General features: G+C 37.7%; 1 protein-coding gene across 5 annotated transcripts; it reads right to left on the minus strand.

Moving 5' to 3' along the window:
• Positions 1-18,984: 18,984 nt before the first annotated feature.
• On the minus strand, positions 18,985-114,073 carry ZDHHC14 (zinc finger DHHC-type palmitoyltransferase 14). Of its 5 annotated transcripts, XM_071434878.1 has the most exons (10): positions 113,940-114,073; positions 112,473-113,005; positions 59,916-60,088; positions 50,815-50,973; positions 39,864-40,001; positions 36,209-36,257; positions 32,678-32,780; positions 30,862-30,971; positions 28,324-28,426; positions 18,985-20,226 (listed from the first exon to the last, which is right to left on the minus strand). In XM_071434878.1, the coding sequence occupies exons 2-10, from the start codon at positions 112,721-112,723 to the stop codon at positions 19,825-19,827; spliced, it is 1,488 nt and encodes a 495-aa protein (XP_071290979.1). In that variant the 5' UTR covers positions 112,724-113,005; positions 113,940-114,073; the 3' UTR covers positions 18,985-19,824. The 5 variants fall into 5 exon arrangements, with proteins under 5 accessions (XP_071290979.1, XP_071290991.1, XP_071290986.1 ...); XM_071434890.1 differs by lacking the exon at positions 113,940-114,073 and having other exon boundaries at positions 18,985-20,181; positions 59,928-60,088; positions 112,473-113,385; XM_071434885.1 differs by lacking the exon at positions 113,940-114,073 and having other exon boundaries at positions 59,928-60,088; positions 112,473-113,385.
• Between the last annotated feature and the right edge of the window lie 10,824 nt (positions 114,074-124,897).

Genomic DNA, 124,897 nt, shown 5'->3' on the forward strand with positions numbered 1-124,897 from the left:
GACATTCTGCTTCACAGTGGGTTTGCAATCTGTCAGGACTCAGGTTGGCTCTGAAGTGATAGTTACTTAATGGACTTTAACATTTGGGAAGGCAGGAACTGCAGCAGGAGATGACAGCACAAAGTTTGGCAGACAGGAAAATGAAACTCCAGGCTGAAAAATAAAGTAAAAATGGCTTATACTAATGATCCTACTTTGTTAATCTGAAGTTCTTCTTGGAAATACACCCTGAAAAGACTCAATCCTTTTCAGCATCTACAGCTTGTCACCTAGAGAAGGTGGAATCCAAGACTTTCACCATTAAATAAATAAGCATGGCTTTTATAAGAACTCAGAGGGAGTTTGGAACAACTTCTCAGGCACACCTTACTGAACATGGCAAAATGATAGGGAAAAAAGGTCACAAATCAGTCCTGGGAAAAGTAAAGCTGTTTCAGAGCACATGGGTTTGCGTGCTTTGCTGAGGGAACACCTTCTGCACAGACACTTGACTGAACCTCAAATCCCCTAACTTGGGAAAAAAGTATTGAATTGCATGGTTAGTACTGTATACAACCTAAACCACTGGCCTCTGCTGAGAATACATTTGGAGCACTCATCTATTCTGCTTCTATTCACCAAGAAAATTACTTGTTCAAACAAAATTGTTTGGTTCACTGGATAGTGATGGAATTACTCCAGCTGGATATCTGTGCAGCAGGCAGCAGAATGCACCCCTTTTTAAAAAAATGCAATGCAAAATAGCTGGCAAGTGTCATGCACAAAGGCTGTGAAAACACTGATTCAGGCAATCTCTTTGTTTTTTAAAAATTGCTTTGAGAGATCAAGAACACAAGCAAGCACAAGGCAGCCAAACCCTTCTTGCCCCAGTATCTTGCTGTCCTGGAGGAAAGCCTGAGTATTTCTCCCAGAGCCTCCCAGCACTGGTGGTCAGCCTTTCCTGCCCTCCTGATCACAAGGTCTTATTTTGCTAAAAGCAGGCACCAGGGGAGAGGAAAGGAAAAACATGGGCATAATTAAAGCTCTCTAGAATTCAACTGCATTACCAGAACCCTTGTGGATGTATAGCAGTGTACTCTAAGAGCATATAACACATCAGAGGCTGAGCTCAGGGCTTGGGTGATTGGTACTGGTTGTTGCCACCACTGCACAAATATCAGAGGGCCAGAAGTCAAAATGGCATTTGCACTGTTTGTAGACCCTAATTAACACTGCAGCTTTCCCATGCAGGCACTGTGAAAGTGAAAGCCATCTGTCCATGTTTAGCTTAGCTGGAAGATGCTCTATGGAGACATTAAGGTATATGCCCTCAGCCCCTGTTGAAGAGGGCTTTGTACATTGCTACATTTAAATACATTTAAATAAGTACACCTTTAAATGTGCACACTGGATGGTCAAAGCTCCACAGATACTTGTACTGCCAGGCAGCTGCCCAAAAGGAGGTACCCCAGCTCTGCTCCAGTGATTTAACTGGAGGCAAGCCCTGGAGAAAGCAGTGTTGGGAGACAGCCCAGGGGGCTCCTGAGCTTTGCTGTGAAGAGGAATGGTCTGCAAGGAGAGCTGCTTTGTGCAGATCATTCCCAGCCCAAATATAAGAACTGGCTCTGCATCTGTCTCTGTGTGCAAGCAAACGGCAGCAAACCTAAATTCACTGATGACCTCGTACCACAGACAAGCAATGCACCTCTTTGCTTTGCCTCAGAAGGCAAAGGAGAGAACAACCAAACAACAACAAAGTATTTAATATGGGGATCAAAAGTAAGAAAACAGAGTATTTGAAAAATTATTTTTTGGGAAGGAAACATGTATTGACTAAGCTGGGAAAGTCACTATCACATGTGTCCAAGCCAAAACAAATTCCAAGATCTTAGTGGGAATAAAAAGCAATGGAAATTTCTAGGGAAACACAAACCCAGCTTTTTATATTTGTCTTTTTAAACAAGAAAAGAACACCACCATCCTGGATGTTATGAAATGGCTAAAAGTCATCAGGTTTCCTATCTTGGACCTGCCCTTCCTCTGAGAGACTATTTCCTCACTGCTCATGGCAGGACATAGTGCATCTTCCTTCTGGCCATTGCAATCAAATGTGACTGAACTAAACAGATCAGTGACCTGCCAGCTCTTCTGGTTCTATGCTATATGTGTAATTAAGCCCAAAGAAGAGGCAAAGTTTAAATTTACAACTTGAATTAACACATAGTTCTACTTCAGAAACTTGCTCTGACTTTCCATTTTATTAATTGTACAAAGACATCTCTAAATGATTAAAATAATCCTGAATAATAAGGAAATAAAGAAACCAACCAGCTCCAGGAACCTTTTTGTGTGAAACCAGTCCTGACTGAATTAATCTAATCTAAATGATTTATTAGGACACTACAGATGCCACCCCTTCTGCTCCCAGGGAATGAAATAAAGAGAAATAAATACTAAAATTAATTTCATGTTGAACAGATTTGATCTACTAGTGGATTTTTAGGCAACAAAACTCTGATACTAGCCAAAAGTTTTCTACAGAACAGCTTTTACTTTTACACTAGTGCTAGTGAAAAGGATGATTAAAAACTATTATTTTCCTAAAGTTTGCTGAGGTGAACTTAACTTATAGAGGTTTTTCACAGTTTTCTAGACTATTCAGTAAGAAAGAAGCTATTCATTTCAGTAAGATAATTTGCATAGAGCAAATGCTTCAGAATGAACAAAAACTCACTGAGCTGTTGGGATCTTTTCTTGTTCATTTGGGCACTGGGAGAGCAGTTGCAAGCCAAGCAGATACAGCTGATCCCCATTCCCTTGTGTCTACTGCAGGCATGTGTCACTACCTTTGGCTGACTGAAACCAAACCCTCTCCTCTCCTTGCAATCTACTGACTTATCAAAATAACCCAAACTATCAGAAAACCCCTACCAACTGAAAAAACACACCCCAACAACAACCAAACAAACATAAACAACAAACAAACCACTCCAGCTACAACCTGGAAAATATCCATTCAGATTCCAGTATGATTTAATGTTAGGCTGAAAATAACACATATATACACTTCAAAGGTGTATAATTTTAGCCAACATGACTATATCTGAATCTTCTTGAAATATGGGTTGAAAGGACAAAAGAAGGTGCAGAAGTAAGACTGTGCTTTAGGATATAGACCCATGCACTGTGTCAAAATGCAGATCACACAAAATACTGGCTTACACACTCCTAGGAAATAATAATAGGGATTGAGAGGGCTAATTAATAACAAGGGTAGCTACAGCAAAGGCACATGTTCAGCTGTGGATAACCACAAAGGTAAGGAAGGGGTCAGAGTTAAGGGGATACTTGAAAGCTTGCTGTCCACATTGGGGTAGTGCTAGACTGCAAGGGAAAGAGGTTGGAATTTGTCTTCCCTTTCCTATGTTGCGCCAGTAAGGACAGCCCTAGAATTTGGACAACACAATTTCACCCCTGCTTCTCAAGTCTCTCAGCATACATGTCTGCCAGACATTGGCAGATACACTTGATGTCTGCCAACAATGAGGCAGCCTCATCCAGGCCACAGCCCAAATAGAAGAAATCAGAATATTTCCTCCTCTCTTCCAATTCCATGTGCTTAAAAAGGGACTGGCCTCGGTTTTGGCTTGCACAGTCACTGCTTTGAACTACCCTGGCAGCACGAAAAGGCTCTAAGGCTGATGTCATTGCAAGGTCTCCACACTGGAGAGCAAATCTCCAGTGGCACCATGACTGTGCAGCATCTGCACTGCATTCCTCTTGGATGAGAAGTGTGGATCCTCGCACTCTGCTAGCTCTTTTCTGCTGCACTGGATTCCTTCAAATATTATCAGATAAGCCTGAGCTGCAGCAGTTTGTAGGACACCAACCTGCTACTCAGAGCATCAGGACGGCTCACAGCTGTCACTGGTTGGGGCAGCACACAGAGTAAAGCAATTTTTGTGCAGTCTCCCCCCAAAGCTGTACCATCCTTCCTGTGACCAATGTGTAGGATCCATAAGTAAGGACTCCATAAAAACTGTTTCAGGATCTGGAAGGTGGCAGCACTATGCCCCAGGAAAGTGCTTCTATGATGCCTTGGAGAGACAGCTTGGGGAGGAAAGAAATGACTTGGCATTTCAACACCCTGGCATGTCTGAGCTCCTGTGCAACTCTCGGAAATCTGAAGGACAGATTTACAATGAAGCAAACAAAGCTGCACTAAGATCTTCGAACCTGGACTGCAAACTGTCCACTCAGATTCTGGAAGAGCAGGAAAAGGTTTCAGCTCAGTACAGAATCATGTGGCTTGGCAGACACTGCAGAAACATTGTCTGGAAAAGTCTGGCAGAGCCAGAGGTTCTCAGTTCAGTTCCTAGACTGAAAACGACTGCTCTTCCTTCTGCTAGCGACTGATAACATCTTTATGGCAATAACAAGCATTTTTTTCTTACTGAGGCAACAAATTAAAACCCAAATTATAAATTTCAGCTTCCGTTAAGTCTAGTACAGCAGCAACAGCAGCAGCAAACAAGAAAAGCTAATTTTTTAATAGATTACTAACAGGAAGTTCAAAAATTGCAGGTAGTCTGAGAAACAGACTTTGGAAACCACTATTTTAGCTGTCAATAGATCCCTGTATAGCATCTAACACATGGTCAAAGTTACCAAAAGCTTTTGTTCAGCAGCATACCATAGGAAACATGTTCCACTTAAGAAATATAATGCCACTTGGTATTATATACTTATTAATAATATAGTATTTACTTAATTTATCAAGTATTAGTAAGTATATAATAATAAAGTAAACTTCAATCAAAGTGCATCATTGTCACACTTTGTCTCTTCACCCAACAAAGCATCCCTGAATGGAGGCAGTTTAATGCCTGAGGATAACTCAGGAAGGGGAGTGATTTTCCTCTTTGCTGACTGTAACCTGCCATGACTATCAATATCAGAACCTGTTTATCTACACACAGATACAGCTATTACAATGTGCTTAGGTGTAGGTACATGTGCACATATGCAAGTAGTAAATTTATGTAGTAAGGATCTGTGTGAAAAGTACTTGATCCCTGACAAGTCTATAAAGTGCTATAACATACACTTAAAGCACATCACACTATAGCACATATTACTCCAGCAACCTGGGGCACCTGGGGACTGCAGGACATTATAAACTTGAACTCCAGAATTCTCAAGTTTAAAATCACTGGTATTTGTTTTCATTGAAATAAGCAAATTTAAGTAAATACAATTCCTCTCTGGAGGGGAGGGAGGGAGCAAGAAACCACATTTTACGTATGAGGAAACAGAAGATTATGAGAAATTCCTTTTCTGCCTGGGAACTGCATCTTTGTATTGTAACACAACATTAGTTCCCAAAATGAACTCAACCAGTTTGTGGAACATTTGGTACAGCAAACATGATGACAATAAACAACTTGCTTGAGATCACACAAAGCAAGTCAGCCATCCAGCTTCCTGAGTCCCACGGCTCAGTCACGAAGCGTAGATCTGCATGGCACACTTGCTCCAGATGACTGGCTCTGCTGACTGAACACCAAGATTAATTAGCCCATGATTACTGTGCAGATGTGCCTTCAGTGGTTCCCAATCTTACAAACCACCCCCCAGCCCTTAATGCTACTGCCTTGTATTCAAAAGAGGGCTTTCATCTCAACAATAAACAACTTGGAAAGATCATGAGGTTTGAGTGCTTGTGAAGCATCAAACTTCCATAGTGACTACTATAATTTTGTGTTTCCTGCTTTTTTTTTGTTTCCAATTCCCAGTGTAAGTGTAAGTGATATCTTCAGCAAAGTGGCCAGTTCAGGGCTCTGCTATTTCCAGGCCAGTGATGTTTTTACAGGATTTCTGAGGACTGGTCTTCACCTCTGCTGCTGAGATACCCAGGCTTTCCAGAAGTTTTCTGCCGAGGGCTGAGCTGAACCAGAAGCTGACATGTACTTGAGGTTCTACTTGTCTTTCATACATCTCTCTTCCTCTACAGCTATCTCATCAAGCCATTTGTAAAGAATAATTGAAGTCGCTTTGGAAAAGACTGAACTGCTGGAAGTGTAGTTGCCTGTTTAGGGCAGGAGATACATGCACCTAAATTTCCTTGCCTACACACCTCTCACCTGCTCCTTAGAGCTCCCTTTCAAATCCTCTGAACACCCTTAGAGCACTGCATGAATCACAGCACCAGACACATGCTGCCTGCCAGTGAACAGCAGCACCCTTCTGGCCCTACACAGCCTCTCATCAAACAGAGAACATCAGCAATGCAGCTTAGGTCAAGTTATCTGATAAATAAATAAAGAAACAAATAAATACAGCAATAGATCTCTCATACAAACAGGCTGCATTTCAGCTATGTTGGAGAAGGGAGCTAAGGACCCCTGAACTGACCAGTCTGCATGCTCAGACCTCTGCTGGGGCAGCTGAGCCCCAGGATATTTCACACCAGAACAAGAGAACTCAGCACTTACTGCAGTACTGGTGCTCCCCATGATTGAGAAGGGAGCATGAAGGACTAAATGAACACTGCAAATCCACAAATGCATTGCAAATGGTAGGTGGCTTAAAACTACACATTATGTTCCATTTGGTTAGGTATTTGCTATTTATACTATTTTCTCTGGGGTGAGAGCAGGGGATTTGCTGCTTTTAAGGCCCTTTCCACAGAGCAATCAGGAGGCAGCTGCTGGAGCATGAAATTTGTTTACTCTGTGCTGAGCAAGCAGAACTTGCCTGTAAAAGCAAAGCGCAGACTCCATATATCCAAATGATTTCAGCACAACACATCCTAAAGTGCAGAACTATATACAAATAACTTTCTTACTTGGACTTAAACCAGGTAATAGTTCATGCCTGTAGAAATATATGCTTCTTCTTTACTTCATCCCATCCCTTCTCTCCTTTTCCTTCCCCATCCATCTCCCAACAGACCTTCATTGCTGAACTGTTGTATCCAAACTTTATCAAAACTTGTATTATGAAGACTTGTATTATGAAGACAAGTTTTCTTTCAAAAGAATTATACCAGTTGCATGAGGAATTTTGAATGAAATGACATCAGACTGTCACAATGCATCCACTGAAATGAAGTTATTTAAAATCTCCATCATCTTCCCCATGTTTTTGGTAAGATAACAGGATCTAAGTACTTGTTCAGATTTCCATCACTTTTATTGCATCTTAGGAAAAAAAACCAAAACAACCAAAAAAATAATCAAATCTAGTAAGATGTCCATTGAAGACCTTTACAAGCAGGATTAATAAAGCCTCCCTACACAACAACAGTTACTTGTTTTTACAAAACAGCCCCAAGTGTCCTATGGAAACAGTGCAGAACATAAGCAAGTAGGGCTGGCTGTGTAGCAGTTCAGTAAAGAACTGGGGCTCAGAGTCTCAGATTTGGCTTTCCATGGGATTTCTGCCAGTCCAGGCAGGTGGAAGAAAGGGAATGAGCACGGTCAGAGAGCTGGAGCCTCACCAGAGCAAACCAGTGGCACCTTTGCTCAAGGAGAACTCAGGTGCCAGTGCCAAGAAAAGGGCTGCCTGCCCAACGTGCCCCCAACAGCCATGATGAGGGGTAATAGGAACCAGACACCTTGTGGGAGATTGAATCTAAACTCATAGGAAATATAATTTAAGATTTAATGGAGACCCTAAGAAAATGAATTCAGGCTGCTGAAGCAACAGAAGGTGAGAGCCTGGAGAGTCTCCCTCATGAAACACAATATAACCACAAATAGTTCAGGCTTGAACTGAGGACTGAGATATTTGTATGTCTTGGCACACAAGGATGGACTAGAAGCTTTCAGGGTCCCTTCCAGCAACACTCCTTCTCAATAACTATTTCCTGAATTTAATCTGGGGCTTAAAATTCAACCCATTTTGTTTCCTGGGAGATATAACCTACTGCAGTACTAACATCTGTTTAATAACTTTATTGGGTCACACACCTCTAATTTAGTTTCCTCACAGTGATAATGGGAGTAGGGAACAAAAAACACCCTTAAAACCCATATTTTGCTTCCTTGTAGAGCTAAACTTTCCATTCCCAGAGCCTAGAACAAGGGTTAAATTAGAACAAATGACACCAATTTTAAGACTGGGAGGCTTCAAGCAGAAAAAATCTCCAGCTAATTTCCTGAAAGACACAAAAGCTTCTTACTTTCTTGGAAATTATAAGAGAAAATAAAAACTTCAAATCCCAGAATTTACTGAAGGCAACATTAAAGCTGCAAACAAGAGAGGATAACAGAAATGTAATCTGTTTGCTAGGTCACACACACATCTAACTCTCCTCACTGCAGAGCACCACTGACTCTATAATTTAGAAATTGAACCCTGCATCGATGCAAACCTCTTGACTTAATTGATCTTTTAAAACATTAACCTGAGGCAACGGTGACTCAGAGCTTGGTGGATAATGCAATAAAGAGATCAAATGAAAAGGGATTTTTTTTCCTACTTGTTAATCTTATTTAAATCTTGGCTGATCAAACCACTGGATGATGAAGTTTTGTATAATACCATGTGTGTTAGCTTCCAACCCCAGTTACATGCAATGGGTAAAACCATCAATTGCTTAGCCAATTTTGCAGCATTACAGGTAGGTAGGAAAAGACTTTCAGATGATCTTGACTGTAGACAAAATTGGGGAAAGGGGGTCCTTCTTTTCCTCATGGGAATTATTGCAAAACTCTTTCTTATTTACATCATTTTGCTAATTTTGTCTACATCAGATCTTGAAAAAAACAATTCTTTTTCTTTGATAAATATATTAATTCCCAATTAAACTTCCATTTCAAGAACAAGGTCTTCACAACATAAAGACACAGAGACCACAATTTTGCACAGGTGCCATATGTGAAGGCCCACTTCACAGTGGTTTTTCTTCAGTTTCACTACAATTCTTCAGTTTCACTACTAAAAACTACACTACAATCTTCCCATATTATTTTAAGTGGGCACAATTACTGTATGGAAACTTTCCTTTTTAAGAAAACAGCAGCTATGAATTATACTTCAGTAAACTAATGGAAGAGATGCATATTAAGATGATCAGATAACACACTTATCTACAGCACAGATCCCTTCTGCAAATCTGTATTTTCATAGGAAAAGAAGCAGTAAAATTTCTGGAGGACTGAAATAGCACATCACTAAACCCAACTGCACCGAAATGAGCAGTTATTCTGAAAGAAAAAAGAGCAAACAACATCAGTTTTTATAATCCAATAGGTTTCAAATTAAACAGGGTTGTTGCTGTTCCTGTACCTACTAGATCTGGGTGCACAATCCTACATCCCTTTATTTAATGCAGAATGAAGAACATTGAACAATGATGAAGGACAAAAAATTACACCTGAAAGCAACAGATTTATTTTAATACTGGGTGAGTCATGTTTCTTTTTGTATGTGCCTGTTCACTCAAGTGTTAAGTATTTTCTGAATTATAGAACACATAACCTAGCTTCAGCCCTTCTGGAAAGACAGGCACTAAATAATTTACTGCTTGAGTCATCCACCAAGCCACTTACACAAAGTAATCTGCTATCTTGAAGCTTTCAGCAGACTTTCAAATGAGCTCAAAGAATTACTTTAGATAAAACTCAGAAACACAGGGGAGCTGTAGAAGTATACTGAAAAAAACTCTACTCTATGGCTTATATTCTTTGAACAGGAAAACAAAATCAGGTTCAGCATTCCATGTGTGTGGATAAAAGTCCATGCTACAGTGGACTTGCTTGTAAAGAAAGCCAAAGCATAGAGAAAAACTAAGCAGACTGTTTAGAAGGGTTTGCTAAGGAAAAACAGACTCAAGCACTCAGCCTGAGCTTGAGGGTGTGGATGCTCCTAAAACCCTTGGAGCTGCCAGAGAGGGATGACAGCAAGCTGTGGTATGGTGGGTGGAGATGGGCTTCTGCCAGTGTGCTCAGGGAGCCTGAGGCAGGACAGAGGACTGGCAGCATCCCTGAGAAGTTCAGCAAAAGCCAACACAGAGCAGGGCAGCCAGAGCACAACAAACTCCTGGAGCAATACACGGAGCATGCATGTGTGTGTGCATATCTATATCTATATCTATATAATCTATATCTATACATATATGAACATTACAAGGCTGTGGGAGATGGTCCTGCTGCTGTGGCAAGAGAATCGTAGAAAATATGAGTCTTGGGCAGGAAACCAGTACCCTTAAAATGGAAAGAGTGAGGCAATATATTCTTCCATCACCTAGCTCAGAGTCAAAATTGGTGTGTTCCGAATTTAGAAGGCAAATGGAAACACAAAAATGAGTAGTGATGACAAGTGACAGTTAAGTGTAAGTACCAAAGGTGAGTGTGGCCAGAAAAAAAGGCCTCCTTTAAAAATCCCAGAGCGTAGAGGAGCTCTTTTCCCATGTTAATTGGATGTGCCTTTTTGTTTGCCTTTGAAATGTATTTCATTGACAAATCCAATACAATCTTGTTATTCCCTAGTCCTTGAAATTCATACAATCACAAGGAAAACTTTTTTCAGGTCATGCATCATCAGAACAAGTTTCAATTTATCCACTCACTTGATCATAAATATAACTGCATCTTTGTTATACCTGTAAATTCTTATATTCACTGAGGAAACTAAAAAAGACCTACACAAGTGGGGACGCCCCTAGACATAAAGTCCTGTCTCAAAAAGAAGACATGACACCTGAGGCCCAGTGGTAGGCTACAGACCTCACCAGCTTCCAATCTAAGATCTGAACATTTGACACTCTCTTTATAGCTGATCGCTCCTTGAAAGAAGTGCAACTAGAAATCAAAAGAGAAACACAGCTAAATGTTTCATTAGGTTAAATTTCCTAGTAAAACATCTTGCTCTAGAACCAAATCAGAAAAACAGAGCACAACAGAAGAACATCTAGAAACCTACAATAAGGAAGTGCAGGAGAAACTGTAGAGGCAAGTATGAAACTCAAGTAGCAGGAAAAAACCCTGGAAAGATTTCTTGCTCCTTGACAGGGGCAGAACTGTAAGCAATTGTATTATCCATTAGGAAAAGTTTTAACACTGAGCTCTAAATAAAGCAGAACAGTGCCTAAATCTGTGAGGACAGAAAAAGCACCTCAGATCTACATGATCATAATGTCTTGGGAAAACACCAGGCTTGTGAAATCAGCTAAACACCTTATTGAGACAACAAACCTGGATATTTGTTTGATTTTTGATATAGATTACATGACATCAAATACAATAGAACAGAGTATTGGAAAGCTGTGTTTTAAAAAAGTAAAATCAAACAGACTTTCTACACTCAAGAATAGTACACTGGTCTTTCAATCTATCTTGCTCAGAAAATATGGCTCATTTAAGTATAAGAGTCTACATGTCAAGAATATTGTTGCACAAACACAGTATTTGCCATTTATGTAACTCCTGAAATCATAAAACCAAAATAAATACAAAGCCTTTAATTATGTGGGGCTGCCTGAACTAAGTCAGAGATTTTGGCCTCTGAGCTGTATTTTTCTTTTGGAAATTCCACTTATCTAAACTTACCAGCACTCTCAAGACCAATATCCAAAATTGTGATTTCACACGAAGACACGCATGTGGTTTTATTTTTAAATTACTTACAAATTATAAATTTAATGTTAATAACTAATCATGTCACACTGCATGTCCTTTAATTCATGTTAGCTCAAACATTTTGGTTATATAAAACTGCCTAATCATAACCCTGGGGAACATTTATAAAGAATTTTTTTCCTTTTTTTTGAGAAATAAGCAAAAAGTAGCTTGAAGAAAAATCAAGAAATTGATGTGTTATGAGACTGATTACTTACAGTGTGCTTTGATATAGAATTCTCAGTATGAACAAATGGCTTCAATGCAGATGTTCGAGCACGGATAACACCAACAGCACGCTGGGTCAAGACCTAGTCTCTAACTGAGACAAAAGCACTGACCAGTTGAAAATTTTAGGCTTGTCTGTGTGCTTGATTTGCACCCAGCCCTTGTGACTCACGTACCAGGCTGCACACAGCACTCCCCACTCATTTTCCTTTAATGAAAAGGCAATGCCTCTGTCACTGAACTGTGCTATTAACACCTCGTTGCTGTGTACCTCGGTGCAAAGACACTGAATTAAAGACTTTTAGGCGACCTCTTCCCACTCATGTGGCTTCTTCACAAACTGTAGGGTGACCACAAATACAAGTTTGTGTGAATATGATACTGCTTCAATGAGGCTAGATAAAAGCCAACATCTACACCACCTTTCTGTTTCCTTTAATGCAACTCAATATTCTTTCCTTACAGTCAGTGGGAGAAATGCACTTCCTAAAGACTTCAAAATGTGTAATCTAATCAGTGCTCCTTAATTATCCTTGACATATGTGTCAGTAAAATTCTGTAGGATGCTACTGTCATTACAGCCAGCAGAAGCATGTAGGAAGAAAATATGCAACCATCACTCTTAAAACATGAATCCATTCCTGAGGCATCAGGATCACTAATCACTATGTCAAGGATGTAAGATCAGATCAAGGATCTATTGAGCAGAGACAAAAAACTTGCCATAATTCAGCAACAACATAAATAGTTGAAATAAAACATACTTTAAACTCTTCAAATAGACTTGCATAAATTAAAACAAAGTAGAAGCCATCTCCTTATAATAACTCATGATAAGGCTCATCAACTAACCAAACTGATATGGACCAGAAAAGAGGCCACTAGATTTCTAGATGACAGGTTGTCAGAGTGAATAGGCAGTTTACAGAGGAATATGATGCTACTGAAAGCTCACCCTTGAAATGCAGGTGTTAGTGTTGCATATGACAAACTTTGAAGAGCATTTTTTCAGCACATTGTTCATGAAAGAATTATTTTTTATACTTTAAAGAAAAACAACCTATGAATAAAAGCTAATTTTTACAGATACTAGGTTCTTGGGGTCTTGCTTTGGTTTTTTTTTTTTTTTTTAGCTAAGAAAGCACAACTTCAGCAGTATGAACCAGAGGAAAAATACAAGTCAGTTGGAAACCTACTTTCACAAGCAGTAAGTTTTATATGCATAGATTTCTGCAGCAAAACATTTGGTGCTGCTCACCTCATGTCCACACTGTACTTGTTTTGAGGACAGAAACTCTGGACCAGCTCCAGTCTGGTCCTGGGAGCATTTGGATTGCATTAGGTATGCTGCTGGAACTTACCTTCTGGTTAATTTTCTATTTAAAAGAAACCTATTGTGTTTCACAGGACTGCTCCATGGAATGAGTCTAAGTGCTAAGCAGAGGTAACAAGAAAACTGATTTCCAAAATGCATTAAAATACTTATGTGGATACATACTCAACCAAAGGCCAGAACAAACTTGGTCCCAGGCATTTATATCCAGAACATTCTGATTAAGTCTTCTGGCTCCCTCCTCACCAATATATTCCTTTCCGTTTAGGTTGTCAATGCAAATTTTTTAGGGTTTTTTTCACTATGGTTTCCTACGTGTATGGGTCAGTTATGTGGAATCCAGAGCAAGTAATCTCATATTAACTGCATGAATCTACTGCTATTGTGAAGTCTTGTGACAGAAGTAATAAAAAATAGCATTTTGATTTTTCCCTCCTGATTTGTGTAAACTGTTTTCAGTAGTCCTGATTTATCCTATCAGAAGTTTATTAAATAATTGAAAAACCAAGGTACAACATGTTACAGAACATTAATTTACAGATGGAAGAAGATTTTAAGTCTTTCATATGAGAGAAAAAAATATTCAAGAGTAAGACAAGAATATTAGAAATAGCTGCTACATGTGCAGTGATGGAATAAAGCATTTAACTTTGTTTTCTTCTTCATGTCTAACTGTGGTAAAAGCGTGTACCTGCTCACAGCAGAGGGGCTTGAACTGGATGATCTTTAACATCCCTTCCAAACCATTTTATGTTTTTGTGAATACAAAAACCACAGACGAACTCTTTGATGATTGTTTAGTATTTCAATTTCATATATGTAATAAAATAAACACTAATTGTTTATTAAAAAATCAAACACCATTTGTGTTCCAAAAGGTTCTTCAATTGTAGTCTCCAGAACCTGTGGAAAACTTTTTTTGAACTTTATTTTTCCTTTCAATTTAGGAAAAAAACTAAGGTAGATAAAAATATTAGGTATCTTTTGCATACTAGAAAATTAGCAGCCCTCCTCACATCACAGATCATTCAGCCAAGCTGTTTTAAGGTGGTCCCTTCATGTCTGTTCTGTAACTACACCTAAATACACACAGATAAGTTCCAGCAGCTGTTACCAGCTTTGGGTTTGAGGAGATTTTAATTATATTAGGATGAAACTTGGTTCTGTTTTTCCAGGTTTTCAGAAGTGGCAATGTAGCTAAAGTTGGAAAGTGCATAAAATACATCAAGATAACATTGGCATTAACATCCTGCTGCCAGTGGAACTGACTTTGCTATATATTGCAAAGTAAATACATCTCTGTGGGACAGATCTTTCCAGTTTTCAAACCACAATTTATCTAGCCTGTAGTCTTAATTCTGATTTGCACAATACTCACAGAAACTCTGACTGAATTCCAGGCTTCATGTTAAATTGGTGAGACTACTGCTTAGGAAAACATTCTACTAAAGGATGGGCAAATTTAATTAAGGCATCACCAAGAAACACTAAACCATATTACCCCACTCGTTTTTCCAAGGCAATGGCACTTCTGGTATGGAAATACAGAATGCTCAAACGATTAACAGTCTGGATATTCAAAATGCTAAAGTAATTCCCATTTTTATCATATTCAATGTCTTTATATTCCTATCAACTTCTAAGGAGCCAAGACTTCACCAGTTTTTATATTTACAGATGTGTTTTCAAAACAGAAACAGAAAAAGATGTTAAGGGAAAGGAGCCTGAGGGCAAACTAACTTCTCACATTTTCCTTATCATCTTCCTACAATCACTCTCTCTCAAAAGTCTCACCTTATTTTTTTTCTAGAATGACTTTTAAGAAATTTCTAAAAAAAAATCAAAACAAACCAACAAACAAGCAAGAATACCAGCGAATAGTTGTTGTTTGTTTTGGGTTTTTAAAAAATATTGTTTGATCAATATTGACAGCTGTCCTCATTTTCTTTCCCATGAGGGTTTTTTGTTTCTACCTCTTGCCCTCCACAGCTTACAGGTTATTCTTTTCCTCCATGTCACCTGATAATCTCTGTTCTGCTTTCACTCTTTCTCCCTTTGATCTTCTTATTCCTGTCCTCTCTGACCTATCTTACAAACAAACTCCTATTTAATCTCCTTAGATCATCCAAAACTTGCTCTCCCCAGCTTGTCTTGTTTGTCATCAACTTTCAAATTGTACAGTTGAATGTTAACAGACAGCTGCCTTCTGGTGATAGAACTGAATTGCTGCAATGACTCATAATTAATCTAGATATCCACAGGTTTAAATAGCTCACTTAATCTCATGAGCCTTTTGGTAGCCCAGGCAGTGCACTCAGATGTCAAACTGCAACATCTTTGCAGGCAGGCAACCAAAATCAGGGAGCCCTGACCCAGATGAATCCTGAAAACTAGGACAGCTCTAATTTAAGTGAGCTAAATCCACACGCAAGTGTCTAAAGCACATTTCATTCATATTTTGGGCCTAGGAGTATTTGAAATTGTGTTGAAGTATACTACTTCATTTCATGGCAGTCCCTAAAACAGGATCATTTGGCTTTTAATACCAAAACTCAGAATGGCCCATGGTCGAACACACCACGCTCAGCTTCAGATTAGCACTGCTGATAAGGAGGGGAAGGGAGAGAAGGAATAAGTCAACAAATACATGACAGTTCCCACATAGATTTAAACCAGAATATAACTAAAGTAAGGACTAGATCTCTCTCCAATATTGCTGAGTTGTTCTTCAAACTGTATTGAATTTGGGAACTAAAAGACAAATAGAAGCTCAGTTTTGTTGGTTCTCCAGTGAAACACCTTTGTTTAGGATTTTGAACATTAGCAACCCTTTAGGTACTGTGAACTGTTACAATTGCTCAATAGACTGAAAAAAAAATAGGAAAAATCTCCATTACCACAAGTTGTTCATCACATTTGTAAGATGTGTCTCATAAATTTGTCTTACCCATGTCTTATGTCTTTGGGTTTATGACATCAGCTTTCTTCTTCTGGGAGCATTGTCTAGGATGCACATAATTGCAAACCAGCTATTCTTCTATCTATAGGATGATTTTTAAGGAATGCAGAAATACATCTACCTGCATCATGAGTTCACAGGAAGGGACAAAAAGTTACTAAAGGATATACTATAATAGGAAAATACAGTAACACTTGGACATTTATTATTACAAGTTTGTTCTTGGACATGTTTAACTGTTATGAATACAAAACTCACTTTAAAATAGAAATATCTTTGAGAAATCACAAAAATAAAGAGGCTTAAAAAATTTTATGAAGCACTGTATTTCATTCTACAAAGAAGATTATATAGACAACTAGAAGGGGAAAATATTAAAAAAACCAAAGCAGAATAAGTATTTTAAATCAGATAGACTAATCAGTTTTTACACATTCAAAGATTTCAGGCTTTTAAGAAAAAAAAAATTTACTCTTTTGAAAATATCAATTTTTATTCTAGATTTATAAATCAAACATGGAAAGAGCTATTTAATAGTAGTATTCTGCCACAGAAAATAAAAATAGAAAAAACCCTGTGCAGTACTCACAAGGATTATAATTTTGGATCCTCAGTGTGCATGCTCTGTCATCATACTTCAAAATAAAATATCAACAGTCAAATCTGTAGAGAAGCTGATGAATAGTCACTTTGCTGACTCATTCCAGATATATACACAAGTTCCAACGAAGGGAGTGCCAAGAACTGAAGACAGGTGTGATGGAGGTGAGGGGAAGCATCCAAAAGCCCTGTTAGAGGTACCTTTGTGATCAACCTGCTGCTCAACCACTGACTGCTGCCAGTCAAAGGCTGCAATTACCGATCCCGATGGGTTAGGACTTAGTTCCGAAGCCTTCCAGCAGATGTCCTCGCAAGGCAGGCATGTCTGGGAGGTTCAAGATGTCACCATTTAAAACAGACAGATGGGGAGGAAAAGAGACTTAAAATAGGGGTGATATAAATGTATAAACGAATTCAAAGTATTCAGTATATTCTCAAAAACCAAATTTAAAAACATAGGCAGCAGGTTCAGAAAAAAAGAGTGTCATCTTAAAAACCAAAAGAAAGTCACCTGAACAAGTGTGTTTGAAGCAGCACATCTGTTTCCACCATGTTTCGTAATTCTTACACTTCCCATGTAAACAAAACAGAAGGTTCAAAAAATGATGGTGAAAAGCACGAGCACAAGGCAAACAGCATAAAGACTCTAATCCCGTCCCCCTCCCTTCCCTTTCATGTTAAAACTGACACTAATTTTATTGTGCACAGAGCCTTCTTCACTACTCCCTAGTGGCAGTGACATACAAATGTTGTCACGAAGCTGGTATTCTTGGAAACATAAAATCCATCTGCTATTTCAGAGAAACTTAAAAAGAACTATTTCCTTAAAATAATCATCCTCTTCATGACTTGTACAAATGGAAAGTTTTGATACCACATTAAAAATATTTGACTTGCCCTTCTAAGTAGTGAGTAATGCATCCATAGCTAACTACCCACAGACACCTATTAGAGAACAGAATGATTCATCAAATACTAGTCTACAAACTCAAAGCTGGGATTCTTTCCCCAGGTCAATCAGACCCGTATCTCCAGCCCTCAATCCACTGCCTGCTTTAATGCAGATGTTCATGGCTTCATACCCAAGAAGTCAGGGAAAGGTGAAATCAAGAAGATGAGCATCACTGACTTCTTCAAGAGCAGATACAGAAGTGCTGAAACTCACGGCTTACTGGGAGAGCAGCCAACTGGGACATGTCTGTCACTACACTTTGGCTGGTGGAAAGAACTCCAGACTGTCCCAGCTTCTGGAAAATACGGGGTTTACAATAGGTGGGACAGACTAATCTGCCAGAGCTTCTTCAGTGCCTCAAATACCTAGGAGAGATTTGTCTGCCAGAGCTTCTTCAGTGGACCCATTGTGTCACTTACAGAGAGAAAGCACTATGTTCAACACACTGAATTAGGTTCAAGGTAACATCATCATGATGCTCATGAAATCTTACAGGAGTAGGGATTTTGTCAGTATTTTGTCTTAATCTTCAATAGCATGGGTGAATGATTTTCTGCAGGCTGATTATTCTCAATTTCAACAACAAAAGTTAAAGGAAAAAAGATTTTTTAGACTGGATTCAGTGAATGACTATGGTCAATAATACAGAACTGTTACATTTCTTGACTGGCAAATGCTTTCATGCCATAGAAACATCACTGTTTCTATGCATGTAATTTGTCCTAGGAAGAGTAGAATCCAGGTTCCACGCCCTGAAAAGCAGGTAAATACAGTATTAAAGCTATTACAGTTTTTCAGTTTAACTAAGGTTCTCTTCAGCTGTCACAAAAAATACATATAAAATTCTCTTCAACCTTTGAGTTGCACTTTACTTAAGCAAGCAAAGAAAAAGCACAGAAGAATTCCATGAAATCAAAATTTCCATTTAAAATATCAAAGGATAAATACAAATGATGAACAATGGCCAGGAAAGAGCTACAGACTATTATTCATTTAAGATTACTTCACTAAGCTCTTTGTCTTGAATCGTAAGCCCCTCAGCCTTCAGCCAGACTGAATTACAGTACAAGCAGAGGTTAATTCTACTGTTTCCAAATAAAGACCTCCTATGGGAACAAACACACAGCTCAAACAAAACCATAAAAAATGGTGAAGCAATCCTAATTGTAACCAGCTATTTCTCCATAGCTCTAGTTTTATCAAGTACACATATTCCAGTCAAATCTTTACAAACTATGTCAACAAGTCATTATTTCCCCCTCTTGGCCCCATGAAAACTGTGCAAGGATAACTGTACACGTCCACGAAATAGAGGATGTCATTTTATTGGAGGTCCACAGGTAATTGTATCACATTAGGGAGTGGAAGAATCTTGTGGTATGGCACAACACAATACCTCACTTAAACACTTAAACAGAAGGTTAAATGATATGCAACATGATCAAATCAGTAATTCATCATCTTCTAGGCACCACTGATTAATTTAAAATAAAATTTAATAAATTCAAAAAATATAGTCCATTCATTTGTTTGCTGTACTGTCTTTAAACGAAACAGCACTTTGAAAGTCACAAATAAAAAAGCAGCACTTTCTCTTAATACCAACACCACTGTAACACATACTGTAGCGTGGCATGCAAATCCACATCTGCAGTTCTTTTTTTTGTTTTGTATTAACAAATGGAATGGCAATTTTCTATCTCAAATATTGGTAGCATAACATGTAAGTGCAGATCATTCTGGCCACAGGTGTGGTAAGCCGTAACAAGTGTGTATTACAAGAGCATAGAACACAGAGCATGACACTTACATCCAAGAATCTCTCTCTTTTGTACTGTACATGGTGTTTGCTACAGGCTGACTTCCGACTCGCTGTACCCAAGCTTCAGGAAACGAGATTATTGACCTTTTCTGGTTTTATTTAAAAGTAAAATGCAGTCACCATCAAAGCACAACCGTTAACAACCTGGCCAAAAAATGCCATAGCTCCATTGAAAAAAATCACTCGTCCTTTTAGTAGACTCCATTAAGTGACAAAGTTTCCATTACAGGCATATTACGAAGCCTTACAGTGGTACTGCAGTGTCATTCCTGTCAAGCACAGATTTGCAGAGACACCAGGACACAGTGTGGTGTTCAGAAAAGCTGTTCAAACTGAGCTGAGCTTCACGAGGCCGCGCACGGAGTCCTCGTGCAGCGAGTCCTGGCTGGCCAGGCTCAGGACGTGCATGGTGCGGCTGTGCGCGATGGGGCTCCCGCTGGACAGCATCCCGGGCGGCGACGGCGCTTCTTCAGGAGTCAGGAACTGGTGGCCTTCATGCTCCTCTTTTAATGGTATGATGTCTGTCAGACCTGAATCTGATGTGAGATTAGGCATAGAAGATGGTGGTGTTGGTTGCCCTAGAGTCAGAGTTGCACAAGGCCCACTGAGAGAAGTCTTTCCTGGTAAAGGGAGCTCTTCACTAGTTATGCTTGGCTCACTCTGTAGGAGGGGGGTGGCAGCAGCCTGCAAAACGAATTTAGTGCTCTGAATGCACTGATCTTGGTCACACTGTAGGATGGAAGGGTGTCAAAATCATATAAAAACAAAACAGAGAAAAAAAAAGGGAGGATATGGATAAAAAGGTATGGAAAAGAATGGGATGTGAAGAGAAAAAAAGAAGGCCATTAGTATCATTCCATGGTTAGCCACCCAAACATCCCATGGCATGCTGCCCAGGAAAAAAAAGAAAGGCATGCATAACTGAGCCAATGCTTTGCATTATAATCAAAGAAATGATTATATACATTTACAGTGTTCATTTAAGGGTTCTTTAAAAAAAACTAGGCAATTTTTTCTTTTAACTGGTCTTCACACATAGGAATTAACCTACTACAGAGGTTTTCCAGAACAAGAAGTCTTTTGACAGAGATATCTACCACAGTTAGTAATAAAGCTCCATGAGTAAAATTTTTTCCCCTCCCAATTTAATACATTATATATAAATTCTAGGGAATGTCCTACGCTATACTCCATACTCCAGAGGATGTGTAGAAACCAGGCAGCACTGCAGATGCATTGAGATCAACCTTAATGAATTTTAGGCTGTTTCTTGATTAATCCTGACAATGTGATGAATCAAGGTACAAAACACAAGTTTTCTGGCAAGCACTGTCTCAATAATAAGCCAAATCCAGCATTATATAAATCTAGTTAATCTCAGTGAGTGCTACCAGAAATGCATTTTTTTGGTTCTACACAATTCCTAAAAACCGTTTATACAAAATTACCTCTCATTGCTTGAGATGAAAAGACAGGTGTGCATTTTAATAATGTCCAGCTAGCTAAGTGGGTAGTACACCTACTGCCAAATTAAGTTTCTTTAACATGGATTGGCATGATTTTTGAGAGCTCCTAAGGAAAAAATATTTAATTCATTGCCTGATCAGTGTCTTATAACATTGCAGCTTTTCAAAATCTTGTTAGATTCATTTACCAAAGTACTGCTCTGCTGGGTAAGAAAAACACTACAACCAGTGAATACAACTACAAATGCAATGAAGGACATTTGGAGGCAAGCAAGCAGAACAAAAGATATATCCAGAGGTAAGACATCCTATCCACTGTTATTTCAAGTATTCCATTAAAGCAATATGTTCTGCTCTATGACTGACTTCTTAGATTTTTATCAAATTACTACATACTACAGATACATCATCTGTTTTTTCTGACCATAACCATAATATTCCTGACCATAACCATTATTACTAGCATTGTTACAAAATGGGCACTTCCCTAAGATGCCCATTTGAGTTTAGTACGCCACTGCGCCACACTGAAAACTCATGGGAAGGCTTTTGCCTCCTTTATTGTATGATGAAAAGCATGATAAACAATGGTTAATTAAAGTAACTCTGTTGTTTTCAGGTTCTCCAATTTCACCACCAAATAGCTTAATGATGGATGCACACACCTAACATTCAGCAAGTGTGCAAGCAGACTACTTGGTCATAAGAGATAGGCAGTGTTTAAAACACATCTAAGTGGTTTAGGACTCCCAGACCAATTACTTTTGACAGGCAGAAGCTCAATCCTTACTCAGATACGTATTTCCAAGACTTCTGCTTTCAGAAAGATAAATGGACTGGCCTTCTGTTACATAAATTGATTTCATATAAATTGCAAGCTATCTTCGCCCCACAAAATGATGAACAGCCTCAGCCAAACAACTGAAGTGGTTCCCTATCATTTCAGAGGGATTACTCACAGGCTTAAAGCCATAACCTTGCTTAAGTACCTTACTAAGAAGAAAACTGTCAGCATCTTTTAAAGTCAAGCTTTCAATTCGTAATTCAGTGTGAATAACTCATTCTTGATTAATATCCTGTTATTCACACCTGCTTATTTAAATTAAAACTTCAACCAACCTTACCATGCACCCTTAAAAAAATATGCTAGCTGAATTTTCAAACTTCAAAAAGACCAACGAAACCTATTTTCTCTGAAAGGCAGTAGCCAAAGAACAAGTTAAATAACAAAGGAATGCTTATAACCACTGGGGTACACTGAAAACAAATAATGTTAGCAGCTGACTTATTGCTTTAGTGAACATTCAGTTCTGATCTTCCAAAGGAAATCATTAATGTGTTCCAGGCAATACAAGCACAAGCTTTGCTGAAGATGATTTATTTGAACTCATTGTATAGTCTGAATTAATTTTCTTCTTAAGGAATGCTACTGCATTTCAGTTAAATTAATATAAAAAATATAAGGTAGCCTCATAAAGCTCCATTACATAGTGTTATAACCTCAGGTGCTAAATATCTCTTCATTTTCCACACACTTGTAACTTCCCTAAAGCCTCTCCTTTCATTTAGATAAATTTCAGGTTTTCTTTTTCTTGTCTGTTCAACAGTGATCAGCACAAAATCCTTAGGAAGATACAGGCTGTAAAGACATTTCTAGAAAGGGAACTATTGCAGGTTCTAACCCAAAAAATGTATGTGTATTCTATGGGCTCTCAAAAACATCTGATAAAAACATCACATAATATACAGGTAGACTATTCTTGAGTCTAAACAGCCAACACAAAACTAAAACAAGAAAATCATATTTGTTATAGGGTTGGCGTGGTGTTTTTTTTGTCGATTTTGTTATTTCACTCTTGACTGAATGCAATTTAGGGCAGGAAGTCTTAGTTGCTACTAATCACATGACTTATCCAGCATCGAAATTTCAAATAAAACAAAAAAGCCTATGACTGTAACAAAAAGGAAGCTGGGCATTAAAATCTAAATGACTAAAAATCTACTGCAAAAATTATTCCACCAGCATCTTATTATTTCAGATATGCTGACTTTATTTTTCACTTAAAATGTCACTGTTTCAGAGAAACAGCAGATTCTGAAGGTAGGACAAGTTTAATAAATTCTACAAGGACAGAAGTTCAACTAAATATATGCACAGAAATTTTTAGATATCTGTTTATTTCCACATAAAAAGGCAGAAATTGAAGCAAATTGGGCAAAACCAAGAATTCTATTTATTTCACAACAAATACAAACAATTGAGGAAAAATACTTTTCTTTTCTCTGAAGAAAATATGTTTTCTCTAAGCTACACAAAAAATATGAAAATATTGTTGTACATGGCAATATATTTTTCACATTTCTAAATGTGATTATTTTGAAATAATCAGAATTAGTTACTTTAAATATTAAATAAACCTAGTTTAAAATTTCCTAAATGCTAGTAACATTCAAGAATTGTTACAGTTCTCAGAAGATGGATAAAAGCAGGCTGAGTAGTCTCACAAACTCTGAATAAAATACAAACAACATGGAGTTCAGAGGAGGCTGACAGTGGTATGAAGTTACAGGAAGAATGCTGAAATACCAAATTCTGTACACAACAAATGGTAAAGAGTGGAGGGATAGAGCTGTGTAAGTGTCCCCAGCAGGTGTAGGATTTCACCATCAAAATTAATGTGTTGTGGATACTGTGCAACAGCTGAGCCACAAGCCTCAACAACTCAATGGCTCTACTATCAAGCAATACAGTAGTAGTAAATGAGTATATATTCATGATGAGTAGATCTATGAAGGGAAACACTTCTGACACACTTCTGAAGCCAAATGGGAAGCAACACTTGGCCCAGAGACTTTACTTCAGATTGGAGACTGTTTGTTCCTATGGATGGAAAGTCTGAGAATGCTTAGAGCAACTTGGGTGCATTCCAGGGGCGTATCTTCTAAAATAAATCTAGTTCATAAAAATGCAGTAAACATGCACTATCAAAAGAATTGCTCCTAAAACATATCTCAACCCAAAGTAAATGCTGAAATTGATTTACTTGCACTCTGCCTGTAACCCATTTTACCTGTGAAGTAGAACGCATTAAGGAAAAACCTCTATCAACCTTGACTGTGGTAATGTTGACTTGGTAAAAGCCCTAAGTTTTGTTTTGGGCATCTGGGAAGTACATCAGTAAATATATAAGGAAACACGCTCGCAAAACTCCCAGAAAAATGGGGTTGTGGTCCTTGCCAATTCTGTTATTGTCATGATAGAAATATTTACTCCTAATAATGCAAAAAATGAAAAGCAAAGGATGGCCAGAGTTAATGCCCCCTGAGTCAGCTGGATCTATTTCCAGATCAGTAGCAGGAATACTTAAGTGAACATGTGGGAGAGGACTTTCCTGCACTTATCAGTGGTAATAAATGTTGTGCATGCACTACAGTTCCTACAATTTTCAGCAGTACATATACATAAGTGTAAGAAAACACTTTAAATAATTTGCATCCAGGAAAGGAAATGGAGAATTAGAAACAAGGGAATTTGGTACACACAGAACTACCTATATACTGAAGAAGAAATGCCTAGGAAATCAAAGCAAAGTTTATCACTTTACAAGGCATTAGAGATTTCCTAGAGATATCATAGTAAATATAAACCAAACTAATTCCTCAAAAAATGTTCATGAAGTAAGACATATTCTGTGTTTCCCCCTAATGGATCACTAAAGAATAAAATACCCTATATCAAACCCTAAGAATCAACTCCAGCTTTAAGATAAAATTAAGTACTACAGTGGTCCAGACCCAAGTAGCGGTAATTAATGAGTTTATGGGTAAATAAGAACTTTTTTCAGAACACAAAGAAAATAAGGTTTTAAATAAAAGAGAAAGAATAAATTGCAGAGAAAATCATTATTTCATAATAGGTGAGATACTGTGTTTCATACAAAAAAATTTCTTAAGAATAAGAAAAATACTTGGGTAATCAAACTGATGATGAGCAAAGAAAAATAATCAGCAATAAAATGCAACAGGGAAATACTTTGGAAATTACCAGTACTACAGATTATGAGTTCCAAGTGACCACGCTTTTTATGTGGATAAGGATATTAAGAACCTGGCTAATGAATGTACCAGACTAATTTCAAATTATATTGAAAAAGAAACTAAAAACACTGGGGAATGCACCAGGAAAATAATTGTATGTGCTTCCTTCATGGAAGTAAATAGAGATTCAGCTTTCAGTAAAACAAGGTAGATACTACGGAGTAGTACAGAGAGAACATGAGAAAAACCTCTTCTATGAAGATCTAGGAAAAAACCAAAATCACAGTATGGATCTATCAAGCACTAATTATAGCTATGACTCTGACTTCCTGAGATTGTGACAAACTGGGCTGCTACCACAAGTAGGGTAGATCATGCACTAAATACTCAAAGTATCAGAGGCAAAATTACCACAAAAGCTGTTAAATACAGATAGAGTGCCCCACAAATGGTATCCGGAAACAGAGATAATGTATTGTGCTGAAAACCAGCATCTGGCATCTTTACATTTAGCCTGATATTTATTTTGAACTTAACTGCAAAAATGAGGCTATGCTAAAAGATTTATTAAAATTAATGAAAAGAGAGTATTATACCAAGCAACAACACAGACTTAATGAGAGACAAGAGACTCCTTGGGTGAAACACAAGAATTCTATTTAGAAAGCCACTAGTCACTGACTCCTATAAGGAGCTGCTGAGGGAGGTGGGGCTGTTTAGTCTGAAGATGAGGCTCAGAGGAGACCTCACTGCTCTCTACAACTCCCTGAAAGGAGGTTTTAGCCAGGTGAGGGTTGCGCTCTTCTCCCAGGCAACTAGTGACAGGACAAGAGAATATTGTCTTAAGCTGCACCAGGGAAGGTTTAGGTTGGACATTTGGAACGAGTTCTTCACAGATGGGGTGATTACACATTGGAATGGGCTGCTCAGAGAGGTGGTGAAGTCACCTCCCCGGAGGTGTTTAAGAAAAGACTGGATGTGGCACTGAGTGCCATGGTCTAGTTGACAAGGTGGTGCTTGGTCATAGGCTGGACTCAATTTCAAAGGTCTTTTTGAACCCTAGTTGATTTTGTAAAAGATTCAAGGGAAGAAGGGGAAATGAAAGAGAGAAGGAATAAGAGAAGACAAGTGAGAGAGAACATGCTGATTTAAATCTTTATTTTTAATCAATGATGAGGAGAGATATTTTAGTACACTGTGGATTAAGCAGGGTAACATCTAGACATGAAGACCTGATATAATACATTCTGGAATAAAATCAAGAGAGACACACCACAAAGGTGTTCTGAAACACACTTCATACTTCTCCTAATTTATTTCTTGTAATCAAAAAGCATTAAGCTTGCTAAAGTAGTATAAATATCTCTGATAATGTATAAACGGCCAAACTTCTGTGATTGGAAAAGTATTATGGTCTACAGCTATGATCTACACATACTCCTTTAAGTCAAGGAATTTAACTTTGTCTGTCTCTATCTGAAATCAATAATAATACCAGTTCCAGTACCAGATATATCCCCTTCCACAGGGAAGGGAATACAGTGTTAGAGAGATAGGTAAACTAAGCCGGTCTCTAACAGTTTACAACAAAACTCAAGGGAGAAATTGTAATATTGATAGCCAGCTGTCCTTAGAAACCAATTGGTCTTGGATACAGACCAGGAGAAAAGATGCCCTGAGAAAAATGGCATTACAGTCTTCCAAAATATTCCTTCAAACCAAACAAGACATATTAGATTTTCCAAGCTTTTCTAGAGGTCATTTTCAGGAGTGAAATCTGCACATTTCAGAGCAACTCTGATAACTGTTAAAGAACACAGGCTTTTCCCAGGTCATGTGGATATAAGCTCATTTCCGAGCTCATTCTAGGATTTAAGAAGAAATCTTTGAAGAATTTGTGTAATTAGGAGTAATACACTCTAAAATTGTAACAGCTACCTGTTTGACTTAAAGTAATACCATAACAGATTTCTCCATTTCTAGAGACAAACTTAGTCAATTTTCTACCAAACTGGCAAAGATTTTCTCATTAATACCTAGGAATAATGATATAGTGTCTAAATTCTTGCAATGATAAAGACAATTTGATGCCATGGACACATTGTGGGTTTATGATCATCACCAATAAGAAGCCTTGACAGCATCAGAATGTTTGGGTGATTCCTGAAAGACCTCAGCCCATTACTAATGTTTGCTTTATCTTTTTTTTCAACTCCTTTTTCTCTCTTCAGAGTTATAATATTTTGAGTAAAATTTACATAGAGCATTACCTTGTTCTGCTCGACTGCACCTCAGAAGATTCAGACTTAATACCATGCCTCTAATACATTTTCTTATTAAGGAGACTAACAAATCTATTTAATTCTCAAAACATTAAGCAAAATCAGCTTAGGAACTACAGCAAAATTTTTATAGGAGTTTATCAGTGACACTAAAACTAATCTGTCTGGGAAGAGTGCATCTTTTCTTCTTTTGTTCAAAAGAAAGGCTGAACTATGTCAGAAGGCCTCATGGCTTCCTCGTTTTTGGCAGAGGGAGGATATCCGTAATTCATGACTTCTTCGACAAAGTATTAGAATCCACATACTGTGAAGATATGTGGACAACAATTCAGAAATAGGCACATATGCAAGGTGGTTGCCTTCAGAAAAAGATCTCTTTCCAATTATTCTCTTCTTCTTGGCACTGGAAATCCTATCTTCCATTATGATAGCCAATGCTACCAGCAAAAAACCAAAGCAAATACTACTGGCACAGTTTCAAAGATGTTTAAAAAAACTTTTGTTGTAACAATTCAGTGCCATTTTTTGTTCAGGTTCAGTGTCCTCCTGCTCTTTCTTCAAAATATTTCTCGCCTAGGAACTCCTCTTTGTTCATCTGTGATTTTTAAAATACATTAGTCTATGCAAAACCGCAGTGCACAAGGAAAGAAGGAAATAGAGTATGAACAAAGTGGCACACAAAATAGCAATTAGCTGGAAAATGACAAACCACAGTAAGTCCACGATACTTGAATATTCCAGTTCAAAACACAGTAGGTGTCAAGAGCACAAGTCAAAATGCCAGTATATTCAATAAACCAACAGCGTAGAAAAGACTCTTTTTTTTAGAATCCATGAGCAGTAACTACTACACTGTGTGAAATGTACATTAAAAAGAGGCTTGGACTTTGTTTTTTTTTTCTTTACTGTTATTAAACAACTCATTCCACCCAGTGTGTCAGCTGTATCCAGTTAGTTATTACTTGATTAGTTCACATGAAAGTGGAGAAGAAAAACATTCACAGGAATCCTGATGAACAACACTATGGGATGATTCCTACCATGTTGCTCTGAGATTGTGTGGCCCCGTACATGGTAATGCCATTTGATGGTCCTGCTAATTGCGGCGTATCTGGCTGTATAAATCCTCTTCTGTCAATTAAGCTACAGAATAATCACAATAAAGGAAAAGTATTAGAGATGTTGCTGATCATTAACTATGTCCTCTCAATAAAAAGAAATAAAAACTTTCTATCATACAACAGACTTTAATACCTCACTAATACCTTCTAATGTCCCCTTTTAGTCAAATAAAGTACTAGACTTCATTTTCTACTCAACAGTAAGGTACTTGTTCTTTGTGATGCTGCCTGTCATATAAGCACTGCTGCTTTTTTGATTTTTATCACATATACTTAGAAGGTTACCAGCAGATACCACAAAACCAAAGAATTTTAAACCACAGGTGAAAAAACAAATGACAAAACTCACTTAGGATACTTTGATTCAGTATCTCTTTTATCTCTTTTAAAGGTTCTTTTTTTATTTTTACCAGCTTCCACATCTAAATTGAAACTACTTAATCACAACATTTAGCAGGAATGAAGAAAAGTTAATCTTTCTGACAGACAACTTAACTTGCCAGGTGTTTCACGACAGCCACTTAATACTGCTTATAGTGTTCCACTGTGCTTACTAAATTTCTTATTTCTAAGAAAATACTCTGCAGAGAAATTACTAAATGTAAGCAAAAAAACCCCCAAATTGTAAGATTATAACCAAATACATAGAATAAAATAATCCAACCTAGTTAAAGATTAAGGATGCCTAAAGAAGTTATATAATTTGTTGCCCCAGAATACTGGTTAGACCTATGCTGACAGCCAAGGATCAAATAAAGATTTGAAGGTAACTGTTGAGGACATGTAAAATACATTCTGAATTTGATAGCAGAGGTTTAAAAATGATGAATGATCTTTAACATAAGTGAGGTAAGTTTTGATTATTTACAGATCCTTTCTTCATCTGCATTCCATGCTCAAGGCACTTGAACATTTTGAATTTTGAGCTGAAATTACTGGTAAGCCACTTTTCCAGAATTTAAGGAAAAAACCTAATATTTAGTGACTTGGGACATAGCTGAGATTAAAAGTAAAAGAAGCAAGCTTATAATTTACATGTTACAGTCAGTAAATTTTTCCCTGTGGTCACAAAATACCTCTCTGCAGAACCTCTATATATACATGTCAATGTCTAAATAAGTAATGTTGCTACATGGAATTTAGGAAAAAATGCACAAACTCTGCTAAAACACAGGAGCCAATGCCAGTCTGGTCCAATTGTATGTTGCTACTTTTATCAGCCTAATACACTACTTCATATACTGAGAAAAAAGATGTAGTTTTAATAAAGATTTCCATCTGGAGTCAGAAGAATTTGAAGCGTGGCATTGAGCTTTTATGTCACATACTTTTATCAAAAGCAAAATTTCAGAATTAAAAGGTTGGCTTCAGGCAACATCCATATAGGCAGGAAGCAGAGACAAAGCTATTCACTCTCACCAGGGGTAAGCCTGTATGTGGAAATCTCTATTCTGTTGTTTCCTCTTTAGGAAAAGATGTCAGTCTCCCCTGTTAAACTCTGACTGCTCATAGAACAGCCTCTGACATTCCTGACAGCAAAGCCAGAAATCTCACTCCAATTAAACACCTGAGAGTCTTGACCATAAAGTCATTTAATTTCTTTCTTCTTGTTCAGATTAATAACTTCACAATTCCAGAAAAAGCAAAACATACTAACCAAGGAGCAGGCCACAGAATTATCTTTAAGTTTTTCTGCTCTCTCTACAGTGAAACTGGGCCGCTACTGTGTATGTAGTACATGAACTGCCTAATCACTGAGCACTGGAATAAGAAAAGAATTAAGTTTTTCTGGCTGCCAGTTTTATTCCTCTAGTGTCAGCTCTGTACTACATTTTCTTCAAGATGAAAAAACATCTCCAACCTCAAATATATAAATATTTCAGACTTCCAGAGGTGAAAATGTATTGAGCAAAACATTACCCATTACTTTGGAATCGCTTTGGTGTAAGACCACCAAAATCAGTTTAACATATATATGTTAACAATATTAAATAAAAAAACCACTGTCCATTTAAAAACAGTACTTCAGAGTTAAGAGACAAAAATCAACAATTATCAAGCTAGTTGTATATTTAAGGTTCCTCAACTCTCCCCAACTCATGTCACATTTTTTAGGAATGAAAAAGTTTCATAAACTTCCAGGTTGACCTTCATGCAACAGCTAACTACTAGAAATTTTTTATTGCTCTAAGTTATTAACTGCAGTGGTGAAAGTTCAAATAACAAATAAGCTTATTTCCATTTCAGATGTAATTTTACAAGATTTGATCACTAACTTAGTTTAAAAACAATTTACCAACTTATCTCTTTACCGCTGAAGAAAAACTTAAAGCTTCTAACGGACACTAATCCAAAACTTTCATTTTGCTGAATAAAGTCAAATAATCAAAAAGAATATTTTTTTCATTAATAATCACATGGCTTCATTTATGCTAACAACACTTTTGATAGTCTTACCTTGGAGAGAGGGGCCCACAGAGAGCAGCACAGCAATTAGTAAAGATGTTGCCATAACTGTAGGGATTATAGTTTTCTTTACCTCTTTTATTTGACCATGATCCTTTAATCTGAAGAGATATGAACAATATGCATCACATGTAATACAATACAGAAAATGGCTGTGAGAAATTAAGGTTGCACATGCTACTTGCAGAAGAGAACACAGAAAATCCATCATGACACTTTGCAAACAATTTAAGTGTTCTGGATTGTTATGAAGGCTGGACCTTATGAGCACATGCTTGAGCTCCATAGATGTAGACAACCCACAATCTCAAGAGATCAATATACTCAAAACAGGAATTTCAGCACCTAAACAATGATCCAAGTTCAATTTTACAAATATTATAGCACGTTTTACAGAAGAGGCTCAATTGCAAAATATGATTAAAGCCAGCAATTGAGCACTTCTTTTCCATACTATTGGGTAAGTTTGCAAGCTGTGCAATATCACACAACATTATTATCCCTAAAGTTCACAAAAGATTCTAAAATATAGTAAAGCAAATGCAGCCATTGCTACCTTTTATTGCCTATTACATTTTCCCTTAGCTAGTTTTCTTTTCTGTTTGTGAGATACTTGAGAGCCTGAGTAAAATGTCTTGCTGTATTCAATTGGGAATTTATGTTTTAAATTAAATTACTGAACAGTTTACTTGATATTCAGACATGTTCCACTGCTGCAGTTCCCTGCTATCTATCTTTCAACAATCCAGAAGAGACATTTATTTGAGGGAAGAGGGTAGAAGCACACTAAGTCCATCTAGAGAGACAACCTTGAGTAAACCTAATGACTGAGGAATAACTGGGTATCTCATCTGTCTTATTAACAAGGTAGATTTCTTCCAAGTCAGGCTACTTGTTCTGATACTTGATGCTGAGGCACAGTTCATTTTGACTCTGCCTGGGAAGTGTTTTTCTGGTTGATTGATATTTACTGTAAAATTTATACTTTTAACTGTGACCTTAATAACAAAACATATTTGACAATACTAAAGATGCTACTTTTATATCTACCAGATACCTACGAAAAAGGTACAATAGGAAATTACAATAAAATAACTTAAACCTTGCAGTGCTTTGTTAGATCACTGATTAAATTTCCATTAGCTCCCTAGCTAATTTTATGTACTCCTTTCATTCATTAAACATTTTTCCTTTTAGTTAGGGAAGGACACATGAAGGCTCCAAACACAGTTAAACATAATTCAACAGCAAAACAAAGGAGTCCTATATGCAAAATAGACAGCTGTAGAAATGAGAAAGTTGATCTTTAAATTGATTATATACTCCTTGCCAGAGGTTTTGGACCTCAGAATGGCAAAAAAAGTTTCAGAGGTAAGATAAAATAAAGGATGAAATTTTTGTTTAGCGAATTCAACACATTTTTCAAGTTTCACAGTAAGCAATTTTTATGTTAAAGACTATTTACCACTCCCAGTGAAAAGGAGATACTGAAAAGTACTTACTAATCTCCTACTGTATAAATTATACTTGCTTGTCTCCTCCCTCCTGTATTTTCCTATTTCAGGACAGAGATCCTACATGCATAAACCATAATGGACATAGTATGTACATAACGACCACATCTTCAAACCACAACAAACATAGTCAAAAAGATCTTTTATCTGATCTTTTGAATCAAGCAGGACTATATTAATTCTTTCTCTCTCCTACTGAGGTATTCACAAAATGATGCAGACATGTCTGACTTGAGAAAAACCTCCTCATTACTATTTAGAAATACATATGTAGAAATATACTACAAACTTACATCTTCATTTGTTGTTTGATTGGAGCTGATCAAATACGTATGAAAACCTGAGAGGCCAACAATGGACCATACTGAGAAAAAACATACCACAGCTTCCAGCACAGTAATTAGAAGTCAAGGAAATATACACAAATGGGAAAAAAATCCAATAACAAGTAGTTAAAATCACAAAATACAGGGTAGCCCACAAGTCCTTTGAGATCTCTGGAGTACTTCAAAGAGGTCAGCAAAAAAGAAACTCTGGGCATCTGCCTAGCCGAGACACAGCACCACCCCTGCCATGGTGAGCAGTGTGTGTCCCACCAGCAGACTGCTGCTGTGAGCTGCAATGTCCAGAGTCTTTGTCTCATAAGTAAGACAATAAAGTTGCTTCTAAACTTTATAGTATCAAGCATAAAGAGGAACTTCCCAAACTTTCTGTAGAAGGCTTTCTTCTACAGCTTTTATTTATTTACTTACACAAAACAGCCATGAACTCAGAATAAATCTACTTTGAGAATGCTGTTTTCTATAATGCTTCAATATTTTTGGGATTTTTTTAAAGGGAACATGATTCAACAGAAGAAAAGCTTTGGTTCCTAGAAAAATACATATAATTCATCACTAGGAACAAAATGATGAGAGAAGAATAGGATAAAAATAATCTGTATATTAACCATATCAACCTTTAGTGAAGTCAGTTTCCAAGACAACGTCTACTCAAAATTTTCCAGAATAAGGATATAGCCTTAGAACACAGAAAATACATCCTTATTACTGAACCTACCAATAGAAGAAAAATATGACAGCTCCTGACCATTACACAGAGACATGGCTTGGAAATGGCATGGATGGACATAAATACTTGCAATAAAAAAATCCTAACATTAGTTAAAAGTGAAGAGTTTTGTACTGCACAGCCGCTCACCCCTAATGAACTGGGAGATAGCTCAAGAGTTTGTATAATCTTCCCTAGGACCTACTTCAATCAGAGTGGTTTAAAGGCAGAAAAGAGCCATTTGCATTCTGAGCAGATCTGCTCCAAAAGCAGCAGGATGACCAAAGTGCAGTGCTGAGCAGCAGGTTCACTGCTCTGCCTCTCATTTCCTCCTCAGGCTGTGTGATGGCAAATCAACACAAGTCAGGAACTCTGACTCTCTGCAACAGCCACAGCTAAAGCAAGGAGTACAAGGGATCATGGGTAAGGAAACAGACTCCTGGCAGAGGATTCTAAAACGCGTAAAAGAAGGAAACAGCCCAAAACATCATGCACAATACAGACTGGGCTTTGAAAGAAGTAGTAAAGAAGGCTGCAGATGAGCACTGTTAGGTAGAATCTACACACCAGGAGAAAGATTCACCAGGTCAGAAAAAAACAACCTTAGAGGGAAAACAGCTCCCTGCAACCTGGACATATCACCAACAGGATGTTCCTTGTCACAATTACACTCAAAAGGGTACCGAAAACTGTGTTCTTCCCTCCATGTCATAATTTGTGCTGGGGGAAAAAAAGGAATTCCTTTCAGTTCAAGACCTCTTTCAGTTCCCCATAGAAAGGGACACTTTTCAGTTCCCCACACAATGATCCAAAAACAACTCGAGAACAGCAGGGGTAATTTACATCAAATTAAGCAGAATCCACAAATTCAACCTAAGTCCATTAACTGTAAAACAAACACAAAAAAGCAATGCATTCTCAACAAAGTACAGCCTTGTAGTATATTATGGTATAGTATCTTACTAGCATCATACAGTATAATTTTCCCTTAGTATTCTCACACAGGGTTGTTAGCAAGATTTAAATGGCCAAGTTCTCTGTGCCTGAATCGACTGGCTCCAAAGTAGCATTCCCAATACTACTTGGACAATTTAATTTTTTACTGCTGTTAACTGTAACCAAGCTTTTAAATTGTCCAACATATCACTATCAAGCCAGGCATTTCTGCAAGATGTGCTACTAAGCCTTTTAAAGCAGCACATCTCTGAACAAAAATTATGAATTCCAGGCTATTGTTCCTGTACAAAAATTCTCCAATGCATAGGCCATTCTCTTTTGATTTAAAGAAAATGGAAAGGTATTCTCAGTTTGAAAATAGTTTGAAAGAATTATCTTTTGTAAAAATTGATTGTAATTGTTTTAATTGGAAGCTACTGTTGTTCTATTTAGGACTGTTTGTTTGTGCTTTTTAAAATTATTTGCGCAAAAAAATTTGAAGATGGCTTTGCTTAAAAAGGGAGTTTACAGCTCAGTGATTCTACCTGATGAGGACAAGCACACAAAAAAATGTATCTGCAGAATTTGGCACTTGGGAAAATTACCTGGAAAGAGGTGCACAACTATGAACAACAGTTTTTTTCTTCCTACCTTTGTGTGGAAAAGCAAACTGTGTAAGGCACAGTAGACAAATGGGAAAGAATACTTTTTATAGTGTCTTTATAGTGTCTTTCCTATTCAATCAGACAGCAATCATTCAAAACATATACATAAGCAATGGGAAGCTTACTGTCTGTAGAAAAACTAACCAGTGGTTTCATCAGTTTCCCATTTTTTCATTATGTTAGCTGCTTTCTGGCTCCAGTCTCACTGAGTAGAAAATATACAGAAGGCTCCCATGAAGTGATAAATAGTGCATGGAGCATTTACAGAATAGAACCACAGAATGGCTTGCGTTGGAAGGGACCTTAAAGGTAATAGAGGTTCCAATCCCTCTGCCATGGGTAGGGACATCTTCCACTAGACCAGGTTGCTCAGAGCCCCACCCAGCCTGAACACTTCCAGAGATGGGGCATCAGCCAAACCTCTGGGTAACCTGTTCACATATCTCACCACTCCCATTGCAGAAACTTGGTTATGGCCATCTACACCTGCTCTCTTTCAGCTTAAAGCCTTGTTCTGTCACTACAGGCTCTGCTAAGAAGTCTCTCTGTTTTTCTTATGAGACTTCTTTATATACTGACAGAGCACAATGAAATCTCCCCAGAGTCTTGTCTTTACCAGCCTGAACAACAATTGTAGTCCCTGTGTATGCAATTTACACACTGCTATGTAACTTAATGCAAGTTGCTATTTGAAAATGACTTCTCTAAAAACATGAAGAACAGTTTCAGAAATTGAGTTCTTCAAGGAAAGCATGTTGTTTCTGTTCCAAAATCTACATTTTCTATCCTGAAAATAATCAGCCATTTCGGAGAACTTCAGTTGTAAAAGCAGAACAATTCTTGAATATTTTTAGTGAAACCACAGCATGTGTATAGTGCAAAATGTATTTATGAATTCCACCACAAAATATGAAGCATATTTAATGAACATGGAAACTACAGATCTTTGTCAAGAGCACTGCTCTGCAAAACATGAAGAATAAAAACCACTCCAGGCTATAGTCTCTTTCCTACCTCCAACATGTGGTAAGAAATCCTATTGTGTAGGAAGTGATGAAATCATCAACTGATAAAGTCTAAAAGCACACATTCAACAATGGCAATAAAACAAGCAAAACCATCTCAGATGTTATTTTGCAACAAAATCTACAATATGTTTCAGTGAAAGGATATCTTGCAGGACTGTCCTTCAGAGCATTGAGGAACCCTGTTTGTTGAGAACCTGTAGAAATAGAACCCAAAATTACCAGCCAAGTAAGAAACTGGACTATGGGCTGTTTTTACTAGAGTTAAAATAATTAACATTTTAAGATAACCAAATAATCATAGAATAGATTTACTAATATGAATCTGAGAATATGTTGCTCAGCAGCAACAACATCAAAAAAGCCCTTGAGCAACTCTTCAGGTTTAGCATCGGCAGGGTATTTTCTCAGTCATACTAAATTGATGTACACATACTTTCCCATGAACAAGAATTCTGATTACCCTTGTTCTTTTCAGACCTAATATGGAAACAAGAATTATAACCTCCTGCTTTGTTTTGAAATACCGTTTTTCAAAGTAACTTTTGGCCTTAGAAAATTTATTCTATAAACTCAGATTCCCAACTTTCCATCCTTTGTTTTGGAAGCAAAGCTCTCTTATTTATAATTCTGCTCCTACTGCACCTACACAGAAGATTTTTCTCATAGGTTACTATTGCCTCTGGGCAAATAAAAGACAATCTAGTAGCTGAAAACAGCTCAAAAGAAGCATGAGCCCATCAACTGGAAATGTAGAAGCATGCAAAGTAAAAAAGCACTTGGGTTCCACAACCATGAGATATTAATCAATTAGAGTGATTTCACAATTGCAACAAGTGAATTTGTTGTAGAAACTGACTTAATGTGGCATAGCTACCGGCACACAGTTTGAACTTTACTGTATAACATAAATGATTTAAATGCATCAGGCTGAAAGTTTTCCCCAGAGCAAAAATTTTCCACTTTGCTAAATTAATCTGAAGATCTGTATGGAGAGCAGAATCTTGTCTTGACAAGAATAAAGAAATACATGAATAATTCTCTAGACCTATCTGGTCAGTTTTACTGTTTACTGTTACAAGTGCGAAGTTACTTACCTTGTATTTCTGAGCCTTTTCAGACTCTTATAATTGGTTCTTAGTCTCAAGGTACAAGACTAATGGAACTTTCTCTGCCTCCTTACTATTTTTAGCATCCTTAATGGCAATGGCAGCAGATAGATGTGATTTCCATACCCTGCTGCTAGTCACACTTTTCCAAGCAGTGCCCAAAACATGAGAAGGGGAAGGAAGGCTGCTCACTGCAACAAAGAGGTGAAATACTGATGTCTCCAAGAGAGATGAGTAACTGGAAATACAGATACCACTACTGGAAATGTGTTCAACTTGGAGAGAGGGAAGAAAATCTTGCAAGGCAGTATCTTTAATAACTGATTTACAAATTAGTTTTATTATCTTCAGTAATGTTATGTGCACATATTCTTAAACCTAGAAAGAACAAATTTCCAATGTATGCCTCAGAAGGCCACAGAAAACAAAAATATCTATCTTGTATCTCATCACCACTTAGGCCCACCAAAATCTGTAAAATGCCAGCTTGCAAGATGCATTATAAAAAATGTACAAACTTTAAAAATTTGTCTAAATCGAGAGGCATTAAAATAATTTTGGCAGGACTTATGTATGACTTTGAAATATTGTAGGAAGGTCATAGTCCAAGGTCTAGAAACCAAGACTTCCTTCAGCCATGCTAGCAAAAAGCAGTCTATGCTGAGAGCAAAGGTTCAGATTCAGGAACTGAGAACCCAGCCTAATGATTAGCATCAGCTAACGAACTGAAGAGCTACAAACCAGAACACAAATTGCTAAGTGGTAACTATTAGAAAGGTAGACAGCAGGACTTCTAGAGGTATGGTAGGCACAAAGAGTGGAGTGTTAAGAAAACCTTACTTGTAAAGAACTCTTTTTTGGGCACTGTCAAGACTATAGCAGACAAATTTGAATACTGGGCTTGAAGCTCCAGTATATCAATTAAACATCAAGGAACTAATCACATGTATACCTGCTCCCATTGCCTTTGAGGACTGACCAATCTTTGGAGCTTAAGGATGTTTCTTCTTGTCTCATTCTAGGTAGATGAACCTCCATGGCAAGAATATTTTCCAGCTGACAGGCAATTCAGCATTTAACATTTACTATACATAATCTGTAACGCCTACACAATGCTCAAGTGCTTCTCAATCACACAGAGGCACAATAAATTACTCTGCTCTTTGCCTAAATCATACTCAAGAGTTAGGTTTGGACACTGTAAATTTAAAACCCACTAGGTAAACCTACCTAACATACATAACAGGAAATACTGACATTATATTGATAACTCATATATTGAAAACTCAAGAAAAAGCACTGAAGTCCTTTTGAAATGAAGGTAGGTAAGTGTCAAAAATAGCTTTACATTGTCAGACTAGAAATGTTTTCAACTACTGAACACTAGCAAAGATTGCATAAAAACCCATGTGTCTTTCTCCTTAAATGTAAAAGGTGTGCATGCATATACTCATGTATGCCCAGATAAATAACAAGCACTTAAGTATTAATGGCAAGTGTTCTTTTTCCAGTAATTTGCCTTTTTTAAACAATATATACATCTTATCTCTGCTTTTTCCAACATGTATTAGAAATGCTGTACCTGGTAGTGTAAACAAGTTGTTCATTCAGACTCCCTCAAAATCACATATCCCAGTTCTAGCCTATGAACTAGATTTCTGAGCTATAGAAGGGCCTCTCAGTGCTTGCATCATAGTTTTGCAAAGAATGAGTAAGAGCAGGAATTCTGCTCTTTAAAACACAACTTTTCCCTGCATGCTGTAAACAATTTTGGAAACTGAGCACAATCTGACATATTTTTTCCAGTAAAACATTCTCTGTATATTATCATTATATATTGAAATTATTATTTCTATCAGGTTTCTGTTGCAATACAGAATACAAAGGAATAAACAGATTACAGTTCCAAAATGGTTAAAGAAACACTCTTTAGGGCAATATCCTATATAATAAGTGAAAAATCCAGAACACTCTTCTAGCGATAATGGGTTAAAAACCCAACATACAAAAGGTGTTTAAAGACAAATCATGCAACCTGTCACCATAAATGTCACCATCACTGTATAGGAGCTAGCAAAATTAGTTAGGGGTATGGAAACAAAGGACAGTACCCAAAAGAATTTTGACCTCAAACACAACCCAGAATACGAATAAAAATCAGTCCCAAACTCATTAATATTTCTAATTCACTCTATTATGAATTGGTTATTTTCAGAATGTCTATGCAAATGAAAAAAATGTTAAAAATAGGGTTGAGAATGGTATAAACTAAACAGCAAACTACAAAAAAAATATAGCTCCAATCTATTTTCTAGTAATTTAACTCTTGGTCTGGATGGCAAGTGACCCATGCTTACAGTAAAAAAGCATATGGACGCTCTTTAGGTAAATGATACTACCTGTGTACTTAAACATACAGTATATGTGATGCTTTTCCAATTCATCATCCATAAAAGGAGAAAAAAAAAAAAAATTAAGACTGCATTAAGGTAAAGCCATTGCCAGGCCAATGACTACTATGAGCAGGGCCTACTATAGACCCGAATGGGACTCACTGGGGATTGTGAAGCTTCAGAGAAAAGGCAAATAAACAAACAAACAAATAAATAAATAAACCCTGAATGATCAAAATATTAACTTAAAAAACTCAAGCAAATGGCTACATACGTAATCTGATTTCACCAGCATACTTACGAAGGATGACGTGGGTGATAACGAATGCAAATATAAAGACTGTCAGAAAGGACAGAGATAAAATAAACATATAAAAAAATCTGTAGTTTCTTTTCCCCACACAGTTGCCTACCCAGGGACAGTGGTGATCAAACCGTTCTGAAATGAGAGGCAGAAGAAAAAAAAATGGAAAACAATTAATAAAATGCTGTTTATTCAAAAAAATGCTCTCTGAATACTATATTAAAACTCATGATTAATCTGGCATTTGCAAAGTAGCCACAGAGAAGTTCTTATTTAGAAAGGAACAAAAAATAGAAAAGAAAAAAAAAGAGTACTTGAATGAAACCTTACAGTTTTTAAAGAAATTAAAGCATGGCTGAGGTGAGTTCCTGTTAAACTAACAGCCTTATTGTGACAAATTGTGCAGTCAGACCAGCAAACATGTATTTATCCACTGTCACATGGAGCAACTCAGTTGTATTTGATTTCTTTCAAAACAAGGTGGGTTTTTTTTCTTCAGTTAATCTTCTACTCAAAATTGGAATTTCTGAGGTTCTTTCCTTTACATCTGTCATGATCACACCTCTGACTTATGCCTACTATCATATCATCCATCCATTTGGAGCATGAAATATTTACACCTTCCCACTTCCTTTTATTGCTTCGTTCAAGACATTCTTCATTCTAGACCACCTATTTTTCCACTTGAAGTTGATGCTGTCATACAAGATCATTAAAAATAGAGAATCATTCACATCAAACATTTTTCAAATGATAAAATTTAAATACATCATCTAAAAACTGGTAATCTGCATGCTCTGTTGCCCTTTGCACTATAGACTCTGTCTCCTTTTTACTAAGTGAAAACTTTTATCTTTACCTCCCTGAGAGAACTCATTCATGAGATAGGAAAAGGCCAGGGTGTATCAGAAACAAGTGTCCCCAACATGGGGGAAATGCTTCAGTGCTGGGAAGCAGCAGAGGGAATGGCTTCCTCTGCTTTTCCCCAGGCAGCCTGGAGCCACCCTCCACATCCAGTATGTTGGGTAATGAAACAACTATTGCCAGGAAACAAACTTGCATTTCCTAACTTTACTTTGGAGAGATTACACTGACAGAATTTTAAGGCTTTTTTAATCAAATCCAAAACCATAAGACAGATGCATTTATGCTGACTCTTTCACTCTCTGATCCTTGTCCAAATCCTGGTTTGTTTTCTGTGATTTATATGCCTCCACTGATGTACTATCAAACTATTTGTAATTCCACAGGAAAGGCAAGCTATAAATGCAAAGTCCTTTAAGCCCTGTGTTAGAAAGGCCCATCTGACCAAGTACACCAGCTTATTTTAGTTGTGGATTTATGTTAAAGGCCTATATTAGAGGTTTTTCTTGAAGGATGTATTTAGTATTATCTTCATTTTAAAAAAGTCAAAACAACATGCACAACAGATTTCTGAGTCTACCAGACTTTCAGGGGCTATTTAAAAATGGTTTTGCGTGACAGCTGTTTGGACCACATGTTTCTGCCATAAATCTGTTTCAAATTCCAACAGGACTATTCAAGGTGAAGTCACTGAACTTTCTTAGGATAAGACTTCATAATACTGTGATTGAGGGAATACTGCTAAGAATATCAAGTACTAAACACTCTGGGTAGGTGATACTACCTTTTCTCAGTGCACTACAGTTGTATTCCCAAAATGAATTGATATTGCATTTTAAAAGTGCTTGTCTTTAAATGTGTGCTCCTGAACAAGCCCTCATATTCTGATAAACACTCTACTTCATTTAAATTCATTCATACGTACAACTCACAAGCAAACAACACCACAAAGAAACACAGCTACAGAGACATTTTGAAAGGCAGAATCCTAGGGTATTTTTGTAACTTACTGCTAAAAAAATACATTACGTGTCTCGGAAGATGAATTCTGTGTACTTAGATTCAGTCTCCTCTATGCTGACACAGTAGGGAAATGAATGATAAATAAAAACAGACAAAGCTGTTTCTAGCCATGAAATAACATTGAGATATGATGCAGACATCTATTTGATGGATTCAGATAAATGCAGACAAAAGCCATGCACATACACACAACCCCTCCATCTATAAACCCATGATCCTATACATACACACACTCCTTACTGAGGACTGACTCAGTGTTTTTAACCTATTTGTCAATCCTCTTGAATTTCCATGTTCAAACTTTCCTGGTGAACTGAAAAGCTCTGCTATCTCAATAAATACCTTACTAATTATTGTGAAGTTAAGTAACTACCTAAGATATTTACAAAGGAGGAATAGAACAAAAAGGATGGATGCAAAAACCATTACTACAGTATTAAACTGGAATCAACTCTAATGAAAAAAGAGGCATATTAGAAGGTTTACATGAATCTTATTTATATAAATTTGGTCTCTTCTTTCTCAGTCAGAAGATAGAAAGCCATGTGACATGTGCCACAAACCAGTATATTAAAAGGCAAGACATTCTACTCAGCAGAGTACAAATATGTAAATGCAATTTAAAGATAACAGCCTTACAGCTTGTGAGCTGCTCTGCATAGTTATTAATGCAGGTGAAAATTGCCAACCCTGGCAAAATGAAGAGGCAAATGCTAAGCAGAAACTTCTAATGCTGTTAAGAAATTTAAAATCCATTAAATCTGGAGCTGTTTCTTCTTCCTTAGAAGAACACACGACCTAACAGTAAGTATTAATGAAGAAGTAACACAGTGTCTTAAGGTTCACCTCCAGCATTCCAGATGCTTGACAACTGAACAACCAATGATTTTGTAAAGGAAGCTCTGACATCTCTACTTGGACAATGTTGGCAGCAAAATTAAGACAACTTCATTGAGAAATGAAGAACTACTGATGCTGAGAAAAACTGGAATTCCAGCCCTCATTAACTTAAAATGCAGAGCAAATAAAAATGCAATATATTGTGAAGAACAGACTGTTAGAAGTTCAGAAATGCAGTTCTGGTTAGTTAACAGACTACTGTATTCAAACAAACATTTGTGGCAAGGTCAATGTAAAAATATTTGAGGCAAACAGACAATTAAAACATTGGTAATATAAACTCTTGTTAGTATAAGCATATTAGAACTCATAATGAGGGAAGAAGAAAGCTGAAGCACTCTATGGATAGAAACATTGAGATATATCATCCTCCTACACCCCAGTTCAAACAAAAGCAGCAAGATATTTGCCTTCTTGATGTTACAGCTGTATCTTGCATTTACCTAATCAAGAACTAGTGATAGAACAGATGGCCCAGTTTCTACCATTTCAGCAGCTCTGTGAAGTTTTTTGCCTGTGTGTTCATGGCTCTCCATTCTTGGGCCAAGCCTGGTGCTCATTTTACCCTACAGGTAGCAGATTGACAGAGCCAGATGAGCCTAAAGCCATGGCTTTCTTTTGCCTATCTCCTCAGATCACCTCATCAGACAAACACCAAAGTGGGCCCAAGTGAAGCACTGAGAACACACTGCCAGAGAAGGAATAAAACAACACCTTCAGAAGCAGCTAAGTGTTAATTCAGCCTAGCTGTGAGACCAACCTTACTACAGGTTAGCACTTATCACAACTGCAGGAGAAATCCAGTTTTGATTAATTTTTCAGGGTCTGAGATCAAAACCTGAAGAAAATAAAAAAAGACTGAAAAAAAAGTGTGAAGAGTTTATAAGGTAAAGCATAAATGAAAAGAAGACATGAGTAAACAGAGACTATAAATGCTGCTGTACAAGTCACAGAAAACCAAAGAGGTAAGAGATTTCAGGAACTGAAATTTCTGTAACTGTTACTGTCAGTAACAAGCAATATTTCATTACTCTTTCCCAAGTGATCATCATATTTGAATTTAAATAATAACTTCTGAGGATAGCCAGCACCACCATAACTAAATCCAAAGGATGAAGCTTCACAAGATAACTGAGCAAATCCAAAACCATAGTAGCAGTGAAAGAGATAGTCAAATGCTGCCTTTCCTGCCACTTCATCTCACTTTCTTCTTTTTAAGCTGATGATGAATCAATTCAGTTCCCTGGACTACTAGGAAAGGAAAAAAAGGAATTATTTTGCTCACTGATGAGTGGGAAAAACTGACTTACCAATGGCTGTTACCAAATGGTCTGTGAACAGGCACAAACAAGAGAATCATGGAAATAAGGAAAAAAGAAATAAAGAGGAGGAATTCAAATCCCTTTGGAAGCAGCAAGCTGTCAACAGGACTCCGTGTTCTCATCAACACTCACCCAAGTGGTCTGATGAACACTCACCTAATAATCTATGCTAACCGCATAATTGAAAAACACTCTACTTCATACATTCCCCATTTTTTACCTTCCCTAAAACCTTTATATTTAAAACTTCCATAAGAAACACTAACTGTTGGATATCTCAGATAAAAACCACACTGAGAACATTTCCCATTTTACTGAGCAATGGCCTTACACATGCAGCGTTTCCTTCAGAAGCCGCACCAAAGCACGCTCCTTGCTGCTCAGAACCAAAGAGTCAAATCTCTACTTTTCCACAGCACAGCATGTAGACTCCTAAATACTTAAATGTTCTGCTTCCATTTTTCATTCACTACACTCCAGGAAACTGTGCACAAAATGACCCAAATGCTTTCCTTCCCTTTTCAAAACATTTAATGAAAGCCTAATAATTTACAAGGAACGCAAAAGCATTTTTAAATGGAACATTTGTAGGCCAGCTTGTCCCTTCAGTTTGCAGTATTTATTAACTGTTTCCTTTTTTCTTTGCTCAACTGGATCACTGCACTCTGGCACACATTTTCTAAAGCTCAATGTGAAGGTAGGACTCAAAGACAAGAAGTCGACAGGTGGAAAAATATCTAGGTCATGTTACTAGGAGATTCCAGTGAGCAAAAGTTAGAATTCACTTGGTAATTTTTCCACCCTGTGCAAGTAAAGGATTGTAGGACAAAGGCACAAACCTAAGGCATCCCTGAATGTTACCATCTTTATTTAAAACATGCAAACATACATCTCATGATTGGAAAGAGTCAAGAGCCCACTATGCAAATCCTGCCTCAGTAAGAAGTCACATTACAGCTCAACCAACTGGGCGAGGATTACTCAAAATTACTTTGATAGTAGCAGTAGTACAACACAGAACTACAATGTTCATTGTCAAGGACTCACACTGAGTAATTATGTAGAGAGACTGACACATCTGCATGTATTTATAATGGTGACAATTAAAGCTTTTTGAAGGACTATGATGTCATGATATGATCACATCTATTCAGGGTTCTTGACTTCACATTTTGTACAACAAATAGTGCTTTCAGAATTTGATTGTTCTTTGAAATGTTTAAGAAGACAAATGAGGTTTTTAGAAATCCACATAAGAAATATGTTTTATTACAAAGAGTATTTATTTTCTTCTAAGATACAGCAGTCCAATCCCAACTGCTGAAAGCGATGCACATAGGCACAAAAGCAGATATAATCATTAAGTCCTTATTTGCAGTCAGTTCAATATCTGATAATTTAACATAACAAAAAAATTTATATCCAATAATCATAGCATGTTCATAACAACTATCCTTAGCTCCGATGTTCAGTTTCACCGACTGAAATCACCACTACTAAGAAAATTATTTTTTAAATAATATTGAAAAAACCACCCCCACTGAGAGGATTTGCCATCAACTGGCAACAGCAATCAAATACTTGGATCAATTTAATTAACACACCATTCACCTGCCTGACAGTCATTCCCATGACAATACCTTTGCTGTTACTTTTGTGGAATGAAATCTGGGTAGAAATCCAAACGAAAAAAGCAGTGAATAACAAAAGATCAATTGCAAATTACATTTATAGGCACACTGATGTTATTTTAGAACATCTGTCATGGACAATGCACAATGGATCCTTTAAATCAGCAAGCTTCAGCACTTTCATACACTGATTCCAAATCAAAACACCCCATGAAAACCAAACAGCAAGAAAGCATCTTCTGGCCCTCATGTTGGGAAATACCAAAAATTTACTTCAAATTACATTCTGGACTCATCTCTACAAGGTGATGTAAACTGAAAAAACTGAAACAGTAATGTGACACCAGTAAAGATGAGCCTCTATTAATGAAAAAAGTTAATAATATGCATGGGTATCTACAACAAAAAGTCAATCAGAAAAACAAACACAAGGGCTATTAACATGTATTTCACTTTCACGACTGTTTAAACTGTTCCAGACAGCTATGCTATTTGGGTGGTGTTTTAAGAAAATAAGTTGCAATAACAACTTTTTGCATGCTAATCAACTTAAGCAGACCATTGCTAGTCACAAAAAGAAAATAAACATGCTTAATTTTTAAAATAAAAATAGCAATTGATTTATTAGGAAAACATCCAGCCACTGCCCTAGGATAGCTCATAGTAATTAAACTGTATTGTCACATGGATCACTTCACTGCACTCACCAATAATAAATATTTACTAATTAACAAACTCCTTTGGCTGCATGCACATGAATGGTGACATTTTCAAAGGCAGCAGCAGCAGTTTAGACTGGCTGCTCTTTGGGCGGTACAAAGAGTGCACAGTGAAGGAAGGACCTCAGTGCTTCACAATCTCTCTTTACATACCCGTTTGAGTACACACACCCTGACAGACCACACAAGGGCCTTACACACACCCAGCTGTGGAGGAAGGGATTTTAAAACCCCAAATTTGTCCCTAGAGGAAGCATAGTGTCCTTACCAAGTAACAGCATCCACAAAGTTTACAGATTAGTTTTTCTCTTTTCTACAGGAAAGCACATTTTTTTACACACTTTCACTGCTGTCTTTTATTGGAATTTGGGGTTTTTAACCATTCTGCAAATTGTTACTGCACTGAATGTAAATATGTGTTTCTTTTCTTAGGTTTCTAATTTTTTTAACTGATAATTTCTCTATTTAATATTTACTTTGACATCTTGAGGTTTACAACATCATTTACAGAGTCAGATGTTCTGATCATCTCTGCATTTTTTCATATGAAGACCAATGCATAAGCCACAACCTCTCTTAAGTAACCTATAATACGATTTTCTTTCTTAAAGAGACTGACATATTTTGCAGTCCATTGGCTTAGGATTTAGAAACCCTGACACACATACTATGCTCCCTGAATTTCCAAAGTACATCTAATTTCACAAATGGCACAATGATAAAAAATACATCACTTCTGAGAGTGCTCGTGGGTACTCCATTTGGCAGCTTCTTGTTCTACCTTGTTGGGGCACACAAACAAAAAGAGTCCAAGCCATTTCTCACCTGTAAAAACTGGGAAAAATACATAAGAGAAAAGAAACAAAAAAGAAAAGAATGGTCACAGCAGCCAAATTTGTGCTTTTAGCTGCTCAGCAAAAGGGTAATTTTAAGACAACCGGAGCTAAGGTTTAACAGGTTCAAAATGAAGTGAAAATTGTACTCTATTCACTGCAGGAAATGTAAGGAAGGAAATAAGCAAAGGCCATGAAAAGGAAGTGATGGCAAGAAAGGAAATAATAAGATAATGAAGAAAGAGTGCTACAGAATAGAATTAAAACCAAGCAGACCAAATTCCTGGCATATACATTGATTATAAAGGATTACAAAGTCCTGAGAAAATTGTTCTCAGAAACACTGTCTGTGTCAGAAAAGCCAAACTATTACATTGCCACTCTCAGCCTGCTTTTGAAGTGATTGGTGTTCTTCAGCCAGGAAGATGGGGATATCTGGAGTAACTACAGGGAAAACCTTGTCCCCAGATCACACTGGTAATTCTCACTGTCTTACATTGTCTGTGTTATGTGTGCTTTGGAAATTAATTACCCATATTGTTTAGATATAGCCACATGCTTCTTGTTCAGCTTTCATCATAGAAATCAAATTAAACAAAAGAAAAATTATTTATTAAAACCCAACAAAACAAAAGGATATTACACAGCCAATGTTCCAACTACCAAAAATAAATTTAAGAGCTGCCATTAGGTCCTTTCAGAAGCAAGTCCAACCACTGCCTTCTTTCTAGCATTACACAGTGCCATCAAAACCTCTTGTCAAGACACAGCAAAAACTACCTTGAGCTCAGAATTTATGTCTGGTTTGGTTACTTTTATCCTGAAGTCTTTATCTCTTGTTTTCAGATGCATATTATGTTTAACTCATTTGTAATTCTTGAGCAACATAATGGTACATAAAACCCTTGAGGGGCTAACTTCCAACTGACATTCACAGAGGCAGTAAAGAAAGCAAATCAGGAATACGCCCAAGGTATGTGCTTCAGGGAACACTTATTCCATCAAATTTTTTAAGGTATTACATAAATGGAACAAACGACATTTGTATGAAACTAGAGATTTTTCTAGACACTACTAGGAAAATACTGTAGAGCTAAAGGAGTCTGAATTATTACCATGGCTAGAACTCCAATTAGCTCTTTTCTTCTTTTTTTTTTATTTTAAGCTATTTGTTGTTATTTTTATCTACAAATACCACATAGACATTTATAAAAAACACCGATGACACAAAAATCAAACAAGGTCAAGTAACAGATATGCTTACTAAACAATTAGACAGAAATAAAAAGTAAGTTTTTGTATGTACTTACATATTTAAAATTCTGCCATAGATTCCTTACAGAATAAAAAAACATTAATAGAAAACTCAGAGTGAAAGAACCTCTCTTTCACACTGCATTCATTTGCCAAGTATCATAAGACACCTTTAGGTAAAGTAGCACACTTTTTTCTGAGCAGTGCTGGTTTGAGGACAGACTCCATTCCTTTACCACAGAGTCTCTGTAACTGGTTTGTAACTGCAGCAAAATCTTTGGAAACCATGTGGCAAAAAGGAATGCATGGTCATACTAGTAGTGAGCTGCTTAAATATCATATGTTATGTTTAAATAGCATAAGTTACTTAAATATCCAGATGCACGTGCAGTAGGACTACTTGTGCATAGGTTTCATTAAATCAGTAAGGAACCAACAAATAGTGGGACAAGAATATTCATTGCTATTAAAAGATTTATTCAGAAACTAAATAAAAGCATCATCATATAGACAATACTAACTTAGAAGTGGTGGCAAACTGCATAACACACTGATTAAGTGTGCACTCAGCTTGTTACATTTCCACAGACACGCAAGCCATCCAATTTTCTTGACGCGTATTTTTAATAGAAAATAGTTGCAGGTACTTGTAGATCTCACTTTTTTCATTCAGTACACCCAAATATTTACATGACAAACACCTCAGGAAACAAAGCTACTATACAGTGAACCCTGAAAAAGTCAATTTATTGTAATTCCTATTATAAACACTGAGGAGAAAAGCCACAGCAAATTCATTCAATTACTTTAAAACAAGTAACTCCAAATTTAAAAATGTGCAAGAGGAAATTACAATGATCATACCTATCTTATGAGCAGAAAAAACATCTCAGTTATATAAGTAATTTACTCACTCTTTTTAAATAAATATTCATAATAATTCACATCTGTTTTTTCATCACAGACATGATCAGAAGAATGTGCAAGTTGCTTCCCTGCCATCACTACTTTAATGTTTTACAGAATAGGTTTTCCAGATGTGGTATGAAAAGGACACAGATTACAGAATAACCTATTGGAAAATCCTTCATACCAGTGCATTAAAAAACCAAACCATTATTTTAAAATAAGCTTCAGGTTGTACAGGTGAAGTCGCTCTTATTTTTTGCTCTCTTGGTAAAGACAACAGCTTTTCAACTTTTATTTATCACACTAGACAACAACTGTATTTACATATTATCCAGTTTGCTGAGCAGTATCACAACACTGTAGTATTAAAGTTACACATTTGTTAAAATATTTTTCTGAAAAATGTACCAACAGTATTTCATAAACATCCCTACTTGCTCAATAAAAGCAAGCTCAATAGCTTTTCAACACTTACAAAATTTTAACACATCAGAAAAATTTATTTACTGAAGGAACCATCTACAGACACCAATCAATTCTACAGGGCCAAAAGGCTAATAAGCTTTTCAGTCTGATGTAAGTGCATTCCCTAAACCAGTATCATTGAAACATACAACTCCAATTCTTCCAATGACTGCTTTATATCTAAAAATACCACTACTGAGTGCTGCAATTACATTTCTCAGCTGGAGACATCTTTCTACATTATTTTCTTGAATGCATAAGATCCAGACTCAACAGTGTGCTAATCAACTGCACTAAACTGCAAATGTGATCTAATTAACTGGAAACCACTCAGATTTGATTGGTAGGGGCTTTTTTGTTTGCTTTTAAATCCAAGCATATCATAATCACCTTGTGTGACCTCCATAGAAAACAGTAACGAAAAGGACAAGATATTCAGAGAGAAAAAAACCAACCCCATAATTATAAAATATGCTTAGGTCCTGACAACATGTACTTACTCTCACAAGAGCATGTTTGCCCAGTAATTTCTTATGGATTCTGACATAAGTACATCTAGTCATAAATCTGCTCAAAGGTAAGAATCACCTACAGTGTGTATTTTGGTCACACAGCCCTAACCATTTGAACCATGCCTTACAGTTGAACTGGAGAGCAGCTCCTAGCCCTCAATTTAGTCTGGTGAAAAAAACAATTCTGAGACTCCCAAAAAGTTTGGAAAGGTTATCACACGTTATATGTGGCCTTATTTGAATTGAGTGTGTTCTGTCATTGGGTGTGCCCTGTCATTAGGGCAGGTTAGAAAATTCTTCTTAGACTAGCAACATCCGTTAGGCCAAGTCTCCTTTTATGCCTCCTCTAAAATTCTTAACATTTAACAGATCTTGTAGGAAAGGAAGATGAACAGAGCAAGTCACCTCATGACTAATCTTGTCACTAACTGTTTTTTTTCTGTCTCCTATGGAAAGTATTCATTACAAGATATAAGCTACTCAGCTGAACATATGCTGTATCTTTCTTTTACTCACCTACGCAGTTATCACAAAGGCTGCAATGTGAGGCACGAGGTGGGCGGAAAATCTTGCAAGTAAAACAATATTTTAGTTTCACTGTCTGTCCATTGATGATCACTTCTTTTGTTCTGGGAGGGGGACGATATCCTCCTGAACTGCAGCCATTTGCTATATCTAAGAATGAAAATACAAGACATGAAATGTTGTACACGAGCTATGATGTATGCACAAAACTGTCCTCGACGGCAATCTATAGCAAATTTCAAATTCGTATTTACACATTTAAAATAAACAATTTTCCCCTTCTAATTCTTGAGTAATAAGCAGCAAAGAGACATTTCATTGCAAATAGCATCCAAAGCCAATCAACCTGCATCAAAGAAACCATCCAAACCCAAGTCTCAAACACTGACAATGACTTTGATCCCAGAATTCTTACAGTTTCATATCCCCAAATAGCTCTTAGATAACATATTAAAGACAACTATAACTACTCGTGTAGGACAGCAAAACTTGGAAGTTACCTTTAGAATCTTCCTAATTTTTTCAGAATTCCTGTAATAAAAAAAAAATCTCCCTAGAAACGCTGCAGAAATTCTACAGCCTAGAAGAGAATCTGCATATTTACTTAAGCAACAGCAGCTCTGTCATCTGAATCTGGTGAATGTTGATATCTCTTGCATGCTGTGATACAACAGAGCACATTCACAAAAGTATCTTACAGCTTTTGCTGCTTAGAAGTTTGAACACCCAACTCCCGGTGTTACTTCTAGACACCTTCAAGTTTTTTTGTTGCACAAAACGGGTTCCCAACTACCTTGTTTGAGACAAGTAGTAGTGTTTTGGGTTTTGTTTCTAAGCTTCCCTTTATTTTTAGGATATTATCAATAATTTTTATAGCATCTAAAGGGCTGATTAGGCTAATAAAGTTCAATTTTGCCCAAGTTGAGCTTTACTCTGAAACTTCAACATGTAAAAATGGTGCCTTTTTCAAGGTCTATCTGTTCTTGTGTAATCACAATCAAATCAAACCAGAGAAGTGGAAAAGAAAACCCTAAATTTATTACACTTGGAAAACAGATCAGCTAAGACAATAGGGAAGTAAAATAAACTATTTTTCCAATATATGAATGAAAATACATTTCAAAGTCACAGTCAAGTCACTTGAACAACTACGTCTTAAGTTGTCCCATTTTCATGTGGGGCTTGTTACTAAAAGATCTATGACTTTATTTGAGCCCAAATTGTTAGAAATATCACCCACAATTTCAATTTCTGCCAATTACACAGCCTACAAATGATGTATTTTCCAAAAGGGCAACAAGAAAGTTTCCCACCTAGCAAGGCATTCAAACTGGCAACAGCACAGCTGTGCTAGCAAAGGTGCAATTATACAACATGCTGATTTGGCAGCAAATCCAGCTTAAGGAGTTCTCATCTGCAAAGTGCGCACCCATAAATATGATCCATAAATATGCATCAATAAATAAAAGTCCTTGTGGGACACCACTGTAAACTTGACCATTAAAACAACCAGACTTCAGAAAACTCTAATGGAGAAGAGGATGAAATGAAGGGAGCAATAGCTGAGATGGATGGAATCTAGATATAAAGCTCCTAAACATCCATTATGAGAATGAAGTGGTGAATACTAAAAAAGAGCAGCATAGAAGCAGCCTCCTACAGCCTAATGAGGTAAAGACATTCATTTGTGTTGGATATAAAGCAACTCCTGCAATGTGCTTGCAATGCCTAGCCAGGTCCTACAACCTGCACATGGAAGCATGGATTATTGTGTGGTTCCCATAACTAGCAGTTATACTGATTTTGACCTCAAGGCCAATACTACTTGACAAATATTTCTGATTAAGTAATGCTACCAGTGTATTTCAGCATATAAGCTGAAGAGATGTTCTTTGGAAGACACAGCACAACTGTGCTTATAGTATTTAAAGCACTAGAGAGACATGGATGTTAACTAAATCCAGAAGACAGGGAAGAATTTCTTCAAATTCACATTACACTAAGAAAGTAACGTGTAATGGTGACATTATAACCAATCAGCTTGTAATAGTCACAGTCCTTCTAGAAATCTTTGGACATTAGAAAACACAATGTTAGACCCATTTCTGACCATATTTTGGTCAAGATAAGACTTAAACTGTGAACATAAATACAGGTAATTAGCCCTTTGATTTTATTGAATAAAGCATTTAATACATGCTGGCATGGCATCTTCATTAAAAACCCAAATATTTTCATTTGATACTCACATTTAGGTGCGTAACCATAAAAAATACTGAATAAAGCCTGAATTTCATCTAGGTGTAGCTTTGTATGCTAGAAATACTGATGCATTGAATTTTCTAACATAACAGTAATATTTCAGATTTCTTTCTTTTACAAAATCTTATTATTCTTGAGTATGTACATAATAATTGAAAGAAAATTACTTAAACCAGTCAAGAGGAATTGTTTAGAGAGAATATGCTCTTTTTCCTACATAAACATTTATTTTGTAAGAGGCACATTGACTAAACCCAGTATTCCCCCTCCTTTCAAGAAGCTCATAAAGTGCACCACAATTATTTTAGATGGGCTCTGGCAGAATCTCAAAGGCAACTTCTGTCTTCTCTGGTGGAGAAGTGAGACTACTGTCCAGCCCATTTTATTTACACCAGTCTTCTAAGAGGATTTCCTTCCTAACATTTGCAGGGAAGTTCACAGAGACAGCAATTCCTAGCTCTCCAAGGCAAATTAATCTTGAAATCCAAGGGTGAAAGCTCATGCAAATGAAATAAGTGTAAACAGTCTTGCTGATTTTCCAGGGACTGAGAATTTTTCTCAAAATCTTAAATTGCATAATCAAACCTGAATGTTCCAGTCTTTCTGTTTACTAACAGCTTTTTCCTGGAAACAAGCTGCAGAGCAAGGTCAAATGTGCTTGGATTTAATACAATTTAACACAATCTAACCTAAATATGCTAAACATGTCCTGGTCTCACTGTGAATTTTCAGATTGCAGTTTGTCTTTAATTCAACAGCTCATACTTGGGGTCTAACACAGTGAAATCTTCAATATGTGAGTTCTCTTTGAGGAACAGAAAGATGAACCTTAACAGAATCATCTTCCCCAAATAAACTGCGTTTGATCACTGCTACATTTGACTCATCCAACCTATTACTGATGTAGTAATGAAAGTTCTTTCAAAAAAAGGCTAAAATTTACCCACTAATGGGATTGCCATCCATCCTCTCTGTTCTGACACATTTTGGAACTTCTCTAGCAGGGTTAACTGTTCATGCACTAGATGGGGCTCCAGCATTTTTATTACCATAATTACAAAAACCCCATGCATGCAAATTCATGTCCTTGCAGGACCAAGAGACCTGAAATGCTCCAAGAAAGATACTCCAAGTATTTAATGGAGATACAGCACAACCTAGCAACCTCTCCTAATGGGACAACAAACTCCACTTGGATTTCTCAATTTATTATGCTACAAACAAATAAGTGGTGCTGACAAAAGACAGAAGTTGCAAGTTTGTATACATATCACTAGGACTCTCCTGCTCAATCAAGAGTTGGATTTTTGGCCAATGTTCCTAAAAACTTGAGACAAACAGCCTTTAGAAGGCAGCCCTGCATTGTCTCTATACAAGCTTCATAACCATATCATGCAATGATTGTTGACAACTTTAAAAGGACACAATTTCAATCTTCAAACAAAATTATTTGAGAAGTCAGTAAACTGAAACAATTCTAATGTTTCCTGAGAACTAAATGAAAAGGTAATGAAAAGAATCTTTATGTATAACCCATAACATCTGAAAAATAAGAGAAAAAATTCTAACCAAAAACAAAACAAAGCCAGCCAACAGTGCAAATTGCTAAGAAATGTCTTCCTATGTGTTTAACTGTTCAAATTTAAGGTACTTTTTTAACAACAGTGGGCTACAAGACAAGAGACATTTATTTCTTGGAGGGAAGAGAACTTAAATAAAATACTCTTGTTTCAAGACAGTAATCTCAGGGACAAACAATACTGGGAACCTGGTTTAGAAAATCAGCAGCTGCTAACTGCATTCTTCACATAGTTTTTCATCAGATAGCCATCAAGAGATACAGAACACATACTGCTCCCAACTTTAAGGACTTGCTGCCTTAGATTTTTCTGCAATAATGTATTATTTTCTTAAAAGTAGAGTTTCATGATCTTCTTGAAGCCTAAAACTTCATGTGAATGGTATGCTCATTCCCAGAAAGAAATATAATATTTAGTGATTTGCTGAGGGAAAGAAGCACAGACAGGAAGAGCTTTCTAAGAGTTACCTGACACACAAAGTAATTTCACTATATTTATTTTAAGCATGTTGTTTAAGGGTGCAGTATCAGGTACAACTATAAGACTAGGAAGCTGGCATCCCACTTTTGTAAAGAAAGCAAAATGTGCTAACTACAAACAGTACGTATTTGTTCAGGCCATGGCCAGTTCTATGAAATGTCTGTGCTGTGGCATGGATTTAATTTTATAAGGCTATAATGAAATCCAATTGTGCATTTCAAAACAAAAGAAAGATAGGCAAGGAATTCTGAAGGAGTCTCAAATGTGACTTTGAGCATCAGCGTAAATTAGCCAATTTGCAGAGATAGTGTGCCACTGTAGCTCATACATTGAATTCAGGGTTTGGAAAACACAAAGGCAAGCAAGCAGAAGCTGTCCTGAGAACTGGCCTGAACTAATCAAACAGATTAAATGAGGAAGATACATATAACTTATGAAAGCCTGAAGAAAAATTCAAAGCATTTTAAGGCTGGAAGGATAAATTACCATGACCATCTTTTCAATTATCTGCATCACCTATCCAATGCAAACAAGACTGATATTGTGAAAGAATTGTTAAACTTGTATACATCAACTGGACAAATGCTTTCCTGCTTACAAAACCCATTCTCCTAGATTGGGTTATCGTTCTAAGCCTTCATATTCAGAAGTTCACAATTTTTCCACTTGAAGTGACTTAACACTGACTTAACTCCAAGAAAGACATGTAACTGCTAAGAGGCTACAAAATAAGGCTGCTCTTAGTATTTTTGTTTCCACAGAAGAAAAATCCCCTCTCAATATAATATTTTGTATGATTGCAGAAGCCATGCTTATATGTATCATGACAATAATGCAATTACAGCTAGGGTACCCCGGAAAAACTTCTTTTCAATTTTAATGGAAGTTATAATTGAAGTAGAAATACTACACATCAGTACATTTAATGTTGCATTTAAAGAAAAAAAAAATCCTGCTGTATTTCAGTGAAATTATAGCACTTTTATAGCAAATAAAGTTACCCTCAGTGATTTTTACATTATATAAGCCTCATACATCTAGTTGCTGTTGTTCTATTATGTTATATGAAAACCCCAGCAAACTGGAGTGTTTTAAGACTTTTGCTTCTCCTCTCTCTTAGGCCAAATGCACGTATGTAATAAATATTCTTACAAGCCCTGTTTTCCAAACTTCTCTGTTTAGCTGCCTTCCTCTTGAGTTTTTACATATGTTGTAGAAAACCAGACAGTGAACTGAGCCCTCATCACCACCGGGTATCTCAGAATGTCACTTCTTCTGGCTCATGTAACCACTCCTCTTCTAACATGCCCCAAAAAGGATTCCTCCTTTTTGTCATAGCACAGTGCTAACCCAATCTGTTTGGATATAACACTCAAGTCTCTTCTTCCTGCATTATTCACCACTTAGACCCCTTTCCATTAGTATTTGATTTCCACTTGTATTCTTGCATTTTGTGGTTTTTCCCTAACGTTGCTCAAACTATTTAAAATACATTTTAAAAAAATCAAACCCAGTGATTGCAAATTTCTCCATCTCAGCACCAACTTCAGAGTTAAGCATATTCCTCATGAGCCCACAATCAGTCTCTGAAAGGTCCTATTTGAGCACTTAGCATTTGCTGCTAGAGTGTCTTTTTAAAAAGGTACTTACTGACTTTGTGGCAATTTCATCCAGAACTTATTTCCAAAACTGATACAGAAAGAATCCTATGCAGGACACCATCAAGAGCTTAATTAGAGTGAAAAATTAAGCAGATCTTCTGCTTTCCCACCAAGACAGTTACTCTTTCAATGAAGGATATCATTGAAAGTGTATTGCTTACACTCAATTTTCTCTTGAAATTCTTTGTTGCTTGTTTTGAGACTTAAATAGCCACAAGCCCCAACCCTTTGACAGTCACAATTCTTATAATTTGATCATGTACCATGTCTTCCCAGACAGAGAATAGTTTCTGGTGACAGAATTGACAGATTTCTATTAAAGCAGAAGACTAGATAAACCAATAAAGATACAGGATAGTGGAATAACAGACTTTTAAACTACAACTACTTTCTTCTCTTTCTATCAGCTATCAAGAAGCATGCAAGTTATCTTCTGAGATCAAAGCAGTGTTGAATCCTACAGATTGTCCTCTGCTATTTCTCATTTCCCAATTACACAGCATGCCTTCAGCTTTTCTTTCTTCCTGTGACCTCTAACAGAACCTGTCCTGCTGTCTTCTACTGCTCCTTGCTGATTGCAACTGACTTGATTTTCCTTTTGCCTTTCCCAATATGCTTGTGCCATCCTTTTATACTGACCTTTAGGAACTCTCTCCACTTCTGGCACTAGTATCTTTTTGACTACAATCAAATGCAGTCAAAATGGCCTCTTATTACACTTCCCAACTTTTCTCTGTATGAGGACAGCTTGATGATTTGCATTAAATATAGTATTTTTGAATAACAGAAGTTCCTTTTGCTATTTGGACAATTTTTTTTTTCAGTTCTTTTCACTTTCTGTTTATCTATGAACACAGCAAATTCTCAAGAAATAACTGCTTTCCTGCACACAGGGGGTGGAAATAGCAGCATCACAGCTCTGTTAGTTCCCCATTCTTCACCTGAAGAAGGCTGATAGCCTAGGTAGAAATATTTTGTGCTCTTAATATGACCACCCTATTCCCAGAAAATCATCTGAAAGGACAAAGTACTGTCAAGCTTCTTTAGAAGGTCTTATTTTGAAAACCATTCTTCCTAATCAGCTCATCCTATTCTATGCTTTCTAAAGTAAAAAAATGAAGTTTTATACATTTCAAGAGAACTTCAAAATAGCATTCTTAAATCACAATTCCTTTTCTTGGGACACAACTGTTTCTCAGTGCATCTGTAATAAATTCTGGTAGGTTGCTTCTCCAAGAGACCAGTAGGGCAGGGTAAGACTCAAGTATCTAAGAATGATTTCAATAAAGTAAAAGCTACAGATAGGACAAGTTACATTAAGACATTTTTGCAAAGAAACTATTTGGTAAAGGCATTATTTTTAGGTGAGTTATCTGAAGAACTTCCTTGTCTAAAATAAATTACTGTTAACTTTAGAAGACACCTCAAGTTGCGAGGCACAGCAAGTTACAAGGCAATCCAGTCTGCATGAAAATTTTGGAAAATCTAGTCTTCTTTTCAGCTGCAGGAGCCATTCAGCTTTTCTTGCTGCACAGATACCATTCCACTATGATACACCTTTTACAGGCACATAAAAAATCCCATACGGTAACAGTACAAAAATGTTTCTGTCCACTTCCATTGTTGAATCCAGAACCACAATTTTAGGGCAGAATGATTTCTTATAGCTACCTAGCTTGTTCCTCTATTACACTTGCCATAAGCCCTCATGCTTGGGGACTCCACATTTGCTGCCACTGTAATTCCTCACTTCAATATTCCATTGGCCTTTCTTGGAAGAGTACTGCCTTTGCTACTGCTGAAGAAAAGACATGGCTTTGATCAGCTCAGCAGCCTCAGCCTGTGAACAAGTATGCAATACCATTTAAAAATAATTCTAATTTTTAAACACAAGTTCTCAAATTGCTGCACACAGGAACATTTTGACTGTACCCTCTAGGATATTCAATTTGTATTTTTAGTTTTGTATTTTGTCAGAACTCTGACAGATGCCAACATAAAATTATTCTTGTGAGCTGCTTATTTGAAATAATTTATTTCCTGACATAGACCAATGCTTCTGTGAACACAGGATAAATAAGCAATTCCTTGAACAGGAACCTGTACCTGTGTTTTGCACTAAAGGTGGTACCTTATTCTAAGTAAAGAATTCCTTGAAGGAGATCAATAAAAGTAAACCATAACACTGGTTACAAAAAGGTGCTAAATGAATGCTTCATTATATTTTTCCATATTTTTATGCACTTCTGAAATTCAGAAGTGCATAAAATAAATAAATAGCAAACGTTTTAATACTTCTATTATAAAAAGCCTAGAATTGCACTTATGGTATTAAACATCAAGGAGGCTGCAAGTATTTCTCTTGTGCTTGCACAGACCTGTTACCTGTCTTTTCAATTACACGAGTGAGCATTCCTCTGAAACTGCTTCAAAAAAATGGAACTTCCACTGACTATCATATCAAAGCAAATATAGTAGCATTTACTAAGGTTGAGTAGCTTACTAAGCTCACAAACCACTATTTATGAAGCAGTTCTGCAAACTCATCCTGTGTTCTCTTATCTCTTTAGCTTTTCAGCATATTTGTACCTGTAGAAGTCCCACTTACAGAATTTAGTTAACAATGCTCTTGCTAAGCGAGAATGGTTAAAATCCAGCTCTATACTTTAATTATGCTGGCTTTACTAAAAAAAAAGTAACATTTTTACTGTATGTTAACGCAGAGACTTTTCTGACTCTTTTGCAGTATAAATAACATAATTAAATTCAGTTAAAATTCTGAAAATATATTGTTTTAAAAACGCACAATTGTAGATCTTGTCAAAAACACTTAAAAAATATTCTTATGTGCCACAGAGAGATTTCTACCAGCTTTGCTGAGAAGTATTTACAGTAATAACTATCACTGTAAAAGGCCAGGGTTTTGTTTACTTTCTTGGTGAAGAACTGATCAATCATCTTTCCACAGGAATCACTGCAACGTCAGCAGACATTACAGCTGCAGAACAATCACTGTGGCAAGGGAGGAGTAACTCCTGCCAGGAGCAGAGCAGCACACTGCCTTCACACAGCACATGCACCCTCGGGAGGAAAGGAAGAGACAACAGACCTTCGGTGTTACCTATTTGTCTCTCTAGATCTGCTGCCTCATCTGGTGTTGCGCGGGGGAGGACACCAGGGTCACTGAAACTAGTGCGCAGCAGGGTCCCCATCACGAAAAAGAAAAGGATCCCACCAATTGCAGGAATAGCAGGGGTAATCTTCTCTGACAAATACGGGCAACTGGAAAAAGAAAAAGAGTCAACAATCAGCAACACATAATGCAACTTGCTCTCAAAAACTCTTTACCTCTATAAGTGCATATGAAGGATTCACTTTCTTCTCTTGATGCATTACTTGCCACGGAATGTTTATTGAAGCTGAAATTTCTGTTTATGTGTTCTGCAATTTTTCATAACATATTCAATGTAACAAAGGCACAAGTAGCATAATAATGACCTCACTATATGCAATACTCATTTACATAAGAAGATAAAATATTTTTATCTCAGCATAATAAGCTTATATATTTCTTCACCTGCTGCCCAATTACATAAAAGTAAATTGGGCAGAGAGAGAAAAGGGGAAATAACCAGAAGCCCATAACATGAAGAAATAAGCCATACTGAAATACATAATTAAGTCTATAAAATGGATTTATCATCCACCAGAAAGATGGTGCTTAAGTACATGCAACGCATTCCTTTAACAGTCTTGGTGTATATCAATATTTTAACATGTCTACTGATTTTCCTTCTTAACCCATTTCTGGTAAGTTAGTGAATTTTTTTACTCATTTACAAAGTAAGAAGAATGCAAATGACAGTTCAACACACCTGGGAGCAAACAATCCAGGGGCATGTCTATGGCAACATCAACAGCCCATGACCAGGGCAAAAATGGCTCTATGTTTACCAGATTTACAATATACATGCAGGGTTTAAGACTGGATTACAGTTTAAGCAAATTTTCCTCTGTGCTTCACATATGATTAAATCAAAATGGACAGAAAGGCTGGAATCCAACCAATACACAAATATAAGTATCTCTTTACAGCTCTGCAAAAAGAAGGGATATGAACACTTGGACACTACAGAAGCACTGCAGCACCATCTTAGAAAACACACAGGCTGAAGACTCTCTTCATAGCTCTTATATTAAGTAGGTAGAATACAAAGATGGCTTCATGTAATTCTGGATGTCTGCATAAGAAGTCATAAAATGAGCCTAAATACAGAAATCAAAAATCAACAAGTTCTAGACCTTAGGGCTTCATCTAAAGTTTCTTCATCAAGTTTAATTAACATTAGATTCCCTATTTCTGCTGACTGCCTGAAATGATGATTCAGACGTGCAAGCTTTTGCACTGCAAGTCGGTTAACCTCAGTGGAATGTTAACTCTAAGCAAGTGATGACAATGTCAGCTCCACTGTCCATCACTTCTGCAACAGGATGGGGAGAGAGTGGAGACACTTTTCATACCAGCTGCCATGTACAAAGCATTTATCTCCCTGCATAACCCTATTAAAAATACTTGGCTGCTTCACCAAACCTAGAGGGTTTCATGGATGCAGTGAGTCCACATGCATGACATGGTGTACACCATAAAAGTGGAAATCATCTCTCCCTACATTAATGCAATACTACAGGTGCAACAAGTCACAAAAGAATAAAAAGATACTTGGTTATTAAAAAAAGATGAGGCCCAAGAGATACTGGGGTTTCACATAACAAATAGACCACTGAAATGCTAGGAAACATCCTTCAAATGTATGCTTTTAGGAAAATCTTCAAAGGCCCAGACTTATTAAATCAGTGCTAGCTAAAGGAAGCAGCAGCAAGATGTAAGCCTTGGTAGCTATAAGCCTTGCTCCTCTCATGTCAGGAAAAGCCAGTCAGAACGAACAGCCAAAGAGAAGCTTTCACACTGCATGAATGTCCTACTGCTCAATTTATTTCTCAATAAATTTCTCAATTTATTTATTTCTTTTTCCACAAAAGACTACTGAAATCAAAACCACTGTAATGTGCTCAGAGAAGAGTACAAATAGGCTGCAAGAACATGTTTTTAAAAGGATTAGAGGGAATGTGTACATTAATGAACACTAAATATAGCACAGTTCTCTCACGGTTCTATTGCATTATTCATTACATGTACTCAAGAAATTGCAACTGTGCTGAAGTCTGTTGACCAAACAAGAGCTCTATGTGTGTGAAAGGTAACATGAGACTCTCAGGGCAGCACAGAACTATTTCGACACTTGCCAACACAAAACCAGCAATGGCATTACATACACAAATTCTCACTGATGCTCACAGGATGGAAACTAAGGGCCATGACTCTAACATGTTTCCTTTTAACAGTAATTTCACATGAAACTGGTAGAAAGAAAAAATTGATGTGCTGAAATACTAAGAAAGCCCAACATTGCTGAAAAGCAATATTTGCAGTACAGTAAAAATGCATGGAAAAATCTGTCTCTGCCTTGCTGAACCAAGTCCACCTGCAGTGAAAAAATCTCCATTCTCAAAGCCCTGTACAATCTTCACAACAAGCATGAGGTAATCTGCTTGGCCTAAAGTTGCTTTTAAAGTTTAACAACATATATTTTACCACCTTTGACTTGAAATTAATTCAGCAATAATGCAGAAAAGACTGAAGATGGCATCTAATAACCAAGTCACGTTCCACCAATTAAAAAATTATTTCAAGCTGAGAAACCAGTTTCTTACAGCAACTTCTTACAGAGATTCAGACATTAAGTCTGGGCAGGACCATTTAATACAGTCTGATTTATGTACAGACCATATAATATTACATGAGCTCGCAGAGAGCTCTATGACATCTCTCCTTTAAAAACATCCAATTAATTTTTGAAATACTTGTGAGATAAATCTAAAAAAAACCAAACCAAACAAAAACCAGCAGATACCATTAGACCTTTTTTCTTCATATTTGTTTAAAAAAAGGGGGAAAATCTTACTTCTCCTGAGTTATTAAAAAATCTATTAAATGTGCCTTCAAATTAAAAACATGGATCTTAGCTCAAAAGTGTGAAAAAATCTGTAGAAATACACTTGCATATTTATATATTTTATATTTGCATGCTTATATAACAAATGTATTTGTACTGCTACATTAAGTCAATATTATTTTAAACACTTCTAGTGTTACTACTTTTAGAATTGTTAAATACTGAACACAGAAAAAGATTATCCCTCATGTTTGCTCAGATTCCTTAATTAATTTAATTGAGGATGCATCCCTTCAGGCAACAGCTTTCCTTGGATATTACAAGAAGTATCTTTTTTGGAGGGTATTTTCAGTGATTTTTTAAAGCAAACACTAGTGAGTATTTCCTGACAGCAAATTTGAGAATTTTCCCTGCAGAGGGAATCCCTGTGCAGAGACCTGCCCACTGCCAGTAACACTTTGATAAACAGCAGAGAGCTCCAGGACAGATGTCTGTCCTACTGCAGAGCAAGCAGTGACAAACCTTTTCCAAGTGGCACTTGGTGATGACTAGATGTGAACTGACATCGTCAGTGTACATCTTACACAGGGTAAAACAGTTGTTTTAAATCAGCATCTGTAAGGACAGCAAGTACTGACTAGGCCTATCCCAGAAAAGACATTTTTAGAAATTATTACTAGACCACTGACCCCATTAGAAACTGCTACTCTGAAAACAGCTTTTTCAGACAAGAATGTTTGGATCCACATACAGCAAACTGTAACATAACTTGAAGTTTTGAATTAATTGAGAACTTTGATACTTTTAGCCTTGCTTTTTGCTTGGCTTCTCAGCTGCTTTTTTGAAGCATCATGTGAAAGTCTGCATGAGTGTAGGAGGGAAATAAAATCTGGTGGAAGACTAGTCTGTCACAGCTCGATAAAAATAAAAACACCCTGGCACAGAAGAGATAATTATCAAGCATCACCCCTGTGAACAAAGGATGCAGGGGAAGTACAAAAGCAACTCTTACCACCCAGCAGCCCTCCTAACTGTATGACCATACTCCCTGTGGCTAATGAGACCAGCAGAAAAATACTTCTGGAAACTGTGCTGAGGATCACAGTCAGAGTCCTACAACTTTCAAGCATTGTCATTAGAAAAGGGGAGGAAAGAAAAGAAGTCTCCTGAAGGCCTTTCCTGGAAAGATGTTGACTTTCCTGAAAGGTTCACTGACAGCTATTCACTGATGGGGAGACTCAGTAAATGACAAATCTATGCAGTACGGGTATCTGGAAAGGGGTTGAGCTTGCATTTAAAAAAGAAACCAAACAAACCAGGGTTTTATACATTGAAGACTTAAATTAATATTTGTTCAGTTGGCATGTGGAAAACAATAAAAATACAAATTTAATGCAAAGATTAAATAGCTATTGCACTTAATTACACTAATTAAAAAAGCCCTACAAGCTTGGCTTGCAAGACTGCTAAGAGGATACTTTATGTCAAGCTGTTCATCAATATAAAACTCTTTGTAGCAGATATAAAATTTATGTACTCTAGGAAAAAATATAAATATAGTTGAGATATGTAAGATAAAGAAAGAAAATTATTGTTGCTTTTCCTACATCATCAACTTTGTTTCTGTTTCTGTACATACTGCCCGTTTAATACATCAGTGGCTACTGGCATGCAGGTGATGTCCAACAGAAGAGAGAAGGCTGGCACTGGGCACCCTGGGTTCAGCTCCACATGTTACAAGTTAACATCTGAATGAGACTGGACTGCTTTCTTTAAACTAGCCCAAGGGGTTTGTTGTTTCTCCTTCCACTCTCATTTATGGCTCTTCTCAGCTTACCCTTCCTTTCAGCTCCACTGCATCATTGCTCCAAGGCACTGTCCCAAACTTCTGCCCTTATGCCAACACAAATCTTTGCCAGGCTCTTTTGTGAGCAAAGTTAGTTTACTAAAATGTGTGAAAATGACACCATTTTGTTGGTTTCTCTTTCTGTCTCTCTAACAAACCAAACATGCAAAAGGATATTAGCACAAAGCAAGGGAAAAAGAAGCACACACAAAACTACAGGAAAACAAAAGTAGGAAAAAATATAAATATAGTTGAGATATGTAACATAAAGAAAGAAAATTATTGTTGCTTTTCCTACATCATCAACTTTGTTTCTGCTTCTGGGAAATTTGGACAGTGGGGGGGAGAAGACCTCAGTTTCAGCAGCTGTCAGTAAGGTTTTCATTCAGACCACAGCTTCCTGTGAAACCATGTTCTAACCTTGATATCTTCCAATTTAGAGATGGCAACAGAATACCCATATATAGACAGATTAAAGGCAAAGCAAGACTCTGGGCTAGAACAAAAATAGTTTCTAACTTATTTTTCTAATGATAAATTGCCAGTGCAGCCAAGGACATGCACGAAGAGCAACACAGGCAGAGGAAGACGTAAAGATGGGCAAAACCTTGGAAGCTGCTATCTGATAATTTATAAAGATAAACAGGACAAAGAGAATGATCAGAGTGAAATACTTTCACTGTTGTGGGGTTTGGAGGCTTCCTTCTTTTAACTTGTTTTTTTCAGAAGCATGCTGCTGGCACACAAAAAATGTGGTATAACTTGAGTACGGATTAGTCCAAGTAATGTAAATTCCTAACAAGATTAGCTAAGGAAGTTTTGCATTATTTTCCTACATCTACTTCATTCTTTTGTACAGCTTTTGAAATCCCTATTGAATTGTTTTAGGGATATTAAGCAACACACAGACTAATTTCAATAGGATTTGAAATTTACTTTTAAAAAATTAATTTATTTCATTATTATTTGTTTTGAGAATTCTTTTTAAATCATACACTCCCTCATTTTACAGTGGTAAAGCAGTTTCAAAAACTTACTTGATAAAATACAAGACAAAAATCACTCTTCTGACAATTTGCTTCATTTTAAATTCAGAAAATCTGGAGTGTTGCAAGCATGTGAAGACTACGGAAAACAGAATAGTTGTCAAACAAAAGGCAGAATGACAACAGGAACAGGAGCAATAGCAGCAATTGCAAGAATACTACCTCCTCATCATCTTAATAATCTCAGATACGTCTTAATCAGAAAGACATTTATTGAATGGATTCAGATGAGAACCATTGTTAGTTTATTATCTATTTTACAGTATTAGATGCATCTTATTTTTTCAATACTTGCTATATTTCTTGGGGCTGACTCCTTTTAAAATTACTTCTAATTGAAAATAATTTTTAAGTGGAAACACATATAAACTAGTAGTGACTCTAGCGTGTAATGAAGTATCCTAGCCCTCTACCAGCACATAGAAATGACTACTTAACACAAAGAGGATTAATATGATGAAATCCCACAGATTACTGAACCAGCATGATCCTTAAACCTAACAAGGTAAGTGCTTTATAGGTCCTCTCCAACCTATGACAAAATAAAATTAGCTTAACATTGCCCTGAACAGCAAAAGCTCAACAACTGGTCTTCACAGTTTCATGCAGAAACTGGATGCAGTTTGGTCTTTAAAGCTGCTCAAACCCATGAACAATTACTACGAATGAGAGACTTCAGAAACCTCTCTCCTCTGGCTCAAACCTGCAAGCATTCAATGGAAATCATTACAGCACTGACTCCATTAAATTGTAATGCATTACCATTGAAATAAGACTTACACTGGTTGAATTTGCATGTAGGAGTTCAGATGAAGCAAAGCAAGTACTGTTGATTAGGACATTGTAGAAAATAACCACAAACTCTCTCCTACAAGTAAAGATCTCAAGGGTTTAATGCAGCAGATATACAACAATCAAAGTAACAGCCTTGCATGACCTCCCAACTTTTATTGCTATGTGAATTAACTCTAACGATCTGCTGTCAAACTTCAAAGCTGGAATAAATAAAATGCATAATGCAAAATGAACCTGTCTGCAAAACAGACGTGATTACTGAAGCTCCTACAAGGGCAATTATATATTACTTTTTTCTAGAGATAAGGAACATCTTTGTTTTACAAAACACTATTTTAAAAACTACGATTCCATCACCTGTTGGCCAGAAATTTCCAAGGTAGTAAGAAAATGGGGAATATCTACCAAACTGGTGGATACACCAAATGCCTGACTTATGAAAAGTCAATGCAAGTATAACATATCCTTAAAAGACAAACTTAGAAAAGGCATAGCTTCCAAACATGCAGCAAATTGAAGTCTTGCTTTATTGCTCTTTCTGTTCCCTGACTAATTACTTACTTGAAAAACTAAAAATATGTTTGCACTTAAATTTTCCAGTTTTGCATACAGTGCAAGGTTTGGTTTTCACAGTGTAAGACCACCAATCAATGAATTCCACTAAATACAGAAACTTGTATTTTCTTTAAAACAGCCCATATAGAACACCTTCTTTCCTGTCATGCTTCATATTGCTTCCTTACTACTTCTTATTATTTCCTGTTATGTGATTTTATAACTAAACCATCAGGTTAATCCCAAGCACTAATGAACTGAAATGAAAACTGGGACAAAACAAGCGGAAATGCCTTACGCCACAACTAAGTCCCTCAAGGAGCATGAGCTTCGAGATGATTTTTCACAGCATCCTCTGGAAACTGAAGCACACACAAATAAGCTGCTGCCAGTTATTAGACTCTGAGCTTTCAATGAGCCATAGCTTGTTTTCACCCTCCCCAATCTATAAGGTCTAAAGGCTAGATGTAAAGCCTAGCTCTTGCTAAAGGGCAAAGGCCTGTCAATGCAATCCCCACCTATGGCCACATTCCACTGTCACTTAGCCTGTACAGCACAAATGAGCAGGCTAATGCTGACCTAAAACATAAGAATTGTTTTTCATCTGTTCCCTTTTCTGAAAGGAACCAAAACCACCAAATTGAAAAAAACCAAGACCACCAAACTCAAGAACTCCCAAAAACATTCATCTTCTGTTTGATCAATTTCCTAAACAATTTAATTCACTGTGCAATTAATGAGTGCCAGAGAACAGGTAGGAACATTCAGAAGGCAGGATGAAGTTCAACTGTGATTTCTAGATCCATTCAGCCGCTTTGTGAAAATCCCACCCATAATCATAATCTTAGGAATAGTGGATCCAGTGCCATTGCCATGATTTAACCTGGCAGATGCCTAAACACCACACAGCTGCTCATTTATCCTGGATTATTATTTTTTTACTCTTCTTTCTTCTGCAGTTCTCCGTATTACAAGTCTTTTGTATAGAACACACAAACGAACTTTCATCTAAAATACAGGAAAAAATATTTACATCTTAACTTCTCAGGGAAAGCCACTATAATAAAAGCCTTTGAATATTCATTGAAAAGCAGACACAGCACTTCCTAGGGATCCTTTACTTATAAAAATGGAGAACTGATAATGCTACCCACCCTACATATCAAAAGTATATATCACATTGTTATAAATAGAGCAACTGGGAACATAAAGCGAGGAGGAGGAGGAGGATAAAACCAAGACAGCTTAACCTCCTCTTCCCCAAAAGAAGCAGAGCTGAGCAATGCAGCAACTTGATCATAAAAAGACTCAAGAGGCTTGTTTGTAGTAACTTCACTGCCACAGGTCTCCACAAGTGCTGGAGGAGTTTTACCTGAAATGGCATCCCTTGCTTTCTCCTGCTGCCTCCTCACAGTCTCATGAGAATCTCTTGTCCCACACTGAGCACTCATTGGAGAGGCAGACTGGCATACTGCAGGCTACTTCAGACTAAAAAGAAAACCCAACAACTAATTTGCACTCATGATTCCAAAGCAGTGCCAGATCTCCATATCTAAAAATGGGTCAGTTTAAATATATCAACTTGCAAAAACCAGCTTGAGGCAAATCATTTATTTCATAGAAAAAATAAAGCACACAGTGCTTCATCTACACAGAGAGCATACCCACTACAAATATTTGGATTAGCAATATAATTGAAACAACTAGGAATAGCCTTTTACTGTTTTGCCTTAGAACTGAGACTTGGGTGCAAGTCATAGAAGACCATGAAAAGTTTAAGAAATAGACTACAATGAAAGATTGCTTCTGAATCACCAGAGTTTAGCAATGTCATAGCATTTAATTACCTTCAGGGATGTGTGCAGAGAAGACTGCAGTGTTTGAGTAATGCAACACTTTTGTCTGAGTATGTCCTTTTTTTGGAAGACATTTAAATGCTCTTTCTAGACTTCTATGTTAAATACTTATCAAACCTAGATAGGCATGTTCAAATTGAAAATCAGTGGCTTTATCATATCATACTTTTCTCTGTACTTCCATAAACACATCACCGAGGGGCACTTTCCTCTTGGGAAAGGCCATTGACTGAAATTATTAATTTCATATTCTCTTCCTGAACATTTCTATAATTCACCAAAAGTTATTTTTACCATACATCAATGCTGTATCAAATTAGGTGATTAATAATTAATAATTCTGTATTAAATAAAGGTGATTAAATCACCCATTTAAATAAGAAAAAACATATTCCAGCATATTTTCTCTTAAGTCAGTGACAACAAAAATACAGATAACAGAAAAGTACAATGAAGTTATCACAGAAATGTTACTTCAAAAATTAAAAATTAAGGTTGAAAATCACCCCTGTGAATGGCTTAAAGTTCAGGTTATCACAGAAGATTCTGTAGCAAATGCAACAACAAAAAAATTGCCACATTTAAAATAATTATGCTCTTCACACAAATGTCACTTAAGAACTACAGTTACTTTACAGTTACATGACGTACAGTAACCAAATATTTTGACTGCTAATGCATAAACCAGATCTGAATGTAAAATGAATAAAATTCATTTTATTGGTTTTTAAATGCCCAGTTTTTACAGTTTATTAAAAATATTTTATTCAAAATTCCTACTCAGTTTTAATTTTTTCTCATATGCAAATTTTCTTTACTACTGTTTCATTGAGATTTTCAAGCCTTCCCAACTAATATGCAATTTTATCCAGTAATTACCACAACCCCTAATTTCAATGTAAACCAAAATAGGATTTCAGGTAGGGGAGATTAACAAACAGAGGGTGTTACAGCTATACCTCTTTGAAAGTGTAATTTATTTCTTCAGTTTAAGATCTATTTTTGTCAGACTGCCAAAACTCCTAAAAATTGTCACAAGAAGGTGAAGCAAAGAAAAGGTCTTTGTTACATCCACTGTGACTATAAATTTCAAATTCTTTTCTTCTTCTAACATTTCAATTATGCAACTTGCTAGCACCTGTATATGACACGATCCCCACTGAAGGATTACTTTTTTTGCTGTATTTACACAGACATCAGCAGACAGCTTTGCAAGTGGAATGATGTGAACTCTCTCCCAAAGGCAAACCAGCCATGAAAATCAGGGAAAAGCTCAGTTACTTCATTGGCCCCAGAATATACTCTGAAATTGCAACACAAGATTTATTCTCCATCTTTCCACTGTCAAACATGTTCTGCTGTCCACCTTCCAGTTTCAGATGCTGACATAAAAACCATTCCCACAGTCATTCTCAACCATGCAAATACCACACCAAGTCTTGCTCTTTGGCACTTTTACATAAACAGGAAACCAGCGGGGCACAAAGCTAAATAGAAATGGAAATCTTTTGAATACCTAAAACAATTGCACAGAAGCTAAAATAAAAAAAGATTGCAATTGGCTGTACAAAATGACATCACATTACAGCCTACATCACTGCAGTGCACCATCTCTAAATGTATATCAGCAATGTGCAACCTATTTCACTGAGTCCTCCAAGCATTGATATCATGAGCTCCACCTTTTGCCCTGGTGTTTTCTGTCTTTAACAAGTTTTGCTGCTTTGGCCAGTCCCTCAGACTCCCTCCTGCCTGAGAAGCTGCCCAGGCCCTTTTGTCAAATCTGAATGCACACCTTCTTCATGCTACAGCACCAGAGGGGAGCTGCAGATTTTACAACACCCCACCATGGTCCCAACTTATGTGAGGATATTCACAACTGAATTTAAAGAGAAGCTGCTACCCTGGCTTAATCAGTGCCTTCATACACAGCAACACAGACCATAATCAGGAGGAAGATCCAAAGTTTGCTAACCTCCTACAGCTTCTTCTAACCTGTCCTCTGATTACATCTCTTCTCCATGGCAAAGCTTGCCTTTCATGTTGGCAGAACATACTACAGCCAAAAACATGAGCTACATGGAACTAAGAAGCATGCTGCTTATGTCACTTCAAATAGCTACACTAAATGAAAGGATAAATGCCCAATGTGTTGCTCTTCCTTCCTTTCTGTGTCCCTTACATGATAACAAAGTTGAGTTTTCAGGCTTGTGCCCAGTTTTTGAATAGTTTTTCTATGAAAAGGTGCAACATAGTGGAGATTTATAGCATTTTCTGTCTGCAAGTGTTCAGAAAGGAGCAACCTTGGTGCATCTTACTCCTAGTTCTAAAAATTACACTAAAGCTCACAGTGAATAACTGACAGAGCAAAGTGTACATCCAACACTGCAGCAGAGCAAGCAATTTCTATTTACAAATAAAGGACAGACCAGGAGCACAAGCTCGTGTTTCTTCACAGGTATACAAACCCCCTTTTTCCTACACCATTTCCATTCTTTTCTCATATTTGACAGTTTGTCAGATACATTTTTATTCTGTCCATGAAGTCAAAGCTTACAAGTCTACAGAAGATTCTAATGAGATTTTGCTGAATGGATGAAACAAGAAGCAAAGACTACACATCTTATAAAAACAAGACATTATCCTAAACCACACTCTAATCCAGAGAGAAACTTCTATTTCAAATTTATGTTAATTAAAATGCTAAACATTACATTTTTGTCCTAAACTGCAATACAACATGAATAACCTCGATGTCCCAAATACATACTAACAACCTTGCTTAAAACATGCAGAATACTAGGGCTGGAGGGAAATAGAAGCAAACATGCAGGAGCTATGAGTGCAATTATCCTATTCAGAAAAGCTACAAACCTTAAAAGAGCAAGCAGCATGGCAAATACCAAGTTGCCAGTACAGCTGTATTCATTCTCCCAAAAGATTTTTAATGCAACTACTCTTGAATTAAAATTCATAGCCACAAATTCATATGAGCCTATTACTGGTGTCTGAATCCTCACCAACACTGAGAAATACCAAGAGCTCTCTGCAATTTTTCAGTCTGTCAGAATGGTAAAGAGCCATTAAAATGTAACAGTCAACATCTGCCAACCCAGAACCAGTGCCAGGCTTGTGTTTCAGGTTCATGTACTACTCCAAGGGTATGATCATCTCACTGTGAGCATCCTCAGGACAGCACAAATCTCCCTCTTTGAACATGAACACATTCTGCTGCTTCTCAACAGCAGTGAAAATTATTCATAACATCTTCAGCTGTATTTTGTTCTGTAATCTAAAAAAAAAGTAATACTTGTTCTGAAAGTCTGTCCTACCCTAGGGTAAGTTCCAGGAAAAGGACAGGATTTAGGAACATAATTAACACTGACTGTAACAGAACCTAGTGCCAATATGAATCCAGTCTTTGAGAGAGTTTTATTCATTTGTACTTTATTAACCCCCTCTCTCTTGTTCATGGAAACATACATACAATTGACAAAAGTAATTGAAAAATCTGTAGGCACAGTACCATTGAAAAAAACCTCTCAAGGTATTTCTCATATGGTACTGAAGAACTTAATTAAATATTAAGTTTCTATTCCAAGGTAATCAGCAAAAGTAAGCAAAGGGCAAACAAAGGCCCTGGTAGCATTACTGGCCAGAAGCAGTCTATTAGAATCAAACTGGTACAGGGAAGTGTCTAGATGACAAAATAAGTACTGAAAATATTTTTGAAATATATGGTGCAAACCCCCCAGTTGTTAATATGCTACATTACAACCCTACAGTGCAATCATCTCTATTTTGTATATGACATTATAATATTCATACTAAAATTAGCTAAAAATATATAAGCATTTCAAAACAACAAAGCAGCATTTCTTATTTTTTTGAACTACTCTGCAGTCAGATGCTTGTAGCTTAGCCAACCCTCTGCAGCTGCCTCGACACCATGCCAATATCTTCACTTCCTCAGCCTTCCTATCCTTAGGAAACAATCTCTGGAGACCTAATGAGTATTGCAAAACAATACTGTATCCTCCAACTGCTGCTAAATGAAAAACCCATCTTTGCTTCTTTTGTTTCTTTTGAAGGACGCTGAACGTATGCATAGGACTTCATTTTTGGTTGATGAAATAATATTTTATTTTCTTTCAAAAAGGAGACAGATCAACCTAAGAGAGGCCCATTACAATAGAGGTCAGAAACAGTTCAGTGGATGGGGCAGGAGACCAGGAATCAGTTAAGCTGGCTTCCTGGATCAGCCAGCATTCTGTTGCGTGACCTTGTGCAAAGGCAATTCACCACACTCTGATCCCTCTCCTTTTTTGGAGCATACACCTACCCAGGACACATTCAAGACAAAATTATGTGCCAAATCCTGTATAACTATAAAAATTCCCCTGGTTATTTATTTTTATTGGGGGATTTTTTGCTGCCAGTGAACCTTGATGATGGTCTTTGACACTACTGTACAAAAATACTGCCTAAGCAGCAAGCAAATCAGCTGCAATCTCTAGGTAATACTGCAATACAAATAATTACTAACAGGAAACACTGCTTGGCTTACACAATACAACAGAGGAAGAAAAAGGAGGAGGACTTAAAATAGAAACTCCATATGTTACTAAGCTGATTATTAGCTGGCTCATTAAAAAAATACTATGGTTACAAAAAAATTAAGAAAATGTATCAATCCAAAAATGTTCCAGCTTCTCCTAAAAAGACAAGGCGTTTGTCCTTTATATGTTTTAATCTTGCTTTATAAAATTATACAATTCAGATTCAAACAAAAACTTTACTGGTTTTCAAATCTATTTAATAGGAACCTGATGCTGACAGACACATTAGGAAGTTTCTTTCCAAGTACAGGCAGCACATCTTTGTCAATATTTTAGACAATAACTCTAAGGAAATTACTTCAAAGTTCTGGGGGGATAAAAAGTTTCTAGAGATATGTGAATTGTCTTTTTTTCTTTTATATAGAGTGAATGATATTGAGGAAAAAGCATGTTCCAAGAAAGTAATTTCATTCAAAAAAAGCCCTAGACTTTCTGAATTTCAGGATCTGAGCCTTGAAGCAATCAGATATTATCTATTTGCTACTGTGAGGACTAACAGTAGTTCATACAGACCACAGTAATTTCCTCCATCACCAACATGCTGAGAGTAACTTTTTGTTGAGAGTCCAAATGAAGCTCCTCTTCCCCTCAGCCAGATTAGTCATTTCCACTCCTGCCTTGTGCTGACACAATGTTCCAGGGAGTAAGTGCAAGAGTGAGAAGTGAAATGGTTGATTGTTTATTTTTAAAATCGCTGGTTTTCATTGTTTAGAGTTGTCTGTGACTTACTGTTGATGTTAATAAAGAGATGATCACCAACTTTCAAAGATGTGAAATAATATTCGGTTAAACTGTAAACACAGCTACAAGAGAGAAAAGCTTTGAAATATTTTCAGGGGAAAGTCAGACACCTCCATTTAATGTGAGGCACAGCATAGGATTGACTCCAGCACATTAAGTACTATCTAGTAATATTGAACTTTAAAGGAAAGCAACAGACATTCAGAGATAATATGAATAGGTGCTATTAAGCAATACTTGCAGCCCATTATAAATGAGATGACTGATCAAAGAAATAAGCCAAACCACATAAAAATCCCTAGCCCTTTCAACATTTTGCTCTTGAACTCCACAGAATTTCACAGACAAAACTTTTTTGAAACAGAAATTCCAATTCCACTCAGCCTCTTCAGAACACTTATCTAAGCTAAAGTAAGTTGTCATCTGCAGAGATGTGAACTATATTTACAAAGCAAATTCTATCATTACCATCATAGCAACAAGGGAAGTTTGACTTTGCTCCTTTCTCTTGTTGTTGATTTTGTTATACAGCAGTTCTCTGAATCCTAGATAATGAGAAAAATGTTGATATTATATGAGAGTTACTGCTACTTGATATAAGATTTGTTTAATTTGCAACTTCCTCTTGTGTCAGGCAAAAATATTAGCTGTATGATTTTATTTAGTAGAACTGGAATCTTCTTGGGATAGAACAGTTAAATTGTTAGTGTTGATACATATTTTCCAGACTACAACATATAATTAGTGATAATACTTCAATAACTGTATGATTTCTAGGTTTAAGTATATTATAAAATAATCCAATGATTCCATGGGTAAAAAACCTCCGACACTGTCAAACTTCCCTTATTTTTCACTTTCTTTCTTTAAATCCTGAATACAGACATTAGGCATTTTGCACCTTCTGCTTGCAAGAAAAGCACATCTCCACATCAGTCTCTCCAGCATTTACTGTTAGAAATCTCTGCTTAAGAAACTGGGCAAATCTGTATTTGTTCCCAATGCCTGTATGAGTTGATTACATGAACTCCAGCAAACACAGAATGAATCACATGAGCCTAATCCAAAAGCCAAATGCTCAGTGCCATCTCCAAGATGACACAAACACCTCTAAATTGGGAAAGGATTAACACTGGAGCAGGACTCCAAATGCACTCAGTAGTGGTGCTTCCTGACCATTTGAGCTGGGAAGCACCAAAACCCCTTCCTTCAAAACAGCTTCCCTTAGTTCACAGCCCTCTCTCCTGTGAACACATGAATCCCTGTTGTGAGTATTGAAGAGTCCTGAGTGTTGGCTGTTCTTCCACCCACCATGCACATTAGCTATGAGACACGAGGCAGCCATAAAGCAGCACCATGTGGTCACAGTGAAATTAAACTTTTAAAAGATGGCTGCCCAGGAATGCATCCTGATAAACAGTTCTTATAAATAAAAATGCAACCATTTTTTTTATTCCTACTTAGGTGATAAGACTATCTCAGCATCTGACAAATACTTCAGTGCTCCAACACTGCAGACTCCAGACAGAGGACAATTCCCTCTGCTCAGCAGTGAAACAACTACTGAGACTACACCTGAGAGATTCTTTATACAGAAGAATGTTGTAACTCAATGGTTTCAATTATCTCAAACTGGCAGAAAAGAGCTATATTCCAGTGCTATAAACCTATAATAAAAGAGAAAATAATTTTTTGGGGAAAGGCATTTTCAATGCAGCACTGACTGAATAACTTCATTTTTGTTCCTTTCAGTACTGCTTCCTTTCCAACAAAAGCAAATTTTGAGTGACAGGAAAGTACATTTCCCTCTCTGCCCTGCAGCTCACTCTGTGACTGTGCAATCAATGGCAAAGGCTGAAATGGGAAAAAAGAAACCCACCAAAACCCAACAGCGCAGTGAATGATGAATGCCATACAAAAATATATGTCCTTGCATGGCCTGGAGCTTCAGAAAAGAAGAGGAAGATCCCTGAAGAAATACAAACATCCAAAATACAGGCAATCCTTAGTTAACAAGGTTTTTTTTGAAAGTATTCATACTAACTACCTGCATACAACCACTACTGTTTTGTTAAGGGACATGATACTGAATAAATTGGGTCTACACAATGGCAATGACCAGCAAGTGCCATCTTGTTGACAAAGTACAAAAATACACTTCTAAAAAATCCTCATATAGTCAGACTTTCATGTGTTATACAGGTGACACTTAAGGCTAGATTTGTGCATTATTTCAACCAGCAACATTTCTTGTAGCACTTTTTTTTTCACTTGGTCTAACAAAGCAGAATGGAAAGACACTATCAACTGCACTTGAATTTAATCATGTCTCATTCACACTCAGAGTAGCATCATCGTAATTAAAGGCAGGACTATAAGCAAGTGGAAGCAGCTTTATACTTTATAAGTAAATCACCCAATCCACTTTAGGTTAATTTATGTGTAATTCTACTCACCAAAGCAAAAATGTCTAACAAAGGCATTAGGAAGGAAATACAGACTCTTCCTGTGTGTATAAGCTTTAACTTAAAGCTTATACCATGTTTTGGCATGAAGTCAGTACCCAGATTTTGGATCTTGGAGTTCCAAAGAGTAATGGAGTTTTGGCTTCCACACCCATGTGAAAGCTGGATAGACACAGACACAGCATAGAATTAAAGAATTCTCCAGCTACAAGGACAGCAGAGGAATCAATATGGATGGGAACTGTAGTCACTACAGGAAAGTTCATGAAAGAATTGAACCTGAAGGACTCTTTCAGGGGAGGTCAGAAGAATAATAACAGACATTTGCATGTGAATATATGAAGCTTGGAAGATACAACTTGAAAAATTAGAAATAATGATAATCCAGAAAACTGAATAAAGCAGCATATTAAACCAGAAATGAAGTAGGAAGTTTTTTTAACAAGTCTAAGAAAATAGTTATATGTTACCATATGAATAGCAAGCAAGAAATAATTGCATTTTGAAACCAATTCTGACAAGAACTCTGAACTTGCCTTAATGACCATAAAAAGTGCTTTAGAACACGCTTTGAAAGACCAAACTGAAGAAAGTAAACAAAGTACAATGAAAGTCTCATCTCCCACTATTATTCTTTCCATATTTACTGATAACTGAGGTGAACTAATAATACTTACAAAGAAATTCCTGCTTCTTGTCCTATCCAGACACACATTGCCTAATTCAAGGTCCCACACCCTTTGCAAAAACACCTGCACAGTGACCCAAACCCTTATTCTACTCCAGATGGCCAAAAAACCTCTACCTCATCTAAATCATAACAAGAGCTCACAAAAGCAGCTCACAGAACCATTAAAAGAAAAGATAAAGAATAGAGAGGAATTTCTGGAGAATATAGTCCATTGCATTTGCCAATGCAATCACATTTTTACCCTAGTTGATTTGGCAATTTAGATTTTCCACATGTAAGTCAAAAAGCCAACATAAAGTGGTTGACCCTCTATTTGACAGCCTGCTTCAATTATTTTTTTCTCAAATTAGTACACTTTTTAAAAGCAGATAACTGATCCTATATTACTACTATAGTAAACAACCCTAATTTATTAGAAGGGCTGCTATGAAGCAACTTTGTTTTAAGAAAACATATGAATTAGCTTCACTGAAAACAGCTGTTTGAATCCAATTTTCAAAGAAAAAAGGAAAAATATATGTTTTTCAGAAAAAAAATAAATTAAGAAGAAAAAATATAAATTCAGTCATACACAAAATAAACCAAGGCACACATAATAGTAAATCTATAAATAACAAAGTGATGGATCCTGCAAATTACCCCCAAGCAAACAACTGTAAAAGTCTGTATCTTTGATGTATAGCAAATAAAGTGACTTAGGGAAAGTTTACACTTGATTACAGTTATTCAAATTTACACTTCTCTCCTAAAAGCTAAAAATATATTCTTGATGAACTCCTGAAAACCTGTGAAAAGCTCACTTATATGAAATAATAATCTTCTTAATAATGATTAATTTGTATGAAAATAGTGAAATTCTGTCTGTAAGAAACTTTTAATAATAATGTTAAAGCCGCACATTTAAAGACTTTTAGCCAAAAGAATTATCCTCATCTAAATAGTTTAATTTATAGGAAACCAATACTAATCCTTAGATTAAGAGAGGCATATGATTAAAAAAAAGATCAACCAGGAGCTGAGGCAGAAAATTATGTTAACATTTTGTACTGAAAGCTTCACAAGAAAGGATTAGTGCAGTTTGTAAGAAACTCATTCAGAGTATTTATAAGTTACAATAAGCATATTGATAAAATATTATGCAAAATATGAAGCTAAAAAGTCCAACTTCAGTAAAAAGAATTTAAAGTCACTGTAATGTGCAAGTGGGAAAAGATATGTTTAAAAGGTGAGATCTAAAATCTGCAAGTCCTAAAAAAACCCCCATGAGGCAGAGATCAAGGAAATCTGATCCCTTGCAGAGCAGCTTTGGTAGGACAGACCAGCAACGTGGTTTTGAAATGTGCAAAATTAGAACTTTAATGTAGGGTGTATTTAGAAAATTACTGCCCTGTAGCACGAAAAAGCAGAGAGATGACAGACAAAGGTAGAACTCTGCGTGACAGAAGGAGTCAATTAGTCCTGCTCTGCCCACACCCCCTGCACTGCCCAGTCCTGCAGCCCACCCTGTGCCAGCCTCCCTGGGTGCCAGCCCAGCTCCTCTGCAGCAGAAGGGACGGCAAGGGCATGGCAAAGGGCACGGCTGATGCTATGAGTAGAAAAGCTGCCCATTTTTTTAAAAGGCTGCAGAGCTCACAGGTTGGGCCAGTTGCTGCCAGGGTGGAGCTCTAACTGTTTATTGTTGTCATCACCTGGCGTTTTCGTTAACTGCCTGTCGTTGATGGTTAAGAATTCCCCCTTTTGTCGAGTGGCACCCGGCTGCTTCCTGGAGGACGGCACCCAGGCCGTGAAGAGGAGGGGACATCGGAGCCAGCATGCAAAGGAAGAAGCCCCTCACCAAACCTGGCAAAAACCCCCTAAGAACAACGAGCCAACACGAAAGTGACAGATCGAAGTGATGTCTAGACGTGAGGAACAGAATCCAGTATCCGCTATGACCCTTTTTACCCCTCACCCTAACCTAAAAGATGTCGGCTGCACAGAGGACCTTGAATGCCAAGCAGAGAACCCGGCAATCTCCTGCTGCTCTGGTGAGGACGGAACCCCCAGCTCTGCCTGCACACCAGCGCACTGAGCTGCACTCAGCCTCCTCCTCCATGCCACTCCTGGATGCAGCGACGGTGAGCGCGACCCGTCGGTTCTCCCCACCCGAGCTGATTTTGAATAAAGGCATTAAAAGAAGAAAGATCTCCTGCCCTGTTTATTTCAGCTGAGGGCACGGCCGAGGGCGCTTACAGCTGCAGCAGCTGCGGCAGGACATCCCGGCCTAGTCCATGGAGCATAGGGACGGGAGCACCGGAGAGGAAAGCTCCATAGGCACAGAGGTGAGAGGGGAGTAGGAAGGTCATGGCTCTCTTCTGGTAACAATAACCTGACATTGGGTTGTCTCAGCTCTTGAAGAAACTGCTGCCTCACTCTTTGAAACAAACACTTGTATTTCCCCAAAAGTTCTGAAGTTTACTATTCTTTCGATACTTACTCTCATATTGAACCTTTGCCCAGGCTTTGCAAGGGTTTTTACAGCCACTCATTTTGATATTCTTTGGCTGAGCATGAAATTCATCCCCAGTAGACAGCCAACACAAACAGCATTTAAGGTCTTTTTTTCGAGTACTACATTTGCTGTCTCACTCCTACTTGAAAAAATCCTGCTGTAATAGCAGCCACTATTGTAAAGCAGTAAGCCATTAAGTCATCATTTTGCCTCAATATTTCATTTTGCTTCCTCAAAACCACTTCAAAATGTTATTTTTACTCATAGTATTGCTAAATACAACTACTAAAAGCTTAGAAAAAATGTTCATTATAAGTAACACTAATTTCACTCTCAGCACAACATTACATCATGCAGCTACCAAGGCAATCAGAAAAGCTGGCAGTCACATACCAGATACAGTAACAGAATACATCAAATACTCCACAACACATCATGTTAAATATCATCCAGACTTGAAGAGTTTTTTAGCTACAGAAACTTAAAATTAGTCTTCTATTAAAGTTTCCAAAGCTGACAGCCAAGGTTACAGGACTTCCAACTGAGATTAGACACCTGAATTGTGTCTATGAAATTATAAGCATCTTGATTGCTCACCATAATAGCAAGCTTCCTAACATGTTTAATTCCCTGTTTTCCTAGGCAAAACACGGAATTAAAGATGTTTTGCACTAAAATCCATCCCCTCATGCAGAGTCACAGAATTTATACAATTTCTATATTCGTCTGAAATAGCTGCACATGTAAATCTCACAACCCCTAGGAATTTGCTAGAATCTTTGTCTTCACATGCCCTGAACAAAAATAAGAATCTAATATCTTACACAAGTCTGTAGAGATACACATGCACACATCCTTACACATCTGAGTGCACACACACGTGTTCTGACACACACACACACACACGTGTGTTCTGACCCTCATGGTCCCAAGGAGCTTTGAAGTGCTTCCAGTGTAACTGTATCTAGCTATGGAGCAATCCAAAATCTAATCTGAAGTTTTATCTCTGAAGAACAAAGACAGGTGACACAGGCATTAGCTAGTGCAGGGGAATTTGAGAAATGTGAGGAAGAAAAATGAAAAAAGGTTCAAAGCAAAGGCTTAGCAGTGCCAGTCATGCTTTTTTAAAATCAACTGTAAAAAACTGACCTAAATGTCTACAAAGGGGGAATTTGACAATACACTGAAAAAATAATATATTAAAAAGGCAATATAAAGACCCTTGCCACTTCTAACATTAGCTAGCTGTAAGTCTGAACATCAGTGGGAGTCCATTCTGACAAGAGACCTTTACAGCTGTATCTTCACACTGTGGTACTATTAATCATAATCTATATGGTACTGTAAGGAATAAAAAATATATTTGGCTTGAGCAAAGCTGGAAATTCTCTCCCAGGACATCTGATAAAGCAAGCTCACAAGAAGTATTTCTGACATTGTTTTCTCTCATCAGAACTAACTATTCCAATTCAGCAATTGGTTTAAAACCAGCAAGTCTGTTGCAGAGCAGCACTGATACATGTAAAAGGAGGTAAAACTGACAGTGCAACTCCACAAATCGTAAGAGTCATATTATTCCTTGGCCTAAAAAAATCCATCAAAAAGAAAATGTTCTATCATATGGTAAGTCCATCTTCAAAAAAGCAAAAAATTAAATTTAGAATTGAATTATTTAAAAAACATAATATATACAAATAAATTCTGATTAGTGCACTTAAACCCATTTTAACTTTGCAACAGGAGTGATGCATTCCAGAACAAACCTCGATTTCTTTGACCGTTTTTCAAAATGACACCAGGTTGTGAAGTAACTTTTTTTCTTGGCTAAAAAATGTGCTATGAATCATCAAGAAAACCATTACACAGCACTACTTGAGCTCTGCTAATTCCTTTCAGACAAAGAACAGCAGTTTTCATCCTTTCTGGAGCCACTTTCATTAGGGTCAAGGCACTTCAAAACATCATTACAATTAAACCTGTTCTCTATATACACTCATACAGCAGTAGGATATGACTGTAAATTCACAACTCCTCTGTAAAGCAATTTTAAAGAAAAGGCTCTGCTAAATTTGTGCCAATCTTTTACTACAAGTATCAGCACTATACAGGAAGAACAAAATTGCCAGGCTGCTCTCTAGATGATGAAAAACAGGAAAAAATGGCACAGAATAGTACACAGAAGATGAAACTGGATGCAGACAGATTAAATGGTTGACAAAACAGGCAAAATTCAAAACATTAATGCAACATCAGGCATTATTGAAAAACCAAACAGAAGCCACACTTTAATCTCTACAGAAAAATGAAATTTTTGTTCATTGTGATCATTGTCCTCAAAATGCTTGAAACCAAATCTTTTGCTGTTAAATCCACACTCTTTTCTGAAAGCGTCACATTTTTGTATGAACTGTATCAATAGCCTTAGATCAAGGAAGAGAGAACATTTCAAAAACCTTGTTGCATGCTGGTTCTACTCAAAGAGTGAAAACAGTAAGGGAAGAAGCTAAGATGTTCCTAAATGGCCTCTGCTCTCTGCCTGGATTATTTTACAGGAAATTTCTTTTAGAGGATTTTTTTTTTTATTCATGGCAATATTGCCTGCTGCCATCAAATACTTCCCTGCAAGATTTATATTAGCCTACCAATTATGCAGCAAGTGTTCCTTTGTCTGACAAGGCACACTTACTGCTCCATGGTTGATGCTCCATCCCCAAAGTGTTCCTGGCCAGGCTGCATGGAGCTTGGAGCAACCTGCTCTAGTGGAACAGGGCTGGGAATAGATGATCTCTAAGCTCTCTTGCAGTCCAAACAACTCAATAATTTTGTGACCTTTTTGTGCATTAAAAGCCACATCTTTGCTTTTAAAGAAAATAAAGTTATTCCTGGTACTTTTGCTTTGAAAAGAATATATTCTCTGCTACTACCTTCATCAATACTGATCAGAGATTATTAAACTCCTGGGGGAGTGGAGAAAAAAACCGAGCAAAAGGGGAATAATATTGATTCTTCATATTAATCTCTTCGCAAATAGAATTTTCCAAGAGTACTTCACAGACATTTACAATATGCAACCAAATATTTTGCATCCTGACATACCTAATCCAGGGAAAAACATCTCTGAAATACATTTCCTTTTCCTATGTCACAAGATGTTAACAAGTTTAAGAGTTGGAACTTGAAAAAAAAATACTAGGAAAACCATTCTGAGACAGAATGTGCTTAAAAATAAGGACAGGAAAGAGACATGGCAAAACTGAAGAGAGGTAGAAAACATTTGAATAGAAAAAATATTAACAAACAGGCTGATAAATACATTGCATATTCTGACATTTTTGTTATGCAGAGCCTTCACAGAGAGCACAGCATGTTACAGCAGGAGGCCTGTGTGAGAGCTTCAGTTTAAATCCTCCCAACTCAAAAATCTCCTGCTGGGAGATTTTTATCTGAAGAACTTAATTAACAGCAAGTTTAATATAGGGTCTCTAAAGTATACTGTTGGTTTTCATACAGAATAGCAAAACCAAAACAAGGCAGACATAAGCAGCAAAGGGCATGAATTCTGTTTGCCTCCCAAAATGTATGTGTTATCTCCCCCTTCCTTCCCACAGGGTGGAAGGGAGAGGTATGAGAAAACATACAGCCCTGCTGAACAGAACATCCATCACAGAGCTGACCCACCCTGCTGCAGGATGCTATCAGATACACTAGGTTCTTTCCTAAATACTCAAGTTTCTTTTTGGATGCCAAAGGGGTTATTTCTGGAATTATGAAAATTTTACAAATCTCTTCCCATGACCTTTCTGACATTCAAACTTTGATGAATAGCTCCCACACTAGATTGCTCATTCTGAGAAGAAAATTTCATGTTCCTTTTCCTTAGAAGCAGATAAATTATGGATTGTCCACAGCAATGATTAAACACAGTTTACAAATACACTGGCATATCAGTCATTTGTTCTTAACCCCAAAATGCCTGACCTTTTTTCTGGCATGACATTTTTCTTTTCAACCTTACAATGGCCCTTGTCAAAATCAACTTTTAAAAGCTGTTTTGTCCCATATCTCACTCGTGTCATAGGTTCTGCAGGCTATTCCTAGTTATACAGCTTGGAACAGACACCGTGCCTAGAGACAAATCAAGCTGCAAAATCAAGCACTCCAAAGTCAGCAAATGTCAAAGTCATTGCCAGAAGCAATGGGCAAGATGCCTGGGAGCCTTGATCTGCCCTTGCCCTGTGTGCATGCATTATGGAGAGTTTTATTTATAGAATTGCATCCTACCACCACCCACAAGGCTGCTCCCTGATTCAGTTAAAAAGAAGAATCAACACACATTTACTGAGCAACTACTCAGTACTTTGTTTTCTTCTCAGCATTTGAAATACAGTTTGAGACCTTCTCTACTGAACACTACAAGTTTTTGTAAAAAGGTGGACTCCTTAGTCTCCTGGTATGGTATTCAATAAGGCACATAATTGAATCAACTAAGCATCTTACAAAACACTGTCCTGAAAATACGTCCCTAAAACCTATAAAGCATACCTCAAAGTTTGAGATAGAAGAATTCAGAAAGGCAGAAAACATTCAAGGTTTGGGTGTCAAACTGAAGCCCTCAGCAGCATATCTTCCAGACTAGATGTACATGCATAGTATTTTTATTATAGATAAAAGTAGAATTTTGCATTTACTTAATACAAAATTACCATTAATTCAATTGTACATGAGAGCTTTGAGCACTTTTCTTAGTTAAATTCTAGATTCTTAAGTCAAACCAAAAAAATCCCAGAAGTAGTGACTACAGAAATTCTGATTTTATGGGAATCACCAAAAGAAGCCTAGGAAAGGTAGGAATACTACCCAGATCTCAACACCATACTGAGCTCTACTCAACAATCAAATTCTAAAATAAAGTCAACAATATGGCTAGTAGTCCCAAGCTTCTCAAATAGATATACTTGGCTGAAAAATGTAGGTCACCATACTAAAAATAAGAGGATTACCTATGAAAGGCTGAAACTTGGTTACAGGGTAGGGGGAGGACACACAAGATGACCAAAAGCAAACCATACAAGACAGAAAACTATGCTCATGTCTACCAAAACATCCATACTGGATGCAATTCTGCACTTGAATGCAGCAGCAGCCAGACAGCAACACAGTGAAGGGAAAGGAAAATAACACCATATTTGAAGGCCTATTATACTATGTGGGTCAAATTCTAATAACCCAAAACCTGGCTGAAAAGAGCCCTCGCATAGGAGTCTGCAAAGCCATTAGGGATTTTGTCCACTGCCAAAATGCTTTTTCCCCCCCCATACAGTGTGGGAATTGATGAATAATAGGAACATGAACACCTGAGACAAAAAAATAAATATAAAAATACAACTTCTGTTATAGAATAATTAGAAATCCAACTAGCACATGCTCAAAAATAAATATGAGACGTTATTAAAACCTATGGCAGATGTTTGTGCAATCCTATTCTGATAATGCTGTTTAATGAAAGCTCTGTACCACAAATTCAGAGCAAAGATAATTAATAAAAAGCTGAAATAATTGGGTTACTATTAATTAATTTACAGAATTGTATTAAAATATTTGTACTAAATAAAACCACAATAAAAACCATTTGTGTTCAAATCAATTTGTCATTTTTGTACTATATTCATATATCATATGTAAAAGACAAAGGGCATAGCAGAATTTCCAAACCAAAAAATTTATTAAATGGAATTAAGACAGAGTGTATGGGCCTATGTATGTACTGTGTGCATATATGCATTCCTATTCTACAGGTACAGCTGTTAAACATGTTATCAACCTGAAAAGTCAGGATCAATTTCAAATCACTGCCATAATGCAGAGATACATTTTTTCCTACAAACATGGAAGTAAAGCAACCATGAGAGCAAAACTAGCACAAGAAGTGGTATCTTCTCACTCCCTTTAAATGAAGGTTTATACTTCTGGCAAATGCATTTTGGCTAAGCACAAACTGAAACTGCATTTTGGTCAGTTAAGTCAAAAGGTTCATTTTTAGGAGACCTGAATGAAAGATAAAGACTTGTTGTACGTAAAGGATGCCAGACTTGACAATTTAATGGTCCCTTCTAGCCACAAACTCCATGAAGAATTCTCCCAAAGAAACCCATGTAATAAATACATTATTACAAGCAATTTAATCAAGCCCACACTCATGGCCCTAAAAGTTCATCACTACCCTCTTTACCAGAGGTAAAGATCTCCTTCAGAGGTGTTATTCACAGGGTAGAATAGCATCCTTAGGATGCTAAACAGCCTCCTTCCTGATATTTAAATTCAATTTGCTATGTACTTGATCATATTTACTCCTCCATCTTAGTATTCCTCACAAACACTGATGTTCTTTTTTAAAGAAGGTTAAATAAATTAGGAGAGCAGCTTTGGGTTGTTGTTGTTGTCTTGTTTAGTTTTTTCTTTTTAATTACATTCTCAATTAAAATAATTTCTGTCAGCAGGCAGCTTAATATAATATTCAAACCGTGGCTATTTACCAAAACAGTAACTGTCTCTCACAGCTCCTAAAGCAAAGTCAAGTTGCCCTTAAAGGACACAATTGTACAGAACTTTGGCAGGAAGCAAAAAAGCCCTTGCTTGTATATACAGATCTACATACAAATTTTCAAATATGGTTATTCTTGCTGTGATACATAGTTATCATATCAATATTTCTTACAAGAGAATCTTACAGTTCTAAACAATAAAGTAATCATTTAAAGAGGAGTTCACCTAGTGATCACTATAAATAACTATCATGAGGCCTAAAAAGCATTTTAGAACCTGTGGCCAGGTTCTAAAATGTATTTAAGGTGTCTCTCTGAATTTGTACTGATGCCATCAGGAATCCAGGTATCCGAACATCTTTGTGCACCCAAGTCCACTTGTAAAATAATCCCATAGATATCAACTTTATTATGAGAAAGATGCAACAGGCAATTTTTGCTGTTATATAAAAGCAAAATAAATAGCAGCATGATTTAAGAGACCATTTATTTCAAATAAAAAAACCTCATTAATACATCACAACCAGGAGTTTACATATCTGAAGTTACCAGAAAGACAGTCAATTATGCTAAAAATACATACAAGCATCCTGTTTAGGCCAAGTGGATGACATGTGTTTGCTGAAAACAAACTTGCCAATTCCTCTGTCCTCTACAGAACTCAATATCATTAAACCTAAGCAGCAGTGAAAAACAAGCAGAAGAATCTGTATGGCTTAGCTAACATTTAAATCAAATTTTAACTACACGTTGTGCATGCAAGTTCAGAGGGTTCTCAAAATGCAGCAGCTGAGAGGCATCTGTCTCTGTCAGACACACACGAAAGCACAGGATGCAGCCAAAGCATTGCCTGTCTCTGAACTCCTGTACAAGGAAAAGACAGGTACCAGTGTAAATTCCAAAGAAACATTCTGTGACCATCAGCTGCAACAGTTCCTCCCTCTAGTTACAGATCCAGCCTTTGCAGCTGCTAGAGAATCCCTCGGCCAAGTCGGGCAAACAATTACACAACTCTCTCACATATTTTCTAATAATTTAGAGTATATACAAAAGAACATCCAAAAGCAAACATAGATATAGTCATGAAAGAGGCAGATATAAACTATTATATGGCTTACTGTTGAGATTGTAACCAATAGCCTTAAAGTATCTCAGTGAAAAAAAAGACAATTTTGGGAAAAGACACGATGAAAACCCAAACTGTTGTATTTGGCATGTTGTTTTCATCAGAGAAAACTGAAGTATATCCAAGACAGTACCACTCTTTCACTTGTAATACACTTCATTGTGTGTGATCTGCACTTCTATGATTTTGTGCGCGTTCTCCTTCCACTCAGACTGCGATCACAGGCATAAATTGAGGGAGCATGCCATCTCAGCTCCCAGTTTTCAAAAAAATTCTAAAGTTTCAACTGTTTATCTACTTCTGATTAAAAGAATTCAAGAGCGAGAAAATAAGGGAAATGTAGAAAAGCACATTAATTACATTTGACATTAAATATCACTTGAGTATATTCACCTCACTTTAAAACACTGTGTGCATGTATACAAAAAACACTCAAAATTCTCTGCTGGGCATTCCACCACACGAGGAAGGTGAAGAAGAATTGAAATGAAGTTCAACCATTTTACTGTCATATTAGTCATTTTAAGGACTGGAGTGCACACAATCATGCTGTCAATCTACTCTCTTTTCCAGCTTTTTTCTGTAACTTCCAAAAGACTGGGACAAACCTTCTGCACGATTTTGAGAAAGTACAAAGAACTAAAGAACATCCGACAATGTGCTTGTTCTAATTAAAAATCAAAATGTAGAGGTGATAAAGAAGTTAGTATTCCACTAAATAGCTTTTATATTGGAGATACAGTGGGAGAAGTGTAAGAGGGTACTGGGGGCAGGTGTTATATCTGAGGGTTTTCCATGGCATTTTCCCAGAAAGGAGATGCAGTTATCATAAAAGGACTTTATGGAAGATTAAAAAAGCAGCTTCACTACTTTCTTCTTATAAAATTACACTTTTAAACAGAAATGTTTTTTTCCAAGCATAAATGTCAGGAGCAATAAAAACACAGGTTGACAAGCTAAAAACAAGAGTTTATAAAATATATAAGGGAAAAATAATGGTGGTTATTGTGAAACTGGGTAAATACGATTGTGTTTTCTGCTGCATTTTGGTTAAGTATGATGTAACGTAATTCCTTGCCTGCAAGGAAGGAGGAAACCAAATTTGATAACAAGGCTAAATTTATGAAGTAAGAAACTGCCAAAACAGACCACTCTTCACTTACTCTGTAGAATGATTGACACACCCAAAATAATAATTTGGAGTAATTCTTACTTTGATGAGAGTTACTCACATTTCTACTGACTGTAACAAAGGAAAACATTTGCTTTCTCCCATAAGCAACTATGCAAGAGCAGATTTTTAGCAATTACAGTATTCAGAAGAATCCCTGGATCTGGACTCCTGCTCTCTGAAAAGCAGCACAAAAACATTCTTACTTTATAAAAACTACAACTGGCCCACAAAATTAGACCAGTTCTTTTCTTCATCTTTAAGTAGATTTGTTTTAACATCTTTAAGTCTCTTGACCATATATTACTGACTAATTCAGGACAGGACTCCAAAACCAGATGTCAGGGTTTACAGACAGCCATAAAACAAAAGAGCCCCAAATTAGTTTTCCTTCATGTTCAAAGGTAGTCTTTACACCCTTTCAGCAAAATTCTGAAAACCACATAATTCTCTATAAACATTTCTACAAATATAAAGCATGTAATCTATAACAGTATTTCCTGTATACCTTTCCACAAGTTTACAGCAGACATTTTGTAAATCCCTCTTCCTCTGTAAATGTCTAAATCCCAGCAAACATCTGGCAGGACACCAAAAGTAAACCACTGTGCAAGTAGCAAGGGAGCTGGGGGCTACTCATACGAAGTACTCAAGTAATAGAGTATTCCCCACTGCCCACACACAAGACCGAAGTCCACTGCTGTTACTGCCATCACAGATGAGAAAAGGCAAGTCAGGAAAACCCATTTGTGTCATTACATGTCCAGTGGCCATCACTCAATGCCAACAAGCCAAAAATCAAAAGGAAGTACATTCACTGCTACTACTGATCAAAGATGTGGAAAGAGGAGGCTGTTTTGTTTCAGTCTTGCTAAACCTGAGTCGCCAAATACTTGCAATAAGATGATCTCTCAGACTCTTTCAGTGACAAGACCTGCACAGTCAGATGTATCTGAGTTGCCAACACAAAGATGGCAGGCAATAGGCTTTATGCTATTCTGTGTTTGCATGATTATAATTGTTTCTAGCCATCTCCAACTCACCAAGGCACATTGACTGTTGTGTCCAGGTTTAGAAATGAACTGTCCTTATAGTCCTGTCTCTCTCTGCCCTTATCTCTGGATAATCTCATCCATAAACAAAAACTGAAAACAGCCTGGCCTCTTTCCAGAAACTTTTTAAAGAGAGGCATGACAGAAATGAAATAATATTTCCATATGTACTGCTTATATTGTAAATAGTTTGCATCAACAAAATAAATCATCGTGAGAAGTCAACCTATTTTTCTACTGAGAAGGAAGTCAGACTGTCCCATTTGCAAAGGAGATTTTACAGCTGATTTAATATAATCTTCATTATCTGCTACAAACAAAGACCCAGATCTATTTAAACAAATTCCATGCAACATAATCTTGGCTCAGCTAGCCAAAGTACAGGATCTACTCAAACCTCAACTACAGCACATACAAGACACAATAACAATACATATTACAAAAGATAACCAAAACAAACTTCAACTTAGATTTCCTGAATATCCTGCAGATACCTATTCTGATTAATTTCAAAGTCTTTCAGATCACTCTTAAGTGTATAAAAGAAAAGAGAGGCATACAAAACAATTTAATTGAACTATCTGGCATACTGCTACATTAAATCAGCAACAAATTAGTAGACAACAAACTCCAAAGAAAAACACAGAAGAAAGCTTTACTTTACACTTGCATTCCTTAACTTAGGAAAATCAGAGAAAGAAAATTCATGGACTCTGCAGCAGTATTTTATTAAGTTAGGAAAATGATCAGAAGGTAATTTCAATTTGCATTTTTCAGATATTGAGAGAGGACTGTACTACAGACAAAAATGAGAAAAAAATTTGCATTAAAAAGTCTTTTATAACATAAGAAGTGTAGAATAAAGCAAAATATTTAAAGTTAGAAAAGATCCACACAGGATTTCAAAAAAAAGGTAAGAACAGGCAGCATGGGATGAATAATGAACTTGCTCATAAAAAAGGTTATGTTTCTGCCTTGACTATGCCAGCAATTACTCAGTGTAAACCTAATGAAAACCTTATAAGTTGCAATGGTAAATTAAAAAAAAAATCAACTCCCACATATCATTGATTCAATTACCTTTTGTCTTATATCAAAGGAGTTCACCATTGTCTCTGCAAAATTCTGCAACTAGTTCTCACAGAAATAGTTCTCACAGAAATATTAGTATCTTTCAATAGTAATGAAACTGGCTATTATTCAAGTGATGACCTACTTTCTCCTTTCCAAGAACTGTAAGATTTTTTTAAAATCAATTCTTTAGGAAACACAAAACAATCTAGTCTACTCACTTTCCAGAATCAAACTCTGTGATGTTGGTAAACCTCACATACAAAATCCAAGTACGTTAATGACTGCCAAACTAGGAAGAAAAGTACTCTGGTGACTACATTTTGGACCTAAAATAACAAAGACATAATTCTATCATTATGAAATTACATAGAAGAAGCAGACTTCCCAATTAATTTTACCATTTGTACACACCTCAAAATGAGGCCTAAATCTAACAAAAGTTAGTGTCAGAAAAAACCCCAACAAAGTAAATAAAGCAGACCAGAAGTGTGCCCTAAAGAAAGTGTTCTAAGTCACTAAGCCAGTCAGAGCTATGATGGCTATTTACATAGTGCATTACAAAAAAAAAAAAAAAAAAAAGCAGAATATATGAAGAAACTGCCTGCTGTCTTAAAGGCACTGAGACACTTAGGCCTCTTTAATACGAAGTTTTCACCTTATCTGAAGTTATTCACCTGAAAATACCAACTGAGAATTACTACATGATTTTGGGTCAATCTCAACGAAGTATTATGAATAAGAGGGGGTTAAATCTACTTAATAAGATTTTTTTCAAGTATTCCTAATATTTACAATTTTTCAATCTATGACTAAATATTCCTAGATTGACAGAAAATTGAAGTGCTTTCTATCAAAAATTCAACACAACAAAGTACATTCAAAGTATTTAATAGAAAAAATAGTACATTATGATCTTGATAAACACACACAAACTTTATGTAAGCATAGCTATGAATTTAGAACCAAACCATTGCAAGAATTGTATCTTTATTCTGTGTGTTACATTATTTTCTAATCTTTGAGATACAAATCATTCTTTGCCAGCTAATATTAAAGGTTTAAAAAAAGTATATTTATCAGTCAATGGAAGCAGAAGAAAGATGGCAGAACTATGGCACTTCCCTTCCATTGGCTAATTCTCAAACATATCCAAGTAGTAATTCCAGTACCAATTTCAATTCCATTTCTCAGAAAACATTATGAGCTTCTTGAAAAGACCAACTGAAATGGGCTAGGGCAACACCAAGCCCTAACTGATTTGTCTAGCATCACCCACAGCAATATCTTCCTATTTCTACACATAACCTCAACTACAGTCTATAATCAATTAATCTACCATATCTGAAAAATAGGTAACACTATTTACCTTAAATTCGTCTTTGCCACAGTACATCAGGCTTTAGGAAAAAAAAAAAGGAAGAAAACCCAACAAAACAGGACAAAGATGAAATTAACTGCAAAGCCCCACTGTCAGGAAACAAGGCAGGCCTACAAAGAAACTCATTTAGAGTTTTCATACAGTGAAGAGGATGTCTCAAAAGCAGTATTTTGAACAGGCACGCGATGGGGAGGGGGAGGAGTATATTTGAACTTACAATCTACAGATAGCCTTTTTCCCTCCTCAGAAGATGCACAATTAATATGACACCAGGCAGTTATGGCCCATTCCTATCCCACAAATTTTTAACATGCAGCTGTGAAAGCTTTACTATTCCCTTATAGTTACTTTAACATTAAGTATTTTTTTTATAACATAAAACATTACAGCCACAAAATAACAGAACCACACACAAAGTAAAATAGTTTGGCTTCCACTCAACACAAAGCTCTTCTCTCTCCTTTTTAATGCACCATCACAGCTGTGGTCACAGATAGAGAGGAGCAAGAGAGCAGGATTCCACACCTTATGAAACAAGTTACAAGTGACCTGTAACCAACAGACCAGGTCAGCTGGTCTTTGCTTGTTGAGTGCTGTAGAGAATATCAGCAGCAGTGAGTGAGAACAACTCACAAACCAAAGATCTGCAAAACAACCAGTTCAGAGGTGCTCGTTACCTATTCAAATGGAGCACCGTAATTACAGCCAAACTGCAAGATCCAGGTGTTCTCACTGTGAAATTGGTCTCAGACGTATTTAAGAGATTATTTCCATAAAAAGCCTTGTCCCAAATGTACTTCAACAGTGCAAGAGAAGCAAACCACCCTCCACATGCCATTGTGGGCCAGTCTGCTGTCCTGCCAGTCAACTCAAGAGGAGTTCTGCAGTTTGTTTGCCTATGCTTTCATTGTCTACTTTTATCTGTGTCTAAGTTACCTGGTTAAATTGAGGCTTTCATGACTCATTCTGATTCCAAAGCTAACACAGGACATGTAAACCTGCTAAGATAGTCCTAAGTACTAGTTCATTAAAATTTAGGAGTTTTGTAATGCGAAGAGTAAGAACAGATTCCATAAGCATTTATTTTATGTAGTCCATATCAAACATTTTCACACACTACTGATTTTTAATATATCTCTTGTCAATGCTATTCTACCTCACCGGAAGGTGACACATGCTATAATTAAGAAACTCACATATTTAGACCTCTGTAAATCTCATGGAAGCCCTTTGGACATTTTGCAAGTTTCATCCTACCCTTGATCTTAGTTCAATAAATTTAGGATACACAGTCTCTAATAAGGTAACTGTATAAGCTTCCCCAGTGGCAGAATATGGCTGCAGGCACTTGCCCTTTCCATGTCACATGTCAAGACAGCTGATAAGTGTACATATACAGCTCCAGGGCTTCCCAGAAATTATGCACACACTATTCAAGAAATCAGCCAGGCAAGAGCTAAACACCACTCCTAATTACTTGGTCCAGCCTACCTCTAGCCAAGAAAGAAGCTGTCGGCATCACCAAGCTCTTCTCATCTGCCATTATTCTTTCAGGGGGAATAAAGGAGCCCAACTCTTCCCAATTAAAACAAAACACATATCATAGGTGACATCTGAAAAAAATATGCCCAGGACTACAGTACCATCTGTTTCAAAAACCCCACGGGCTTTGCAAGAGATAGACTAATGAATCACCTTAGTGGGCAATAAGCAAGTTATATGTTCAGTAGGTGGGGTGATTTTTTTCCTACTAACAATAAAATACATTTACAACTAGATTATTAATATGAACACACAAACAGATCATGCTTTACAACAAAATGATTTTTTTTAATGCATTAAGACTGATTGATTGGATGGTATTTCCCAATCTGGCAACCTATGAAATTTTTCATGAATTACCTTTCCTAAGATATCAGTGAATATATATATTGATTTCTTCACAATAAATAGTCTACTATGATTACTCTAAACTCTAGATTGTAGGTTCTGTTTAAAACTTTTACATGAGTCACAACAGCATCTCTAGTTTTGAAAGTTCACTTTCTAATATCCCATCTATGTAGTAATAGTTGCAATACATTACATCACTGACATAATTATATTCTATTCAACATACAGCACACACCTTCTCCCAACCCCCAGCTGTGCTGCATTATTAATAAAGACATGAAAAACAACAGTTCCAGATAAAATCCTTCTAGTATGTCATAGATATATTCATGAATAATGGCAGTGGAACATCTTTGGAAGGTACTCTTCTTCAAGAAAAGATCACAAACCACTTGAGATTTACCATGGCTTACAAACAACTTCCAGTGATGACAATTCCACAATCTTCCTGGGAAATTTATTTCAGGTCTCATCCATACTTGTTCTTGGAAAATGCTCTTTTCTCCTAATGTCTACTAAGCTCCAATATGAATTCTTCCTCCTGCAACTTAAAAGTCATAATATCCTGGCACATCCTAAACGATGCGGAGAACGATTTTTTTTATCATATTTCCACATAACCAAAGGAATAAATCTAACTCTCTCAGCTTCATCCCCTGTGGTCATCTCATTTCAGGGGTTCCATACTGTTGTCTCCCTATCACAAAAGTTCCATACCTTCTTGGTGTTTTCTCAGGGGCAGCTCCTCAGAGCACTGCCTCTTTCTTCTTCACAAACCAGCCAACTGACTCCACCTCCCTTCTCAAGCAGCCACCCCACTCTTTTATAGCACTCTTCTTCTCATTGGTTACAGCTGTGGCCTGGTAAAGTCAGGCCTGTTCCTAATCTTTGATAATTGGCCTGGCTGCAACTCCTTAGAGGTAAGATTACTCTCTACACTATCTTTATTTTCTTATATTCTATCCCCCTACAATCCCCTCTGACTAAAACAAACCCCAGCATTTTTTAAGTTATCTGAGGTCATGAGAGGGAAGGGGAGGAGAAGGAAGAAATTCTTGTGATTAAGAAAACTGCCATTTTTAGTGATGAGTTCTCCATTTTTGAGAGAAATGAAGGTGTTCAGGAAATTGGAACAAAAATATTCAGAACATTTCTCAATTTAACAACCTAATCTATCAGTTGTTAAGAAAGCAATACCCAAGGAAATACAGTATCTTCCATTATATTGCCTGCATCGCTCCATGCACTATCAGGACTATTAGGAAGGAGAGTGAGTTCTCCAGTAAAAGCAACATGCTCAAGTAATTAAATACATGCCACTTCTGATCTACAGTAACAGTTTACACTGATGCTAGCGGGATTTAACAATTTTTGTACACATCATAAGTATTGCCAGTGATGTCTTCCAAATATGTGAATGATTTGATCTAATCTGGTTTCTGAATGGATTCTTAAAGCCCTATTTGTCATAGTTCAGTGCCCCTCATTAAGAATAGGTTTCTTTTTAACAATTTTGCATTGTTGTTTTGCACAACACAAAGCACACAACTTGTTGAATTGCTATCCTGCATCCAACCAAGCAATGCTGCAAAGAGAAACGTACTATTCTGAAGGGTATGGTTTGACTATGTTAGTCCTACTGGCAGAATACAAACTGAAAACAAAGATTCTGAAGAACAATTTTAAGTATAAACATGTGAAAAAAAAAAAGAAGGTTGCAGAAAAAAAAACCTGGGAAGATACCATCTTTAGATACAGTGCCTCACAAAAGATATTTCTGGTTGTAATAAACAAGACCTTAGAGCTGGCCTTCAATTTGTAGCATGAATTGTGCTAAACACCACATTTCTAGAACACAACTACATGTCAGATACCTCTTAGTAAAGGATGTAGTTTGTCCCCAGTCAAAAAGGAAAAAAAAAAAATCTTGCGTCTCTCAGTGGCCATTTTCTCCTTTTCATGTGTCAAACTCCACCCTACAGATGTACCTTTATTAAACTAATGACACAGCTGTGTTCACAACCATGAGGTGAAAAGACAGATGCAAATTACTGGACTCAAGCTCTCCCAGCAGACAGCCTCATGTATCAAAAGTCACAAACAGCAGTAAAATTTAGTTGATGTCTTATTAGAAGAAAAAGATAACTCCTCTAAAACTCTGCTGTCATCAAATAAAGAAAAAGGTTTGTTTGTGGGTAAATTTTTGCTTAAAGAAAATTCCAGAATTCCAGTGGAACCTGCCAATATAAGAATCCATGGCATTCAGCTACTTTAACAGGACATGCTCCTCATTCATTTCCACCACTGCTGCAATCCCTTCAGTGTCCTGTGGGTCTTTGCTTTAAATGAGGGCAGTCAGTGGCACAATATTATATGAAGGGTCAGTAGTTCTGAAATGCACTCACTCCCATTGCTCAGAAAGACAGCTGGACATAGTGACCTTCAGAACAAGGTTCGTATTTTTTCCCAGGCTTTGTGCAAGAAAAATAAACTCAGAATGGCAGGGAGCCCTCATAACTAGCTGAGGAAGCAGCCAGTGCCAATCTTACTGCAAAAAAACCTACTCCAAGTCAGACTGGAATAATAAATAACAACAAACAGCAAAGCAAAAGTAGTTTTGCTTCTCCATCCTGACAGCTGTTTAATATTAACTCAGTTTTGTGCCTGCTGACCAACAGCTGAAAAAATCTCTACTGGAGCAAAAATTTTCATCCAGCATGTCTGTCACACTCATGCACACACCTCTGAGTTGTCTGCAGTCTGATCAACACCTGACCCTCTTACAATTACTACTTACAGTTAAACACTACTTTGATGTATTTAATCTTTTTTCACCCATACTAGACCAGTGCTGTCACTGGAGATCCCAGCTGAACTCCTCAGTTTCCTCCACTGGTAAATGAACTTTAGTCCACTTCAGTCAACACAAGCTGTCCACTTAAAAGGTAGAGTCGTCTTACAAACTGAAAATAAATTTAGATCTATGATATATGACCAAAGCTGAAGCAGTAAATTTTCTGCAACTTCAAAACAAAACAAATTAATATTTAATGCAGATATATAAAAAGCACAAATGAAAACTGATTGTCAGAATCAGAACACAGGAATTATGTTGGCAGTAATGATAAAAAATGATAGCAAACAAGAAGGTTCTGAAGCATTACAATATGAAAATCTAAACCAGTAAATATAGGGCTGGTGTAATTATCAAACTATCTGCATTACATTATCTTGTGAAGAATAGTGTCTTAAGCACATAAAATGGTCACAAAATGAAAAGTGTAAGCACTAAAAACCATTATGTCATGTAGGACCTTGCTAACCTACATTTGCTAGGAATTCCACGTCATCAAGACCTAGGCAGTTTCACTGGTCACTTTTGTACACCACATTTCACACCTGATGTGTACTTAAATCAAACAGCTGCACTTATGTAACTTGCTTAGAACTTTGACTGAAAAGGAGTATCAGTATTTATGGTTACAAAGTAGGGTTTGTATTTTTATTCCTATACAAGCAGCATTTAGCCACACTTGATCAGGTATTCTGTACAACACATTAGGTACCAGGTTAAAAACCGGTGATGCACCATCTTGTTTTATACAGTAGAGCAGTACCCTCCTGTGCAGAACACCCAATCCCATTCATTCACAAATGTACTCTGTTGCCTGCAAAGAGCATCTCCCAGTTTCTTCCAGTAACTACAGTGACTAATTATCCAGCTGAGCAGAAGAGGCAGTGATGACCCTTTTATGCTCTCTGAAAAGACTCAGAGGAAGAAGCATCAATCCACAGAACATAACAGTAAAGAACAAGGACATGCAAGGTGTTAGTACTACAAGAGAAGTGAAGATAATGATTTGGGAGAGAGTATGTGGAAAAGAACAGAAATAGTGCCTGTTTGGGAGCTTACTGGTCTAATAATTACACACAGAAAAGCTATTCTAAAACAAACTGTAAGACTGCTACATTCAAGACTGCCAAAAAGAAATAAAACGCCAGCATGCCTGTAGAAGGTAAATTTGATACTCTTCTGCCAGGCTCCCCTTCTTCTGTCATGTGCCTTTTAGTTTAAGACCTCCACCTCAAATGCCCCCAGAGGATCCTGCTTCCCTTACACCTTTAGGTGGGACAGTTCTGGAGATGAACTGAAGTTCACACAAACATGATTTCTGCATAATAACACTGTACAGAACTCGAGATTGCAGACACTGGAAGGCAAGTGGTGAATGAAGCAATTTAAAGAGTTTTTTCATTTATGCTGCCTACAGCCACAGGTGAAAGCAGCCCAAAGAGCAGAGCTTAATTCCCAAAACCAGCTGTGCTACCAAACTCGTGGTTAGGCTGGCATTACTCAAAACTCTAATTTCAGTGGAGTTCTGCCTTGTCCTCAGAGAGGCATACCCAGCAGAGGCACAGGTATCAAATTTTACTTGTTAAAAATCAAGTTCTTGGCAAATGTCAGTACTTTTATGAAGACAACACAACACACATCTCTGAGAGACTGCCACACTTGCAGACTCCTGCCTATGAACAGCCAAGAGTCAAAATAACCCACTATCTCTTCTACATGTAACCTGCAAGCCAGTGTCCCCACTCTCACCATTATCATACTGGAAGTCAAAAAAAGAGCAATGCTGGTCAGAGCTACAGAGTTTCCCTGTCATGAAAGATTAGCACAAGAGAAATCAAGAATGGTAAAAAAAGGAAAGAGTATTTCTGGACTGAAAAAAAAAACAAAACCAAAACACAAAAAAGAATTTGAAACCTTGAAGCATTACCAGTATAACTGTCCATTACAGCTCTCTTTCCTGACCCACTCTTAAAATAAATATATAAATAACCAAACTCCAAAGGAGTCAAATAACAAAGTTCTTTCTATGCCCCATGCTGTCATTCCCAGCATTCTTAACTCTGCACCTATGAAGCAGGACTGTCAGCATTTCATCACGTCTTGTCAACATCTTGTACCGATTCACACCTATTTTTCATATGCTTATTTCTTACTTTCAGGCTCTGAAGTGAGAGGGATGATGATAGGACACAACATGCATAAGAGTACAGTCCAACCATGTCTACAATACTGGATGCAGTAACAACTGAAAAATCCAGCACCTGTATCCAAAGTTATTACTGCCTTACCTATAGATATTAACTAAATATGGAAACAAAACAACTTTCCCTTGAGTATACAAAATTTATTTCCAGAAGCAAATACTACAGCGTTCAGTTCTTCTCTGCTTCTCGTTCCCCCTCAACCCCCAACTCTTCTGCATGGATTGAAGAACCTTCCAAAACTGTCCATCTTTTTTCATCAGATTATGAGGACAAGTATAGCTGGCCGAGGCTTGCCACTCATTCTGAATGAATAACAGAACCATGCAACTTGTATCTGTGGGGATCAACTTCAGTAACAAATTACACGCCCCCTAAGTCTTTCACCTTTACTGGGCAGTCAGAAATAACACTTGCAATAAAGATGAAATTAAAATATTATATGTGACAGTATTATTTCAATAAAATGTCACTTCTCTTGTATTGAACTAAGAAGCAACAAACTTTTGATCTCCTTTTGCAAAAGGCATTTCTTTGTTGCAACAGCAAGAACTAGTGCCAACAACTGTTTATAAAAGTTTCAGAACAGAAAATAAAATTACTTTCACCAAGAACAGTCAACCACTGGGTAAATGCACCTTCAGACTATCATTTAGCAACCTGAACTTTTGGTTAAAGTTTTCTAGGACGCAATAATAGAAAGTTATGTGCATTGGGAAGGGCATGTTTACCTTTCAATCGAGCTGGATATCAGCCCGTAACAGTTTCACTTACTGGGACTCAAGTATGTCAGTTGTTTTTCACATATCAGACGGTTTGGATTTTCACATTCATAGTCAGTTGCCTGTTTCCGAAACTCTTCTCGAGTATGAGCTGAGTAAAAAAGCAAAATTATTTTACTCCACCCAGTCCCTGTAGGCTTTCCTCTGCAATGTCCCTCTGCCCTCCAGCACACTACTTGTGATACACTCAAGTACTGGAAATGAGACTCCAGCTTTCAGAGGCTAGTATTAAAAACAATGCACAGTGCAGCTTGATCCTAAAAGAGTCTGTGGAGGAAAAAAACCCATATTCTACTCTAAAGATGAACACTGATCTCATCAGTGATGAGAAGTCTCAAAGCCTCCACACCTCAAGGTGAAGACAGCCTTCTGAGCTTTGGGTCTTGTAAAAGAATGATTACCCTTTCAAGGTCTTATATTGAATTATATTAATCTCTGTCAGATTTCAGTCCACAACTTCTTCCCCCTCTCCTGCTCTATAGACAATTCCTTCTGCTCTAATTAGCTTGAGGTGTCTTGTTTAACAAAATCATTTCAAAGGCAATGTTTTAATCACACTGTGAATAGAGACATACACTCCAACAGCCTCTTGCATGCAGCTGTTCAGATTTCCATTAACTGCTTTATGGTCCTTCCTCCAACCTCCTAAGCTGAAAGCTTCAACATTTACAATAGTAAACAAACCAACAAAATAAAAACCCCACCTAAGCAGGCAACTAAATGGGACTGTGAAGAAACATGCTATTCCCCATGTTGTTTGCTATCTCAGCTGAAGCTGGGAGAAATAGCAAGGATTGACAGTACTCCCATCCTGGCTCAGTTTAGCATATTTTGAGCTAACTCAGCTGTTTTTATAAAGACTAAAGCCAAGAAGTATTCATGGAGCTTTCCACAGGCTCTGCTATCAAATGCAATACAATGCATTGGCTCTGCAGTCTGGAAATGGGGAACACAGACTACCCAAGAAATTACGCAGGAACACTGCTTCACTTACTGCCTGTGTTGTGTTACAAACTGGATGTCTTTAAAAAAAACCCCAGAAAATCTCTAAGACATGAACAACTAAGGGGTGCTATTCGAAAGACGCTGCAATTCAAGTTCTACAAACTACAACCCAGTTACTTCAGAAATAAAGTATGGTTAAAAAGTCCAAACTCTAGATTTTCATTAAGCAACTAAGATGTTCTGTTTGCACCCTCACAGATGCCAAAGAGCCAAGACTATTTAACAAGTTTCCTAAAGTTGGGATATAGTTCCAAATCACAGCGGGGATGATCTGTCAACCTCCTGCCTCCCACTAGTAATAATATTTTTTCTGAATTTTTAGAGATTCAGCTCAGTGATCTAAAGCAGCAGAAAGTTTTTCTTTGTGTGGGCAAAAGGGAAGGACAGTCTTTGTGCAGGAAGGGAACTCCCTGAAGTGGCTCACCACTGGGTGGGGAAAATAGCAGAGCAAGACAAAAGAAGTGACATCTCAGGCCTGGAGAAGGGAAGAGGTGGGTCCATCCTTTTCAGCACTCTACAACCATCAGATTCATCTTCCTGCAATGGAGACTTGTAAACAGAAAGGAAACTGGGATGCTCCTATAAAATACTCTTAAGTTTTGCTTGAATTCTTGAGCAGAATGTCAACTTCTGGCCTCTCAAACAAAGCAGGCAGATCTACAGACATGAAGTTCACTGTAAAAAAAGAGTACTTTGGATATGTGGTATGGGAAGATGTCCCCTGTGGCTTTCACCATCCTTAAAGAAACTTAATTCTGATAGCTGCTATGGGACATAGAGATTCACATATATTTTTTTTTCCTTCAATAAAATATACTCTGCATCATTTAAGCTTTCTTCTTTTATTATTTAATTCCAGCTTTTAATCCAGAACTGGACACCTGCCTTGCTGGAATTATTTACACATTTAATTTTTTTAAGCAAATCACCCTTTAAAGGGAGCTTGGACTAATCTGACATATCTAGGGTGTTTTCCATTCCCCAAAGATAACTAATCCAGCTTTAGCAGCTTTTCAGACAAGCCATTTCATTCATATCTAAGAGTTTAGAAGCTGGAACACACTATCATTTAAGGTACGGAAGCTGATCTTGTCAAGTAGCAGGCTCAAGGAGGAAGCTGAACCTGCAGGATCTGGAGGACTCTTTGACCTGGCTCAAGCACTAGGAGAGAGACCACATGATTTCACGTAGCTGCATAATGATTTAGGCAAACAATGCAGATTACAGGGGAAAAACCCCATATGCTCATGTTTTATGACTATGGAAAGGGAAAAATTAAGTCTTTCAACTTTACTGCCTTCATACCCCTTCTACAGCAACAGTGATCTTAGCCTATTGAAAGTGAACAGTGTCTAGGAATACTGATGGAAGGAGAGAAAAGTTTACAAAAGCAAGACTAAGATAAAGATATAACACTGCTGGAACAACTGTATACAGAGACATTCTTCTGTATGAAATTTATTAAAACTTAATGCTGTTATTTATAAGAAAAGAAAATACTAACCACAATTCAGCAAAAGCCACATGAATAGTAGAGGGTAAAGCTTGATGAGGAACAGCAGAAAAAAAACAGGAAAAGAACCTCCAAAAACTGTTAGAAAATGCACTTTGAACTGAGAAAACCACATTCAAACGTGAGAAAAGAGAAGGGTCAAAAAGAACAGCTATGACTTTCACATTCGTTAGACTGAGACTTTAGGTTCATATTTTATGACTAGATAATACTGAAGTTCTCTTTAAGTATGCAGGTGATAAATGAGTCATCAAAACAAGATTAAAATTATCTTGCTAGATGAGAAACATCTTGCTTTGCTGTGTTATGCTAAGTTCTCTGATTTTCACAGATAACACAGAGCAGCTGAGGTAGGATAGGAACTCTGAAAATTTGGTCTAACTTCTCCAGATCAAAGCAGGGTCAGCTAGAGGAGACTGCTCAGGTTTGTATCTAGCTGGTTTTCAGTGTGTCCACAGTCTCACTGTGGGCAACCTATGCCCATGCCAAATCATCCTCACAGCAAAAAAAAACCCCTACAAATCAAAACAAAACAGGCAAGCAACGAGATAAAAAAAAAAAAAAAAAAGAAATAACCAAGAAACTCCACCCTTCTTTCTTCTGTTTTAAAGGTAATTTATTTTGTGTCTTGTCATTGAATACAACTGAGAAGGGTTCGAGGCTCTTTTTTTCCATTCCCTCTCCCCAGTCAGGTACTTATTAAATAGGATTCCCCCAAAAGCTTTCTCTTCTCCAAACTAATGCACTGAAGCAAATCAGAAGTGAATATCCTCTTTTAACTGTGCACTCCAATCTTTGGTATCACCCCATGCAGCACACTTCATGAACCCATGTACCCTGACTAATGACAGAGTTTACTTGCTGTTCCCACACCCTGTGCCTCTCAGCCCTGGAAAGAGTTCAAATGATGTTAAATAATAAAAGTATTTTAAAAACTGTATTTTTTCCTCATACAGATGCATTATGAGCTTCAGCTCTAAGGAAACCACACTCAGAAAAAGCAAGTTTCTTAATGAGTTATAGTGCTAATGAGAGACAAGTCACAGCTATTCTGGCTTTTACTTTTCTTCCTAGTACTTTTAACTGCTCTACACAGTACCAAATAAGGAATTATAACTCTTCCATACACTGACTGAACACTAGAAAACCCTTTTTGCTAATAAAAGTGTTTACTAAGGAACATGCATAGATGTGCCATGCGAACCCACCCCATGTGCACAAACAAGCATGCCAGCAAAATTTAACTACAGGCTGATCTGACACTTGCTTCTGTGCCTGGAATGATGGCACTCGTAACCACCAGTGGGGTACCTCACAAGTGCAATGGACATGCAAGACCAGGACTCAAGCTTCTGATACACAGACAGTGATACACAGTCCAAAAAAGAGGGGATACAAAATTCATCAAAATCAGATAAATTTTGTATTGGTACTTTTTTTGCAAGGTGGTGGGAAGAGGAGGCTTCCAATACCTGACCACATTTTTAATCTACATTCATGATTTGTAGTATTATGCCAAGTATTTATGTTAAAATACTAATAAACTCTAATATATCTGTTCCTTGCTCTTAAGAGCTGATATATATTGATCATATGTACAAGAAACATATACTAAAGCCTTCAAAATAATTTCATAGATTCATTCATTGCAGACAATGTAAAAACATTATCTTGCACTTAAACTTCAGTTTAAGAAACAAAATTCACTTTAGATTTTATGTACATCAGCTTATGAGCTCAGTTTTTCTGTTTTCAACTTGATTTTCAGTATTCTATTTGATTTGTTTCATTTTTTTTTTTTTAAATAAGAGCAAAATTTTTAGAAGCAGCTGAACTGACTGCATATTTACTACAACAAATGCACACTGCCAGTATTTACTGCAGTAAGCAACTTCAGGGTACAGCAGGGGTGGAAAAACAAAACAAAACCAGCTGTGATCTCATTAGCCAAGCTCATTATGTAAGACCTCATTAGGCACCATCCCACATTAATGTGAATAAACCCTATGGACCCTAATGGAAGTGGTCATACACAGAATTGTATCATCATATATAATCATATATAATCATATATAATCACTGGAGCACACTGTCAACTTAATAGTTGAAGTTCTAGGATCCATTTGGGTAAGAGCTCCACTGATGCACACTGCAAAATGCCCCTTTGCCTATTCACTGCAGTATGAGCAGGAGCTCAAATACAAACAGAAACCACACAGTAAGGGACAGGGCATGTGTTGCCCTAAACTGAAACTTGAAAACAATTTCAGCAATCTTCCATAAGTATGTTTTATGTTAGTATCATTTAGTACTTCTGCAACATGAGAAACAAACAGAATTTTATTTGGGGCTATTACATACAGGCTTCATCTTGGTTTCTCAATTTGTCTCTTTGCTTTGTAAAAAATTTACCCACTTTACAGTTTTGTATTAAGTTCTGAAATACAAACGAGCTGCAACTATATGAAGTTTAATAAACTTTTGGTAGTTCCACCTGACTTCAGGGATTTCCCCCCTTTCTCCATCAGCTTTGCCACATCAAAGATGAACTGCACTGCTATGTGCAAACTTTTACTAGTAGCTGAAGTGATGATCAGCTAATGCAGGCTCACTTTCAAGAATAACCTATCAGAATAAGAAAAATTTCCTAGATAAAGCTGTTCAACTTTTTAAGCAATTTTTCAAGATATTCCAGTATTTTAAGCTAGTGTTGTAGGGTTTTTTGACTGCACAATTTTGAAACAAGCATACAGCTTAGAAAGTTAAAAATATTCTCAGATTTCTCCTCTTCTGCAGCAATTTTCACTTTCTCATTAATTAGTTTGTGTTTGAGTGCTACAGTCCACAGTTCAGTGCTGCACTAGAATGGAGAAACCATTTCCATTAGAAACTTCAGTGTGCTGGGGCTTTTAACTACTTAAAAAGTAAAACTTAGGTGTTAAAATCTATAAAAAACCCCAGATATTTTTGATACAGTATTTTGCCATCCCTCCCCCTGCCCACACTGAGAAGAAAATTTCTTGGTCATCCAGATTCACTGAAATACTTCGTTTTGTATGAAATGCCATTTACAAAATAAAAATGCAACATGACAGCTATGACAAATTAAATTATATAGCAACAAAAGTATTTTTTGCATAATTATCCAAATTTTCAACATGACATTAAGAATACTTTATATGAACCTAAACATTTAACATGATTCCTGAGAAACCAGCTTGAACAAACACCTGAAAAAGACCATCTTTCCTTTGAAACACAAATGAAAATTTCTGCAGAGTTGATATGAGATGACTTCCAGATACCCACATGACAATACCAGTCTTCCAAGATGAACAGATAGAGATTTCAATAGTGTAAATTCATTTAACACAACTACACTAGTCTCCAAAAGATACATTTTGTACCTTTAACACACATTCATTCAGACAAAGGGACAACAGTACCTACTCAAGGAAGGACAAAATAAAACAGGCATAATAGGCACATATCAATAATAGAAACCTCAAACTTTTCAGTGATAAATTAAGATAGATTGTATCAAACAACTGTCACAAGATTACAAGTCATATTGTGGAGATTCAAGATGTAGAGAAGTATTAGCCATCAGCATTTCTTAATATTTGAATATATATATATACACATGTATATACATGTATCTATACATACATATATATATGCATGTGTGTGTGTGTGTGTGTGTGTGTATATATATATATATATAAAAGAAGAAGAACTAAACTATTAAAATTACCTTTTTCCCCCTTCTCTAGAATGAATATAAAATAGTCCAGGTAAGGATTTATACCTATTTACAAGACTTATTGTGAGCCTAGAAATCACCCACCAGCCAGCAGTGACTGAATTTCCCAAGGCTTTGGGTGACAAAGCTGACCATTAATGTTCACACTTCAAAGCTACACAATGATTTCCTCGAGGTCCCCAAGTGATATAGTATCTGAGAAGCCAACATCCCATTATATCACTTTAGTCCCTATTTTTATTTCCCTGTACCTCCACAAAGAAAAGATGGAAATATAAGTAGAAAAAATTTTAAAAATGTTCAAAACTTCTACATGAAACAGGAGATAAAGGCCATTAACTAAGCTGAATGCAAAAAAAAAAACCAAATCCCCAGCCAAAACCAAAACAAAACCACCAAAATCCAACAAACCAAACACCCTCATAAAGAAAGAAAAAAAGCTGTTTTGGAAAGTGGATTAGTGTTACAAAACCATTAAAAGTTTCTGCAGTTGCGGGGAAGTAAAGACACAACTTTTAAAAACATCCTTCCTTCTGTTATCCTCACAGAATTTTACTGTGAAAAATGAAGCACTTAATCATTGTCCATTTCCACGTAAATAGACCTAGCCTTGAGAAACAGAAGTGCATAACCTAATATCAAATACCATGAGTTACATTGAAATAATTCTGCCCAGGAATTATACCATACAATTCATTCAAAGCAGGTTTACAAGTTTATACTGACATACCTGCTCAGTGATGCACTACTTTTGAGATATGGTAGTACAAAACTACTCTCTTTTGGCCAGGGAGAAACTTCAGCAGACACACTTGCTCAGATCACTGAGAAACTTAGGAGATTCTTCTTTTGTAATGAACAAAAGTCCCTCATCAAGCAAATGGTATTAGATATACTTAGTACATGGGAGACATTTGATTCTGACAGTTAACATTTTCAGGGCAATTAAGAGCAAAGAATAAACACTCTGCTTGGAATGCATACGGCCCCTCAGACATCATTTGCTCAATACAAAGCGTAAACCCTAAAGATTAGACTTACTCTATTCCATGTCTTTTTCACTAAGTTATCAGAGACACATAATACGACAAAATAAGGAACAGAAATGTTCCTCTGATTTAATTTTAATGACAGGATTTAAAAAAAAACCCAACAAAGTAAAACTGGGAGAAAAGGACACCTACTCAACACTGCACTCACCTATGTCACCATGTACAACTAGGCAGTGACTGCCTTCCATGTAGAAAAGGATACAGTTCTCTTGTTGAATAATAATTTTAGTTTATATACTATGATTTTTGCTTTAAAATACATTTTGACATCTTCAACTAGAAAAGCCCTATAAGTTTAGAGCAGCCTCTAACAGTTGAAGTTGGATTGGTAGCACTTTCTTCTAAGAACTCATAGTTTAATGACAGGGTCATCAGGAGGCACAAGTAACTTACTTGTCTTAAGAGCAGAGGAACGAAGATAAAGGAGGTTATCATAGGAACATTCCATCTACTTGGCATACAATGTCATGCTAAGAGACCACCACTTGCAAGAGCAGAAAACACATGCCATAAGATGAGAAGGGTTGTGGATACCACAGTGAAAATGCTCAGCTTACTGACATCAGTGTTTACACACAGAGGTTTGTTGCAGTGAGCAGCAAGTTACACCACTCCACCATACAAGTTCAATATTGAACAATCCACACATGGCATCAGAAAGTGTGACTCATGACTGTCCTCCAGTCACACCGGTTTTCAAAGTGGGAGGCATGGAGCAGGTTGCCAGCAACTGCGAGAGCACAGAAATCAATGGTTTGTACACACGTATGCACAGAAACAGCCTCAGTTTAAATAATTTTCCAGCATAAATCCTTTGCAAGAAAATGCAATTACACAAATGCTCACTAAAAAAAAAAAAAATTTAAAAAATCAAGTGTTAGTTAGCTCAAAACAAACAAACTAAAAAACCCTCCAGCTTGCTGAATCAGTGCAAGCGTCAAATGGTATCAGAAGTGATAGAGCTCTGATTCACATTTACAGAGAAAAAAGCTGCACTGCTTCAGCCCTTCCAGCATCCTACCATCTGTTTCAACCTTCTTCCAGAGCCACTCACCCTGCAAATAAGTTGACAGAAGAAAACATGACTCTGCCGGAGTCAATTCAGTTCAGTCGGCATCTTCCCTTAAATCCACGTTTTATGGGAAGTTTAATTTGCCTGCCTGAGCTGAAGCAGCTCAGGTGCAGACATGTTCCTTCCTGCCACCTGCCCAGCAAGGCCCAAGAGGAAAAGGAGCACCCAGAGGCAACTCACAGTAGCAACATAGCTGAGGTCATCAGCCAGTTCCTCTCTGGAACTCATGATCTTGTGCATCCACATGAGATTTGCCATTTAATGACAATACATTTATTTCACAAATCCTGCTGTGTTAAATGTGTCACTCAGGCCCCATTTTGCTTTCCTGTAACCTACAGAAACAAGACCCTAAATGACCATGAGCATAAAAGGCTCTTATTTCTTTTCAAAATGTATACCTAGCTAAGTGCAGCAAGCATGAAATATGTTAGTTCTGCCTCTATTGCACAAATAAAGAACTTTACACACATGTAAATACAATGGTTCAACTGGCTACACACTGCAACAGATCTGCCCTTCAGTTACAGATGCTATCCTTGCTCTGTGGAGAGGTAATTTGTTTTCTAAGCTTTAAATGCAGCTACCTTGATAAATGAGTGCTAAGTAGTTTGGAAAAATACACATCTCTGTGTACTGGTGCAAGGCAAAGAAAAAAACCAAAATGTAACACAAAGCCAAATGTACAAGAAAAAAGAAGAAACAGCTAAATAACTCAAGGTTAGGGTTAGAAAAAAGTTCCAAGGTAAAGTAACATACCCAAATTTCAAAGACAAATTCAGTAATTTGTGGTGTCTCATCTTGAACAAGTTAAAATAGGCATAGTTTTTAAGAACAGCTCAGCACAGCATCCCTCTTAGGACCCATAAGTGCTTGCAATCATTCAAATTACATTTAATAAACAAGTTACAGAAATACAACTGCTTGTTATTTGCAATCTCTTCCTTTGGAAAGGGAGGGAAGCAGGACTTATAAATATTTTACCTGCTTGAAAACTCAGGGTTTGTTGTTTTTCTTTTAAGCAAATTCTGGCTTATCTCTTTGAAAATGAAAAAGAACAGTGAAATGATAAAAGGAAGAAGTGGTGATGCACTTGGAGTATATGAGAGATAAAAGTCAACAGAGAGAAGGGAATAAAACCAGCTGAAAGCAGGAGCTGGAAAAAGTAGGCAGGAAAAAAGCACAAAAGCATAAATATAAAGAAAGAAAGATTACAAAGGCATGACTCAATGTCAAAAGCTATACAGGTCAAGATGTGTGACATACATTTGCTTTTGGAGACATAGGATTTGCTACTCTGAGAAATGTATTTCTTCCCTGAAGAGTATTCCAAAGCACATGAGATACAGCTCTGGATGTACGGATATCAAAAGTAAAATAGAAGGGAGGGAAATCACACTGAAGGAACAAACAAAGCCAAAGTATAAAGGACATGCCAGCATGTTTATGTTAGCACGATGCTTTCCAAGGAATTAGCTGTCAAAGTAATCTTTCCTACTTCCCCCCTTCCCAGCCTGTAACCAGGGAATTACCTGAACCATGAGTACCCATTTGCAGGTTTCCAAAACCAAAGGGAACAAAATAATTTATTTTCACTGTAGCAAAAAAAGAACAAACATTGCCAAGAACATACAGGTCCCGTTCCTCTTCAATGGCAGTCTGACCTTATGTTTCAGGGCACACGTTCATTTACAAACCATTTGCTCCACAGGTACATAAAGGATTGAAAGACATTTCTGTCATATTCAATAAATGGCTGGTTAATGAGGAACACCATAATCAAATCAGCCAACAATGGCAGTGACACTTAACACTCAGGATGTTATCACTGATCAATACACACTACTATGAACAGACAAAAGTAGAAACTGCTTGAAAGTAACACTCTTCAGTAAGACACTCCCCTCTTTCTAACAACATTAACAAACCCCTGCAGTCTAACTATCACAGACATACTGAACACCATTCTCACAGTCTTTAGACTGGGGTTTTAATTCTCCTTCAGAGGATGAGTAATGATTTTTCAATGCAAGGGCTTTCTAAAGACCAAAATCTACCTTATCATTATAAAAATGAAATACCATTGTCACCTTCTACTTTGATTTTCCTTAGAAGTGCAAGTGATACAAGAGTGACTCAAGACCGGTACACAGAGAATTTATATAGTTCTGTTATATAAAGTCCAAGATTCCTCCCTGCTTCAAGACTGCCAGTAAGAGTAAGCATGAAAATCCTTGACTAAAAATCTTGTCAATCACAGATGGTTACACTGCAAATATTCTCAAATACTCGATGGAAGTTGCAGAATTCAACTCTGGTAGAGCATGTAGCTCACAGTAGTGATGAAATCAGAACGTGATGAACAGCTAGCAGCTCATCCTGTTTTAGAAGTTCTGAATCGAGCAGCTGCAAAGAAAATTTATCTCTGAAAGATCAAAGTGTTAAAACATATAAATAAATTGCAAATGGTGGCTTAATGAATCAGTTTTACAGTCCTGATTACAAAACATTATACGTTCAATGTTCTGGTATCTGCAGAAGTCCAGCAGGCTTCAGAGGCTGTGCTGAAGGTGATGAGACTGCACACAGACAGAAGTGTCAGCCCACATAGAAAAGCTTTCCAAAAGCTTAATCATAGCAAAGAGCAGAGAGTAGCACCCAGTCCTAATGCAATACTATCACACTATTAAAGGTTACACCTTTAATACCCATTTAAAACCAGGAAAGTAAACACACTTGCAGTGTGGATACCATCATTGTCTGTGTTACTTCAACTACTCAAATGATACTTAAGCTGCTTCATAATGTCTGCAGGAGAATTCACATTTAATAAATCCCTAAAGTAACCTGGAGCCCACTAATGACAATTCATCTACTGAGCTCACATATACATTTAGCCACTGGTTACCTCCTGAGCATTTTTACCTTTACTGCTACCACTATTGTTAAGATGATCTGCATTTAACAGGCACAATTTAGGGTTTGTTAATGTCCTTATCTTCTGGCTTGAAGACACCAAGTAACGAATGACCTTTGGTTTTCAACTGTACTGCTTAGCAAAACAATTTCTGGAGGCAGCATTGAAGCTTAGTTATACATAATAGTTCTTATTGCAGAAAAAAAGTAATTTGAAGATATTTTACTGCCACAAGTCAAACCACAATAATTTAAAGCAGGTAAAGGAGCACTACTAACCCTTCACGATAACTCAATTATTCTTATGGGAAGTATTTTAGCAGTAAAAGTAAGTAAATAAAAGTTACACAATATTGCTCACATCAAGTGCCTAATTCTTTACTGCCATGTGTAGTTAACTACTACAACATAAGAGCAAAAATCAGTATATTTGATTTGCTGTCACTGTGTGTTCACTTTATATAGATGAAAAGGATTCCAGAGCTACAGAGAAAAAGGCCCTAGAAGGATGCCAGAAGCTTACCTAAAAAAAAAAAAATACGGCCAAAACCTCCAAAGCAAATGTAGCTTCAACTAAGACTAAACTCCCATACAAGTTATCACAAAGAGAAAGTAATGCTGTTACCTAGTGGTGGAAAGTTAGGTACATGCAAAATTCTTCAGCTCTTTTTTTTTCTCCTCACTTCAAATTCTCATTTACAAGCTATTAAGAAGATATCAAGAGAAAAAAAATAATCATGCCCAATTAATAAACTTAGGAAAAATACTGCTTTTCTTGCCTTCAGTTCTGTGACAAAGGGTCAGTATTTTTCTATGTACCAGTTTTGATTCTCAGAGCAATTGACAGATGAGGAGCCTCATAATTTCCTGGTCATCCCAAACCTGCTGTTTTACACTCCTCTTTCAACACCAGCAAGTGCTGGAAACCTGTGGTATAAAAGCAACTGCAACTTTAATTCTCATTAGTTTTCCTCAGAGTATGGTAACCCAAACTGTATTGTGCACCCCTCAGCATCTTATCAGATGGTATTTTCAATTATATAGATCAATATTGGTGGAATTCTCCCAAATAAAAACGTTAGTGTTGCTTTCAGCCAGAAAATAAATATCTAGAGGAGGACAAGGGATATATGAAGACTTTAAAGTCACTTACTCAAATGCAAAGAAGAGTCCACTGGTGACCAAGATGAGAACAAGAGTCAGGTAGAAGACTCCAGTCTGTCGAGCCATCATGATCCTCCCATTGCAGAAGAATTTGTTTCTTCCAGGAAAAACCTCCCATTTTCTCTTGGGAACTGATTTCTTTTTCTTATGGGGAGACTCCATGGGAGACGAAGAGCTGTGTGTGCTGATCTGACTGTATTCACAGTCTTTCATGGGCCCACTACCACCTCCAGGAGTCATCAAGAAAGAGTAAAATGTGGGGAGAACCCCACCAAAAATATATACAAATATATATGTGCAAATATTCTTCTGACCAAGAGAGCCCTCTCCACCAGCCCCAGTTAATAAAAAAAGCAAATAAAACGATGAAAAGTCTGCTACCAGACTAGCAATAGGTGTATCATGCAAACACCACTTAACTCTTCAGAAACCAAAGCTGTCATATCAGAAACGCTTGAGAGGGATCCTTCCTTCCTCCACCAGTTATAAAACAGCCACGTAGGACAATCCTTTTAAAAACAACTTATCACAAAACAGGACAAAAAGAAAAAAAAGAAAGTAATGATAAATCAGTTAGGCTCTCAAAAAAAAAAAAATCAGTCTTTTTACATCAAGTTTATTTTCAAATGGGAAGGTTTTTTCCTTCCCACGCACACCCTGAGAATTTTCTCCGAGGGTCAGAAGGTTGGTCAAGGCAAGTTTTAGCAATCGAGTCTATCATTCATAGAGATTTGTTATAATCCTCCTTTGCGCAGCAGATTCCACTGCTAAAAATGACCATTCCTAAGACGTTCCCTCGAGAGACACGCGAAACAAATCATTAAGGGGGAGGGGAGAGAAAAAAAAAAAAAGAAAAAGAAAAAAGAAAAAAGGCAAGTAAGGAACCAGGCTGCAACTCCAGCTTCCGAAGAACACTTGAAGCTCTCCTCTTCCCGAAGCCGCAGTCCAGCGGGAAGCGGCCGCCGCTCCGCGCAGACCGAGGGGCGCAGCGCTCCCCTGTCACCGCTCCACAGCAGGGGATTCTCCCGAGCCCGGGGCAGCCCGGGGCACGGCCGCTCGCCGACAGACACCAGCGCTTCGGGAGCGGGTCCTCCTCATCCTCCCTGCCCGCGCCTCCCCTACACAACAGGTCCCCGCCGCCGCCTCATGCTCCCCAGCGCCTCGGCCCCGCGGCAGGGAGAGTGGGAGGCAAGGGACACGGAGGCTTCTCCGCCGCTAGATCTCTGCCAGCACTTCTCCCTCCCCGCACCATCCTCGCCGCCCGGCTCAGCGCCGCCGCTCGCACCCCGCCCCGCCGCAGGCTCTCGCCCACGGCCCGCGGTGGTGCCGGGCCCCCCCCCGCATCCCGCCCCCTCCCCTGGCGCACGGGAGCGGCTCCCCGCCGGCGTCCCCGGCTTCGCTGTGCTCCGGCCCCGCAGCAAGGTGAGAAAAACGCCCGGCTTCCCCTTTCGCGAACCGGAAAGCTGCGAGTTTCTCTTCACCCTTCTTTACGAGCCTCTATCCAGGTTTCCCCCCGGCAGCCAGACCCCGAAGCAGCAGCTGCCACCACCTCTTCATTTTCAGGGGGAGGCGGTAACCACCGCAGCGCCGGCCGCCCGCCCGTCCGCCCGCCCGCGGGAGGAGCCGGCGGGGGACGGGACCACACAGGCGCGCACCCTCCGCCGCTCTCGGCCGGTCGGTCACTCAGCCGCTTCTCGGCGACAGGGCAGCAGGTCCCTCGCACCAGCCGGCCCGGCCCGGCCCTCTCCCCGGCCACTGGAGCGCGGTGACTGCACTAACTCTTCTCCATCGCCACCTCCCCGCAGGTAGCCGCCCGCCGGCCGGGCTGGAAGCGCAGGGCAGCGAGCCGGGCAGCGGGTGTCCGCGCTGGAGCCCCGCTCCCACTGCCGCCGCCTCCCGCTCAGCCGAGCCGTCCCCGACCCACGCTCCGCTGAGCCGCGAGCGGTGTGTGCCGCCAGCCCCGGGCGGCAGCCGCGTCCTGCCCCGCTCCCACTGCCGGGCCGAGGGCGGGCAAGTCCCGCCAGCGAACGGTGGACACGGAGAAGCCCCGCCCGTGCGGCCCGACCTAGCGGGATCAGCCCCCGCCCCGTGCGGGCTTGGACACGGCGCCCAAGACACGCCCCTCCGCCCGCCGGGAGTTGTAGTTTCGCTCAGTTGTAGTTTTGCCGCCGGAGGCGGGACGGCGTCGCACGGGACTACAAGCCCCAGCATGCCTTCCGAGCCGTCCTGGCGGGGCGGGGCCGGGCCGGGCTGAGCTGCACCGGCGGCTCTCGGCGGGCGGAGACTCTCCCCGGCCTACCCCGCATCCGTCGCCCCATGCACTGCCCCGCTTTTCCCCGGGCAGCCGTACGTGCCCTCCCCCGCCGCGGAGGACCGCGTCCGAGTTTGTCATTCAGTCAGGCCGGAAGGCCGGCGCTGGAACCCTCAATCCGTCCCGTCGGGAGCCGCGTCGCCCCGCTGCGTTCCGGGGCAGCCGGTGTAACTCAGAGGTGGTTCCTCTCCTCTCCCTCTCCTCTCCCCCCCGCCCGAAGCGCTCGGCTGGCCCTGCTTCTCCTGCGTGCCAGTGCTTCCCTGCTTCAGCGGCGGCATCCACATGCTCCATTCTTGTGTTGGAATCACAGAGACAGCTAGGTTGGAAAAGACCTTTGAGATCATCATGTCCAACGTATGAAGTAACACCATCTTGTCAACTGGACTATGGCACTAAGTGCCACATCCAGTCTTACCTTAAAAACACTTCTAGGGATGGTGACTCCACCACCTCCATGGGCAGTCCATTCCAATGTTCAGTCACCCTTCCTGTGAAGAGCTTCTTCCAAATGTCCAACCTAAACTTCCCTTGGGGCAGCTTAAGACTGTGTCCTCGTGTCCTATTGCTGGTTGCCTGAGAGAAGAGACCAACCTCTATCTGGCTAGAAACTCCTTTCAGGTTTTTGTAGGGAGTGATAAGGTCTCCCCTGAGCCTCCTCTTTTCCAGGCTAAACAACTCTATTTCCCTCAGCCACTTCTCCTAGGACTTGTGTTCCAGACCAGCCTTGTTGCCCTTCTCCTTACATGCTCCTGATCTCAGCATCCTTCCTAAACTAAGGGGCCCAGAACTGGACACAGCACTCAAGGTGCTTCCTCACCAGTGCCAAGTACAGGGGAAGAATGACCTCTCTGCTCCTGCTGGCCACACTATTCCTGATGCAGGCCAGGATGGACATTGGGGCACACTGCTGGAAGTACAAGGTTTGTCCACCAATGCTGACATATTCATACAGACCCTCATTGTGTCCTGACTGCCCATCCCAGGAAGTACTGCGCATCCTGGAAAGGTATGAGCCACAAAGGGAAAGCTTTCCTATAAATGCCATCCTGCACCAAGGCCTTCTCTCACATGGGCACTGGTGCAGGGGTGCCTGCAGAAAGCCCAGGGAGGCTCCCCACAATTAAGGCAGAACCACTCTCAGAGCTGCTTGCTGTTGTTTTTGCCTTGTACGTTCTCCATATGCATCCAAAGAGGAGATATGGAGCTGGTGACAGGTCTGGAGCACCTTATGACGAGCAATTAAAGGAGCAGGGGTTGTTTAGCCTGGAGAAAAGGGGGCTTGGGGAGAGTTCACTGCTCTCTATTACTACCTGAAAGGAGGTTGTAGCCGGGTGGGGTTGGTCTCTTCTTCTAAGTAACAAGCAACAGGACAAAAGGAAATGCCTCAAGTTATGCCAGGGAAGGTTTAGAGTGGATATTAGGAGAAATTCTACACTAGGAGTATAGTCAAGCATTGGAACAGGCTGCCCAGGGAAGTGATAGAATAACCACCGATATGGTGCTTTGGCACATGGTGGATTTAGCAGTGCCAGGTTTACAGGTGAACTCAACGATCTTAAAGCTCTTTTCCAAACTAAATTATTGTATAATTTTATGTTAGCACTGGCATAAACTAGTGCTAACAAAGATTCATTTTGATTCATCTTTTACAGTTTTGCAATTTACTAGCAGAGCTGTGTAAGCTATAGAGAATGAACTAGTTTGGGACATGCAGTAGGAATCAATACAGTTCAAAAAAGCCACAAGCAAACTGAGCAAACTTTTGTAAAAAGCTGGGGAAAAAAAAGTTGGTTACAATCACCTGCATCTCTCATGGCTGAATGTTGTCCTAGGAGAGACAGCAAAAACACGTAAGGATGCAGCTGAGTTCTCAGGCAATGTGTTTGCTGTTTTCATAATTTAATTTTGAATTTTGAAATGGAATATTTATCCCTTTAATACAATAAGCTAATTCTTTATCCATAAATAGTGCCTGATAACAAAGGGACCATGGAACAGACTGACCAACACTGGGTAACTTCCCCACACTGGGTAACTTCCCCTTCCTTGGAGGAAATGAATTACTTTGGTAACCAAATTACACACAGAGTAGCCTGGTAGACACTCTCCTGGTGATTCTACAATCCATTTTATTGATACACAGAAATAATTTTGGCAATGTTAATGACACATGGGAAAAATATGGGGGGGTTGTCTCCCTCTGCAAGGTGTAAAGAGGTAGGCCTTTGGCAGCAGGATGTAAAAATAGTTTCTGATATCATCTCTCATGAAAATGCATTGGCAGCCGTTTTCCACACATATAATAGATGCTGCTACATTATTCCTTCCCATCTCTCCTCCTCCTCTTGTAGTGCCTGTTGTCAGCAGTTTGCCTGCGATCTCATAACTTAGATATCACAGCATTTTTTATTCTTTGAAATGGTCTTTATAAACAGCTAATAACTTTTCTTTCTTTCTTAATGAATACAGCACCTATGTATTCAGAAGGCTGCTGACAGATTTTTTTTGGTTCACTGACAAGCATTTTTAGTCTTCATCAGGTTTCTATTAGCATATTGCTGGAGCTCTGTCTTCAGTGCTTTGACAATATTAATGACTGTATCATGTCAAATGGCACTGTTCTCTCCTGAGATTACGGAATGTTTTAGACATTCACAAATAGAGCTAATGGTTTATGCAAAAATGTCATTGTTGACTTATCTTCACAGGTAGCACTCAGGCTAATTTCAGAAACACTCTTCAAAAGCGAAACACTTGTAAACAATACCAGCACCTCATTCAAACTGCTGTCTCATGCCACAGTATTTCCTTGGGTTTTAAGGCATTGTAGTTGAGAAGTCAACCTCAGGCATATTAACTGAGAGAAATATGTAAAGGAATTTGAGGAGTGCTGGGAAGAATAATTCTAAAAGTCAAACTCAGAAAAAAACCACACTTTTATTTTCAATAGTGAATCTATTTTGATTCTACCAGGATCATCCAGTCCTACTCATTGTACTTTTCATGATAGCCTATTTTAGTCCCTAATCAGTACTAGTATTGCATTGGAATTTAAAGTGTTATCCTTAAAATAAAATATGTAACTGTTATCTTTAAAATAAAAGAGATGTTATATCTTTTATATCAATACCTCTTTGAAGTTTTTTTCAAAACAATTTGAAAACTCCCCTACAAAAGGCACTAAATATCAATATTTCATGTGATTCGACATTATTCCTCAAAGTATTTATTGTTAATTCACATTAATGAAAATTGGTTTGAGGCACTAAATAGTTGAAATCTGACAGTAGGTAGGACAAATATTCTCCTTTCAAAAAACTTTGTAGGTTCATGTGTTGCAGTATGTGCTCTTCCGATTTCTTAGCTGTGACTCAGGTTGATCTCATGCAAAAGATGAATATGATGCAGCAATGTTACCTAGCTTAAAAGAAACCAAGACAGACCATCTTTCTGTTAGGCAAATGCTGCTGAAAATTCCTGTCTCTTACCCTGTCTACAGTGTGGAGGTGTCACAAGGGCAAGTCTTGAAACAACAGGGAAGATAATTTGCTCTGATGACATGTCACCTTACATTTATAGAATATCTGTTAGCATGCTTCATGGCAGAATCTGCTTGAATGTGTTGGAAGCAGTATCAGGAAAAGTATTTAATTGATTGAATAAACACAAAGTAGCAAACTTCAGCATTTTGGACATAAGTCTCTGTACACCATATATCCAGCACTGCCAAATTGCTTTTTGCTTCCAATCAGAAAAGGGGGCTTATATAAACAAATATGTAAAACACTTGAGGTGTCAAATACTGAACTGAAAGTCCTGCTATTCTTACAGATGGAAAGTAAGTTAGGCACTGCTGTGGACACAATTTCCAGGCACATTTTAGACACCCTTCACAATTATTTTTGAAAAATAAATGAAAAAAAAATTCAAACAAAGTAGCAATAATACTATTGCCATGCAAGACACTGACAGTGTCTTGCACATTCCATACTTGCTGAATGCTACAGTACATCATACATGCCAGTTTACAATGTTAAGAGCAAATAATCCTTAGAGTTTTCTACAATATACCTGGTTTTCTAACCAAACATTTCTCTCCTTTTTCTGTGCTGTTTTTCAGAAGTTACCTCTCCCTGCCATCATTTTAGAGTCTTACCAACTATTTATTTTGTGAAAATACTTAATTGCTTTGAAAAAGGTTTCGTGCAAACTAGAAATATTACATTTCATAGGTAGTGGCAGGAACAGAGAGTGAGAATGCACATCAGAATCTCTCTAAATAAAAAATAAGAGTTTTTTAGGTCCAAAAAGCTGTTAAGTATCTCTTAAGTCTTGCTTTTGAAAGACCAAGATGGCTGTATTATTGTACAGCTTTCTAACAGAGTGCAACATATATTACTTCTCTGCAGTGTTGAGTTTAGAAGGCAAGATGAAGTAACAGAGCTTTTTCATTGCAAGTTCTGGAGACCAGAATCAATTTTGTATTTACATTTATCCACTGCATGTTGAAACCATATCTCTTGATTGGGGTGGTTTGGTTTTTTTTTTCCCTGTTTCAAAGCATTAGAAACACAGCTGTTTTTAAGTTAAAAATCTGAAATTGCCTAATCATATAAAGTCTGGAATCTTTTGGTAGTTTTTCAACTTCTGACTTTGGCCTTCTACCATACAATTTCATTGCTTTGGATAGAAATCAGAATCGATGGATATTTTAATTTATTCCAGCAGAATAAAATGAGAATTCTCCTTAAAATGCTGTTAAAATCCAGAAGTTTTTGGAATTGGCCATGCTTCCCTGATCAATGACTGTTTCCAAAGATGAAGGCAGATAGCCTCAAAATCTTACAATTTCAACTGAAAAAATAAAGACGAGCATTGCATGAAGTTGTCAGTTTAAGCCTATTGAACATTTTGTCTTGCTCTAAATTGACTGAAGGGAAAAAAAATGTTTTTTCATTCTGTGCGACTGACACAGAACATGAGCCAACCAAAAGAAATGGCCAAGAAAGTACAGTTACATGAGGAAAACCCCCATGTTTTCCAGTGTTACCAGTCAAATCAAAAGTTCCCTCACTGGAGCCAGGAAATAATTTTCCTTAATCTCCCATCATGTGTTAGTAGAGTACACTGCACAAAGAGTGGAGTGAATTACAGTTTGTTTGATGCTTTGCTGCCTGTGAAGAGCCTTGTAGATGCAGAACAGCATCATTTATTAAGTCAGTACTGTACAGAAATTTCCAGTATACTAATCCCACTTCATCAAGCCAAAAAAAAAAATTAAAATTTTTTTTTTTTTAGGAATATGTATAGGAAATGAACGTAGCACTTCAGAGAAATAAACAAATGATCCTATCTGTACTCTTTACCACACACCTGCTTTTCAGTTTCTGGGAGTTTTCTGGCTGTTTTCAACTCCCTACTGTTGAGCCAGGTCTCATTCTTTACGTTCTGCACAATTGATGTAAAGACAAGTGTCAGTGGGGGCAGTGGATGAAGCAAGCTGGATTTCCTCTTCCCACTGTGGCTGATGGGAGCCTGCCCACAGGCTGACCAGGGGCCAGCTGGCTGCCACCACATGGCAAAAGTGAAGTGACAAAAGATGGGTGAGTGCTGAGCAGAGCTCGCAGCTCACCAGCACCAGGGGAGGACAGCCTCTCTCGCTCCACATTTCCTTGTGCCTGAACCTGCAGTGAAGGGTGGCTGTTGGCCTGTCCTCTCCTCAGATCCTTCCACCCTCTCCCTTGCAGACTCACCACAGCTTATCAGATGTTTTGCAGAGCTGTCTTGGTAAAGAATATCAGCAGAATTCAAAAAAAACCCAAATTATTTACTTTTTTCCTTTTTCAGGAAGTTAATTTTCTGCTGTTTTAACATGCTGAAATGACTTGGCAAAGGACATGACAAAGCATGACAAAGGACTGCAGCAAGGGAGGGGCAGGAACAGAATGCCCAAGGAAAGGGAAGTGAAAGAATAAAGAGCTTTCCTCTTTAAAAAAATATCTATTATATAAACTTGAAATATATATAAAGTAAAGGGGCAGAGAGTAGGACTGTAGACAGCAGCTGGATTGGTCTAGGCTGCCACTGAACTTCAGGCTCAACCAGATGTACTCATGGAGGCATTCCAGAGGATGCAAGAGCTGGCAAAACATGAGGAACAAGACACAGCTTAAAGACAGAAAAGGAAGGGAGAGCAGGACCTTGTATCCCTTAGTGATGGGCTGTTAGAGCAGCCAGCTCATCATGACGTGCCCAGGGTGGTAGTACATCACACCCAAGAACTTTAAAAAGTGTTGGCATCAACTTCCCTTTTTTCATTGATTTTCTAGAAATTTTTAAAAAATATAGTTAAACTTGAAACCTCTTCTCTCTTTTCCATTCAGCTGAGCAAGTTTCAACTTACTCTCTGTGAAGAGAAGTCCGACTGATACTTAAAACAATTGCCTAAGTCTGTTCCCATAGGAAACAAAACAAAGAACACACCTACAAAGGGTCACACAATTAAAAGGATGGTGTCAACTACAATTACTTTAATTAACTAATTAATGTAGTAAAAATGTTTTGATACTGTTCTTTAACTAGTATCTCCTCTTTAAAAAATATCCCTTTTACAGGTTTTCTTTTTCCCCTCCTGTTTCCTGCTTGAGGCTATAGAAGGAACTGTACTTCTGGTTGACAAAACAGAAGCAAATACACTCCAGTTTATCTCATCTACAACCTTTTTTGCCCCTCTCTGTGTATATTTCCTTGTGCCTCTTCCTTCTCTTCTCTGCTGCCTCAGTAAACACCCACTCACAGTACTGTGGGAAAGTAGGAACTTATGCTTTGCTGTGGAGTGCAAGAAAGTGACTCCATCCAGCTTATGTGGGAGCATGACACTCATTTTGAGAAAAGCCTTCTTCATAATATAGTTGTGGGCTGTTTAACTGTTTTGGACTACACATTTTGAGCATTTGCAGAAGCATTTACATCCACTGCTGTCAGTGGAACACATCCATGATGTCTTATATGGAGTAACACAAAATACAGAGAAGGTTTTCTGGAGGAAATCAGACAATTAGAGAATTCTGTGAATCTCAGAAAGGCCTACCTGCATCATTAAACACTTAACTAGGCCATCTCAAAATGGAGCTAACTGCTTGTGAAAATCTCTCCATTGTCACATTCAGCATCATTAACAGGGAAAATTTAGTGTTATGTAGTTGCCTCTTGAGCCTTTCTTTTCTTTCCCTTCTCTGCCTTCCACTTGGTTTTGGGTCTATTTGAGACCTGTCTCCCCTCACTGTAAATACTTTATCTCAGCAAACAGCAATGTTGGTCTTAGGTTTCATACCAACCCCTCTTTCCCACCTTCTTAACATAAAACAATGAGTAAAAACAATAAGGGAGAACAGGTAATTTTACACCTCTCAGAGCTATTGTTTTCAGAAGAATAAGCCAGGACTGCTGCTCAGGGGTGCAGCACTGCAATGATTGAATTAATTTCAAATTTGGAAAGCCTGAGTTCCTTCCCTTCCCCCTCACCAAATAGGATAACAAAAATTAGTTCATTTACTTGGTAATTTATACTCTGTGGAATCTGAATATTCAATGAGCTCTGTATACAAAAGACTAGATATGACTCATGAATCATATGGCTGACAAGACTGCAGTAAGAAAGGAAGTCTGACAATTAACAGAAATGTGATACTGATCATACACAAATGTGGTCAGAGGCATAATACAAAAACATTTTTCTTCTATTTTTGTTCATGTATTTACTATAGTGATCATTCTGATATTTCTGTGAACACTTAAATGGATGGACTTTGCTCACAAGTGTGTGCCCGACTAGGTATGTGTTTATGGAAGCAGAGTTTTAGCAATTACTTCTGCTACTAGTACAACATCTTCTGATGGAAATCTGACTTTCACTCAATAAATGCATAGTCCATATTGAAACCAACATAATGGCTCACTTTTAAGTGTTCTTGGAAGTTTGTCTTCTTCAAATATGTCTATGTGGGTGTCATTAGACCTATTTCTATTTTTTCCTGTAAGATTTATTAATCTTAATTATTTTAACCAATAATTATTCTTTAAAAAATTCAAGAACTTCTTATAAGAAAAGCTAGGGGACTATTTGGATGGTCAAGAGAATGTTTTGGCCAAGGTTCTGAGAATGATTGTAAATTCTTTAGAACATATGCTTTTTACAACATAATAGGAGAACAAGCTTATAAACCTGATTTTTGTAGAGTTAGTTTAACTCTAGTGGTAATCTATTAGCGTTCATCTAAATTAATTCTGATGAGCACATGGCAGTCTGGAGTATAATTACATTTTAAACCAATAAAACTGTAACCAGCAAATCTAGGAAAACTATTCAGAATTCTAAAGAAAATTATTCATGCAATAAATAATATTCAAAGATTAGTCTTGGAGGCATTCTGAATTGGTATGTTTTATTTGATTAAGAGAACTGTAGGTACAGAATACCAGAGGGAATAAAACAGGAAAAAATTAATATTGATATACAAATATAAATATTTGTATGCAAAAATGTATTAAGTGGGGTTTCATATAGAAGAATGAAGTCTTCTTCCATGAGGACTGAGAGTCCTTCATGTAAACAGCATCAGCCCTTGATGCCTCAGAGATGGTGAATACTTGCTAAAGTTGATGGCTGAATCTTCAGGTGGCTACTCAGAGTTGAGGACTGGGGACAGAGGACATCAGCAGGGGAAAAGCCTGGCATTCACTTCCTGTGGGAGAAACTGCAGATGGACTTTTAGGGACACCATACTCAGAAAGAACACCTTGTGAAGGGAAATAATCTTTAAAAACTTGCCTTTTTTTTTTTTTTTTTTTTCCCCACTTGAGAAGATAACTACAATTAGGAAGATTTCTTCCACAGAGGAACTCTAACAAAAAGCAAATTACTGGTGGCATGAAGGGGCAGCTCATGGGGATTTATGAGAACTCAATTTAACTTCCCGTTTTTTTGTGATTCTCTTCATCCAAGCCATCTGGCGCAGAGCAGCTTTTGGCACACAGGTCAAAGCTAGGGCTTTCCTAGCGGACTGGCTCCACTAGGAGAGCAGCCCTAGCTGGGCTGGCTTTCTTCACATTCACAGAGCTTATTTTAGTGCAAAATCCATCCCACGCTGGCTTTATCTGCGTGCCACAGCCCTGGCTGTCATGCATTATGCACGAGGCTCAGCAATTGTCTGCTCCAGCCGCAGTCCCTAAGCACAGCACGTGTCTCACGATAAGCCTAGAGCACACCTGTCACCTTTGTGCAGCCTACACTACAAACACACCCCACCCCTTGTTATTTTGCTTTGCTTGCTGGCTGCCACTCTGCCTGCTCCTGGTGCAACAGCTCAAGAAATCATGACAGCATCTCAGGCCTCTCCTCAGCCTGCCTGAGCCAGATAAACCAACTCTAGATATCACATCTCAATACCTTGCAAGAACTTCTAGAGTTATATGAAATACATTTTTTTTTTCAATAACTTCATAACTTATGAGGTTTTGCATCTTGAAGACTATCATTCCCTGTGGCATCATGCTGTGGTCTGTATTTGGAACAAGCAGCAGATAATCAAAAGCTCTGTGCATGCCAGATGCCTGTCTCAGAGTTAGCACCTGCCATTCAGCAGGAACTGGCATTCTGGGCAGCCATGCATATTCAGGAGGCATCTAGTACAGATGAGCTTCAGCAAATCCAAGGGTCTGTTTTCAGTCAAAGTCATATCTTCAAAGCCATTCTCCACAGCTTATATCCCTACATAATTAATCTTCAGCAACATTGAAAATATTGATAGCTCTTGCCCAGTCTGGACTCCCCCATTGCCAGGAACAAAAGACAGGATTTACATTCCCACAGGATGTGTCTATGCAATTCTTACAACTACACTGAAGAGAAAAAATATCAGTCATTGTCAGCTCTCTACTCTTCCAGAGTGGGTAGCTGGCACTCTCTCCCCCACTGCAGAACCTCAGCTTCTGCAAAGCTGGAGAACTTGTGTTTATTTCAGGCATTGCTGTCTTTTTATCTTGGATGAAGTGTCCATACCCAGCCAACCTGCACACATGCTGGGTTGTGAGGGACTCTGCAC

The sequence above is a fragment of the Agelaius tricolor genome, unplaced genomic scaffold (genome assembly GCF_023055355.1).
Source record: "Agelaius tricolor isolate 1412-34295 unplaced genomic scaffold, bAgeTri1.0.p SCAF_1, whole genome shotgun sequence".
Taxonomy (NCBI): domain Eukaryota; kingdom Metazoa; phylum Chordata; class Aves; order Passeriformes; family Icteridae; genus Agelaius; species Agelaius tricolor.

What these genes read in the sequence shown, in the direction of transcription:
- ZDHHC14 (XM_071434878.1), bottom strand. Translation starts at nt 112,723, where the DNA reads ATGACTCCTGGAGGTGGTAGTGGGCCCATGAAAGACTGTGAATACAGT. An exon ending in GGACTCTTCTTTGCATTTGA is followed by an intron (nt 60,089 to 112,472) that starts GTAAGTGACTTT and finishes TTCTTTTTCCAG; the next exon opens with TTGCCCGTATTTGTCAGAGA. An exon ending in TATCACCCACGTCATCCTTC is followed by an intron (nt 36,258 to 39,863) that starts GTAAGTATGCTG and finishes CTATTTCTACAG; the next exon opens with GTTCTCAACAAACAGGGTTC.